The sequence below is a fragment of the Dasypus novemcinctus genome, chromosome 14, assembly GCF_030445035.2.
Source record: "Dasypus novemcinctus isolate mDasNov1 chromosome 14, mDasNov1.1.hap2, whole genome shotgun sequence".
Taxonomy (NCBI): domain Eukaryota; kingdom Metazoa; phylum Chordata; class Mammalia; order Cingulata; family Dasypodidae; genus Dasypus; species Dasypus novemcinctus.
The window spans coordinates 104,853,501-104,990,977 of NC_080686.1; the positions used below are offsets into that span (position 1 = coordinate 104,853,501).

General features: G+C 63.1%; 2 protein-coding genes across 2 annotated transcripts; one reads left to right on the forward strand and one right to left on the reverse strand.

Moving 5' to 3' along the window:
• The first annotated feature begins 25,463 nt into the window (after positions 1-25,463).
• Positions 25,464-39,225, forward strand: PTP4A3 (protein tyrosine phosphatase 4A3). Its single transcript, XM_058276107.2, is given in 10 exon segments — positions 25,464-25,740; positions 30,238-31,173; positions 33,240-33,330; positions 33,890-33,891; positions 34,809-34,826; positions 34,828-34,940; positions 35,518-35,536; positions 35,538-35,593; positions 38,756-38,807; positions 38,809-39,225. Coding segments are annotated over 9 exon segments (522 nt in total). The 5' UTR covers positions 25,464-25,740; positions 30,238-31,068; the 3' UTR covers positions 38,875-39,225.
• A 1,717-nt stretch (positions 39,226-40,942) lies between these two features.
• On the reverse strand, positions 40,943-106,391 carry LOC101418029 (maestro heat-like repeat family member 5). The gene is given in 33 exon segments (XM_058276108.1): positions 40,943-41,980; positions 41,983-42,012; positions 42,510-42,587; positions 42,801-42,903; positions 43,012-43,113; positions 43,115-43,135; positions 43,585-43,740; positions 44,128-44,304; positions 48,268-48,411; positions 49,125-49,239; positions 49,631-49,768; positions 52,472-52,480; positions 54,196-54,374; positions 56,759-56,918; positions 66,328-66,482; positions 67,658-67,807; positions 75,501-75,673; positions 75,987-76,119; positions 77,336-77,440; positions 78,587-78,682; positions 79,946-80,081; positions 82,361-82,440; positions 83,014-83,136; positions 83,784-83,930; positions 84,707-84,826; positions 86,208-86,324; positions 86,661-86,768; positions 97,139-97,191; positions 97,731-97,890; positions 101,764-101,892; positions 102,631-102,776; positions 103,871-104,034; positions 106,311-106,391. Coding segments are annotated over 33 exon segments (3,855 nt in total). The 5' UTR covers position 106,391; the 3' UTR covers positions 40,943-41,912.
• Positions 106,392-137,477: the final 31,086 nt, after the last annotated feature.

Sequence of the window (137,477 nt, forward strand, 5' to 3'; positions counted from 1 at the left end):
ATTTGGGAATAGGAGCAGTGGAAAATCACCCTTCCCAGCTCCTTCACCGCCCACCCCCATCTCCCAATTCCTGCGTCCTCTTTGGAATTGGAACGTGGTGTCCCCTGAAAGCAGAGCCCGAGACGAGGAGTTGGGTGCAGGTGGCTTATTCGGGGGTCCAGGGAGCTGTGAGCAGGGATGGAGGGAGAGCCAACTCATGGGCACCCTCCAGGTCGGAAGGGACCTGCCTGCTCCCTCCCGCTGTCAGCGAGTGCTGTCTGGGCTGTGGGAAAACCTCTGCCCGCCCGGGCCCCAGGGCAGGCGCAGGCGGCGGGCAGTGCCCACGGGAGGAGGGTCCCGGGCTCTGGCAGGACGGCCCCCCCCGCAGCTGCGGCCGGAATCGTTCTCCTTCTGGATGAGCGGTCCTGCACCTGGCGCTTTGCTTCCCCTGCCCTGACACTGAACCACGAGCTCTTCCTCCTTTGGCTCAGGTTCGAGCCCCAGGGCTTGCGGCAATTCTAGAAGGCCGCAATGGAAGGCGTGCCCAGGTCTCAGGCTGCGTCCCTGTGAATGGGACTTTCTCTTGAAACTGGGTCTTTGCAGGTGGAGTCAGGTGGAGACGAAGCCCCCTGGAGCCGGTGGGCCCCACATCCAGGGGCTGGTGGCTTAAGAGGAGCGAGGCAGAGACGGCCACCGAGAGACGCACGGAAGGGTCGGGAGAGGCCATGGACGGCTGCCAACCCCAGGGCCAGAGCGCGGCCCTGACGCCTCCCCGCTTGAAAAGCCCCGGCTGGCAGAACAGCGGCGGGGCCTGTGGGACTCGCTCACGGCAGCCCCCAGGACGCGGCGGCCGAGCGTCCTAAGGCACGTTCACCCAGGGCTTGCTCTGCGCCGCTGCGTGGGAGCGCGTGGGGCTGCTGACGAGCTCCAGCTCGGCTGACCCCTCAGCAACACGAGGAGCGAGGACGGTCCCTGGGGCCCTCGTGCTGCCGGTGCCACCTGCCCACCCTCTCCTCGGGCTCCTGGGCCCACCCCACGGCCGGCTGGCGGCCTGCTTCCTGGAAATCCACTTAGCGCTGACCTCTCTGTGCTGGGCGCTCATCTGCTAAGCCTGCGCCCCAGAGGGCCCCACCACCCGTCTCCACCGCCCGCCCCCACCCCAGCTGGGGTCTCCTCTCTTCCGTGCTGCCTGGGGGTGGGGAGCGGGGGGCAGGTCCATAGGCCGGGGGTTCTGGGGACGGGCCTCTTTCAAGAGGGTGGATCACGCCTCCACCCAGGGAGGATTTGGGCGTCCTGGCTCGGGCAGCCCCCCTGCAGCCCCGGCGTCTCCTCCATAAAAGGGGGGCGCTCACTTCCAAGCCAGACCTTCCCGCCGAGAAGGCCACACTGCCCAGCGGCCTGCGGGCTGAGCCGCGCCAGGCCTGGGTGCAAATCCTGTCGGCAGGATGGGCTTGGCGGGCCTTCCCTTGCGGGGGTGGCGTGGCCTCAGGGGCACGGGGGGTGTGGGTCCCCCGTAAGCGGGCAGCATCCAGCAAGTTTCTGAGGGATGGGGTTCGACCCAGTGCGGGCTCTAGCTGCTCCCCTGCACCCCACCCCTAGAGGGATGCCCGGAACGCGGAGCAGTGACCCCAGCCTCGCCGGCCTGGGCCCCGCAGCACAAGGCGGTGGGGATGGAAACCGCCGAGCTTGTGCGAAGCAGAGGTGGGGAAGAGCGGGCGAAAGCAGCAGCTGGTCCCTGGCGTGGGGACCGGCCAACCGGAGCGGTGGCGCGGCCACGCTCAGCCGGAGGAAGCCGGCGCTCACCACGAGAGGACGCCCACCCCGCGCCAGCCTCCCGGGCGGCTGGGGCCAGGTGCCGCCTCCGCAGGCTGCAGGGTGGGCACTCCTGGGCGGTGGCCGAGCCCGCCCCAGCTCCGCCGCCGCCCTCCCCGCTGTCTTCCCTCCTCCGGCTGAGCCTGCGTTCAAAGTGCCTTCTCACAAGGACGCAGTGGTCCCACCGAGGCCCGGCCCGCTTCAGGCCGACCTCGTCTGGACCGACGGCATTTCAAAAGACGCTGTTTCCAAGGAAGGCCACCTGCCTGGGCCCCAGGAGGGCATGATATCTGGGGGGACTCTACAACCCACAACAGACTTGGGCTGCCTTGGTAGATGCTGAGCTCCCCGACGGCAGAGCCGTTTAAAGAAGTCCCTTTTTCCAGGACCTCAGAGCTGGAATGGACCCCAACTGTTGCCTTTCCGTCGCTCTCTGCTTGGACGGGGACCATCAAGGCTCTACTCTCGACTTGCTGTGTGATCTTGGGATATTGCTTGACCTTTCTGGGCTACGCCTGTAAAATGGGGAGAACAACACTTCTCACCTCACAGAGCTGTTGTGAGGACTGCATAAACTGCTGAGCTGGGATCTGAACTCAGGGCCGCCTTTTGGGCACAGCCACCCACCTGCCGATGGTGCAGTGCTAGGCTAGGCTGGGGACGCAGCTGGGAACAAGGCAGGCAGAAGGGGCAGCAAGTACAAAGGCCCAGGGGTCCAGGGGAGCCACGGTGCTATGCTGTGTGAGGCCCCACAGGGGAGGGAGGGGACAGGTGGGGACTCCGGCCTTCACCAAGCCGGGTGGCCCCTGCAGGACTCTTGCGCAGAGGACGGCGGGCCCTCACTCTTGCCTTCTGGGGTAACTGCGGCTGCAGAGGGCTGATGGATGGGGCGTCCTCCCCAGGGAAGTGGAGGGCGGACCAGAGCAGGCCCGAGGGCTTCCACCCCGGGGGTGGGCGTGGGGGTGCGGGGCTGGGGCGGCGAGACTCCGGGGACACTCCCCCTGCTCCCCGACCCCGGCCTCCGCCTCCCCGTGCCACCCCTGGCCTCTGCTAAGCCCAGCCTCGCGCGCCCCTAGGAAGGCCTGGTCCGGGGGACACTTCCGCCGCCAGTTCGCCAAGGAGCGTCTCCAAGTCCTCCCGGGGGCTGCTGGGGCCCAAACCCCCCGTCCCCGGGCAGGCCGTGGGGCACGACGAGTGGGGCTCGCCTCCCCCCCGGCTCCCCTCCAGCTCCACCCCCGCCGGGGGCAGCCCCGGTCACGGAGGGGGCCTCGGGGGCTCCGATCCGCCGCCACCGCCCGACGGCGCGCGGCGCAGCCCCATTCGGCAGATGGGGAAACTGAGGACTCCAAGCATTACGAAGCCCCCGCCCCTTGACGCGCCCCGCCCTCTTCACTTGGGCACAAACCTGTCCCCTGACTGGCCCCTCCGCCTCCTGACCCGCCCGTCCTGGGCAAGGGGCCAAGGTCAGCCCCGCGCCCGCCCCCGGGCCTGCCACAGGGTGGGGCCGCCGGGGCGCGCGCGCGACCGCGGGCGTAGGAGCGCTCCCATTGGGCCGCGCCCCCCATGTGACCGGACGGAGCCGGCCCCGCGCGCCCGGAATCGGCGCCGCGCCTTGGCGCGCGCGCAGGGCGGGGTGCGCGAAGCGGCGAGCACGCGCGCGCGCGTCCCTCGCCCTCCGCTCTCCGCGCCCGGCGCCGCCGCCCGGACCGCCAGGTCAGTCTCCAACGCGCCCGCTCGGGGCGGGGGCGCGCGGGGCGGGGGCGCGCGGCGCTTCGTGCCGGCGCGTGGGGGGCCGTCGGCGCGCGAGCCCGCCGCCCGCTCCGGGCACGGCTCCGGGGCCGCGCAGACGGGAGGGCCCGCGCCGCCGGCGGCTCCCGCGTGCACCAGCCCGGAGCCTGGCACGTGCGGGGTCGGAGCCCTGGGCGCGGGCTCGCCGCAGCCCGCGCTCTGCCCGCACGCGGGCGCCTGGAGACCCTGGCTGGAGGGGAGACCGCCACTCTCGTTCTGGGGGGCGGCGGGAGACCCCCGGATCCCGAGCTCATCCTCCCCCAGGCCTACCCAGGGTCCTGGCCAGACTCTGGCCTCACGCACGGCTCAGTTTTCCTCAACTGCAGTTTGGGGGGCCATGGGTCTCTAGCGGCCCTGCCCACCAGAGGCCAGGCAGGACGTGGGTGTCACGGGGGCCGTCCAGGTCCTATGGACCCGGGTTCAAGTCCTGGCCCATCCCGGCACCAGTGTTGGGAGACCCCTGACCCCTACTGCGGAACCCGGGCGACCACCTCGTCCCAGGTGACACGGGGATTAAAGAGGAGACTTGGCCAGGCCCCTGGGTGCTACCGGGCCGGCGGCAGGGTGGGGGTGGGTGGCATGCTCAGCTGGTTGCCAGGCAGAGTGGCCGTCGCCCTGGCCTGGGCTGCTGGCCCTGCAGGCCCTGTTGAGGAGAGCCTGCCCGGCCTCTCGGTGATATCTCGGTGGCAGGTGGGCATGCACTCCCCCGCCTCTCTCCTAGCACCCTGGGGCCAGCTCTGCATAAGATGGGGGTACAGACTCCAGGGGTGCCCAGCTCCCACGCTTCCTGGGACAGACCCTCGGGGCCCCATCACTGGAGCGCTGGGCAGCAGGGGGAGGGGGCTGGACCAGATGGGGGTCAGATGCACGTGGGGCACCCATGTCCTCGATCCACTGGAGCCCACTTGGCGGCTCCGTGCAGGCTCCTCCCATTTCCAGGTGAGGCGGCGGAGGCTCAGGGAGGCGTGGGCAGGTCGCCTCCCAGCACCTGGGCTTTCCCGTCTGCAAAGTGGGCGCCGGCCGGGCTGCCCTGCAGGCTGCCGGGAGGAGTGAACTGGAGAGGCACCGGGCAGGGCCCTGACCCCCAGCAGGCAGGGGTTACGAGGTCCCCGGGCAGGCGTTCGGGGGGCAGGTTGCCCCGGCCTTGTGGGGATTCCTGGGCTGCCCCGCCCAAAGCCTCCTCTGGAAAGCTCCCACCCTCTCATGTTTGCCAGGCCCAGGGGTGGCCTCAGAGGTGGGTGACGGCAGGCCCAGCCTCAGGAGCCCACCGGCAGGGTGGGGTCGGGCTGGCTGAGGATGGGCGCCCCTGCCCCAGCCAGTCAGCGATGGGGGAAGATGCAGGGGTGGGGGTGGGGGGCAGAGATGCCCCTGCCCCCAGCCTGTTTCCTCCCTCACTGATGCCTCACTCCACTTGCCCCACTCCAGGACCGCTGCTGGACGAGGGTGGGGGACTCCACTGTCCCCACTGTCCCCTCAGCACTAGCTCAGGACCCGGCTGGGGTGGTGGCCCGTGCAAAGTCAGATGGATAGGACGAGAGCTGGGTGGGGGGGCTTTTCTTCCAGACAAGTGGGTGATTGGGGGTGCACGGGTTCTGGAGTCACCTTAGGGGCGTGCTGGCAAATGCTTAACGAGACCTGATTCCCAGGGGTAGGTGCGCCCCTGTGCAGAAGGGAGAAGAAATTTGCGCGACCAGCTCCCGCCACCCCCGGGGCCGCGGCGGGCAGGGTCTGCGTGTGTGACGTCCCTGGGGACGAGTCCAGATGGGGACGCTGCTGCCCGGGAGGCGCCTTGCTGAGCGGCAGGCCGCCGCACAAGGGCAGGTTGCGTGGAGATGGCATGGGGCCTGGCGTCCAGGTAGCGGTGGCAGAGGGGCAGAGCAGAGCCGCGGGGTCCGGGGCTGGCGTAGAGTGGGGGCTGTTCCCCAACACTTGAGCCTGGCCTTCCCTACCCTTTGAGTAAGCCAAACCACTGGCTGGAACCAGGCCACACGCCCAGGTTTCTCAGCGCCGCCTCCGCCAGGCTGTCCCCTACAGAATGCCCTCCCAGGCTGCCCCAGAGCCCGTCGGAAGCCGCCCCGTGGGGCACTGCTTCCTGCCTGTACCCCGGCTCCCCGCCTCCAGCCCGGCCGCCCACGCTGTCACCGGCTCCCTCTGCTCCTGGCACCCCCTCTCTGCCCGTGTCGGCCCTTCCCGGCGCCTGCAGGCGCAGCAGGAGGCCGGGTTCGAGGGCCCCTGGATGAGGTCGGGGCGCCCGGGCTCCCACTTCCTTCCCATTGCTTGGCCGCTGTCTGATCCCACCTGGCCGGGTGGGTGGGAGGGCATTGCCACATCGGGCCACCAGCCTCCCCTCCCTCCCTCCCACGGGGTCGGCGGGTCCCAGGGCGAGCCGCCCCTCCACCTGCTTCCCAACGTCCCCAGGTGGAGGGGACGGGTGGCGTCGGGCCCGGAGCCCGCGGCGGGAGGGGCTGAGGAGAGGGAGGCGTGGCCCCCGGCCGCAGCGCGCATGCCCGGAGCCCGCCCCCAGCCCGCCCGGGATCGGCGCGTCCTCCCGGGGGCGGGGCCAGAGGCGCTCCCTCCACGGGGAGCCCGAAGGAGAGGGTGGGGTCCCTCGGGGCCTCCGACCTCAGAGGGCGACTGCAGCAGAGCGGGGGGCTGGGGGCAAACGGGGCACAGCTGGTCCCGGGGTGGGGATGGCAGGAGCCAGGAAGGCTTCCCAGAGGGGGTGATGGTGGCTGTGGGTTCTGAGGGCTAAGTAGGAGCTCACCTGGCAGGGGAAGGTGGGCGTGTCTCCCATCCACGGGCCTCTCAGACCCCAAGTCACTTGACCCGCCTCTGAGTGGGGCAGAGGCTGCTGTAGCAAAGGCAGTTCAGAAAAGGAGCAGGCGCTCTTCTCCCAGCTGGGAGCGGCGCCCTAAGGACCCAAAGGAAACCCCCTTTCTCCACCCCTGCTGTCTGGGTGCTGAAGCAGGAGCCTCAGGAGCACAGCGCCCTATGAGCCCCCACCGCCCCCACTGCCCCCACCGCCTGGGTGACCAGGCCCAGAGCCTGCCACCCTCCCTGCCGCCCTCCCTGCTTTGCCCCCCTCTACCCCGCACAGCTTTCCTCACCTGCCCGCCCCCCCCATACCCGCCCTGGCGCCTCCCCAGGTGCTGCCCAGCAGCTGGGATGTCCCGGCCTCCGGGGCTCGAGCTTCCGGAAGGAGCTGGAGAAATGCAGGGTCCTTAGCGTTGCTGCCGCCAAGGGCCAGCCCAGCTGGGGCCGTGGAGCTTGCTCCCCTTGCTACCCCACCCCAGCTGGGCCCTGCCCCAGAGTCCACCCTGCCCACTGGCTTGGGAGCAGGACAGCCTGGTATGGAGACCCTGTCCCCTGTGCCCACGTGAGCAGGGGCCGGGGGAAGGGGGGTCTCTTGGCAGTGCCTGGTGAGAAACAGCTGGCGTCGTCTAGGGCGGTGGTCGCCGCGAGTGGTGCCCACGTAGCCCTGGGCGCACGGGAGCACACGGGCTCTCCCCGCAGTCCCGAGGCCGGTGGTCACACTGTAGTCATCTTCAGCTGGGAAGGCCCTGGTGACTTGCCCAGGGTCCCACCGCCAGCAGGAAGTGCCAGGAGTTGAGCCGGGGCTGGCTGGGTCCGGGGTCCGAGCTCTCCACGGGGCAGGGGCAGTAAATGGACAGGGGGTGCTGACCGTGGGTGGTGGCCTGGATGGGGCTCCAGGCTCACAAAGTGCCCAGGAGCTGGGCTGCCCGGCTGCCACCTGAGCACCGACGGTGCCGGGCCTGGCGCCGGGGAGGGTAAGCTGTGAGCAGCACTGACCCGCGGCGCCACAGTCCACGGCGGGGTGCGAGACCCACTGCGTGCACGGTGGTGGGGACCGCTTGTGGCGGTGCCCGTCCCGGGGGCCTGGCGTAGCTCTTGGTCCCTGGCGAGTCCCCTGAGCCCCCGTGGCTCTCGCCCATGGGCCGGTGAGCTAAGGCCCGTCTTGCGCGTCCACGGCCGAGACCCAGGGCCTGCGAGGCTGGGTTTTCTGGTGGGCGGTGGCTGGCCCTGCAGGAACTGCGCCGGACGCCCCGAGCCGGCCTCCACCCTGCCGGCCCCTTGTGCGGGGAGCTGCTCCGTCTTCCCCTCTGGGCCAGGGTCTCCTGGCTGCCTCTTGGGTGGGAGGCAGGAGGCGATTCTCCAGTCTGCAGGTGGGGAAGGCGCCGAGGCAGGTGTGGGCGACATCCACGGGGCAGCGCTGAGGGCATGTGCCACCGCGCGGGCAGCTTGGCTTCGAGGCTCTCGGGGACCGGCGACCTCGTGTCTGAGGGTGGCCCTCCTCCAGGCTGGCCGACTGCCCGTTCCGTCGTCCACTGCCTTTGCGGCGGGCCGAGGACCGCCATCTAGGGTCCGTCCCAAGCTGGCACCGCCCCTTCCGCTGGCCCAGATTCCTGGGTGCCCCCAACCCGCCCTCTGTACTGGGCCTTCCGGACCACCGCCGTTATTGTGTGCCGACTGTGTGCCTGGCTCCTGCTTGGCTGAGCACTGGACGAGGCCGGGGCCGGCAGAGCAGGGGAGGGGAGCCGTGCCTGGCTCCTGCTTGGCTGAGCACTGGACGAGGCCGGGGCCGGCAGAGCAGGGGAGGGGAGCCGTGCCTGGCTTGGCAGAGCCCAAGCCCCAGGTTTGGAGGGTGCTGGGCCCGGGTGGGTGGTCGGGGGCGGGGGGGACAAGGGTCCTGCGGCAGAGCCTCCCTGGCGCATTGTGCAGGTTGTTGCTGGGTGAGCAGCTGGGGCGGGGTCCGCGTCGGGGAGGCAGGTTCAGGGCTCTGCTCTCCTGTGGGGGCCCTCGGGGGTGGGCAGAAGCACCCTGGGCCTCGGGTCTGTATCTGGAGACTAGCGGTGGTCGTAAATTGGAGACGCACCCCCGACAGTTTATTTGAGATAAACACAGCCCGGGAGGGTGTGACACCCCGGGCAGGGAGCCCCCGTTGCTGATGTGGGTGGAGGAAAGTTGGTCACCCCTGGGCTGTGGTACTCTCTCGCTCAATTCCCTGACCCAGATTCAGGGCACGGGGTGGCAGGAGCTGTGGAATGTTCTCGAGCATTGCCCCTGCGGCTTGGGGCTGGCTCTTCTCCTCTGGGGTCTCAGTTTCCCCTTTTGCAGAACGGGGACTTGGGCCCTCGGTCTCCAGTCTCCAGCCCCCCGGTCCTTCTGGGAGCTACCGGAAACCTCTTCCCACGGCCTTGGCCTCATCCGTCAGAGACCCCAGCTGGGGAAGGCAGGCGGGCGGCCCTGCCCTGGCCCCTTCCCACGGGACCAGCTGCCCCCCTGGCCCCAGGACCCCCCCCGTGACTCAGGCTTCCTGGAAGAGGCGCTGGGGGCGGCTGAGGACTCCCCCCCCACCCCGCCCCAAGCTCCTGGCCAGCCTGCCCAGGCCACCCCACCCCTAAGAAGGGTGCCTCTTCCTCCCAGCACCCCCCAGCCTGGCATCACCCGCTGGTGCCCGGGCTGCCGGCCCCCTCCTCTCTCCCCCTCCTGGCCCAGGGCCCCCGCCAAAGCAAACATTTCCCCTCTTTAATCTCCCTGTCCGGGGCCAGCTGCTGAGGTCCTCCTCCTGGGCTTGGCTTCTCCCTGGCCGGCTGCCCGGGAGGCCCATCTGCTGGGAATTGCCGTGCGGAGCTCAGGGGTGCCCGGGGGTGCCCGGCCGCCCCTCCCCACAGCGTCCTCTGGGTGACCCGAGGCCCGCCCCCACTCCTCCCGAGAGGATGGGCGGCTTGGAACAGACCAGCAGGACCGAAGCCAGGTAGCCGTGGCCACCGGAGCGGGCGGCCAGCTTCCAGGCCCACGGCCGCGCAAGAGCGGGCCCGGCGCGTACGGCCTGCGCCCCCCGAGCCCGCCCCCCCGGGTGCCTCCTCTTCTGCATCCGTTGCGCTGTGCCCTGGGAGTGGGCCCCGCTGCGGTGGCACTGCCCGGCCCTGAGGGGCTGGCGCTGGTGGGGCAACAGTGGCGTCCAGCCACGCCCGCAGGACGTGGTATTGTTTTACTCCCGCGTTTCACGACTACTTTCTCAGGAGCAGAGGCCCTGCGTGCGCCGAGCATGCCTCGCCCTCCCCGCTGGTGCCCGGGGGTGGCCCTCGTTTGCGCACCAGCCCCCGCTTGCCCTGTCTGCACTTCGGGCTCCCCCTTGGTTTCCCAGGGCCACATAGCGGAGTGGCACAGACTGCAACCCCAGGGGGTCACTGCCCGCGGGCTGGCGTCTGCGTGGAGGCACGTGCCTGGGCCCCGGCGGTGGTGGTCATTGCGGTGCCACCCCCGCCCCCCCCCAGCCGTCTTCTCTGTCATCTCCAGGGTCCCCTCTCCTCTGCTCGAGGACATGAGTCCCTTTGGCCCGGGCCCCCTCCAAACCTCTTCTTAGCTAGTGATGTCTTTATTAATGGCAAATGAGTTGACATCTTCAGGTCTGGGGGTGGGACTGAGATGCGTCTTTTGGGGGACAGGATCTAAGTCGTAACAGGCTCTCAGAGACGCGCTGGCCTGGGCCGTGTGTCTGGGCGCCCTCGGGCCAGGTGGGGGGAGGCCCTCAGTCTGCCTCACCCCGGATGGCCGCCGCGCCCTGGGCGGGGGCCGCGGGGGCTGCAGGCGGCGGGCTCGGCCTTCCCTCCTGCTCCGCGTGCCCCCTGTGCCGCCCAGCCCTCCTGAGTGTGCGTCGCCAGGGCCTCGCCATCGTGGGGGGCGGGAAAGGTGTCCCCTTGCCCCGCCGTCGGGGTGGACGTTGGGGTGGCCTCTGGCCTGGGCACCGCAGTTGACAGGGGGTGCTGCAGGGAAGGGGGTTGCACGTCGAGCGGAGGGCGGCTCCTCGGGGGTGCCAGAATCTCAGGGGACACCCGCCCCGGCCCTTCTGGCGGGCCCGGGCGCTCCCGTGTGCTCTCGGTGACTGGCACGGGGGAGCCAGCGGGGAGGGTGAGTGCCCGCGCAGGGCGCGGCAGGGCAGCTGCGGTGCTGGACGGATGGTGGGCGGAGCTGGGCCGCCGGGGGTAGCCCCTCGTCCCCTCGTCTCTGAATGAGGCCGAGAGAGGAGCCTCGAGGGGGGCGGCTAGCCCGGTGCCCCTCCCTCTGGCCTCGCTTTGCACGCCTCTGAGAGGGGCCAGGAGCACTGCCCCCTGGGGACGAGGCGGGCATTGGGTCAGCAAGAGGGAGCTCCCACCCCCAGCCTCGGGCCTCGGTTTCCCCTTCTGTAAATGGGGCGTGGAGCCCTCCCTTCAGGGTGTCGGCAGGCTTAAGAGGGACAGTGGGGCCTGCTGACGGAAGGGCCGTCCCCTCTCCCACCCGCCCCTCTTGGCCGGGCTGGGCCGTTCCCACGGCCGCTGGGCAGCCGCAGGAAGCCATCTGCAGGCCTTGCTCACCCTCCCCCCGCTGCCCTGGCAGGAAGTCACCAGAAGCGTGTCCCGAGGGGCCCCGGGCCGTGAGGACAGCCGGCGGCCCGGGGGTCTGTGTGGCTGGAGTCCCTGGACAGGCTGCGGGGGCAGGGAGTGCCGAGGACGGGGCCCAGCTGAGCAGGGCGCCCTGCGGGCTGGCGGCGGGCGCGTGGGGGAAGGTGGCCGGAGCCTCGGCCAGTGTCTGTCCACCCAGGCCGCTGCCCAGGGTCCTGCCGGGCCCCAGCACTCACAGGCGGGGGACCCGGATGAGGCCCCAGAGCTTTCGGCCCAGGGTGGCCTGGGCCACGTTTGGGGAGGGGCAGGGTCCCAGGGAGCCCAGGAGAGACCCCACCCTCGGGCAGGGGAGCGAGCAAGGGACCCCCAGGCTCCAGCTGGGGAGGTGGGGGAGAGCGCCCAGGTGGGCACGCCACCCCCCAGGAGGGCTGGGGTCTCAGGTGGAGGGGCTGGGGAAGGCGGGCGGGTGGTGGGTGGGGGCGTGGGGAGGCGCAGCGGGCCCTGAAGGGCCAGCCGGCAGGGTCGTGGTTCTGCAGACCCCTCTCCCCATGCCCCTCCCTTGGGGTCACCCCGGGGACCCCCAGTTGGCAGGTCCTGGCTCCTGGCCCCCCGGGACGTGGCGCAGCCGCCCTGGCATCCGGGGCCGCCCTGGTGCCCACGGCGCGGCCTGCGTGTGGCCGGCGGGGCCTGGGGCCCGTTCCCACGGAGGCTGCCAGCTGCGGCTGCCCCGGCCCCAGGGGGACCTCTGACCACCCCCCCGGGGCCTCGTGCGCGGTGCCCTTGGCTGCCTTGTGCCAGGAAGGGGCCTGGTGGGCTTGGAGGGGCAGGTCGCTCTACCCCGGCCACCACGGAGGGGTCCGCGCCCCTTCCTGCCTCCCCTCCCCCGCTTCCCCCCCCCAAAGGCTCCCGCACCGTGGCCTTACGGGCAAACCTTCCCCTGGGCGTTTGGGGGGATGGGGGCTCGGGGCCGCGACGACAGTGACCTCGCCGCCCCACCCCTGTGTGGAAACCAGCGTGAGAACCGGGCCTGCGGCCCCAGGAGGCCTGCCAGTCGGCGCTAGGAGACCCTGGGGGCTGGGGGGGCAGCGGGTGCTCGGGGGCATGGGGGGGTGCATAAGGACGGGCAGTGGGGAGGCACCTCTGGCTTGAGGGCTTGTTGTTCAGGGACGGGCCCCCCAGCAGCCCCTCGGGGGGACAGCGTGGGAAGCGTGGCCCCCATTTTGCAGACGAAGTGGTGGGACTGAGATGAACTGCTTCCCCTGCTCGGGCCAGCCTCCCTGTGCTGCCCGGTAAGGAGGGCCCGCTGAGAACACGGAGCAGTGGAGGGTGGGGAGGGGGCCTCGCTGGGGCAGGCCCGCGAGGGGGCTGGGGGAAGCTCAGGCTCCTGTGTGTTTGCACACGTCAAGGGGACAGCAACTCAGAGACATGACAAGGAAACGCAACGCGGGGTCCCGGGCGGCTCTGCCAGGCTGCAGGGGGCAGGGCTGGGGCCTGTGAAAGAACTGGAAGTGAGACTATGCTTTCTATTAGTGGTAAAGGTCTTGAACTTGAAAACCGCACTTCAGGTGGTGATGTGACTGCCCTTGCTCTTAGGAAATACACACGCAAGTATTGTGTGTTCAAGGGGCTCGATGTGCACAACCTACTCAGCTGTTGAGAAAACACATAGATGATAGGTAGAATGAGATATATATAGAGAGATAGATGACAGATGAGTAGACAAATGAGTAGATAGATGATAGAAAGGTAGAACGATATGTATCGAGGGGTAGATGACAGATGAGTAGATACATGGATGATGCATAGATAGAAAATGTGGCAAAATGTTAAAACTGATGGATCTGGCGTCTGGGTGGGTGCTCAGTTGGAGTTCTCTGAATGGGGTTTGTATTATTTTTGCCACTGAACTATAAACTTGAAATGATTCCAAAATAAGCTTAAAACAAAGAAATAGAGCAAAACCTGACCCGAACAGCCCGAGGAGAAAGCGCGGGAGTCTTCCGATGGAAGCGGAGCTCCCTGGCGCGGGCGGCGGTGGGGAAGGCTGGGCTGCTGGCACCTGTCGGGGTGCTTGTTGGGATGCTGGGGAAATGGGAGAAGGCTTCGGGGGCATGGGGCTGCCCTGAGCTGGCGGGTGGGAGGCTGGCCTTGGGGCCGAGGTCAGCACTGGCCCCTGGTCTTGGTTTCCGGGGTACGGTGTATGTTATTGATGGCGCATGGCACGGCAGGACCCAGCTCGTCCGTGAGGCCGGGACGGAAACGCAACGATGGGGGATTGTCTGTGTGTCAGGGCCCCAGCCCGGGCTCCCCAGCAGCCAGACGCGGGTTCCGGGCCTGTCCCTGACAAGACCACTGCCCGGTTGCTGTCACCGCATCCACTCTTGCACCGGCGGCCGCGCCTTCCTCCCTGTGCGTGGCGCCAGGGCACAGCCGTGGTATCCAGCAGGTGCTCAGTACGTGTGTGTGGGCTGCTGTGTGGCCTCGAGGAGCCGAGCCGGGAGAACGTCCTTGGCCTTGAGGAGCGGTCGGGGCCCGAGGCAGATGTCCCGCTGGGGCGGTGGCCTCCCGAGTGCGGTCAGCAGGGCCACGAGCATGGCCCCATGGGAAGGGCAGGGGGGAGCAGCAGGGGCACGGCGGGCTGCTCGGGACGGTGGGTCTGGAAAGACCCCGGGGGCCCGGCACTTGGGGGGGCACCACAAGACAGTGCCCAGAGCACCCCCGGCAGAGCGTCTTGCGGTGGGGAGGCTCTGACAAGGAATCCAGGGGGCCCCCCAGGAGGAGGCGGCCGTGAGACCGGCCTGGAGGAGCTGGCTGCTGGGATTCACTTGCCCAAATCTCCCAGGGGTGCCCCCGAGGCCGACGGGACATGCCTGAGCATCCAGGAAGAGCCGTTCAGGGGACAGGGGAGCCCGGGGCAGCCCATGGCCGCCCCCTCGCGCCTTCCTCCGGGCTCCTCCCGTCCGTCCCTGAGGTGCGGGTGCCTCCGCGCGGGGCGGGGGGAGCCGGGGGTGTCAGCCGGTGCGGTTGGCAGCAGAGTCCCTGTGGAGTGAGAATTCTTGGCATTTTTACTGCCCCTAGGGCACTCACGGCAGTGCAGACAGTTGGTGCTCAACGGGTGCTGCCTGTTGGTGACGTGGATAACACGCAGACGCTCGTGTAGCCCCTGCCCACTCCTTGCCCAGGTGAGGAGGGCAGAGAGGAGGCACGGGCTGGAAGTGCTGGACCCCTCCGCGGCAGGCCCTCCCGGTGCTCACCCGCCCCCCCGAGGCTGCACTGGCCGGACCTTGGGGTGCCTGGGCCGTCCGCGAGGGTCATGTGACGCTGTCTCCCCCACATAGTGGAGGCCCCTGGACGGCCCCCAGGGTGCTCGGTGGGAAGGGAGGGGCCGCCAGCGGGCCCTCCACAGCTCACTGTGGCCAGATCTCTGCAGGCCCGGTCCTCAGTTTCCCCATTTGTCCAGGGATAATTGTCCCTGCCCTGTCTCCTCTCAGGGCAGTTAAATGCACCCAGGCATTTATTGAGCACCTACTGTGTCAGGTGACTATCGAGAACAGGCAGACGAGGGCAGGGCCTGGCAGGGCTGACGTCCCACGGGGCAGAGACAAGGCCTGGCCAACACGCTGAGGCACGAGGGACGAAGGCCATGCCGGGGCCGGGGAGAAAGTGAAGCGGGGCGAGGGCACGGTGGGTGGGTGTCGGCGGAGGTTAGGGGGGCGCCGGAGGGTGGCGACGTTAATTCTGTGAGCCGAGAGCCGAGGAGGGGCTGTGCCGGGTGATGGGGGGAGAGAGTGCCCCTGGCAGAAGGTGCAGCAGGTGCAAAGGCCCGGGGGCGGCGCCGCGGCTGGCGTGTTCCAGGACGCGCAGGAAGCCAGTGGGGGCTGGCGCGGAGTGAGGTGGGGGCTGCGCGGCAGGGCCGCGTTGGAGGGGCGGGTCCGGGGCCTGCAGAGGGCTGTGGGGCGCCGGTGTAACCGAGGAGGAGAATCTGCCCCAGTGTGACCAGGCTGGGAGCAAGGACGGGGCAGAGGCAGTGCCCAGGACGCTGGCCGGGGGCTGGCTCTGCGCAGGTCCCCCCCCCAAAATGCTGGTCACCCCCACAGCCCTGTTCTGGGGGGCCAGTGCCAGGCTCGGGCCTCACCTGTCCACTGCCCAGCTGTGGGCATTCAGGGCGTTTCCAGGCCCCCTCCTGCTGCTTCTGGAACATGCCCACTGGCTCTGCAGAGGGCCGTGCGGTCCCCCCGTGGGCCCTCCTTGCTCACTGCTGCGGGGGCGCCCTGCCTCGGGCCCTGGCTCGAGCACTGCCCTCTGCCTGGAATGCCCGCTCCCTGGAGGGCCTGCTGAGGCCAAAGGGGCAGGCCTGAGCTTTCGTGTGCTGGGGCGCTGCCACCAGGCGCCCGGGGCAGCCCACCGTTCCCCAGGGTCCCGCCTGACCAGCTGTTTCCAGTCGCGCGGGGCGCGGACTGAGCACCGTGTCGTGTTGACGTCGGCGTTTTGTCCGGCAGGGCGCAGGGGGCAGCTGCGCCACCGTGGAGGGGTGTCTGACTTGGCGGTCTTATCTTGGCACCCACCCTCAGGGCTGCGAAGGCTCAGCCCCTCGAATTCCCTCTTGAACCAGCCGCCTCCTGCTGGGCCCGCCAGCCAGGTGAGCAAATCGTGACTGAGCCGTCCTCGCGCCCCGGCGTGCACGGCGGTGCGTTCTTCAGCTTTTAAGGAAGCGTCGGCAGATCTCGCCTGCTCTGGAAGACCCGCTCCGCTGTCGGCCTCGCCTTCTGCATCCCCCGGGTAGGGTGGGCTGCCCTGGGCTGCCCCTCTCCTTCCACCCGCCGGCCCCGGGGCCCTCATCCCTCCCCCGACAGCACCCTCAGGCCTTCTGTCCGGGAAGAGGCCGACGAGTTGCCCCCCGCTTGGGCCCGCCGCCCGCCAGCCTGGCCCCGCTCGTCTCCCCCTCCTTGCCCCTCCGCCCCCTCATTTGCGCACACGCAGGCTCACGGCAGGGACCCCCAAGGCTCCACCAGGTGGAACTGAGGCCAGGTGTGCCTCCGGCACCTGCCCGGCCCGGGACGTGCAGGTAGCATGGAAACAGACCCGGCAGCAGGCGCACGTCGGCGCGGGCGGGTGGGTGAGCGGGGCGTGTGCCCCACAGGAGCTGAGCGGGGCAGTGGACAGGAAGGACGCGCCGTGGTGGAGCCCTTGAACGTGCCCCGCGGGAGAAGCCGGGCACGGGAGACGCGGGGATTCCGCGTGCGCGAACGCAGGTGGAGTGGCCGCCCCTTGGGCTCAGGGCTTCCTTTTGGGCTGATGGGAATGTTCTGGAAGTCATCACGGCGATGGTCAACCACTCTGAATGTCCTGAAAAAGGATGAATCGTGCACTTCGGGTAGAAATGGTGAATTTTATCTCAATGAAAACAGGAGAAAACAGCCGCCTTGCCGCACAGGGTCTGGCATGAGCAGTCTCTCTGAAAACGGCAAAGTAGGATTGATGCCCGTTTGCCCGTTTGGCCCTGCCTCGGGGCCCCCAGTCTGGTGGGGACGAGGCGGGACCTGGCGGCGACGGGAGGACGCGGGGCTCCCAGCCCTCGCCGAGCTTTGCAGAGGGTGGTGGAGCTGGGCGACAGGTCTACGCGGACGGGACCCCCATCCCTCCCGACCCCCCCCCTCCGCGTGTGAGCGCCTCACCCCGAGGGGCACCCGCTTTCCTTATGGGTCTCCCTCTCGGGGGCGTTGGTCCGCCTGCCCTGCCCATCCCCTGGAGGTGGGCTGCCCGTGGTGACTGGGGGGGGCTCCAGCGTGGGGATCAGGGTGGGGGTTGCAGTCTGGGTCTTCTGTCCGAGCTGGGGAGCAGGGAAGCCCTGCTCGGCGCCTCAGTTTCCAGCCGGGAGGGGCCGCCCAAAGGAGAAGCCCCCCAGGCTCTCTTTCCCGCGACCTTGGCCCGCCCTGGGGAGGACTGGGAGCCCCAGGTGCTGCTGGGTGGACGGCGTGGCCCCAGGGCGTCGCTGCCCACTCTCCAGCCCCAGGCAAAGGGGCTCGGGCACGTGCGGGGTGGGTGGGCTGGGGGTGCACAGGGCCTGCGGCGGGGGCCACCCAACGCGGGTGGCAGAGGGAGCGGGGGTGCGGTGCAGACCCGGGCCTCGGGGCTATGGCCTAAGCTGAGGCCCTCTGCCCCCTCCCCCCAGGGCCTCGGACAGCCCCCAACAGGTACCCTCCCCACATGGCACCTGCTCCGATGGCCCTGTCTCCCCGGGGGCTGGGCAGGAGCTCCGGGCAGGCGATGTGGGGCCCGGGATGTCCCCCCCAGCGCCCGTGGTCTGGGCCCTTCCTGCCCTCCCCGCGTGGATGGCGCCTGGAGAAGCGGCCGTTGCTGGCGTCGGGGCCGGGGGTGAGGGACCAGGCTGCTCTGGTTCCCGAGGGGTGTCGTCACGGCGGCCACTGCCTGCCACCCGCGGCTGGGCCCCCCTCCCCAAGCCACTGTCACCGTTGTCGTGGCCACGAAAAATGCGGGGACCCTCGGGCGGGCCGGGGTGTACTCCGCCCCGTCCTGGCTGCTGTTGGCCACCGTGACCTGCGGCCCACCTGCCGCCCGTTCTAGCCACGTCCTGGTGCCGCGGAGGTCACAGATGAGCCCCGGGCTCAGTGGGGTGGTCGGAGCACCCTGTGCGAGGTCAAGGGCTGACCTTGCTCAGGTGAGGCTCGGGAGGTGCCCTTGTTGGGGGGGGCCTGTGTCAAAAACCAGTCCCCTCGAGCCCCGTGCTGTAGAGGATTCAAGGCTCTGAGAAGTCCTGCGGGAAGGACGCTCCTCCGGCCCTGGCTGACCCAAGTGTCCCAGGGAGCCCACCGGGAGCCCCGTTACCCCGGGTGGTGCCCTCGAAGCGTGAACCTGAACGGGGACCCCCTGGGGGGCAGGGACGGCTCCCAGCCTGCTCGGAGCCACAGCCCAGAGGAAGTAGTCCAGGGTCTCAGGCAAGGGCGCTCTGGAGGGGTGAGTTCCCCGAGAGAACAGCCCGGGCCGGCTCTGTGAAGGAGGGGGCTGCCAGGGCACCCATTTTACAGACAGGCAAACAGAGGCACTCTCAGGCTTAGGCGCCCCTCCCCTCGTTGTTTCGGAGGTGGCATCCGGTTCTTGGGGCCCACTCAAGTGACACGTCGTGATGGCCCCCGGACGCCAACGGTCCGAGCCTGAGCCTCCCGGGCGGAGAGTCCAGGGGGCTTTTTAGAAGGGGGACAGCTCAGAGGGGGTGGGCTGCCAGCCCAGGGACCCCACAGTCTGCAGCCCCCGGGCCCTGGCTCAGGGCGCCCGGGCCGCGTCTTGCTGCCGGCCAGCCCAGAATAGCGGCGCCCTGGCGTGCCCGGCTTGGCAGCGCCCGCGGACAGAGGCTACGTGCGCCCAGCTCGGTGCGCCGGCGGGGCGGGGGCCGGCTATTTTGGACGCGGCCTCTGGAGGCTGGGGCAGAGCTTGTTCCCGTGGCTCCTGGCGGCCCTCTGACGTGCGTCCGCCGGGGCCTTGGCCAGCGGCCCTGGCCACCCCCGGGGCCTCGCGCCCCCTTCCTGCCCGCCTGACCCCTGCGGCCCTGGGCTCAGAGCATGTCGAGGCAGGGAATCCCGGGGCCTCGGGGAGCCCTTAGGCCCACTGGCAGGGCCAGCTTCAGCCACCCCCCGGGTCCGTCTTCAGGCAAGAAGGTGCCCACCTCTCTCTGGGGGGCCGCGGGCAAGCCACTGGCGGCAAGGCCTCGGCCTCTGTTTCCCTGTGTGGGAAGTGGGCTGATGAGGGGCCTTCCAGGGTGGCTGGGTGGGCCATGGGCACAGTGAGAGCATTGCAGGAGGGGCCCTCAGACCGTCCCCCGTTTCCCTGGCCTGGACACTGGGCCCAGAGAGGGATGACCGTGAGGCTGGATGGGCGAGCAGTCTGCCAAGCAGTGGCTGAGCATGGATCTGGGCTGTGGTTGGCCTGCAGAGGTGGGTCCAGCTGGGCCTCAGTCTCCTCTTCTGTGTCACAGAAGCTCTAGCAGCAGAAGAGGCCACCATACCCTGAGTTCAGCTTCCCGGACACCTGCTGGGGCCCACGGCTTCCCAGACACCTGCCGACATGGTCCTTCCTTGGGGGGACAGGCTGGCCCTGCTCCTACCTCCCACTGTGGGGCCTGGCTGCCCTCTCTGAGAGCAGAACGCCCCTGTGAGGGTGCTGGGGTGCGAGCTGGCTGTGCCCAGGTGGGGTCCAGGCGGTGGCCTGGCAGGGGAGGGGCATCCGTGCCGTAGCCTCCCCTCGCGGCCCTGGGGGTCCCCGTCCCTGCACTGCCAGGGCTGCCCACTCATTGAGGGGGGGTGTGGGCTCCTGTGGGGCGTGATTTGGGGGTCCTTTCTGCAGAGCCCTAGTGGGGTCGCCCCCGGGTGCACGTGCCCGCCTCCTCATCCAGGCCAGAGGGCGCTGCCCCACATCGTGTGGAGTCCCAAAGTCTCCGGCGGGGGAGCCCATCAGGCTCGGGGTGGCGGGTCCCTCATGGTCAGGGCTCCTGGGACACCCCGCAGGCCAGCGAGAGCCACCCTGCGCGCGGAGCCTCCCATCCTCCGAGGACCCACCCCGGCTCTCTGAGCTGCTGTGCGGGTCCGCTTGAGCCGGCCCGTGTGCGTGTGCGGACCGGGGAGGGGTCGGGGCGCCCCCCTGCTTCACGAGCTCTCCAGAGGCCGGGATTGGGGGGCTCCTCGGGGCTCCTCGGGGCCTCTGTGTTCTCGGCCGGGGTTGAGCTCCTGCCAGGCCTGGGAGCCTGGGGCAGACGGGTCCGGGTCCCCTTCTCCCGTCCCCCAGCAGCTCCCTGCGGAGGCAGGAGGCTCTGTGCGCGCTGGGAGGGCATGCCCACTTCTGGGCACCCAGCCCTACGTGGGCGGGGGAGACATGGGTGGCGCAACAACGGGAGCCGGTGCCAGCTTGGGGGGGGGCAGGAGGATCGGATCGGGGAGCTGGGTGCTCAGAGCTACAGTGAGGGGCCCGGGGTGGGCTGTCAAAACCCGGTCCCCCACGTCTCGCGCCCTGGCGCTGCGGCAGCCCCGGCCCACGCCCCCTTGCGTCCGGGTACCGGCTCTTACCTGGAAGCTGATAATCACAACTCTGGGGAGGGAGGCCTGGCAAACTGAGGGGTCCACGGGGAGGCCGCCCGTGCGTGTGCAATGCAGATGCCTGGGCTCCGTGCCGCAGGGCCTGAAGGGCAGGCGTGGACAAGGCCTGGGACTCTGCATGCTAAGGAGCAGCATTCTGGGGAACACTGATGAGGCCAGATGCCCCCGTTTGAAGACGGGGCTGGCGGGGGCTCAGAGTGGGGTGACGGGCCCAAGCCCTCGGTGAGAGGGCGCCAGGGCTGTGCAGGACCCCAGGGGCAGTTTCGCTGCTCGTCACCGTGTGGGGTCCCTGCAGCACGGGGGCCGGACACCTCGGCCTTTGCGCTCCGACTCCCAGCCGTGCTGTGGAGGGCTTGGGGGCCGAGGTGTGGGGGGCCGTGGGAGATGCTGAACGGGGGTCCTTGGGCCCCGGGAGGGTCGCCATCTGGGGTGGGACGAGTGGTCGGCCGGCCGCAGGATGCCCGTGGGGAGTCGGGGTGTGGCGGGGGCTGCCCGGGGGGGGGGACTGGGGGCCCTCCTATAGGCCGGCGTTGTCCCCTCTTCCTCCCTGGGGGAGGGTGGGGGGCGGGCTCCGCATGGGTGCTTGGTTGCCTCCCTCCGCCCCCGTGGGGTCCTGTCCCGGCGCCTTGGTGGCCCTGAAGCTGCCCCCTCCCCAGTTGCGGGCTCCACCCCACGGAGGGGAGGCAAGTGGCTGGGGGCTGGGAGGACCCCTCTGAGGTCGGGCAGGTAGGAGCAGCCCCCATGCCCTGGGGGGACTGTGTTAGTGCTCTTGGGGGGTGGAGTGGGGGGCCCCTGGCCTGGTCGGCAGCCTCTTGCTCTTCTCTCTGAGTCCCAAGGAATGGGGACGGTGAGGGCGGACGGTGGCCTGCCCACAGGCGGCTCTGGGCCAACCTGGGCTGCCACCAGGAAGGGAAGGGACCCCGATCTCCCCAACAGGCCGCGAAGGGCCCTCGGGGCTGCTCAGGTCGTGGGCAGGCTGCAGGGGTAGGGGGGGAAGAGGAATGGCAGCCAGGGACCGGTGCCTGGGGCCCCTTCGCCAGCCTGCACCCCGGCAGAGGGGAGACAGGCTGCAGCCCCGAGGAGCCCCCAGGCTGCCACCCCACTTCCCCAGCCCCGCCGGCTTACGCCGGGGGCCTGGGTCCCCCACTGCCCTTTCTGGCTCTGCGCCCGGTCCGCCCCCCTCCCCGCCCCTGCTGTGGCAGGGCCCTGGGGTCTGCCCTGCTGTCCTGTGGCCCAGGGGCGGGGGGCTCTCGGCGCTAGCCCCACCCGTGCTCCCAGCCCCCAAGCCCGCGGGCGGGGGCGGGGGAGCCGTGGAGGCGGGGCGGGTTCTTCCCGGGCGGCCCGGCCGGCGCCCCGCCTCCCCCGACGAGATTTTACTGCGGGAGCCGGGGCGCCCCTGACGCGCGAGGCCGAGGGCAGGCGGGGCACATAAAGCCCGGGGCGCGGGCGGCCGGGCGAGGCAGGGCGCGGGAGGACGGCGGGCGCGGGGTGAGTGTCCGGCGGCCAGCTGGGGCTGCACCTCGGGGCTGGTCGCCTGAACCCCACCCAGGAGCCCCTCTCCGGACGGGGGCCCGCGGGGGTGGGCGTGGCCTCCTGGGAGGGGGCAGGCCGCGGGAGCCCGGGGGCTGCGGGTGGGGGTCCCTGCGCCCCCCCAGCAGCGGGGAGCCTGCCTGCAGAGGGAGCTTCTTCTAGAACCTGGAGGAAGGTGGAGGGAATGGGGGTCCCGGCCTGCGGCAACCCAAGCCCCGGCTCTGCCCGCTCCCTCCGGCCTCCGTGTTCCCACGGCCGGCTGCGGCCTCAGGAGGGGGACAGGGTCACCATGGAGCGCGGGGACTCGGGCCCCGGAGTGGGGTTCTGCCACTTGGGCAGTCTCTGGACCCTCTGAGGCCGGGCCCTCCCGGGTAACGCTGTGTGCCCGGGGCTTACGGGCTGTCGTTGCTGTGGGCGCTGGAAGGAGGAGCTGTGACCACGCGGGGACAGCAGGCCTGAGCGGGGGCTGTGCCGGGGGCCCCTTGGGACTGCAGTGGCCCTTGGAGCAGACTTGGGGCCTGTGGACTCTGAGTTTCTGTCCTGAAGTCGGTCTGCAGTGCCCGGTCCCTGCCGCGGGCCCTGGGGTTTCCTTCTGGGGCTGGAGGGGGGCCGCGACTTCCATCTGCAGTGAGCGGCGCTGTGAGGCAGGAGCGCACCTGGTACCCGCCCCGCTGGGGAGGGAGGCCGGCCAGGTGGGCGGGCAGCACCGGGCATGAGAGGTGGGGCCCGAAGACCCCGCGGGGCGGGAGGTGGGGGCTGGAGGCCTCCCCCTGCCCCTCCTCCTGCCCCTCCCCCTCCTCCTGCTCCTCCTCCCCCTGCCCCTCCCCCTGCCCCTCCTCCTCCTGCTCCTTCCCCTGCCCCTCCCCCTCCTCCTCCTGCCCCTCCCCTCCTCCTCCCCTGCCCCTCCCCCTGCCCCTCCTCCTCCTGCTCCTTCCCCTGCCCCTCCCCCCTCCTCCTCCTGCCCCTCCCCTCCTCCTCCCCTGCCCCTCCCCCTGCCCCTCCTCCTCCTGCTCCCCCTCCTGCCCCTCCCCCTCCTCCTCTTGCCCCTCCTCCCCCTCCCCTCCTCTGCTCCTCCTCCCCTGCCCCTCCCCTGCCCCTCCTCCCCTGCCCCTCCTCATGCTCCTCCTCCTCCTGCCCCTCCTCCTGCCCCTCCTGCCCCTCCCCCTGACCCCCTCCTCCTGCCCCTCCCCCTCCCCTGCCCCTCCTTCTGCTCCTGCCCCTCCTCCTGCCCCTCCTCCTCCCCTTGCCCCTCCTTCTGCTCCTGCCCCTCCTCCTGCCCCTCCTCCTCCCCTGCCCTCCCCCTCCTCCTCCCCCTCCTCCTACCCCTCCTCCCCTCCTCCTGCCCCTCCTCCCCCTGCCCCCCCTCCTCCTGCCCCTCCTCCCCCCCTGCCCCTCCCCCTGCCCCTCCCCCTGCCCCCTCCTCCTCCTGCCCCTCCCCCTGCCCCTCCCCCTGCCCCTCCTCCTCCTGCTCCTCCTCCTCCTCCTGCTCCTGCTCCTCCTCCTCCTCCCCCTTCCCCCCTCCTCCTCCTCCTGCTCCTCCTCCTCCTCCTCCTGCTCCTGCTCCTCCTCCTCCTGCCCTCCTCCTCCTCCTCCTCCCCCTCCCCCCCTCCTCCTCCTCCTGCTCCGCGGCTCTCCTGGCATTCCTGGTCCATCAGGGGCAGTCGAGGGCAGAAAGGCTGAGGCCCAGGTGGGGCAGGCCAGGGTCCCTGGCGTCCGGCTGTGGGTCGTGGAGGCCTGGGAGCAACAGAGCCGTTTGGAGCCCTGCCAGGTTTCCACGTCCCCTGGGCCGTCTGGGTGCTGTTGGAGGCCTTTTGTGCAGGTGGCCCACCCATACCTCACACGGGGGCCTCCTGCCCACCCAGGAGGCGCAGTTACCACCTGCAAGTCGGGCAGGGCCATGGCTTGCCCGGGTAGCCCTGGCAGCTGGCAGCACGTGAGGGTGCCTTGGTGGGCCTGCCGGCCGGGTGGGCACATCAGCACCACCCCCTGGGGCCCCATGAAGGTCCCAGGTGTGGGGTGGCCGCCCCAGGTGGCGCCTGCGCTGGGGGGACAGCGCCTCTCCCTGCTCACCCAGTGCGCTTTCCCCTTCTGCATCAAGCACCCAGGGCCCGCCGTGTCCTGCTGGACCGCTGCCGGGCAGCAGCTCAAATTGCAGGTGGACTCCTCAGCGCCTGTGGAAGAGGTTTCCTCATCTGTAAGAAGGGAAACAAAGCTTCCTCGCTCGATGGTGATGACAGTGGCGGTCATCAAGAGCGTCCTTTGTCGTTCCCTGCCGCGCACTGGGCAGCCCCTGGGGCCTGGATCCCTGCCGGGACCTTTGCCTCCATGCCCGGTGGCCTGCCGAGGCCACTGGCTGTGATGGCTGGCTGTGGCTGGGGTGGGCTGCGACCCGCCCCTCTCAAGCTCTGGGAACCCTGCGGCCCTGGGATCTGGCCCGTGGGATTTGAGGACTTCCTGCGCCCCGAGAACCCAGGTCTCTGTGGGCAGCAGAGTCGCAGGGAAGAGGGGGGACGTTGGGGCTCGGTGCCTGTGCCCTCTAAGTCCAGAAGGTGTGGCTGACACGAGGCAGTCAAGGTCGTGGGGGCCAGAGCCCCCCTTTCCAGGGGGCAGTGAGAGGCTGGAGAGGGTCGGGCCATGTGGCCAGGACAGGCCGGCGCAGGCCTCCGAGCTGGCTCCCCTGCGCGCAGGTGGGCGAGGAGAATGGGGCCCCATCCCCACCGGTCCCCGTGCTGCTGACGCTGTGGCGGTGGCCTTCACGCAGCACTGTGTGGCCGGCCCTGGGTCCTGGCAGGTGCCGGGGGCCCGGGACGGGGGGGGGGAGCTTCAGGCCTTGGCCCGCGGTCCTGTCCTGTCCAGTCCAGCTCCGTGACCTTGGCAGCCCCTGTGGCATGGTGGGTGCCTGCCCGGCCCGCTGAGGACCGAGTTGGGAGAGTGGGCTCAGGCCCGAAGACGGGCATCGGCGAGGGGGCCAGTGTGAGCGAGGGCTGAGCCCACGCCTGCTCCCGCCAGCTCTGCAGGAGGCCCCCGGGTGCCCAGCGGCCAGCCTGGAGTGAGCTGGCACCACCGCGGGAGCCGGCCTCCCTCCCTGGCCGTGTCTTCACCTAGAGGCCAGGCCACGGGCCCCGGGTTGGCCCGGCGGTGAGGCCGTCCCCGCTGGCTAGCTGCAGGCAGATCCCCCACCCTCCCCCCTCCTGGGCACCCCCAGCCCCGTGTGCTCTGACGACTTCCTCCTGCCGGCCCCAACCCAGCAGTGAGCCCCCAGGAAGTGGGAGGGAGCTCGAGAGGCCTGGCAGCTTTCCAAGCGCGGAAGGCGCTGCCAGGGAGTGGGGAGCGCCGGCGGCGGGGGTGCGCGAGCTGGAGTGAGGACCCTCCGGACCCGGGGGGCCGAGCTCCCATGGGGGTTCTGGATGTCTCCTCGGTCTGGACAGCTGCCCAGAACCCTGGGTCATTGGTTCCTTCCCCAAACAAGCGTGGCGCCCTCCCAGTGCCAGGCTCCGGGCAGGGGGCAGGGTGCCACCGATGGCCTCCGAGTCCCTCCTCCAGTCAAGGGACGAGATCCCCCGGCTGGGACGCTGCTCCGAAGGGCACGTGGCGGAGGGGAGAGGGGACAGGATGTGGGGCTGGGGGGGTGCAGGGTGGGCAGCACGTGGCCAGGCCCTGGGCGCTGGGGGGCGGGGCAGGGAGGGCTCCGGGAACGTCTCCCGGGCGATCAGGCGTGGGCTCGGGTCTCCCTTCCCGGCCCCCCACGCCGTGGGCAGACTCGGGCTCGCTCTGTCCCGATTCCAGGAACGGCTCCTAGCCCAATAAAAATAGACTTCTCCGAAAGGCCTGGGGCCGGGCCAGCTGCGGCAGGTGGCCCCAGCCCGGCCAGAGTCTGGGGCGACGGGATGCTGGGACCCAGGATACGGCCAGGGCCGTGTGGCCGCCTCGGCTTCCTGGTTGCAGCTGCAGAGTCAAGGGACCTACCACCAAGACACCCCTGTGTATGGATCAGGAAACTGAGGCTGGGCAGGTAGAAGCTGCTTGCTCCCCACCCTGGGGGCCGGGCTGGGGGGAGCAGGGCCTCCGGGTCAGCTCAACTCAGCTCCAGCTGCTGTGCTTCCGCTCCCTGGCTGTGTGACCTGGTGAGTGCCTTGGCCTCTCTGAGCCACCCAGTGTCATTAACACACGTGGACGTTTAAGTCCCTCCTCGTGGGAGGCAGTGTCCGGCTTTAGAAAGCGGTCAAGGTGCAAGGCTGGCCCCAGGGGGACCCGCCTCCCCGCCGGAAGGCGTTTGCTGCGAGCATCTGCCTTGGCGTCTGGGCTGGAGGGCCACCCGTGGTGCTGGGTGATGGGGACAGGAACCCATGCCGGGAGCGCGCCCCATCTGGGGCTCCCTGAGCTGGCGGGCAGGGCCGCCTGGGGCGGGTGGGGCGGTGCCTGCGGGCGGGGGTCCCACGGGCCCTTCCGGCCTGGACACAGCCGTGCCGCCATCCTCCTCCCTGCCGCCTGGCTCTGGGCAGCGGGAGGAGGCGCGGGTCCCAGGCCTCGCTGGGAGAGCGACGGGCGGCTCTCAGGCCGCGGGGCTGGGACGGGCACTGAGCGCCCCCGGAGGGGCCGTGTTTTCGGCCGGGCCCCCGGCCAGCGCCCGCCCTCCCCCGGCACTGACCGCTGATGGCGGGGGCCAGGCAGGCTGGGAGCTGGGCGCGGAGCCGGGTTCCCAGCCAGGCGAGGCCCCCCGGGGACCCGAGTGTCGGGGCTCCGCCCACCCCGCCCCCTTTCCAAAGGCCCCCCCCCAGGCAGGTAGGGAGGCCGGGGATGGGGGGCTCCGTCCTGTTCCCCAGAGGCGAAGCCTGGACCCTGCTGGGGTGAGGGGGCTGGGCACCCCGGGAGGATTTTGATTCAGCGTCAGGTGGGCTGAATTGAGCCCCGGGGGACGGGCAGGACAGTGGACAGTGGACAGACTTCACTGGTGTGCAGGGACCGGTGAAGACCCCCTAACCATGTGCCCTGGGTGACTCCCGGGGTGCTGCGGGGAGTCAGGGTGCCCACCCCTCGGGAGTGCTGCCGGCAGGTGCTCCATTAGGGCAGGGCCTGAGTGAGACCTCAGGGCCAGGGCAGGCGGCCGGCTCTCGCCTTGAGTGTCCGCCTCGTCACCCCTCCCCTGGCTGTCGGTGTCCTCGTTTTCATTTCCCAAGACCCAAGCGCTCCTTCCCGGCCTTGCCGCGGGGTTTCCCCCTGGCCTGGGTCCACTGCGGAGCCCCTGGCCCTGCAACGCCCCTCCCGCCTACTGTGGGAATCCTTCCTGCGCGAAGGGGCCATAGGGGAGCCCCAGCAGGTTCTAGGGCGGGAGCGCGCACGGGCGAGGGCGCAGCTCGCGGTGTGAGGACTGAGCAGGAAGGAAGAGGCGCGGGGGCAGGCGGGGCTGCTGCCGGCCCTGTATTTCCCCTTCCTCCGGCCCAGCTTCCTCTCACTGGGGCCGGGGCGCCCCTGGCCGGCCCCTTTGTTTGCGCGCCCGCGGGCTATATTTAGGCAGCAGGTGTGGGAGCGCAGGCCGGGGCTGCACAACAAGCTGGGTCGCCCGCCGTCACCCCCCTCGCCGCCCACGTGATGCCCGGGCGCTATAAATAGCCGCAGGCCGCCTCGGGCCCTGCAGCGGCGTGGAGGCCGGCGGGGCCCCTGCGGGAGGAGGCGCCGCGCCCCGCGCCCCGCGCTCCAGGGCCCCGGCCCGCGCCGCCAGCCCCGCGGCCCCGGCACCGCCCAGCGGGCGCGCAGGGAGGCGGCGGCCGGACGCCTGCGGGCGCGGGTGAGCCGAGGGGCGGGACACCCTGCGAGCGCGCGGGGGCGGGGGACGCGGCGGCGGGGCTGTGAGCGGAGGGCGCGCGGGGCGGGGAGCGTCTCCCGGGGCGCCTCCCGGGGACCCCAGCCCCCGCCCAGGCCGGAAGCGGCGCCCCGAGGGCGGCTGGAGGGGCCGCGTCGCTTCCTCCCGGGGAGGGGGTGCGCCCCCTCGGGGCTTACCCGGGGAGGTCGGGCCGGACCCGCGGGCTGGGGGGCCCACGTGCAGCGCCGCCCTCAGGACCCCTGACCCCTGACCTCCGCGGGGCCCCTCTCACAGGGTTGCTCACAGGTGGTGAGGGCTGGTCCTCTCTGAGGCCCCAGGGGGGCTTCAGGCATCCTCAGCCCTGGATTCCAGCTCAGCTGGCCCCTCGTTCCCCACGTGAGCAGGGGCCTCTCTGAGCCTCAGTGTTCTCCTCTGTGAACCGGCACTTCGCGTTCTTCCTGATTCCTAGAAAACCCACGGGAAGCGCTTTGTTCGGCCCTGGCCTGGCCAGGGCCCTGAGAATGACCACCCATCTCCCCTGGCCTCAGTTTCCTTGTCTGACAAACAGGGACACAGACAGGGGCTCCTTTACACGGGCTCAAAAAGCATTTACCTAGGGTGGAGAGTGGGAGGAGACGGGGTCAGGGTCTGTGGGAGGGGGAAGTGGGGTGCAGGAAGGTCAGAGGGAAAGGGGGGAGGGCTCCCACAGGGCTCCTGCGGTGTGTGGGGGCTGGTGGGAACGGGGCTGGTGGGAAGGGGGGCTGGTGGGAAGGGGGGCTGGTGGGAACAGGGAGCTGGTGGGAACGGGAGCTGGTGGGAACAGGGGCTGGTGGGAACGGGGCTGGTGGAACGGGAGCTGGTGGGAAGGGGGCTGGTGGGAACGGGGGATGGGGGCAGCGATTGGGAGCCGAGGCTGAGGGCTCCCGCTGCCCATCCCTGGGGGTGCAGCCTCCGCCCGGCCCGGGAACCTCTTGGAGGTGGGGGATGCTAGACGGGCTACCGTGGGTTCCTGCCGGTGACCTCACTGAGGGGGCGTGGTTAGGAAGGGTGACCCTGGGGTGGTCGTGAGGGGCTGGCCAGGTGGGCAGCACCACTGCGTTGCTCTCACCTGGGAGTGGGGGTCCCAGACTGCAGAAAGTAGGGGTGTGATGAGAAATCCCGCACAGACTAACCCCTGACCCCCACGGACACGTGACGGCCTCAGGCTCAGGAGAGCGGCCCCCTCCCCTGCTGGGAGCCCCTGCTAGTGACCCTCGGCCCTGGCCGCCATCGAGGACACGGGACAGCGGGGGCCCGGCCATCTGCTGCTGCCCAGCAGCCGAATGTGGGGGCGGGCTTGACCCCCGGGGCGTGCCCCCGGAGCTGCCGCGGCTGCGTCTCCTGGCCACACGCGTTTCTATGCCCAGGGGCGCGCAGGCACAGGCGCAGCCCTGCCCCAGGAGAGACCCGGTGTTTGTGCAGCGCCTGGCGCCGGCACTCAGCGCCGGGCGAGGGGCGGCGGTAGCCGGGCAGGGACGGGCTCTTCGCTTTGCCTTTTTCCCTTCCCCGGGGGTCCAGGGCAGAGTCTGGGCGACGCGGGGCCTGCCCTGAGTCGGGAGCGCCGGGCCACCCCGGGGTGCCCAGAGTGGGCAGTGAGGAGACTCCCACCAGCGTGGGCGCCGGCGGGGTGTCCTCCCCGAGGGTTGGGGTCCCTCCTGCACGGAGCTGAGGCTCTGGGAGCCTGCCTGGTGGGCAGCTGGAGAAGGGGGTGCAGGGGCAAAGGTAAGAGGGGGTGGGTGGCCAGGGGGAGGGCCCTGCGGGGGAGGGGGCCCAGCAGGTGCCCCTCTACTAGGGGGGACAGGGAGAGGGGGGAGCTGTGAGCGGCGGGGGCTTGGGCTGAGCCCCGGGCCACAGCCTCAGGGGCCTTGGGGGCACCCTGTGCAGCCCCTTGTTGTGCTGGTGGGAAAGCTGAGGCCCAGAGAGGCTGGGGATGTGCTCACGGGCTCCCAGCTCGTAGGTGGGGGTGGGCTGGGGCTGATCCAGGGCTCACCTGCCCCACTCCTTACCTGGGTGGTGGGGAGGGAGGAAGCGAGAGGGGGAGGTGCAAAGGTGATTGGGGCTGCCCCCTCCCCGCACGTCTCAGTGCGGCCCGCCCTGGGGCACCCGCCTCTGCCCGGAGGTGCCCCTGGCCGGGGGAGATCTGCTCCTGAGGGCAGAGCCGACTCAGTTCTCTTGGGGGCCACAGGTCCTGGGTGGACACGGGCAGCCGACGGGGGGCAGGAGCTGACCCTGGGAGCGGGGGACTCTCCGTGGAAAAGGCCTTGAGAGGCGGCAGGGCGGCTCGTGGCGGTGAGGGGGGCTGCCAGCACCCCGCAGTCCCCCGGTTTCCCCGATTGAGCCCCTTTTCCCGAATGGCCTGGGCTGGGGAAACTCCACAGCGTCTGAGAAGTCCATGGGGGAGGAGGACTGCCCTGGGGGTGGGCTGGGGTGCCTTCTGATTGGAGACTGGGACCCATCTGTGCTGGGGTTCGGGTCGCCTGCGGGTCTGTGAGCACACGCGTGCCCGTGTGTGCGTGCCCGTGTGTGCGTGCCCGTGGTCCCACAGGCCCCGGGTCCTGGGCAGGAACCCCTCCCTCTCCCCCTCCCTGCCCCCTCCCTGCCCATCCCAGAGGCCGTGGGATGACTGTCCCTGTGGGCTGCTCACCACAAGGCCCGGGCTCAGCCTTGCCCCTCCCACATGGGGAAACCGGGGCCTGGGAGGGTGGCCTGCTCGCCGCGGCCACTCAGCAGGTGTCCCCAGGCCCCGCCTCCTGGACTTCACTTCTCTCCCCCCGTCCCCCAGACGTGGCCTGCCGCTGACCGGCCTGGGATTGATGGAGAGAGCCTCGGGGAGCCGCGCTGAGTACTGCCGTGCCCAGCACCGCCGCGCTCTGCCGCTGAGAGGCCCCGCGCCCCCGCCCTCACCATTGCCCTCGTCCGCCCATTGGCCTGCGCTGCCCGGCGGGGCGGGCGGCTCTGCCTGAGCCCACTGCCACCCTCCAGGACTGGCCGTTACCCCGATGGGGGTAACGTGACGGAGGCCCCGTGCGTCGCCGCCCGCCGCCTGCCCCCCGCCGTGGCCTGTGACCCCCAGCCAGGTCGCCGGAGTTCAAGTTCACTTTCCCTTTGGTCCTTGGGGGCTCGGGGCCCGCCGTTGAACCAAGGGGCCGATTGCCCGTCCACTGATGCGGAGGACAGTGCCCCTGGCAGCGGGTGCAGTGCTGGACAAAAGCCGCGGAGGCCAAGTTCACTCTGGTTGCTTAAGTTTCATCTGCTGAGTTTTGTTTTTTTTTTGAGTTGTTTTTATTTTAGCCCCTGTATAATTTTCCGGCTCTGAGAGACAGGAGTTGGGAGCTGCCCGCTTTGCTTCTGGGGGCTGTTTCGTTCCTTTCCTTTTCGAAGGCGTTTCTTTTGTACTTACCCGAGCGCTGGGCAGCGCCCCGCCCCGTCCCGCGTATTTGCACAATATTTGTGCTGGGGCTGGCGGCAGGGGTTTTTAAGCATTTCCTCCCCCTTGGACAAGCACAGGGATCTTGTTTTCGAGTTCTGGGGGCCAGGGGGGCCCCCTCGGCCCCGTCCCCAGCCCGTTGGGCAGCCCTGCCCGGCCCCGCCCCCGTGGCCCCGCGACGGCGCCATGGCCCGGATGAACCGCCCGGCGCCCGTGGAGGTGAGCTACAAGAACATGCGCTTCCTCATCACCCACAACCCCACCAACGCCACCCTGAGCGCCTTCATCCAGGTGAGCGGCCGCGGCGGCTCCCGGGGGGCGGGCGGCGCGCTCCAGGAAGCGGTCAGGGCACCGAGCTGCTCCTGGGAGCAAGGCTCGGTTGCCCTGGTTACAGGGCCCCGGGGCCCCAGGTGGGACCCCTGGGCTGGGGGCGCGTGGGACTCGAAGCCGCTCGAGGGAGAGGAGACGGGGGCGGGAGGTGGGCGAGCCCTTGGCCTGCGCAGGCGGGGGGTGGGGGGGAGACGGGCGGGGCCGGGGCAGGGCGGGATGGTGGGCTCCGGGGCTCTGGGGGAGCGTCGGGGGAGGCCCCTGGGGGAGAAGGGGCTGGGCAGGAGAGGGAGCTGACCCTGTGACGACGCAGTCCCGGCACCCTGGAGAGCGGGCTGCGGCCAGGCATGCTGTCACGGCCCCAGCCGACGCGGCGGGATGTGTCTGCAGAGCCTGCGCCCGGGGGTGGGGTGTGCGGCTGTCTGCCTGGCCTCCTGCAGGAGCCTGGCCTCTGCGGCCCTCCCTGCCCTTTGCCGGCCCAGGGTCGTGTGCAGAGCCTACGGCGGTGCAGCTGCGGGCGCAGGGCTGTCCGCAGAGCCTGGGGCCATGCACAGGGGCCGGAGTGCAGAGGCTGCGGCACGTGCCGGGCTGTTTGCAGGGCCCACAACCGTGTGCCGGGCCGGTTTGCAGAGCCCGCGGCATGTGCGGGCCTGTTTGCCGCCTCAGACCCTCAGTCTTTCCTTCTGGGACCCGAGACAAGCCCCTGTGTGCTTGTCGGATGGCCTCAAAAGCTGTACAGGGAGAGGCAGTGGGCACTGTGCTGCCGACCAGGAAGCTGGACTCTGAGCCAGGTCCCTTAGAGAGGAGGGCTGTGTCCTCATCACTGAGACCCTAGAGCTAGTGGCAGTGCTTGGGAAAATGTTGGTGAGCACAAAATCGTGTGACCAGGGTCAGGGTTTAGTGTGGGGTCAGGGCTCAGCATGTGACCAGGATCAGAGCCCAGCCTGTGACCAGGGGTCAGGGCTCAGCCTGTGACCAGGGTCAGGGCTCAGCACTGTGACCAGGATCAGGGCTCAGCCTGTGACCAGGGTCAGGGCTCAGCACTGTGACCAGGGTCAGGGCTCAGCACTGTGACCAGGATCAGGGCTCAGCCTGTGACCAGGGTCAGGGCTCAGCACTGTGACCAGGATCAGGGCTCAGCCTGTGACCAGGGTCAGGGCTCAGCACTGTGACCAGGATCAGGGCTCAGCCTGTGACCAGGGCCAGGGCTCAGCACTGTGACCAGGGTCAGGGCTCAGCACTGTGACCAGGATCAGGGCTCAGCCTGTGACCAGGGTCAGGGCTTGGTGTGTGACCAGGGTCAGGATCCTTGTATAACCAGGATCAGGGCTCCGCCCATCACGCGGGCATCGGGGCTGTTTTGGGCTGGGTGGGAGCCGCCCCTGCCGAGGGCAGAGGGATTCCTGGGGCACCCCGACAGCCTAAGCACCCTGCCCCCTCCCACTGGGTCCCTGAATTCTCAGAATAGCCCTGTCCTGTCCCCGTCGTGTTCAGTGTCCTCGTCGCATGACGGGCACGGTCCTGTAACCGATGCTTCACCACTCCCAGAATAGCTGCTGGGCGGCAGGGGTTGGAGCAGCCCCTGCACGCGATCCCCCACGGGGCGGAGCCCCTCTGCCCCCCGAGGATAAATACCCCTCCCCTGACCGTAAGTCGCCTTGACCTCTTCCCTGCTGGCCCGGGGCTTCCCCGCTGGTGGCCAGGGCCCTGGCCTCCGGCCACCTGAGCAAGCACCCGCCCTGCCCCCTCTGAGGTCCCCTTCCTGCTCTGCGGTGTCCCCCCTGGAGACTGAGGGCCCCTGTCAGTGCATCCCAGCCCCCAAGCCAGCTGGGACCTTGTGCGTCTGTGCTGGGGGCCGCTGGTGACATCGGGGGGTTCCTGTGCACCAGAGGAGGGGGCGGGGTGGTGGGGAGCCGCGGGTCCAGGGCGCGTCTCCTGGGGCTGGCCGTCCCGGGGCTCGGGGGGGCGCGGCCTGGTCCTGGCCCCCGCGGCCCTGCGCAGCCCTGCCTTCCCGCCTCTTTGCCCTGCAGGACCTGAAGAAGTACGGGGCGACCACGGTGGTGCGCGTGTGCGAGGTGACTTATGACAAGGCTCCGCTGGAGAAGGACGGCATTCACCGTGGTGGTGAGCCCTGTCGCCACGTTGGGGGGGCCTGGGGGAGCCAGGAGGGCGCGAGCTGGTGCCCCTGGCGCGGGAGGGGGGTGACGGCGGGCTGGCCGAGCTGCCGTCCCCGGGCGTGCGCACGCTTGCGCCGCACGTGTGCTCGGGGGCTCGGAGCGGGGCGAGGCGGCTGCAGGGCCCGCGAGGCCGGGGGTCCCGGGGCGCCGTAGTGTGCGCCTGGCCCCTGTGCTGCCCGTCGCTGGGCAGCGGCTGCTGCGGTACACCTGGGGGCCGCGGTGTCCCTGGGGGCTCTCTGGGGAGGCGGAGGGGGACGCCCTCGGGGCTGTCTCCGCGGCCCCCCTGGCCTCGGGCCACGTCCAGGCCGAGGGTGGCCGTTCTGCCGCCCCGTCCCCGTGGATCGTGCCCGGCCGCGACGCCCCAGCCCACGGGCTCTGTCCCGGGCTGCTGTGGATGGCTCCCCGCCACGCTGGGGCGTCCTCGAACTCGAGCTGGGGGCGAGGAGGGGCAGCCAGGGTCCGGCAGGCCTCACTGTCCTTAGCAACCCCTAGGCGGTTTGGAGTGGTGGCAAGGATGGGAGCTTTGGGGTCAGGCCGGCCTGGGCTGAACCGGCCTCTGGCCCTTCCCAGCCGGGCAACCAGAAAGGGTGCTCGAGCCTCAGGTTCCTCCCCCTGTTCAAGTGCAGGTGCTGGCAAGGGCTGGCCGGGGTAAACGGTGGGGGGCACCTCTCAGCGCAGGTCCCACCTTGGAGCTTTCCCCCCTTCTGCTGCAGCAGGAAGGATTTGGGCTAGACTCAAGGCAGCCAGGCCCGGGAGGCTGGGGAGGGGCCCAGAGGACTCCAAGGGCCACCCAGTTGGCATCCGTGGCCCCACGTGTAGTCACCCCCCGGTGCCAACCGGCGCTCGTTCCGGAGCATTCTCCTTGCTCCGCCAAGGCTGAGTACCTCCGCCCCCCCAGGCTGGGCCCCCCACTGGCCCTGGGGCTTCAAGACGCCCCTCGACTCCCCTCTTCCAGGGCGTGGGGGGGGTGGTTTTAAAGGGCAAACCAGGGTAATTAACGCATTGGCGGCCAGCCTGCCCCCCTTCCTTCATTCCTTCAGGGGGCCCCTCGGCACTGGGGACAGCCATTGGGGGCAGTAAGGAGGGACCCCACGGGGCCCGCCGCCCTGCAGCCCTGGCATGGGTGGGGCTCGTGACCCCAGAACCACAGCCCAGGAGGGCGGGGAGCCGGGCTCTGGGCTCTCGGAAGGTGCGGGGCGCTTGGAAGGCTTCCTGGAGGAGGGGACACGTGCAGTGAGCAGGGAAGGATGGGGCGGAGTCTCCCCTGGACATCTCCTCGCCCCCTGGGGTCTGGCCCCCTCGGGCTGGGGCTCCCGGCATCCCCCGCGCCCTCCCCGAGCGCGCCGCCCCTGCTCGGGGCCCATGGGCAGGCCCCCGCTGGGGCCAGGGTCAGGTCCTCAGCCGCCCCGCTTGCCTCCCCAGGACTGGCCTTTTGATGACGGGGGCGCCCCCGCCCGGCAAAGTGGTGGAGGACTGGCTGAGCCTGCTGAAGGCCAAGTTCTGCGACGACCCCGGCAGCTGCGTAGCCGTGCACTGCGTGGCCGGCCTGGGACGGTGAGCGGCGGCCGAAGGCTGGCCCTGGGCCTGCCCAGCTTGCTTCTCGGGGTGGGGAGCCCCAGGCCAGAGGGTCCAGGGTCCCCAGACACCGCCTCCTGCAGCCCTCCGGCAGCCCCCGCAGGGAGGGAGTTCTTCCTGGAGTCTGACCCCGACTCCCTTCTGCGGACGAAACCATGTCCCGTGGGGCCTAGGGAGCCCCTGCCTGGAGGAGGAAGGAAGGGCTGGCTTTGGGGGGAAACGACGCTGGCCGCAGACTCTCCCCTCTGCCAAGGGAGCAGGGGCCGGGCGTTGAGCCCGCGCCTGACAAGTTCGTATCCTGAGCCAGAGCGAGCCAGCGGCTCTCGTGTTTAATCCTCCCGCCAGTGCGTTTTACAGACGCGGACACCGAGGCACAGAGGGGTCGCCCAGGAGGGGCCTGGCGGGGGTTTGCCCTCCACGGTGGAGGCAGGGAAGGGCTGCGGGTGGAGTTGGGGGGCGCCCCAGGGGTCCTGGGGGCTCGAGGCACGCACGCCCTGCATCTCGGGTGGGGTTGGCGGTCCGGTCCCCCCCACCTTAGCCCTGCCGTCTCCCCCAGGGCCCCGGTCCTCGTGGCGGCTGGCTCTGATCGAGAGCGGGATGAAGTACGAAGATGCTGTCCAGTTCATCCGACAGTGAGTGGCCGGGACGGAGAGCCGTCAGTGGGCGGGTTTCGGGGGCCCTGCCCCCCTGCCAGCGAGCACCCCCACCCCCCTCTGGGTCCAGGTGCCCCCTGAGGTGTCCACCTGCAGCTCCATGCAACCTTGTCCTGTGCGGCCAGCACCCCTCCAGGCCACGGGGGCCCTACAGCCACGCCGCCCGGGCCCCTGGGGCCCAAGTGAGGACACGTCCCTCGGTGTGTGGCCTGCTTGTGCCAGGCGGGCGAGCGGGTGCCAGGGTTCCCTCGGGCTCACTGATAGCGCCATGCTGGCCTGGACTTGGGGCTGTGTCCTCTCAACCCCTGTCCTGAGGGCCTAACGGCGCGAGCCTCTCTTGGCCAGGGCAGGCCTCTGTCCTGGGCCTCTTGGGGCTGGGGCCGGGGCCCAAGGGTGAGCCCTCAGGGAGGAGTCTGAGCACACTTGGGTTGTGCCTGCTCATTACTGCAGCATAACCAGCCCCTCCTGACTGATGCAGCCTCTGGCTGAGGGGAGCCACGTGAGCAGTGGCCTCCCCTCACTCCACGGCTCTCCAGTGCCCGGGCTCTGTCGCCTCCCTGGCTTCTACTTGCATAACTGCATCAGTTAGCGTAGTCCCGGTTACGCTGCATTAACAAGTGGGCCCAAACCTAGCCGCTGGACAGCAGGGCGTCGGGGCAAACGACCATGGCAGTAACGATACCGACTGCTGCCGCTGTCCGCTTGCTGGGTCAGCACGGGGGGCGGCAGCCGAGGCTGCCTGTCAGGCTCCTTCCTGCCCACCCTGGCTGCGGCCTCGACAAGTACAGCTCCTAACCCCCGGCAGTCCTGAGGCCCCAGCACCCCAGGGACGGCTGATGTGCCGCTGTCCTTCAGAGCGTCTCCTGTGACAACCCGTTCCCTGCAACTGGACCTGGCCTGACCCCTGGGACCCCACAGGACCCCTATTTCTGCACCACCCCCCACCCTGCTCTTCTGGCTGGGCACGTCTCCCGCTCCTCTGGGCCCTGGAGGTTTCCAGGCCGGCCCTGCCTCCTTGCCTCTCGGCTGCCTCCATGGGGACGCTGCTCCTGGGAAGGGGCCCTGGCCTTCCTGGGGTGTCGGGGAGTCAGTCGGGGACAGCAGGGCAGACCTTGCAGAGGATTCGATGCTGGGCCTGCGTGGGCCCCCTGGCCCAGCCCACGGTGCGCGTGTGTGGGTGTGCGATGCCCACGTGCTCTGTACCAGGGTGTTTTCCTGTGCCGCTCTGCAGACAGGCCGTCTCCTGGGGCGCAAGCTGTCCCTTTCTCCCTGAGGCAGGTTTGTTTACCAGCCAAGCTGGCCGGCCCCTGGGCCCCGCAGTGTGTACACGTGAGTGTGCCCGCGGAGGCTCGGGTCTCCTCGGGGACCCACAGACACACACACACTCTCTGGCGGCTTGTGTGTGACCCTGTGCCTTGGGGCAGATGTGAGAAGGGGCTGTGCAGGGCGAGGGCCGGGGCCTTCAGCCTCAGCGCCCCCCTCATCCAGAGCTCTGGCTTTTGCTTGTGTAGCTGCATCGGTCAGGAGAGGCCAGGGTATGCTGCAGTAACAAGCAGGCCCAAACCCCGTGACTCAGAACAATCCAGGTTGTTTCCCACTGGTATTACGTGGCCGACATTAGTGGGGGGGTTCCACCCAGGGACCCTCCTGAGGAGCAGCCCCCCCTCCAGCCCGGCCCGAGGGAAAGAGCGACGGTGGCTCCTCCAGCTCTGCCTGGCAGAGACAGTTCCTCCCTTTCCTGCTTCATTGTCCAAGCAGGTCACGGGGTGGACATCGGCCCAGGGACAGGAGCAGGGTGGCTAGGAAGCGGGGCTGGGCAGGCTGGCGGTGTAGGCCTGCCTGCAGGGCCTGAACGACTCCCAGCCTGGCCTGAGCCCTCGGGGCTGAGCGGCCGGGCAGAGGGCACGGGGGACGAGCTTGGGCCAGCGCGGAAGGCCTCGGGCCTGGCGTGGGATGAGGCGGGGGCAGCTCTCGGGAGTGGGTGGGCTCTGAGCGCAGGAGAGGCATGCAGGTGAGTGGGCCCTGGAGCTGCAGGGCTGCTCGGCAGCCCCCGGACTCAGCCCGCTGCCCTCGCTGACCCTGATGGCCCCTGGGCTGCCCCGCACGGGACTCTGGGCTTAGTGATTCACCCCTCGTGGGTCCTTGGGCCCCCTTTTGACCTCCTCAATTGGGACCTGAGGCTCAGGGATGGGTCTTGCCAGCGGCACAGCCGGAGGAGTCTAATGGGAATGGCCCAGGCCCATCCTTGTGGTCTCCCTGGAGGCTCAGGGTGTGGGGCAGGCTGGAGAGGCCAGGGTCAGCAGGGGTCTGTGGGGGTGTGGGGTGGGACTGATCCCAGGGGGGACCAGGGCAGCCTTCCTGGAGGAGGCGACACCAGGTACATCCCCAGACAAGCCGAGGGCAGCCCCAGGGTCCAAGGGCGGGGGCAGTTCCAGCAGTGGGAGCCGCCTGGGCAAAGGCCCTGAGGCAGGAGTCCCTAGGCAGGAGCCCTGGGGCGGGAGCCCTGAGGCGGGGGCCCTGAGTGGGGAGCCCTGAGGGGGGAGCCCCTGAGGCGGGGGGCCCTGAGGGGGGAGCCCTGAGGGGGGAGCCCTGAGGGCGGGGGCCCTGAGGGGGGAGCCCTGAGGGGGGAGCCCTGAGGCGGGGGCCCTGAGGGGGGAGCCCTGAGGCGGGGGGCCCTGAGGGGGGAGCCCTGAGGCGGGGGCCCTGAGGCAGCTGAGGTGGGAGCCCTGAGGCGGGGGCCCCTGAGGGGGGAGCCTGAGGGGGGGAGCCCTGAGGGCGGGGGCCCTGAGGGGGGAGCCCTGAGGCGGGGGGCCCTGAGGGGGGAGCCCTGAGGTGGGGGCCCCTGAGGGGGGAGCCCTGAGGCGGGGGCCCCTGAGTGGGGGAGCCCTGAGGGGGGGAGCCCTGAGGCGGGGGGCCCTGAGGCGGGGGCCCTGAGGGGGGGGCCCTGAGGGCGGGGGCCCTGAGGGCAGCTGAGGTGGGAGCCCTGAGGCGGGGGCCCTGAGGGGGGAGCCCTGAGGGGGGAGCCCTGAGGCGGGGGCCCTGAGGGGGGGAGCCCTGAGGCAGCTGAGGCGGGGCCTGCGAGCTCCCCTGGCGGGCAAGGCGCCCCGGTGGCCGGCTGACCAGGCCCGTCCGTCTCGCCAGGAAGCGGCGCGGAGCCATCAACAGCAAGCAGCTCACCTACCTGGAGAAGTACCCGGCCCCGACAGAGACTGCGCTTCAAAGACCCGCACACGCACAGGACCAGGTGCTGCGTCATGTAGCCCGCCGCCCGCCGCCCGCCGCCCCGCGCCCCCGAGTCGACCCCTGTCTGCCGCCTCGGCCTGTCCCGTCGCCTCGGCCTGTCCGTCCCTGTGTCCGCATTTCTGAACCCAGCTTCCCCTTGTTCCCTGTTCCCGTCTGTCTGTCTCTGCCCGTGTCTGTCTGTCTGAGGCTAGGTCAGCACCCAAAGGCCCTTCCCACCCCCACCCCCCGGCCCATCTCCCCTTGGGCTGGGGGCGGGTGCTTTTAGCCCCCGGGCGCCCCTCCTCGGCCGCCCTGGCCCTGGCCTGTTCCGGGGTTCTCGGGCTGTGAATGTTCTGGACACTCGAAGGCAATAAAACAGGACCCCGTGACTTCGTGGCAGGACTGGGGTGCGGGCCGGGCAGGGGGTCAAAGGCCAGTGTTCCAGGGTCCCCGGGGCCCCCGCGCAGCCCAGCACCGCCCCCTGGTGGCCACACCTGGTTCCTGCACCTCCCGTCCCCTGGCCAGCCTGGCAGTACCCCCAAACAGCAGCGTGGGGGGCCAGGCCTTTGGACCCAGCCTGGCTCTGCCTGCTGCCTGCGTTACGGCTGTGCTGGGGCATTAGGGCGCAGGTGGGCCCCGTGGAGCCTTGCCCCTCTCGAGGATGCGTGTGGTTCACCTGCACAGGTGTTTTCATTTTAGCCTCAGGGGGCCCAGAGGAGGGAGCTGGGAGGGGGCGCTTTCCAGCACGGGAGGCGGGGCTGACTTGGGGGGGAGGTGGGCGCGGGCCCTGGGGAGCCTGGGCTGAGTGGGGTCTGGGGTGAGGGAGCACCTGTACTGCCCGAGGGCAGGGGGGGTGTGCCCACTGCCCCTGCATGCGGGCTTCCCGGAGGTGGGGGCCGGCCCCCTTCCTGGGCTGAGGAGAGGGTGTCAGGAGGGTGGGGGCACAGCCGGGAGCAGGGCGGGCCCGAGTCCCGCCTGGCCGGCGCCTGTGGAGAGGCGGGGGCCGGTCTGCCCAGGGCCCTCCCCCTGCACTGTCACCCGCCTTCGGCGGCCACCGGGGGCCTTTGCTGACCCCCTTTCTGCCCAGTCATGGGGCGCAGCTGTGGGTCTCCTGGGGGCGGGCGGGGGACTTCGCTGGGCCCAGTAGAGGGGTCCAGCTGCCTCCCGCCGCTTCTGCCCTGCAGGCCTTTGGCCACTTCCTCTGCTGGACGCCCGCCCTGGCCTGGCCCCTGCCCGCCCCGCCCCCAGAAGGCCACCATTTCTCCTCTGAGGAGGAGACGGCCCCAGAGGGCAACCCCGTGCCGCGTGGCAGGGCAAGGCCTGGCAGAGGCGCGGCCCCCCTGCGCCGTCCCCCCCCTCGCTCGGCCTTGGCTGGCCCTGGGAGGCGGCGGGTGGACGCAGGGCCTGTCTCCGCGGCCCTGGCCTGGGCTGCGCTGCTGCCCTGGTCGCCGGCCACTCGTGGGGTCCGCTGGGGTGGGCCCTGGGGGAGCTCAGCCCTGCTCCAGCGCCCGGCTGGGCACCGCGGCCCCGTCCCCTTGTGGAGGGTTGGAGGGGCTGCCCGCCTGAACATCTGGAAAGGCCTGGCGTCGGGCCGCTGTCCCCCACGGCCTGGCAGTGCTGGGAGGGCAGCCGGGTCCTGGGTGACCCCAGGAGAGCCGCCTTTCGGGGAAGACCGCACAGCCCCTGCCACCCCACACCCACCCGGGCTGCACTGGGGGGCCACTCCTGGCCCCGTGGTCCCAAGGGAGCCCCCCCCCCCCGGACAGGGGCCTCAGCGGGGGGCGGGTGAGGTCAGAGGACACGACGGAGAATCATGAAGGTCAGCTGTGCCCCCAAAGCCCCTCCTCGGGCCCCCTGTCTGAGGCGCATGGACAGGAGGGAGCTGAAGGGGGGCAGGGAGGGCCAGTCTTGGCCCCGAGGCGCACTTGAGCCAAGCACAGGGAGGCAGGGTTGGGGGCGGCTGCTGTATTTGAACCCACTGCCCACGGCCAGCGCCCCCCGCCCCCAGCCCTGTGCCACTGCGTCCTGGCCCAGGGGCTCACAGCTTCGGGGGTGGGGGGTCGAGGCGGCGTGGGAGGGGGCTCCCTCCAGCAGGTGCGGGGTGGGGAGGCAGGGGTGGGGCAAGGGCGAGGAGCGGCAGCGGGTGCATGGGGGGGGCAGGAGGCAGGTTTGGCCCGGAGCGTCACGGGGGGCTGATGGGACGGGGGTCCCCGGAGGACCCAGAACCGAGGCCAAGCGTCTGTCCTGGGGGCGCCCCCCGCACCTGCTCACCCCCTCCTGTGGTGGGGAAGCCTGGGCAGGGCTGGGGGTCAGGCGGGGCACCCTGATTTGGCCTGCAGGGACTTCCTGGGGTGGGGCGGGCCCTGCCAGGAGGGACATCGGGACTCGGAGCCACCCCATGGGGTCTCTGGGCCGGGCCCCCTACTCCATTTACAGATGAGCCAGCTAAGGCCGGAGCTGGGTGCACCCGGCTCACCGGTGTGGGCGAGGCTCCCCTGGGGTGCGGGTCTGCTCCAGGGCCTGGCTGGGGCCCCACCTCAGCCTTGACTGGGGACACACGGGGGTTCCCTGTGCGGAAGGGGCCCCCAAGGGACCCCTTCCATGCTATCAGTCCCATCCCTGCTGAGCTCCGGGGGGCGACCTGGCGAATGGCTCTGCTCGATGGTGAGCTCCCCGAGGCTGAGGCTGTCCTGGGGTGCCCTCCCGGGGCCCAGGACACTGCGGGGTGGCAGCTTGGGCTCTGGCTGCCTGCAGGTGGCCTGATCTCTGGGAGCAGGGGGGCTGCCATTGGCAGGTCCTCACACAGACTTCACAGTTTGCTCTGGGGTGAACCCAGCCTGATCCCATCCCGGGGCTGCCTGTCCCTGTCCCTGAGTCCTGCTCGGTGCCTCCAGGGACTTGGGTTGGCCACAGCGGAGGGGGACCCTGGGGGGGGGGCAGGGAGCCAACAGGTGTGAAGCTTCTTTGTTGAACCTAAATCTTCTAGATCTTTCTTTCAAATGGAAAAATGTTAGGCAACCGAGCTAAGAATTGGGGGTGGGGGCTAGCCAAGGGGGCGAGGGGGCCACGCTGGCCGTCACTGCTGAGGTCTGGCCACCACTTCCTGCAGGAAGGAGAGCTGCCTCGCGGCAAAGTCCCGGATGCCGGCTCCGGGTCTTTTTTGAGATCTTCAAAAGCTCCGGGAAAGGAGGCGCAAGTCAGGGGCCACCTGAGCTGTCCCGTCCACCCCCAGCCCCCAGCCCTGCGGAGGGAGCCCGGGACCCCCGGCTCGCCTTGGGGCAGTCTCCTCCTTCCAGCCCAGGCTGGCGGTGGGGCGGGAGGTGCGCAGGGCGGCCCCAGAGCCGGGCGCTTCCTCTGCGCCTTCATGGTCCTGTACCACCCCCGCCTATGCAGCAGGAGGAGCCCCCCCCAAAAAAACTGGCCTCTTTTCCTGGGGTCTTGAGCCTCTGGGAAGTGGGTGTGGGTCCCCCATTTCACAGATGCCGAGGCTCGGCGAGGAGAGGGTGGGCCTCAACCTCCAGCCACGGGGTGGGGGCCTGGGTCCTTGCCCCGATGCCAAACGTGGGTGGGGGCTGGGGAAGGCCCCACGGGGGCCTTGGGCTCACCCTCTGACGTGGGGTGGGGTGGGGCGGGGGCTGGACCGGGGGGAGGCCGGGGAGTGGGGGCTGCTTACTGCAGTAGAGCAGATTTGTGTCGCCGTCACTCACCGTCCGGGGACTACAGCCCGGGGGGTGGTAGCAGATGGTGTAACCTGCAAGACAGAGGAGACGCGGCGTGGGGGTCTCCCCTTCCCCTGTGGGGGGGCTCACACTCACCCTGCTCCTCCCGCACCCCCAGCCCCACCCCTGGAGTGGAGCCACAGCGCAGCGCCGTGGCAGGGGCAGGGTGGGTGAGGGCCCGGGAAGCTCAGGCGGGCGTGGCCGGGGTGGGGTCCCCGAGGCCGCCCCCCCCCCCGCGTGCCCACCTATGAAGAGCGCCGCCCAGGTCCTGATGTGGCCGTGGCGGCTGTGCAGGCAGCTGAGGGCCTGCGCCAGGTGGATGCTGAACTCCTCCTGGCCTTGGGTCATCTGGCCGAGCAGGGGCGCCCCGTCACTGCCCGGGGACCCCCGCCGCACCCGCCCAGCGCTGGAGCCGCGGTCTCCCCCGCGCCCCGGCCCGGCGGCGCCCGGCCTCACCAGGCAGGTCCAGAGGAAGTGGCGGGCGCTGAGGCCCGGCTCCCAGGCCAGCGTGCAGAAGAGGGTGTGGCGCAGCCGCCACCCGAGCAGCTCGGCGCAGCGGGTACAGGGCGAACTTGGCCTGCTGCGGGCACGCCGGGGGCTGAGCGGAGGCCTGGCGCCCCTGCCCCCCGCGTGGGCATCGGAGGACGTGCCCCGCCCCGCCCCGCCCCAGCTCTCCGGGGTGGGATCTGGGCCACCGGGTGCCACCCTCCCGCCTGCGGGCCTCTGGGCTCACGCTCGGCTCTTCCTCGGTTGCCCCTGGGGGGCCTCCCGGTCCTCCTCACTGCAGCCCCTCGCCCCCTGTGTGGACCGAGCCCGGCGCTGAGGCCTGTCGCCCCCGCGGGCACTGGCACAAGCAGTCCCACCTCCACAAGCCTCTGGAGCCGGCGCGGCCTCGTGTGTGTGTTCACGGTGGGCTGGGGTGGGCCGGCCATGGCCAGGGACAGGCCCGACCTGCCGCCCGCGGTTGCCCTTCTCTGGGCGCGTCTGCGGGCCCTGCCTGCCCGCCCCGGCTGCCCGCGCGACACTGACCTTGACGACGGCCGGGCAGCGGTCCTTCTGGTGCAGCAGCAACGGCACCATACTCTGGAGCACCTGGGCCCGCAGGCCGCTGGGCTCCCGGTCCCCCGTGGCGGCCACCAGGTCCCCGAACAGCGCCATGGCTGCGGCCCGGACCCCATCCCGCTCCTGCGAGGTGGCGCGTTCGGGGCCTCAGTCCATGCCCACTGGGGGACGCCCTCGGGGGCCCTTCCACCCAGGCCCCGGGATCCCGGGGAGCGCCAGCTCTGCCCCGCCCACCCATCGCCTCCTGACCACGCACATCACGAATGCGGCGGGGAGGGGACCTGTGCAGGGGAAAATCGTGCCAAGCGGGATGCCACCTGGGTGGGAAGCCTGTGCGTGGCGCTGCCGACCTGAGCCCCGGCCCCGAGGACTGGGCGCAGGACTGGTTGAGCCAGCAGAGAAGAGGAGCCGGGGGCCCTGGTGACCCCTGCACGGCGGGCCCCGCCTGTCCTCTGGGCACGGAGGAGGGCGCGGGCGGGCACAGGCAGGGGCCCCCGCGTTGGCACTCACGTCGTCGAAGAAGGAGCGGGCGTTGACGGCGATGCCGAGGCCCTGGGCGCCCGCGCCGTGCGCCCCTAGGCGGTGCAGCAGGTCTGACACGGTGCCCATGACGCGCACGACCACTGGCTCGGGGTCCTGGAAGAAGCCGTCCAGGAAGGGCGGCAGCTGTCCGCGGAGCAGGCCTCCCTGCAGGCGGGGGGCGGGGCAGGGGTGGGCCGGGGGCGCCAGGTCCGGCTGGCCCCGGCCCTGCAGGTGCACCCAGAGCATGTCGGGGCTCCCCACGCCCCCGGCAGCCCCTCCCCAGCCCCACCCCGCTTCCTCCCCCAGGCCCTGCCTGGCTTTGGCCTTCTACTGTGCTCCCCCTTCAGGACTGGGGGCGACGCCGGCTTAGCCCACCCTGAGAACTGGGCTCCCCACCCCAGCTCTGCCTGCCAGGGGCAAGACGCAGGGCTGGGGTTCCCCCAGCTTTTCCCACCAGGAGCCCTGGACGGGGCGCCCCTCTCTGAGCAGGGTCCTGGTGGGGCGAAGGGAGAAACTGGTGGGAGGCAGGCGCAGGTGTGTCAGAGCAGGTGGCCCCAGTTCCCTGTCCCCTCAGGCCCTCACCAAATCCTGGGACCCTCCCTCCCTCCCCTGCCTTGGCCCAGTGCCCCGGGGTGGGCCGCCTGGAATTGGGGGCCCTCGGGGACACACTGAAGATGCGGGCTTCCACACGAGGTGATTTCACACGCGCCCATGGTGGCTTCAGGTCCTGCCGGCTCGCCCTTCAAAGTGCAGAAGTGGGGGAAACAGGTGGGGCTCAACCAACTGGGCGTCCGTCTACCACGTAGGAGGTCCAGGGTTCGATGCCCAGGGCCTCCTGGCGAGGGCAAGCTGGCCCACGTGGAGTGCCAGCCCATGTGGGAATGCTGCCACACGTGGGAATGCTGCCCAGCGCGGGAAAGCCACCCTGCGCAGGAGTGCCGGCCTATGTGGAGAGCTGGCGCGGCAAAATGACGCAACGAGAGACAGAGAGGAGAGACAATGAGGAGATGCAGCAGAACAGGGAGCTGAGGTGGCGCAAGAGAATGATCACGTCTCTCCCACTGCAGAAAGTTCCAGGATCGGTTCCCAGAGCTGCCTAATGAGAAGACAACACACACAGAGGAACACACAGCGAACGGACACAGAGAGCAGACAAAGGGGGGAATGGGGGGGGGGCAGGGGGAGAGAAATAAATTTTAAAAATCTTTAAAAAAAAGGTACAAGTGTTTGCAAAATTGGAATTCCTTTTCGTGCTGCTCTTGTGTGCAGTGCGTTCTTGAATTCTCGAGGCGCTTATCAAGGCCTTTTGCGCAAACCTGAGCTCCCTTTACAGTGTTTAAACGAGACTTAAACAACTCTGTCAGCTTCCTAAGCTCAGTCTGCTTTGAAAATATTAAATTCATTTTCAAGGGGCGAGTCGTTCGATAGCTAGGACGCTTGTCGGGGGCCGGGGCAGGAGGAATGGGGTGCCAGGGGGAGGGCCAGAGAATACCCGGAAGACGTCCGACGCGCCATGCCGGACGGCGCCGGGCGACGCGGAGGAGAGGCCAGCAGGGAAGGGGCGCCGGGCCGGGTGGAGGGGGCGCTGTGTTCACGTTTTAACCTTAGGTTGGCAGGGCAGGGAAGGCCTCCCGGGGGAGGTGGCATCCGAGCAGATTCTAGAACGAGGTGCTGGCAGAGCTTTCCAGCGGCAGGACGGCGAGCGCAGAGGCCCCGCGGCGGGAGTGTGGGGTGGAGGCCAGCGCGCTGGGGCAGCCTGACGGGGGAGCTGGGGGCGGGGCCAGAGAGGTCCCGGCGGGGGCGCGGGTCAGGGGGGGCCTTGCCAGGACTTTCTCTGAGTGCGGGGGCCAGTGCAGGCTGCTGAGCAGGGGCATGCGGCTGCGTCCAAGTCTGCGCCCCGGGACCTGCAAACGCGACCCTGCTGAGGAAGGGCGTCTTTGCCAGGGAACCAAGTTAAGAAGAGGTGCCACGGGTGGGGCGGGCCCTGCAGCCACGACCGGCGACAGGCGTCTTGACCCGAAGGGGAAATGCAGGGACAGCCCGGGGGGGCCGGGGGCGGGGGCCGAGCTGGAGCTGTGCCGGGTGGCTGGCCAGAACCAGAGCATGGGGACCGAGGCGGGTGCTCCCCTAGGGCTTTGGGGGCCACGGCTCTGCCGACACAGGGATCTTGGGCGGAGGTGGCTGTTGTTTAGTCCCCAGAGTCTGTGGCCATGGGGGCCTGCTGGGCCATGAGCACAGGAGGCCTCTGCCTGCAGGGCGGGGTGGGTGCAGGGGCGCGGGGGTGCTGGTGGCTTTGACGGGGTGGGGTGGGTGCAGGGACGGGGGCAGGGGTGGGTGCAGGGACGCGGGGGTGCTGGTGGTTTTGATGGGGCGGGGGTGGGTGCAGGGGTGCGGGGGTGCTGGTGGTTTTGATGGGGCGGGGGTGGGTGCAGGGGTGCGGGGGTGCTGGTGGCTTTGACGGGGCAGGTGGGTGCAGTGATGGGGTGCTGGTGGCTTTGACGGGGTGGGGATAGGTGCAGGGACGCAGGGGTACTGGTGGCTTTGACGGGGTGGGGATAGGTGCAGGGACGCAGGGGTACTGGTGGCTTTGACGGGGCGGGGTGGGTGCAGGGGTGCGGGGTGCTGGTGGCTTTGACGGGGCGGGGTGGGTGCAGGGGTGCGGGGTTCTGGTGGCTTTGACGGGGTGGGGATAGGTGCAGGGGTGCGGGGTGCTGGTAGCTTTGACGGGGCGGGGTGGGTGCAGGGGTGCGGGGTGCTGGTGGCTTTGACGGGGCGGGGTGGGTGCAGGGGTGCGGGGTGCTGGTGGCTTTGACGGGGTGGGGATAGGTGCAGGGGTGCGGGGTGCTGGTAGCTTTGACGGGGTGGGGATAGGTGCAGGGACGCAGGGGTGCTGGTGGCTTTGACGGCGCAGGGCAGTCAGTGGGGGGCGTTCTGGGGGTATCGTGGGATGAGGAGCTTGGCTGGACGTGGGGTGGAGTCAGGGACCCCTCAAGTTCTGGGCGAGAGCAGTGGAAGGGGGCCCCCAGCAGCCGAGACGGGAGGCTCCAGGAGAAGCAGGTTTGGGGGGCAGGGACGACTCATTTTTGGACAAGCTGCATGTGGGGTGGCGAGAACCAAGCCGGCCGCTGGACAGCCAGGCTGGGGTGCGGGGGGTGCGGGGTCAGTGTGGAGCAGTTGGCCGAGGAGTGGTACCTAAAGCCGCGCGATTGGAGGAAATCACGGAGGGAGCGCGTGCGGGAGTGAGGAGGGCTCAGCGCCTGGGGAGGAGACGGGGGAGCTGGGAGGGCACCCGGCGCCGCGGGAGGGAGCCACGCGGGGGCGGGGGCTCTGCGGAGGACGGAGCGGTCACCGAGCCCAGTGGGAGGAGAGCCGACCGCTGCCCCGGGCGGAGGGGGCCAGCGACGTGGGCAGGAGTGACCTCGGGGCCCGGGGCGCCAGCTCCTGCCCGGAGGGCCTCCGCCAAAGCGGCCAGCGAGCTAGGCCGGCGCGGTCTCCAGGTGAGCGTTTCCCACCAGGTGAGACATTCGTGATAACGTCCTCATGTAGGCAAAGAGAGCTCGCCGCGGGCACGGGACGGTGCGAGCGGGAAGCGGCCCTTCCGTGGCCTCTCCAGGATGGACAATCTCTCCCCCGAGCCCTGAGCACCCTCAGGTCTAGCCCCCACCCCGCCCCCCACGGTCGCGGAGACGGGCTCTGGGCACCCGGACCGGAGAGCGGAGGCCGCGCACTCCCTGGCGGGGCGGGCAAAGCTCCCACCTCGGCACGTCCCTGTCCGGAGCTCCCGCAGGCCGGGCGCTGGGCTCGGTGCTGGCCATGGCCCTGCGACGCAGACTATCCTCACCCCGTTCTTCAGAGAGGAAAACAGCCCCGGACAGGTGAGACCACGCGCCCCAAGCCCCAGTGGCCAGGGACAGAGCCGGCTGCCCCCCAGGCCTGCCCCGGAGCACTGTTGCTGGGGGGTGTGCCTCCCCCCGCCCCCCGGCCCCTTACCTTCTCCTGGGGGGCGTGTGCCCTCCCCCGCCCCCCGGCCCCTTACCTTCTCCTGGGGGGCGTGTGCCCTCCCCCGCCCCCCGGCCCCTTACCTTCTCTTGGGGGGCGTGTGCCCCCCTCCCGCCCCCGGCCCCTTACCTTCTCCGGGTGGAAGAGGACGTTTCCCAGGCCCTGCAGGCTCAGCACGCGGACCTCGGGGCTGGGGTCCCCGAGGCCTTGGGCCAGCACGGTCAGGGCCGCCTGCCTGGAGAGCACCTCCAGCAGGACAGGGCTGTAGAGGAACTGGGGCGCCCGGGGGGGCAGGGGGGTCAGGCCTCTCGGGGTGGGGGTGGGGCTGGCCCGCCCCTGGGTGGGGGCTCCATGTCTGGGGTGCGGTGAGAGCCGTGGGCTCAGAGGGGAGTCTGGCTAATGAGTATTTGAAACCCAGTTCCAAGCTGGCTCAGACCGCCACCTTACAACTGGGGAAACTGAGGCTCAGAGAGGGAGAGGCCCACGCCCAAAGTTGGGGCCGACGTACGTGATCAGCCTGGCTCCTGGGGGCCCGGGCAGAGCCCCCGGGGAGGGAAGCCCGGAGGCGCCGGCTGGCAGGGTGGGAGGCCGGTTTGGGCCTGCGCCTGCGACGCCCCTTGGGGAAAGGACCGGCCCCGCCCCCTGCCCACCATGGACGGAGCTGCCACCTGCTACAGCCCCTCTCTCTCTTGCTGTCGGGGCCTAAATGTTGCCGGCAGAGGGGGGAGGACCCCAGACTCAGGGGAGAGGCGGGTGAGGGCAGGATGAAACTGGAGCCCAGACCTGCCAGACCCTCCCCCGGTGCCCCTGCCCCTCCGCAGGGGTCCTGGCTGGCTGGAGAGTGGAGAGTGGAGAGGGGGGGCCCCCAAGACCGCAGGCTGGGGGGCTGTGAGGGTGGGAGCCAGCCGGGAGCCCCAAGCAGCCGACACCCCCTCGGAGCTGGAAGTGGGTCTGGGACAGGCTCCGGGGGGGCTCGGGGCCCCTACCTCCATGAGGACGAGGACGGCCACCCTCCTCTCCCGCTCGTCCGGGCTCCGCAGGCGGGGCAGCAGCTGGCCCAGCACGGGCCGCACCTGCTTGCAGCCGGTCTGCACCATGGCCCTGGGCGGGGGGAGGCCCGGGGTGGAGGGCGCCCCGTGCCAGGGTGGGCCGGGGCGGGCGGGCAGCTTCCCTGGCACAGGCCGCTGGGGAGCCCCTGCCCCGCGTCTCCATCCCCTTCATGCCCCTTGGGTGCCCACTTGGTGCCAGGACTGGGCTGGGCAGGGGGAGGAGGGAAGCAGCGGGCACGGCCCTCGCCTGCCGCTTCGTGTGTGTGGCGGCGCTTCCATGCCTGGGTGTCGCGAGGACCCGCGTACGAGGCTCACAGGCTGGCCTTGGGGGGCCCACAGGGCCCTGGTCGTGTCGCCACCCAGGGCACCCCGAGGAGAGGGCTGGCAGCCTCGGTGGGGGGCTTGGAGCAGGCATCCCTCCCCTGCCCAGGCCCCGCCCGTACCTGGCGAGGAGGCCCACGCCCTGTGGGTAGGTGTGGGTGGCGGCAAAGAGCTCCCAGGCACCCTGCAGCTCCAGGTGGGCGAAGTCCTGCCAGTGCCCCGTGGTGGACAGCAGGCTCTTCAGCGCCTCCAGCGCCGTGCTGCGGCCGAGCAGGGGCCTCAGGGCCTGCCCGGGCCCTGCTGGGTCCCTGGAGCCGGCCCCCAGCCTATCCCCAGCTTGCAGGGCACCCCAGTCCTGTCTTGTCCCAGTGCCCAGTGCCCAGAGCACCAGCGCCGAGGATGGAGGGCCGGCCACTGTGCTGGGCGCAGGGCGGCAGCTGAGCAGCTGGACCTTGCTCAGGGTCATTGCTCAGGCCTGGAGGGACGGGACGCTCAAGTAGGGACCAAGGACATGGAGTGGCCGAGAGGGAGGAGCAGAGCCAGAAGGGCATGGCATCCCCGAGGCCCACAGAGAGGTCCAGTGGCAATCCCTGAGACTCCACTGCCCACAGAGGACACGGAGAAAGCAGGCTCCCCCGCCGGCACCTGCGCAGCGGAGGTGGCCACGGCGAATGCCGCACCCTGCAGCCGCGCCGGGCACCGCTGGTGAGGGTCTTACCGGCACCACCTCGGCCACCCTCCACTCTCACCCTCGTGGACAGAGGGGGAGCAGTCCAGGGAGGTGGCACATCCTGCCCAGGTCCCACGGCCAGGCAAGGGGCAGCAGCGGTGGGGCAAGCCAGGTGCCAGCTCTCGACCTACACAGAGTCGGCAGGGACACAGGCGCAGGGTTACCCAGGTGGCGCCCGTGCTTCCTGCCACGAGCCTGAGAAGGTGAGCCCAAGAGAAGCCCGGAGGCCCCCGCCTGCCCGCCTCGCGGTTCGGGTGGTTCTGCGCCTGACGGCAGGCTCAAGTTCACGGCAGCGATCCCCTGGGGGTGTGACACGCCCCGGAGCTGCGGCTGTCAGCTCCCACCAGCCACGATTTCTGAACAGACTTGTAAAACCAAATGTCAGAGACAAAGCATCACTCCATGGGAGACCCTGCTGATGCCCATCCAAATGCCAGCTGGCTTGTCAGCTTGCCCCAAGCCGTGCCATTGAAGATGAGGCCGCATTTTCCTGGTCACTGGTCTCAGACATGCAGTGATGATGGTTTTCATGAAAAGGAGGCTTCAGGTGCAGCCATATTTTGTCTACTAGGTGAAGACTTGTAGAAGCTTCCAGTCTCAGGCATCTTAGGAACTGTGATTGCAATTCATGATCGGCCTTGTACCCCCGGCTGTGCCAGGACTATCGGAAGACTCCGGTGATCTGCCTCACTCCTGGGACCCCACCCTGTGGATCCTGGGGTTGTGGTCCCTTAGACCACCCCCACCCGGGATCCCCGGCGATGTCTGGAGACACACGGTGCTCAAGTCCACGCAGCCCTTCGAGATCAACCACAGCTGGAGCTCCTGGAGCCCACACCTAGCCAGGGCAGGGTGTCTTCCATGTGTCCCAAGGTCATGTCCTTCATTCAGCCTCCTCGGGCATGCCAACCCCATTGTACAGATGAAAAAGCAGAGACCGCGAGGGGGAGAGACAAGCTCAGAGTCCCACAGATGCTCACAGGTGAGGTCAGGATGAGACCTCAGCTCTCAGGTCAGACCCCAAACAGCACATCGATATTTTTCATTTGTGCCTCCCTAACTGTCCAAAACCAGGTTCATGAACAGTGATTAAATAAAAGAGCCTTAAAAGTTAAAGGAGCAAGAACTACTCAGGAGGTGAGAAATGAAGAGGACCCGCAGGCACCCAGTGAGGGAGTGCTGAGCAATAACTTTAGATGAGCTTCCTGGGAGTCAGGGCAAAAAGGGGCTGGATTACACTTACAGGTGGTCCAAGGGGGTATCTTTGAAACAAATAGAAAAGAAGTTGCCCATGAGAACTAAAGAGATTGAACTCAAAAGGGGTGCAATGAGAGGAATGAGGAGGCCATGGGCCAGAGGACACCGCTGCGACCTGAGCTCTCCAAAGAAAGGGGCAGCACTAGGCAGAGGGCAGACGGTGGGGAGCGGCCCGCAGGCAAGGGCGGCAGTGCCCGGTGCAGTCCTGCCTGAGGCCCCCCTCCCTGGTCTGAGTAGTGGGCCCAGCTGGGCAGGGCCACTGACCATGGTGGCTGGCACTAGCACAGCTGTGCTCAGAGCCCCATGCTGTTCCCACCCCTCTGGGGCTCCCACAGTGTCCGTGGGCTTCCCCGCGGCCCCTCTGTCCCCCTGGATGGCGCCTCATTGGGGCTGACATGCAGCGAGTTCCCTGGGGTGATGCCACCGCTCTCCGCCCTGCCTGCTCTGCCACGTGGCTGCCCCTTCCGGGTACCGCCCCCCCCCACCACAGGGGGGCGTGGGAGCCCCGCCTGGCCAATCAGAGCCACGCAGCCTCTGCAGCCACAGTGATTGGCTCAGGGGTGAGCTTGTGCTCAGAGCTGGGCCAATCAGAGCTGCACACGCCCCTGTGGCCACAGTGATTGGCTCGGGATGGGCACGTGCCCCGAGCTGGGCCAATCAGAGCCAATGGGCCCTGGCAGGTGCGAGATTGTGCTGCCCGCGCTCCTCGCCCACCTGCAGGCACCTGCTGAGGGGAGCCCACCGGCGGCGGGACGTCCTCGGCCCACGGGGACGGATTCTTTCCTTCTCTTCACATTCTCATCCCGTGTCCCCCGGGGTGAGGGAGCCTGGCGGGGCTCTCGCCAGCCGGAGCTGGGAGTGGTGTGCAGGCAGGGAGCGGATGAGCACGCGGGAGGCTGGGGGACCTGCGGGGGACACGCGGCCGGCCCCTGACCCCTCCCGCTGGGCATGGAGACCCAGGACGGCCTCCCCAGACCTGCAGGCCCTTGGCCGGGGGAGGCTGCTGTCCTCCCTCGTCCCCCTGCTCGGCCAACGCCAGGCTCCTGCGCCTTCAGTGCGCCAGGTGAGACAGACAAGTGTCCCTGCGCTCCTCAGGGAGCCCCGAGTGAGTCGATGAACGTCCCTGCTCCCTGGCGCTGCTCTCCATGGCAGACAGGCCAAGAGACGGACGCCGTGCCGAGATGGTGCTGTGGAGACGGTGAAGCCTCGAGGGTGTGGGAGGACCGTGGGCCGGGGTTGCTATTTCAGAGAGGGTGGTGGGGGAGGCCTCAGTCGGGTGACGTGTGAGCAGAGACCTCAGGAGGTGAGGCTGTCCGGGAGAAGAGTGTCCCAAGAAGAGGGAACAGTCATGCAAAGGCCCTGAGGCAGGGACCTGCTGGGTTCCAGGAGTGGCAACGAGGCCACTGAGGCTGGAGCACGGTGGGGCTGGGCGGGTGTGTGTGTGTGGAAAGAAATGAGGTCCCTGAGGTCACGGGGAGCCAGGTGGAGAAGGGCCTTGCGGGTTTTTACTCTAAGTGGGGGCAGGGAATGGTGTGGTGCGACCTGACAGGGTTACACAGGGTCCCTGGGATCGCGCGTGGCGCGCAGCGGGAGCGGCAGGGCGGGGGCAGGTGGAGCGGGGCAGGCGCTGGGCCGCCTGAGGTGGGGGAGACGCAGATGGATCCTGGCTTCATTGCTGCTTTCTCTTCCCCCGCCCACGTTCCGGGAAGAGAGCTTTTTATTAGCTTATTAGAGGAAGATTCATGCATTTTGCATGGTTGATCTGAATAAAAAAGGAATTTTATGCACATTCGAATTCAGAGGCAACATGAGAAGAAGCGACATTCTTTTTGGTGATGCGCCTTGGGGAGAAGCTAACACCGACATTGCGTGAAGCACATCATAATACAAACAATGAGGGGCGTCGGGCCGGCGGTTTTTAAAGACTTGCTTATTGGATTTCTCAAAATACGGCCTGGCGCTGCGGGGGGGCTGAAGGCGGCCCGGCTGGCTGCGGGCTCGAGGGGGCTGCAGGCGGGGGCCCTCCCCCTTCCATGATTTCATGGGAAAGCTAGGTGGACCCCGAGGGGTCTAGAGACCTTCGCGGGCACCCAGAAGGCACCTGGCCCCAGGGGGTTGCAATGGGCAGGTGGGCCTCTCTCAGCTCTACCTGGACGTTCTGGGTGACTCAGGGGAAGCCTCTGACCCTCTCTGAGCCTCAGTTTCCCCATCTGTGAATAGGGAAGTCAACTTCAGCTAACAGAATTGTTGCAGGTGAGGCATAGGGCACTGTGCTGATGGGCAGTAACGCTCGTCCCCATGGTCCCTTTAGGCCAGCAGTCACCGAGCCTCTTCTGCTGACCAGTACCTGCATTACAGGTAAACAGACTGTGCACCTGGCCTGCGGACGCTCTAGGTCAGGGGCTCTTAACCTTTGTTATTCCACAAACCTTTTTGCCAGTCAGGTGCAAACCATGGCCCCCTTCCTAAGTCTGCGCTGCACTGGGTGTTGTTTAGTAAGTGTATCACACCCGCGCCAGCCTGTCCCCGCAAGAACCCTGCTCTTCTGAATTCCAGCTCGCGGCCCGCTGGCTAAGAGCCCCTGCTCTAGGTGGACAGGCGCCTTGGTTGGTGGCCGGCGTTTGGGATCACGTCTTTGCCTCGGCCACCCAGCAGGCCGCATGTGCCCAGCCCGGGACCCCCCTCTGCCCCGCTTACCGCTGGGGGCTGGGGGTGGCGGCCTCGCGGCCCTGCGGGGCGGGCTGCGGCTCCCGGGGCAGGTCCAGCTCTAAGACGTAGTGCACCTGGGCGAGGAGGGCCAGGAGCAGCTGTGGGAAGGCTTCCCGCACGGCCACCTTGAACTCGCGGGCGAACTGCAGCTCGTGCAGCGTGTTCATGGCCTGCCGGGGGCGGGGCGGCAGTGAGGCTCCCAAGCTGGTCGGGGGCCAGGGATGCCAATCCGCTGCCCCACGGAACCCACGTCCGCCCGTCCCCTCCTCCCTGCACAGGCTCTCGGGACCAGGTCTCCGGGCAGCCTCCCTGCCGGGCCCTTCTGCACCCCAGCCCCGGCCTCGCCGCTCACCCTCGGGACCTGCCACGCTGGTCTCACTGCTCGCGAGGCCTGGGTGTCCTCCCGCCTCCTCCCTGCTGTCCACCTGGAATGCCTCACCTTCCTCCACCCTCTGCTCCCCTCCTCCAACTTTCCAGCCCCAGGGACCTCCCTGACCCCTCCCCCGTCCCGCTCCAGACTCGTGTCCGCTCTCCTAGCCCGTCACGCTTATTGTCTCGGGGTGCATCCGTGTGGCCCCAGCCCCTCTGCCCTGTGGCCCTGAGGCAGGCTGTGCCGGGTGCATGCCCCAGTGTGTCCTTGGCACAGGGCCTGGCACACGGCAGGTGCCTGAGAAATGGGTTGGAGGGGCGTGTAGTGGAGACGGCTCCAGGCGCCAGGCGCCCCTGCCTAACAGGGCACTTGGTCCAGGAATGTTCTCGGCTGGGGAGGTGCGTGAGCCAGCCTTGACCGAGCACAGGGGCAGGCGCTCAGCCGGGCGCCCTGTGACCTGCCTGGGGGCAGGGAGGGCCGGCCTGCGGCTGCACGGCTTGGGGCACGCTGGGGCCCTCCGCTCGCGGCTCTCTGACGCGGGGGGCTTCTGCTTGGGGAGGGTACCAGCCCAGGCAGGGGCGGGGAGAGCAGGTGCGCAGCCGGCATGGGAGGGGTGGGCTTCCCTCTGCACCAGGGTTAGTTTTCACCACACCCCTGCAGGCAGCCACTGGTCTGGGGACATCCAGGCCGGGGGAGGGGGACAGCTGTGAGCGCAGGTTGCTTGCAGGGTGGGGGACCAAGTCTGGAAAGAAGCAGGGCGGGGGGCACAGCTACTGCCTTGGCCAGGGTCCAGCCAGAGAGGAGAGGTGTGGCCATGGAGGAAGTGAGCTCCCCATTCTTGGGGGTGTGCAAGCAGGGCCTGGGCTTACCAGAAAACTGGAGGGGGCTTGGCACAGCAGGGTGGGGACTGCAGGAGGCGGCTCTGAGGGTCCTCCAAGGCCTTGTCTGGGACTCCCCAGGACCCAGGGGCGGGGGTGGGGGCTGAGCAGCCTCCTCAGTCCCTTCCCTGAGCCCGGGAGGCGTCCTGCGCCCACGTCTCAGCTTCTGCCTGCACAGCCCCTGCATCGTGCTGGGGCTGGGTGCACACCGCTCCAGCGTGCTCTCCCTGCCGGGCATCGTGCTGGGGCTGGGCGCACACTGCTCCACCGCGCTCTCCCTGCGGGCATCGTGCTGGAGCTGGGCGCACACTGCTCCACTGCGCTCTCCCTACCGGGCATCATGCTGGGGCTGGGCGCACAGTGCCCCACCGCGCTCTCCCTGCCGGGCATTGTGCTGGGGCTGGGCGCACACGGCTCCACCGCGCTCTCCCTGCCGGGCATCGTGCTAGGGCCGGGCGCACAGTGCCCCACCGTGCTCTCCCTGCCGGGCATCGTGCTGGGGCCGGGCGCACAGTGCTCCACCGCGCTCTCCCTGCCGGGCATCGTGCTGGGGCCGGGCGCACAGTGCCCCACCGTGCTCTCCCTGCCGGGCATTGTGCTGGGGCTGGGCGCACACGGCTCCACCGCGCTCTCCCTGCCGGGCATCGTGCTAGGGCCGGGCGCACAGTGCCCCACCGTGCTCTCCCTGCCGGGCATCGTGCTGGGGCCGGGCGCACAGTGCTCCCCCGTGCTCTCCCTGCCGGGCATCGTGCTGGGGCCGGGCGCACAGTGCTCCACCGCGCTCTCCCTGCAGGGCATCGTGCTGGGGCCGGGCGCACAGTGCCCCACCGCGCTCTCCCTGCCGGGCATCGTGCTGGGGCCGGGCGCACAGTGCCCCACCGTGCTCTCCCTGCCGGGCATCGTGCTGGGGCCGGGCGCACAGTGCTCCACCGCGCTCTCCCTGCCGGGCATCGTGCTGGGGCCGGGCGCACAGTGCCCCACCGCGCTCTCCCTGCCGGGCATTGTGCTGGGGCTGGGCGCACAGTGCTCCACCGCGCTCTCCCTGCCGGGCCCCCAGACTGACGCTCTTGTCCCACTTCACAGAGAAAACGGGCCTCAGAGGCCCCTGAGCCCTCGGCCAGTGGGTGGGGCCTGGGCCCCGAGCCCCCACTCCTCCAGGCTTCTGCAGCCTGCGAATGGGGGTCCCCCTCTGGGCCTGGCACCCAGGGTGTCCTTAGATGCCAGCGTCTGACGGAGGCAGGCCTGGCGGCTGGGGTCGGTATCGGAGGGGCGGGGCCGGGGGGCCGGGGGCGGGGCAGAGACTCACGGCCAGCGAGCGCAGGTAGGTCTTCTCCTTGGGGTGGGGGCTCCCGTCGCCGGCCTCGGTGGGCAGGGGCCGCTCCTGCAGCCAGGCCAGCAGCATGGCGAGCACCAGGCGGCTCACGGGCTGCTCGGCTCCCAGGGCCCTCCACAGCCGGAAGGCGTGGCTGCAGGCAGAGGGGCCCGTGAGTGGAGAGAGGGGATCCCAGCAGCCGTCCGAGTGGACCACTGGGTAGGAACCTGCGGGGAGTGGGCGTGCGTGGTGGGGGCATGCAGAGGAGCCTGGGCCAGCTGCCCCGGGTCCGCGCTCAGGGCCTCGCACCTGTGCCAGCCTGTGCCGGGGGTGGGGGGCACCTCGTGGGCAAAGGGCCCCGGGACAGGTTTATTCAAGGAACAGCAAGAAAAGCGAGCATTGCTGGGGTGGAGCGGGTAAGGGGGCGAGTAGGAGACGAGATCATGGGGCCACAGCATGACCTTTTTAGTTATTGTAATGATTTGGCTTTGACTTTGAATGAGATGGGGCTACTGGAGGTTTTGAGCTGAGGAGCAACTGGATCTGAATTATAATTTCAAAGGACCACTGTGGCTTCAGTAGCTCAGGTGGAGAACGGTAGAAGTGGGCAGGATCATTTAAATGAGATGGTGACATCGTGGACAGGGGTGGTGGCGGTGGGGGGAGGCGAGATGGGGCAGGCGGGCTGACTGGGTTTCTTAGAGGGTGGACTGGGAATTGAGAAGAGTTGAGGCTCTGTCCTGAGAAGCTGGAAGGCCAGAACTGCCATGCAATGACATGCAGGAAAGGTGACAAGAGGGGCCGGTGTCTGGGCAGGCCAGGAGTTTGGCCTGATGTTATGTCTGAAGGGCCTGTCAGACATCCAAATGCACCTAGCAGGTAGGCGGCGGGGGAGCCCCAGGCTGAGAACTTTGGAAGCATCGGTATTTAGGTGATATTTAAAGCCATAGGAAGAGATGTGGCTGCCCGGAAGAGAACACAGCTGAAGATCAGGTGTGAGGGTTGAGCACTGGGTCCCTGTGCTGAGAGATCAACCTGATGAGGCAAGTCCCAGCAGAGGAGGCTGAGCAGGAGCCGCTGCGGAGGCAGGAGGAGCGAGGGGCAGCGTGTGGGCCAGGGAGCCGAGTGAAGCAGTGTTCTCAGAATGAAGGGGTGATTGGCCAAGTCAGATCCTGCTGATAGCTTAAGTAAGGCGGGCACTGACCATTAGACTTAACATGAGGTTGCTGGTGACTGGTAAAAGAGCACTTCTGTTGGAAAAAGTGTGATCCCAGTGGTTTTAAGAGGTGCGATTGATAGAAGCTTTTGTGAATCTCAGAAAAAATGCTCTTGGAACGAATCCATTGCTATGGGTGTGGGCACCTTTGCTTGCCTTAGATTCTGTTAAGGGACATTTTGATCACTTGAGGTTAGATTATTTTAGAGCGCTTTACTGGACTGTATCAGTGAGGCATGAGCCAGGTTGGGTCTTGGACCTCTTGTTGGAGTCTTACATAAACAGAGAACTGAAAGCAGAAACAAATGGAAAAGGAGAGCTGCCATTTTTACTCTCCCATGTGAGGGAGGACTTCAGGATTGCCTACAGCTGCAGAAAGGTAGAGAAACCTTGAGAAGCTGAGAGAAAAGCCAGAGGCTGGAGTCAGTGGAGAAAGTGAAGCAACAAGGCTCCCAAGGGGCTAGGCCCATGGAACAACTCAAAGCTGAAAGAGAAGGTGAGCCAGGAGGAGAAGGCGTAGAGAGACCGGCAGACCCGCCATTTTGCCTTGCCACGTGGCAGGTTGGGTAAGACAGCATCTCTGGTGATGCCTTGATTTGGACATTTTCACAGCTCTGAAACTCTAAAATTTTACCCCAAATAAATTCCCTTTAAAAAAGCCAATCCATTTCTGGCGTTTTGCCTTAGCAGCCTTGTAGCAAACTAACACGGAAGCAATGGGAGAACTTACAACTTTCAATAATGATGGGTTAGTTTACCCTGATTGGCTCCTACATTGAAAATAGGTAAAAAAGGCTGGAGAAAATAAAAACAAGGGTGTTAAAAGAATCAAAGAAATGACAAAACTACAAGAAATTACAAGGCCCAATGGGAAGGGCAAGTGAGTACACAGAGAGGTAAGGATTGTGGAACTGCAGGTGCCCGAAGGGCATTTGACAGCTGGGAGGGATGAAGGGGCAGAGAACAAAGCTTGTTGACTGTACCAGGTGGTTAGTCGGATAGGAGATCCTTCTTCCCTCTCAGGGTAGTGCTGCACAGGATTTAGAAAAACCCATGCAGATTTCAGCGGGTGTGAATTGCTTGGGGCACCCAGGGACTCTCAAGCTTTGAACTTGCTGTAAAGTGGTCTTGGTTTGGTAAAGCCTCTAAGTGCCTGGCAGAGGCAAACACATATGCCCTCTGGAAGAACACATCTTCATTGCAGGCCCCAAAAATGTTCTTAAAATTTCTTTTCCAAATGCAATGTCCAGCACGTAGTCAAAGATAACCAGACACATGAGGAAGCTCGACTTTGTGAGATACAGTAAGAATAACAGATAAAGAGACAGACCTGCAGACAATTCAGATATTAGAATTATCAGACGTGAAAAATAAAACAATTGTTTGACTATGAGAGAAGGAATAAAAGACAAGCTTAAAGATGTCTTCCAGGAATAGGAAACTAAGTGATAGAGCTAAATGTTATTTACAAAAGACATTTCTAAAATAAAAGAATGTGAAAATATTAAAATTAAGATAATTGAAAGGGATATATAGTGCAATAGTAACAAAAGAAAACTGGTGTTACTATACTTACATTTGAATAGAATTACTAGACAATATGGACTCTAAAATCTTATTAATATTAGGCAAGTAAAAAAAATCTCCAAAGACTATATGTAACATGCTACCCTTTGTATAAAAATTTAAAAACTGCAATAAAATAATATTTAGATGCAATAAAACTATATGCAAAGAAATCAAAGGGGGAATTCAATTTGGCTCAATGGATAGAGCATCTCCCTACCATATGGGAGGTTCAGGGTTCAAACCCAGGGCCTCCTGACCCATGTGATGAGCTGGCCCATGTGCAGTGCTGATGTGTGCAAGGAGTGCTGTGCCACGCAGGGGTGTCCCTGCATAGGGGTGCCCCCCACACAAGGAGTACACACTGGAAGGAGAGCCACCCAGTGCGAAAAAAGCACAGCCTACCCAGGACTGATGCCGCACACACAGAGAACTGATGCAGCAAGATGATGCAACAAAAAGAGACACAAATTCCTGGTGCTGCTGATAAGAATATAAGTGGACACAGAAGAACACATAGTGAATGGACACAGCAGGCAACTGGGGGGGGAGGGGGAAGGGGAAATAAATAAATAAAAAATCTTAAAAAAAGAACAAACAAACAAAACAAACAGAAAAGAGAAATCAAAGGAATGATGAATCTTGAATGGGATGAACCAGCAGGATGGAAACTAGTGGTGATGGGCAGATCCTTCTCTATATCGAGATTATTACCAAGATCCTAGCATTTATATGGATCAAGTTTGATGGTGTGAAGCTGTACGGACCCCAGAAAAGCATGTTCTTAAAGTCACTCCATTCCCGTAGGTGTGGACCCGTTGCAAGCAGGCTCTTTGGGTGAGCAGGACCTTAAGTTAAGACATGACCCCCCTCACTCAGGGTGGGTCTAAATCCTCTTGCTGGTGGCCTTTATAAGGTACTGAAATACAGACAGAGAGAGAAAGCCATAGAAGAAAGAAGTTGAAAGCAATGAAACCCAGAAGAGAAGGGAGAACCTAGCAGATGCTGCCATGTGCCTTGCCATGTGACAGAGGAGCCCAGGATTGTCAGCAGCAGGTCTCTGGGAAGAAGTAATCATCTTGATGATACCTTGATATGGACATTTTCACAGCCTCAGAATTGTAAGCTTGTAAGTTAAATTTCCATTGTAAAAGCCAACCCATTTCTTTTGGCAGCCTTGCAAACTAGAACAGATTTGTTCATTGGTGTGTACTAGACTACAAAAATGAATCTCCTGTAACTAAAGCAGGCCATGTTTGTGTTACAAACCAAGGATTACAGCGAATCCAACTTTATGCAGGTCCAATCAAATAAAAATAATATTCAAAGGGAGTAAAAGAAAAAAGAAAGCTCAGTAAACTGATTCTAAAAGCTATATAGAAATGCAAAGGACCGAGAATAGCCAAGACAATTTTGAGGAAGAACAACATGGGAGGCCTTTCTGTATCAGATAATATGAATTATCTTGAAATTATAGGCATTAGAACTTCAGGTATTGGCGTAGGGACAAACAGAACAATGTAAGAGCACGGAAAGCCCATAAACACCCCCAGTAAACAGTCCTTGACGTGTGATGAAAGCAGCACTGGAAAACTGCAAGAAGGGGGTGGACTTTCCAATAAATGCTGCTGGGACACGTAAATGAAACTGGAGCCCTAACTAACATTGCACCTGAAATCACTTCCAGGTGGTTCAGAGACCTAACTGTGAAATACAGGTAATAGAACTTTTATAAGATAATAGAGGAGAGTGATTAAGTTCAGAACCTTGTTCATCACAAGATACATTAAGGGCATGAAGAGTGGGAGATCTTTTGATATAATACTCCAAAAAGGACTTGTATCCAGATTACATAGAGCATTCCTAAAAATCAATAAGCAAAGGAAAAACAATCCAACAGAAAAACGATTAGGCCACTTTAATAGTCCTAAAGGTACCTACATGACCAAAAAGTAAGTGAGAAGACGGTCAATCTCATCATGTAATCAGGAAAGTGCCCTTAATACCGCGACAGGATTAATATCACTCCCTAGATTGGCTAACCTTCAGAAGTTGATGATACTCAGTGTTGGTGAAAGTGCGGAGCAACTGGGAGTCAAAACAAGTGGTGGGAGTATGAGTCAGTACAAACATTTTGGAAAACACTTGGGATCATTTAATAAAGTTGACTCAGACGTTTCCCTCCTAGATGTATATGCTATAGAAGTGGAGTGCCTGTGCACACGAAGCACACGCGTAAGCAAGTTCATGGTGGCCCTGGCCACCATGGTCCAGAACAGGCCCCTGAAGGTCACCTGCAGCAAAAATTCACAAGATGGAATACAGTATCACAGCAAGACTGATTGTCCTACAGTGATAGGGAGCACGAATGGATCTTAAACACATAACGTTGAGGGGAAAACCAGGCAACCAGAGAGCATACTGGAAGAGTATGCTTTGCACAAGTCTGTTTATACCTTTAAGACATACCATTGTTTCAAATGTACTTCTAAGGAAGAAAAATGATTCAGAATAGGGATCTAGTAGGAACTTATATAAAGAACTGAGACCCCAAAGGGCTGCATATGCAGGGTGAGGATGATCAGGAAAAAAATTGGAAAAAAAAACCCACCAAAAACCTCCCACACCCTGCCCTGTAGAAAGAAAGAGTGAGGAAACCTTGCTGCTCCAATCAGGGCACTAAGTAGGTAGTGTGTGTGTGTGTGTGCCTTTCATGAGAATTTGGACCACAAAACCTGTTTTAAGGTTGTGGTCAGTGTTCACACTACCAGTATGGTCCCAAAAAACCTCAAGCAGAGGCTTTTACATTTCTAAGAGGTCTCAAGCTGACATTATCCTGAGGTGATGGGCAGAAGTCTGCGTAAATCCAGTTTTAAGACAATATAAAATGCGCTGCAATTTCACAGATGTTAAAATTGGGAAAATATGAAGCTGAAGACAGTGGTAGCTGCTTAGGTCCCCATCTCTCAATGCTTCATTGAAACACGACACAGAGCAATAAGGGAAAAATAAAACACACAAAAGCCACCACTTCAGCATAAAGGCAGAGGGGGCCCAAACTTCAAAATGATTATAAAAAGAGAAAAAATGGCAATCCTGGCATGCAATCTCTTACTCTCCCACCTGTGGCAGGTAAAGGGAAAACTGCAAAAACTACAGGAAAAGAAAAGAAAGGAACTAGCAATAGGGCGTAACATTGATATAAATCACTTTCAGGAAGAAAAAGTCTACTCTAAGTCTGAAAATACAAAATACAAATAAAAATAAAAATAAAAAGCAGCTCAATTAGGTCAGGGCAGGGACCCAGGGAAGGGACTTAAAATTATGGCCAATGTGAAAGGCAGTCTAAAGAAAGGACTAACCTTTTGATATTGGGTGGTGAGGGGGAAAAGGAAAAAAATAGGGTCCTGTAAGAGAAAAGGAACCAAAAACTCAGAGGGCACAACTCTTCCTCCTACCCACAAAACAAACAAAAATTATCTATTAAATTATCTGGAGTTTGCTATACTGACAGAAGAGGGTGCCATTGAACTTGAAATCCCATAAAATACTTCAATAGCACAAAAATGAATAGGAATTTTAACAGATCTATACAGCATACAGAATTATGAGAAAAAAAACCCAGAAAACAAAAATTAACACACTCTAAATGAGGAAACTTTCCCCCTGAAAAACCATGAAGTGGAAATAAACTGTAAGACTGCACTTCAAGTGCATTTAAATACACCCAGGCAATTAAAGATAGGAAAAACTATCCTGAACTAGAAATTCAAGAAAGGACAAAAAATTTAATAAGAAATGAAAAGAGGGTTAATTGAACTCAGGAAAGAAATGGAAGCAAAGATAAAATTATCACAGAAATGAAGAAGAAGGTACAAAGTGCCCAAGGATGATAAAATTCAAATGAAAATTTCATACTGGCCATTGATGAAAGTCAAGCTGACAACCAAGAGAATGAATGTGAAATTAAGAGAGAAGTAAAAGGATCAGAGAGAAAGTAGTGGAAATGGAAGATAGACAAAGAAGGAATAACATTTGTATTATTGGGGTTCCTGAAAAAGAACAACAACAATGGAACAGAACTAATTAATATTTAAGACTATATCCAGGAAAACTTCCCAGAAATAACAAAAACAAGACTTGAATCTACATGCTGAAAGGGCCTCACCAGATATCTGGCAAGATTAATCCAAAATGACCAATTTTGTGACATATCCTAGTAAAACTATTTAGATTTCAAAGATAAAGTACTCAAAGTCTCCAGGCAAAAAGGTGAAAATCTTATAAAGGCAAAAAAATTGAGGGAAACGGACTTTGGCCCAGTGGTTAGGGCGTCCGTCTACCACATGGGAGGTCCGCGGTTCAAACCCCGGGCCTCCTTGACCCGTGTGGAGCTGGCCCATGCGCAGTGCTGATGCACGCAAGGAGTGCAGTGCCACGCAAGGGTGTCCCCCGCGTAGGGGAGCTCCCCACCCCATAAGGAGAGCCGCCCAGCGCGAAAGAAAGTGCAGCCTGCCCAGGAATGGCGCCGCCCACACTTCCCGTGCCGCTGACGACAACAGAAGCGGACAAAGAAACAAGACGCAGCAAAAAGACACAGAAAACAGACAACTGGGGGAGGGAAGGGGAATTAAATAAATAAAAATAAATCTTTAAAAAAAAAATTGAAATTGGCATTAGGCTTTTCAAAAGCAAAGCAAGGGAAAAATGGAGAAGCATTTTAAAAATGAAACAATGAACCAAAGGTTTTATATACAGCCAAGCTTTGCCTCAAGAAAAACAGTTTTCAACATAAAATAATTTAGGGAAGTCTGAGTCCATGAGTCCTTTTTGAGGAATCTATTGGAGGATGACCTTCATCAAACTAAGAGATAATCAGAAAGCCTCAGCAAAAGGACTTATGGTGAGCAAGTATGCATTACTTACTATATACATATATATGTAGTATGTATGTATCTTCACATATACTCATTATATATATTTTATATATAAAACAAATGTGGGATTGAAGGTTGATATCTAGAGCTCAAATACATATTTTGACAAAGAAATAATACAACTAAAAAATGGGAGGAGAAGAGATACAGAAGGGAAAATAAAAATAAGCTCACTGATTATTATATAGGTATCAGGTGGAAGTTAATGGACCAATAATAAAGCTGGGGACTAAGGGCCTTTTAATAAAAGTAAAGAGTAAATGTAAAGGTAACAACTAGAACAAAAATATAAACCTTCCTAAATTAAAAAAATATGTTTAATGCTAAACATCAAAGAACACACATCTCAAAGAAAAAGAAATATATTCACTGTGAGACTAAGCATGAGTCATATCAGTAAATATGAATGGGATTAACTCATCTATTAAACAACATTTTCAATTTGGATCACATGTTATGAACAAAGTAGATGGAACCTGAAACAAGAGGGATTCTTAAAGGTTGCAATAAAGGGATGGACAAATGTATCCTGGGAAATGGAAAAAATAAGAAAGCAGGGATAGTGATTCCATTAACAGAAAAAGTAGAACTCAAGCTATAAAGCATTACATGTGACAAATCAGGGTACTTTTAATGCTAAAAGTCACAACTGAAAAAGAATATATACTACCTATGGATATTTATGCACCAAATAACATGGCAACCACTTTTAGAAAGCAGAAAGTACAGGGGCTGGAAGGATGCATGGAACACAATGATAGGAGTCTTTAACACACCGTTCTCAGTACAAGACGGATCCACAAGTGCACAACAATTGCGTAAGGCTGCAGTAGACCTAAACAACATGACCAGTAAGGTAAATCTTATTGATCTATGACAACCTCTATACTCTGATAATAGAAGACACATCTTCTTCTCAAGTACTGAGGGGATGCTCACAAAATTTGATTTAAAAATAGCAGTAAGTCCATAAGGTAGAAATATTACAGACAATAATCTAATCAATGCAGTAAAGCTAGAAATTAGTAACAGAAACAAAAAGACCCTTCCTCACGGAAATTAGAAAGCCTTCTGTAAACACCTCGGGTGATGGGGGCTTGTGGGAATTCCCTTCTGGTGGCTTCTGTTTTCTCAGAGAAATGGGAAGCAGGATCGTGAAATCAAGGGCCTGTGGGAGAAGCGTGCCCCCCAGAGCTACAGCATTGAGGTGGGGGGGGAGGTCCAGGGCAGATGGCGGTGCGTCACTGCACCCACGACGGGCAGGTGGCATGGACTGAGGACCTGGGTTTTAGAGAGGCGGGCTCTGGGTAGTGGGAGGGCCGCAGCCCACCCCCCGCCCGGGGTCTGAGGGCTGTGGGAGAAAACCCAGCCACACCTCCAGGTCCTTGGAGGAGCAGGGAAGAGAAGGGAGTTTGGAGCTGAGGCTGAGGACAGAGAGGGTTTTGCTGACGAGTGGCCAGTCTGCGAGGGCACAGCGGGCGGGTGTAAGGAGCTGGGCAGGGCAAATGGGTCAGAAGAGGGAGAGGCTTCCCGTGGGCTGCGGGGAGCAGGGAGAGAGCACGCTGAGACAAGGGCACTAAGGCTTAGGTGTGGGCTGGGGTCCTGTTGGGAGCCCCCGGGTCCCTGAGCTCCCTCTCTGGCAGGCGAGGGGGCGGGTGAGGCTGGGTCTTGGGCGTTTCAGGGGACACAGCAGTGGTGAGTAAGGGGCACGCTGGCTACGTTGGCTACGTGTGCTGGTTCCCGCCCGCCTCCCGGCCCGGGGTCCCTGGGGGCAGCGGGAAGGCAGGCACAGGGCGGGCGGCGAGGGAAGCTGCAGCCGGGCCGCGGGGCCGGGGGCCGGGCACCTGTCCAGGGGCAGGGAGAAGTCCAGGAAGGTGGCCACCAGCTCAGGGGCGTGGTTCTGTGCCAGCAGGGTGATGGCGCGCAGGGCGCTCTCCTTGGCTTGGGGGATGCGGATGGAGCAGAGCTGGAGGTGGATGGCCCGGCCCACGTTGGCAACCTGCGTGGGGAGGAAGATTGTGGGGGACGGCTGGGTGAGGAGGGGCACTGCCCAGCCCTGGGACCTGCCCGGGGAGCCTGACGTCCCCTTCGGGTAGTCGCGCCCTGGGGAGTCGGAGGGGAGGCCCAGCCCTGCCTGACCTGGGGCCCGGGAGGAGGGAGGCACATTCCTGCGTGGGGTAGCCTGAGGGGGCAGGCACATCCCTGCGTGGGGTAGTCTGAGGGAGGAAGCCCAGCCTCCCCTGGGGGGTGGTTCTGAGCGGGGAGGTCCAGCCTTGCCTGGAGGAACCTGAGGGTGGAGGCACATCCCTGCATGGGGTAGTCTGAGGGGGGAGGCACATCCCTGTGTGGGGTAGTCTGAGGGGGGACACACATCCTTGCGTGGGGTAGTCTGAGGGCAGAGGCACATCCCTGCATGGGATTGTTGAGGTGGGAGGCACAGTCATGCTGAGGGGTAGTCTGAGGAGGGAGGCCAGCCTGGCCTGGGGGAGTCTGAAAGAGCTTCGGCCCTCTTTGGGAGTCAGGGAGGGCAGGTGCGGCTCTACCCTGGGCAGCTGCTGGGGCACGTGGTCTGAAGGGCCGGGGCTGAGGGGTGGGGTCCCGCCTGGCCCACTTCCTGGCCTGGTGTTGCAGGCGTCCATGCTGTGCAGACTCGCCTGCCCTGCCCGGCCGTGGAGGGCCCGCGCACACCCACCTCCTCGCCCTCCCGAGCACGCCCGGCACGTGCCCTGGTCAGCGGGGCCCTCCACTGCTGGGTCTCACACGCCTTTAGCGCCCAGCTGGGGCCACCGCCCCGTCCGCCCCGTCCTGGGGGTGGCGGCCGCCCCCCTTCGGGAACACCGCGCCCCACCTCCCCGGCCGCTGCCATCGCCCACTACCTGCCCGTCTCCAGGCACAGCGTGAACTCCCAGTGGCCTGGGACAGCGCCTGCCTGGCGCCCCAGCTCCGGGGCTCAGCGCGCAGCGGGGGCTTCGCTACACGCAGCCTGACGCGCTCGGTGCGCGACTGGACGCCGTGAGGGCCAGGGCTGTGCCTTCCCCTCCCCAGCCCCATTCTCCTACCAAGGCATTCAGTAGCTGCTCAATCAATGCACGCTTGCCTTAGGGCCTTGCAAACACCCCCCAACATCCCCGTCCCTCTGGGGGCCCGGCCCTCCGCGCTCGCCCGGCGGCTCACGGTCTCCAGCTCTGCTCCGTGGTTCTCCACGACGGCGAGCAGCACCTCGGCGGCCGCGCGCACGTGGACGGCGCTGGGGGAGCCCAGGCCATCGATGGCCGTCCAGGTGAGGTCGGTCAGCTCCAGCAGGGCGAGATGCTTCATCACCTCCTGTGCGGCGGGAGGGCCACGGCCGTCACCTCGGGGTGCCTGTGCCAGGAGGCCCAGCTCCCCCCACCCTGCTTTGACCCCCTCCTCTTTGTCCCAGGCTCCCCGAGGCTCCTGAACCCCGCCTCTGGGTCTCCAGCTCGAGCCCAGCATTTTTGCAGGTTACACGCCTCTGCCGTCCCTCCCCGCCAACAACGACCTGGAGGCAGGAAGGGAGGGCGACGCCCTTCGGGGGGGGGGGGCAGGGTGGCGGTTTGCTTCCTGCCGCAGTCCCCGGCCTCTCCCACGTCCCGGGTGGCTCGCCCAGCCGCCCCTCCTCTCCTCTGCCCGTCCTCGTCTCCTAGAGCGTCCTCATCTGCAGCTCAGCCCGTGGGTGCCCCAGTGCTCCTCTTTACGGCGTCATCAGAGCAACTGGACTGCAGAACTGTAGGGGGCTTCAAGGTCCCCTAGGTCACGGGATGGGATGGGGGTGGCGGGGCCAGGCTGACCCCCGAACCCAGGGCTCCTGTCCCCGTGGCACGGCTCCAGGAGAGCGACTTTGTCCCCTGCCCACGTTTTCCCAGGAGCGGTGCTAGAGGTCCGGGGTGGGGGGGTCACCTCCGCTGCCAGACCATGAGCTGCTCAGGGGTCACCACGGGCGCTTGGGAATGGCAGGGTAGGAGAGCTGGTCTCTGCTCTGTAGGCTTGGCTCATCTCCTGGGGGTCCTGGGCCAGGCCGGCGCTGCTCAGGTCGCGCCTTCAGGAAAGACCTAGCGCCGTGCTGCCCAGTGGGCAGCTGCCCAGTGGGCAGAGCTGCGTAAATTTAGCTCAATGGAGTATAATCTGAAATGCGGCTACTCCGTCAGGCTAGCTGTGTTGCAAGTGCTGTAGCCGCATGTGACTGACGAATGGCTACCTTGGCCGGTGCAGATGGAGAAGGTTTCCAAATGGCAGAAAAGTCTACTGGATAAGGTAGACTTAGAGCATCTTATAATCAAAGCGAGTCAGGCTGCAGTGATGGAGGGGCAGTTGAGAAACCTGATAGGAAGGAATTTTAAGATGGTGGGAATGTCTTTGAACATTAGGATATTGGTTGGAAAGTCTGAAAGTCTGTTAGAATGTTTGTGAGGATATCAGACACACAAATGGATTTATCCCAGGATAAAGAAAACCAGTCAAGGTAATACTTCACATTAATAGAATGAAGGGGAAAAAAGCGCATGCTAATCTCAATTGACACAGAAAAAGCATATGACAAAATCCAATATTCTTTCATGATGAAAACACTCAGAAAACTAAAAGTAGAAAGGAACTTTCTCAACATGATAAAGGGCATTCATGATTATGAAAAACCCACTGCTTGTACCGAATGACAAAAGACTGCAAGCTTTACCCCAGAGATCAGGGGCAAGACGAGAACGTCCACTTCACCCCTGCTAATCAGCACTGTACTGGAAGTTCTAGACAAATCAGTTAGACAAGAAAAAGAAATAAAAGGCATCCACACTGGCCAAGAAGAAGTAAAACTATCTCTATTCACAGATGACATGATCCTATATATAGAATATCACAGAATCCACAAGAAAGTTATTAGAGCTAATAAATTTAGTAAAGTTGCAGGGTACAAGATCAATGCACAAGTTATTTTATTTCTATACAACAGCAATGAAGAATGTGAAAAGTAAACTCAGAAAACAAGCCATTTCCAAAACTGTTCAAAAGAATAAACTAATTAGGAATAAATTTAATCAGGAGACAAAAACTTGTGCACTGAAAACTATAAAACTTAAAGAATTAAAGAAGACCTAATTAAATGGAACAACATCCCATCAAACTTATAGCTCCTTTTTTTTAAGGAGGTACTGGAGATTGAACCTGGGACCTTGTATATGTGAAGCAAGCGCGCAAACACTCAGCTACACCTGCTCCGTTATAGCAGCTTTTTGGGGTTTTTTTTTTGCAAAGATGGAAAATCCAATCCTCAAATGCATCTGGAACTGCAAGAGGCCTGGAATGTGCAAAACAATTTTGAAAAAAAGAACAAGGTTAGAGAACTCATGTCTCCTCATTTCAAGACTTACTCAAAATGACAAGAATCCCAAGGGTGGGGTAACAGTATAAGGACAGACAGACAGACCAAGGGAATAGAATGCAGAGTCCAGAAAGAAACTCACACACCCATAGCCAGCTGATCTTTGACAAAGGTGCCAAGCCCATTCAATGGGAAAATGGTCTCTTCAACAAATGGTTCTGGGAAAATCAGAAATCCACATGCAAACGAAGATGGGCCCCTACAATACAAGATATGCCAAAATCAACACAAAATGGATCAATAACCTCAATATAAAGGCTAAAGCCATAGAACTCTTAGAAGAAAATATAGGAATAAATCTTTGTGACCTTGGGTTTGGCAATGGATTATTAGATATGACACCAAAAGCACTAACTCAAGCAACAAAAGAAAAAATAGATAAATTGGACTGCATCAAAATAAAAACCTTTTGTGCATCAAAGAAAGTGAAAGACCAGACTACAGAATGGGAGAAAATATTTGGAAATCATATATCTGATAGGGTTTTTTTTTGCATAGCAGCACTAGCCACACTATGGTTAGTTTCCTAGCTGCTTAAACAAACACCGTCCAGTGGGTTGACTTACAATGGGAGCCTATTGGCTCAGGGTTTCAGAGGCTAGGCGGCTTGCCTCCCCGAGCTCAGGATCTCCTGGCTGGTCAGCAGTCTTTGGCTTTCCATCACACGGCAGTGCAGAGAGTGGCATCCTCTCTTTCTCTGCCAGGTTCAGCTGACGTCTGCTTCTGGCTGCTCCCTTGGCTTCTCCTTCTGTGTCCAGTTTCCTTTGCTTGCGAGGACCTTGGCTGCACTGGATACAGGCCACCCTCATTTGGTTTGGCCCACCTTAGCTAATCACATCTTCAGAGGTCCTGTTTATAGATGGGCTCACACCTCAGGACCAGGAGTTGAGACCTGAACCCGTCTTTTGTGGGGACAGGAATCAATCCCAACAAACCCAAATGCCCATCAGTGGATGAGTGGAAAAACAAATTGTGGTGCACACCTCGTAAGGGGTGAAGTAATGTTAAAATGTGCATCAACCTCAAATACATTATGCTAAGTGAAAGAAGCCAGTTCCGAAAGGTCACGCATTGTATGTTTCCATTTATATGAAATATGCAAAATAGATAAAGACATAGAGACAGAGTAGATCAGTGTTTACCAGAGACTGAAGGAGGGGGTAACGGGGAGAAACTGCTTAACGGCAGCTTAATGGTTTTACTTTGGGGTGAGGGAAATGCTTTGGGAACTAGATAGACGTGATGGTTGCACCACATTGTGAGTTTAATGCTACTGAATTGTTCAATTTAAGATGGCTTAATTTTATGTTATGTGAATTTTATATCAGTAAATTATTTTAAAATATAAAAATTTATAAAGCATCTAATTAAAGATTAATCCCCAGATAACCAATAGATTATTTTAGCCATCCCTAAAATTCATTGGACAATAAGCACACACATTGGTTACCAACATATGTTAATTACCAAAAAGGAGAATAACACCAAAGCAGAAATCTTACTGTTCAAATCAGTCATTCATTTGAATAATTAGTCAATTCAACTATTAAAAATGGTCTAGTGGGAAGTGGATGTGGTTCAAGAGATTGAGCTCCTGCCTACCACATGGGAGTTCCTGGGTTTGGTTCCCAGTACCTCCTGGAGAAGAAGAGCAAGATAGCAAGGTGGGGCAGTGAGCTGATACAACAAGATGATGCAACAAGGAGACACAAAGAGGAAACACAATGACAGACACAACAAAGCCGGGAATGGATGTGGCTCAAGTGATTGAATGCATCTTGCCACATGGGTGCCTCCTAAAGAGAAGACAGGCAGACACAAAGAGCACACAGTGAATGGATGCAGAAAGCAGAGAGCGAGCACAAACGGGGTGGGCGGGGATAAATAAATGAATTTAAAAAAAGATAAATTTAAAATAAAGTTCTAGTAGGTATCATGAAGTCTAAATGAGAAGTCTTGAATTCAAGATAAACATTAAAAAATAAGCATTAAATAGAATATTTACTTGAATGTTAGAACTCAAAGTTTGGTAAAATGTGTGAGGCTATCAGGTTATTAATGCTTGTTAGTCTGAGAAGATAATTTTAGTGGATTACTTGTAGTTTGTAACAACTTTTAAAAGGAATATTAGGCTATTAGAAATCTAGTTAGAACATTTATTGGAAGATTAAATGGTAAAATTGTTTGCTAAAATGTTAAAATTTTGGTTAAAGTTCTAGCATGTTAAACTATTTATGAAGAAATTCAACTGTTGGAACAGTGATTAGACTCTTAGAATCCAAAAATACTATGATATCAGGACTGGTAAAAATTTTGAGGTGCCTTTCTTTAATCAAGGGCATGAATCCATGTGAGATGGAGGTTGCAGTGATAATAGTGATGGTGGTGGAGGTAGTGATGGTGGTGGTGGTGGAGATGGTGGTGGTGATGGTGGTGGAGATGGAGGTGGTGGTGATGGTGGTGGTGGTGGAGGTGGTGATGGTGGTGGTGATGATGGCTATGATGGTGATAGTGATGGTTGTGGTGGTGATGGTGATGGTGGTGGAGGTAGTGGTGATGGTGGTGGAGGTAGTGGTGATGGTGGAGGTGGTGATGGTGGAGGTGGTGGTGATGGTGATGGAGGTCATGATGGTGGTGATGGTGGTGGAGGTGGTGGAGGTAGTGATGATGGTGGTGGAGATGGTGGTGGTGGTGGTGATGGTGGTGATGGTGGTGATGGTAGATGTGGTGATGATCGTGGTGATCATGGTGATGATGGTGCTGGTGGTGGAGATGGCGGAGGTGGTGGTGATGGTGGTTGTGATGGTGGTGATGGTAGAGGTGGTGATGATCGTGGTGATGATGGTGGTGGTGGTGGAGGTGGCGGAGGTGGCGGAGGTGGTGATGGTGGTGATGCTGGTGGTGGAGATGAAGGGGTAGTATATCTAAGGCCACATGGGGAGTCAGGGATAAACTTGGGATGAGGGCCCAGGGTTGAAGCGTCTCTTCTCCAGTCTGATCATTCCCAGATCTGCTGTCCTATGATTAGCAGACTCTCCCCACCCTCTCCCTTCTAGGGTTCCCTTCACCACTGCCTCTTGTCCAGGGAGAGCCAGATCTGGACACTCACTTCCTGTGTGCACGACCCATGGAGAGTGGAGCAGAGTGACCGTCCCCATGTGCTGGACATGATGCTCCTAGTTAGCCTGCCTGAGGGTCCTGAAGTGTTCTGGGGGTCCCTCTGCCACTGGCCCCCCCTGAGCCAGCAGCCAGTGAGGCCCTCCCCCATCTCCCCTGCTCTCAGCTCATGTTCTTTGCATGAACCGCAGCCGAGCCAGGCTGTCCCCGTTCTGGGCATGGGCAGCTGATGCTTTGGTCTTCAGAGCTTTCGACTTATCCACACTAAGCTGCTTATCTGTCTCAGCACCGAGAGCCTCAGTACAGCTGCCGAGAGCACGGGTCCTGGAGTCAGCCACGGCGGGGCTCAAATCCCACCGGGGAGCCTTCCAGCCGTGTGCCGCCACTTCTCCGCATTCCGTTCCATTTGGATTCAGCTTAACGGGTGTTGGTTGGAAGTCTGCGGTCCCAACAGGCCCTGTGCTGGGCCCTGGGAACGAGGAGGGGTGCGGCCCCACCCTGGCTCAGGCCCAACAGGGGTCGACTGACAGCTACAGGGAGGGGTCTGCACGCGTCAACGCGAGCATCGGCAAGCCAAAGCCACCGTGCCCGAGCCGCGTGGCGCACGGCCCGCCCTGCTGGCTCCTGCCCGCGCAGTGTCGTGCTCACACTTCACATCAGGCACAGCCAAGGCACAGAGCTCGCCGGAGGGGCGGAATGGGACAGAGACGCGGGACCTCACGAGGGGACGACAGGGGAGCCAGCGGCAGAAGCTGCTGAGCGCCGAGAGTCGGGCTGACTTAGAACAGATGGCCACAGAGGGGGAGAGCCCCGGGGAGGGCAGCGAGCCAGGCCTGCGGCGGGCGCCGGGCTTTCCAGGAATGAGGGGCCGAGGGGAGAGGAGGACAGCGGGCACAGTGCTGCAGGAGAGCCAGCTGCAGGCGCCAGGGCTGGGGAGGGGCGCCGTGGTGTCAGCACCCAGCTTTCAGGGAAACCCTCCGGGGACCATCTCCCAAGCACCGTCGCAACAACGGGGATTTTATGAAATCAGAGATAAACTTATTTTCATCATCTTAGATGCATCTTTCAAGAGAAAATTCTCATCGCGCCTCCCCTTCCCTGCAGTATGCGCCACGAAATACTGATGCCGAATTTAAGTGGGTCCCTTTCAGGGGCCTTTTTGGGGATGCTAGCTGTCCTTGGCAAGAGGCTTCTGTGCTGTAACCCAGTGTGACGATGGCAACAAGGAAGGCAGAGAAACTCAGAGAAAAGGGAGGTCTGTTCGGCTTGCACTGTGGTGAAGAAAATCCGAGAAGACCCCTCTGAGGGTCAGAAAAGGCAGTAGGGAAGGGTGATCTTGGAAGAAGGGAAAAGTATGTGCAAAGGCACAGAGGCGTGAAGTGAGGAATGTGAGTAGGGGGTATGGGCTGTAAATGGGAAGGTTTGAAAAGTCCTGGGAAGATCTGTACATTTGAGGATGGGGTCTTGTCTGCGAAACATCTGCGTGTGGTCGGCCTCTGTCGGGGGGTCCCTTGTGCCAGCCACCCCCCAAGCATGTTGTCCTTACCCCGGTAACCCGCAGGCACCAGCCATGAGGGCGGCTTGTTTGGAGGCCGGGTCTTTGCGGATGGAATGGGTTGAGACGAGGCCCGCCAGGTTCGGGGGTGCCCTGACCCCCACTCTGGATGCTCGTATGAAGAGAGGAAGTGTGGAGACAGGACACGGGGGGCCGAGCCGGACTGGGGTGGTGCTGCTGCAGCCGAGGGACCCGGGGCCGGCGGAGGCTGGGAAGGGTGCTCCCTGGGGCTTCCAGCGGGAGCACGACCTTGATTTTGGACTCGCTGCTCTAGCACTGTCGTTTCCAGCTCCCAGTTTGGGGTGCTGTGCTCCAGCGGCCTGAGCAGAGCAGGGCAGCGTTCGCGGCGTGCTGCACCCCCGCCCGCGCCCCGCTCGCCAAGTCTGCCTGGCTGCATGTCACCCCCGGGAGGGCGAGCAGGGGTCTCCCCCGTCCCCGCACACACGCGGCGCCCCTCGCCGCCCCACGAGCACACCTGGCTGACGCCCGCAGCTCTTCTCCGGCGCACACCAAGGCACCGAGCAGGGGTGCACCTGACAGCAGCGGGTCCCCCCGGGGAGCTGTGAGCCTGCCTGCAGGGGGAGGGGGCTCCAGGCACCCACGGCCCCTGAACCTGGGACATGCTGGCATGCGGGCCTTGAAGTTGGGCCCCACCCGCTCGGCCACCCTGATGTCCCGAGCGCACCCGGTCTCCAGGGCACCTCTTCGTAGGTGCTCACGGCAGGCTGGCACCTCACCAGCTCCACCCGTCACGGAAGGCGGAGGCTCAGAGAGGAGGCGGGGATGGCCCAGGACGGCACAGCCGGGAGGGCCAGAGCTGGGCCCAGGTGGGGTCAGCTGGCAACAGCATCTGTCCCGGCGCCTCGGACAGCTGGGAGCCGTGCCAGCCGGGGTGAGTGCAGACCCGGCCACAGACCCACGGTGGGCCTGCCCGCGACGCCGGGGGCTCTGACCTTGACGGGCTGGCAGCCGCTGAGCTGGAAGAGGCGGTCCTCGGGCGCTGCGGGCGCCGGCGGCTCTGCGGGCGGGGCCTTCTGGTCGCCACTGCTCCGGAGCGGGGCGCCATCCCCACCGGGCTGGGAGGGCTGCTCGGGGGCGCCCGCTTCCACCTGCGAAGTTTCCCTGGCTGGCAGGGCGAGAGTGGGACCGGGGAGGGGTCAGGGTGGGGCAGAGGTGGGCTTGGGGGCCCGTCTGGGACAGGGAGGGGCCGCTGGTGATCGGGCTGGGCCTGGCAGCAGTTTGGGGCAGGGGTCAGGGTGGGCTGGAGAATCGGGGCGAGTTCCTTAGAGGGTCAGGGCTATGGAAAGCTTGTGGTGAGGTCAAGGTTGGGATTGGGGCTAGATTTGGGGGAGCGTGAATTCTGGGGTGCTGGCGTGGGCTCCAGGCCAAGGCTGCGGTTGGGGTAGGAGCGGGCCCGCTGCGTGGCCGTGGGGGCTCACCTTTCCGGCGCAGCAGGAGCTGGTAGAGGTGGGCCATCCCTTCTGTGCTGGCGCGCTGGGTGGCCCTGTCGGGGTCCTGGCACAGAATCCCCAGCATGCCCACCAACTGCCCGGTCCGCTTAAATTCCTGCAGCTGTGAGAGCGCAGAGGCACCCACTGTCGGCGGAGCACTTCCCTCCCGCCCCTGAGGCCCCAGACTGCCACCTGCTCACTCAGGGACAGCCATGGTCAGAATGGGTCCCCTTATGTCATGTGTCATGGTGGGACTAGGGCAAGATGCAAAATTTAAGGGGGTGCCAAAAAATTCTGCCATCAAGAGAAGAGATATTTTAAGGCCATCTTTTAAAAAGTAGAAATGAGTGCCATGAAGAGCCATGAAGAGCAAAGTACCAGCATTTTAAATCAAGACAGCATCCAGCCCTGCACTTGCCTGAATGTGGCTCCCTTGCCTCATCTTAATCCTGGACCCAGTGCCAATAAAACTTTATTTAAAAAAAAAACCAAACAGGTGGCCAACCCATGGGCCCAGTGTGCCAGTTTGATTTTTTAAAGCATCACGTTAAGGGAGTATTTCTCTTGATTATGGAATCTTTGGCTCCCCCGTGCACTCTGCACTCAAGGCAGGTGCCCCACTCAGCTACCCTGGTTCCAACTGTGTGGAGTGGAAAATGCCCCTGAGTAAATGGCAGCCCCCTTGCATCCCTCTGGAGGGCTTCTCTCATGGGGACGGTGGGGGAGGCAGTGCGGTGAGCTGTCTTTGGCAGGACCATCACTCCCCGCTTCCCTCCAGCCCCCCCGCCTCTCCCTAAGGCGTTACGGCAGATCCGGGCAGAAGCCCTCACTTCTGGACTTGCACAGATGTTCTACACTCAACCCCTGGGCCTTAGCAACAGATCTCAGGTAAGATGCAAAGCACAGAACGAGGGCTTCCGCCACCGAGGGTGGCGGGGTGCTGGCTCCAGCAGGGTGCTGCTAGCCCTGGTCTGGGGGCAGGGCCGCCCAGGGTGGGAAGCCCTTTGGAGGCCGCCACCCTGCTTAACCCCCACGGTGTCCCTCTAAGGAGGAGGCATTTCCTTCTATTTTATAGGGGAGACACTGAGGAAAAGGGTGGAGAGGTACCTGCCCAAGGCGTCAAGGTGAGTTGACAGGAGCCCAGATCCAGGCTCGGGGCCTTGGGCAGGGTCCTTTCACTGCTGAGCCTGAGTCCTCACGTGAGAAAGGCCGGCTAAGGGCGGGGGGGGGGGGGGGCGCTCAGGGGGCCTCCCCCATGCCCTGCACCCCAGGAAGCCTGACAAGCCAAGGGAGCGCCTTGGCCGTGCTCCCGGGCCGGAGGCGAGCTGGGTACTCACGTCGACGCAGAGGTCGTGGCTCAGGAATTTGAGGAGGGCCAGGCAGCTGTGCACAGCCCGCTGCCGCTCGTGCGCCTTCTCCGAGGCCAGCCAGGGGTACAGGTGCTGGGGACGGCAGGGCCAGGCTCAGGCCCCGCCCCGCCCCGACGCGGCTGGCCCCGCCCTCAGCTGGGCCCCGCCCACCCGCAGCCACTCTCTCCTGGGGCAAGGTCCTGCCCACTCGACCTCCAGGCCACGCCCCCAGCGGGATCCCGCCCACCCGGAGCGACGCTCTCTTTAGGCAAGGCCTCGCCCACTCGATCCAGGCCACCCACCACCCGGGCAAAGGCCCCGCCCACGACCCCAGGCCCCGCCCAAACACGGGCAAGGCCCGGTCCCCGGCGGGACTCCGCCCAACCGCAGAGACGCGCTCCTCGGGCAAGGCCCCGCCCACTCAACCCGGGCCTCCGCCCCGCCCGGCCCCGCCCCGCCCACGCGCCCCAGGCCCCGCCCCCTGCCTCGCGGCACCCGCCTGTCCAGGCTTCTCGTCTCTGTCCCTGCCCAGCTGCACGCAGGGCACGGCCTCCCGCCGTCCCTCGGCCCAGCAAGCCCCGCCGCAGGGGTGGGTGGAGCTGCCCACAGCCCCGTGCACGGAGCCCCGCGCTGCTCGGGGCCCTGAGGCTGGGTGCCCGGGACCCTGGCTGGAGCCGCGCTTCCGCGGCGCGCCGGGAAGTCTCAGGCCAGCAGGAGACCTGCCCTGCCCCCGTCGCTGCACTGCGGGGCTTCAGGCCCAATACAAGCCTCTATCGAGGCGACATAGTTAGGGGAAGCGATTCTCAAGGCCGAGAGGATAGATGGTATTTTCAGATGCCCAGGACACAGCTGTGGTTGTCTTTGGAGACCCAGACCCTCTCCCCGCGCTCACCCACTGGGCCCATCCCCGGCCTGCCATGGCCCCCCGAGTCCCCCACCCTCCCCAGTTCTCATGCTCCTGGCCAAGTCCCGCTGGCCTGACCTCTGAGCCCCTCTGGGCCCTCCATCGACCCCGGGGCTGTCATTGCTTGTTGACTCGCCGGCAGGTAACAGTGAGGGTGGGTGGGCTTGGTAAGACCCCCCACAGCCGGAGACCCGTGGTGGGACTTTCAGGGTCTGTGTAGCCCCGCCTGCACCTACGGCTCCCCCCTCCCCACTCCAGTCGCCCCAAGCCACGGTCATCCCTTAGGAGGGCCAGCCGGCTGCCCACTGCCCGGCCCCAGTTCGGGGGGCGCTCACCGACAGCAGGAAGTGCAGCTCTTGGGCGGTGGGGTTCTGTGCCATGAAGCTCTGCAGCAGGTGGTCCAGGGCCCCTGCCGTGCCGTCGTACAGGGTCTGCGCAGAAAGGCCGGCCGTCGGGCCCCTGGCCTTTTGGCGGGCATGCTCGGGGAGGAACAGGTCCCCTCCTGCCTGTGGGCCGCCGGGGGCCAGCGCCTGGCCGTCACTCGCTGGGTGCCCCAGGAGCTCGCTTCACCTGTCTGAGCCGCTTTCCCTCCCGTGACCTGGCCGTGACGCTGGCCCACCTGACGGGTGGAACGAGCAGGAGGCCCGAACCCAGCGCCAGGCACGGACCGGGCTCCCCAGGTGTCGTCACCTGGCAGCAGGACACCCTGGACTTGGGGGGTGGGGGTGGGATGGGGGGCAGATGTCTCTCTTGTGGGGGGCCAGAACCCTAAGTTCTTGGGGAAGAAAGGGCAGCTCCCGGGGGGGGGTTTTGAACCCTGCCTCTCCCACCAGACACCTTCCTTCTCTGCGCTTCTCATCGCCCTCAGGGAGGGTGGCTGCTCGGCAGGCTCCGTAGCGGGCACACAGGCCTGCGCACAGTAGGTGCCCAGCTACGGCAGTGTCCCTGGCCTTTGCAGCAGGACCGGAGGGCCCCGGGCTGACTGTGACCGCATGGAACTGGGCACGCGCCCCCTGGTGGTGGCCACGGGCAATGGCAGGCGTCTCCTTGCTAAGAGACTCAGGAGTGGGTGGGGGGCCTGCCAGGGTCCCACAGAGAGGAGCCCAGAGGCTGGGGTCTGCCCGCCCACCAGAAGCACGAGCCCCTTCGTCCAACTGGGGCAGCCAGGGTGGACTGGGCTGAGGCCTGGGCTGGGGGAGGACCCATTTAAATAGCCACCTGGACAGCTCTGAGCCCACCTGGCCGAGCAGGTGCCTGTCCAGGCGCTGCGGGGACTTGTGGCCGAGCTGGGCTGAGCTCTCGGGCCCTGTCCTGCCTCCCTTGGACCTCCACAGGTTGGAGGACTCGTTCCTTCCTCTAGACTTCTCTAGCGTTGCTAGGGAGGTTGGGGAGCTCGGAGCAAAAGGGGAACCTGACGTTGCCAGGTAGCAAGTCAAGGCCCTGCTGCCCGGGGCCAGCCCGCAGAGGCTCGCCAGCTCAGGGGGGCCCCAGGTGCCCTTCTGTGCCAGGCACTGTACACCCGAGTGTCATCCTGGAGCTCGCATTCTATAGTGGGCAGAGGGCAACGTGCCCAGGGTCATCCCGCCCTGTCCGTGATGTGGTCAGGGACCCTGCCCGCCAGCCTGCCCCCTCCCAAGACCCCTTGCCCACGAGTCCCCCGGCGGCTGACCGGGCACAGGTCCGGGCACCTGCACCTGTATGTTGGGCGGCTCCAGGAAGAGGCAGGTGTGCTTCTCCAGGACCTCCATGAGCGGCAGGGCAAACACGTTGCGGAAGCAGGAGGAGAGGACCCGCGATTGCCTCTCCAGCTCCAGGGGGGGCCTCAGCTTACTGTGGGGAAGACAGAGGGGTGCCGAGGGAGGGGCCGGCGGCGCTGAGCCGGGGTCTCCACTCTCTGTCTCGCCGCCCCGGCCTCACCTCCGCTCTGCTGTCACTTGGACACCTGCCTTCCCTGCCCTTCACCTGCACAGGGCCTCGTGTTGGCCCGTGCAGGGGGCTCCCGGGTGGCTCGCCCCGACGTGGCTGGGAAGGGGGCTTGGGAGCGCCGCACCCCCGCGCTGACGGGGCCCAGGGCCTCGCTGTGGCCTTGCTCAGGCCCCCACTTCCTTAGCGATGGTAAGAGCCATTGCTTATCAGCGCCTCCTCCGTGCAGGCTGCTCAGCATTTTCGCCGCGCCGTCTCTGCGTTGCTCTGACTCGGCTTCTCCTGCCTCAATATGCCGCTGGCTCTGCGCCCGCCTCGTCATGCCTCGTTTCCCTCCTAGAGCGTTGGTCCCTAACTTCTCCCACGCCCTCTCCAGTGCCCCCCACCAGGCTGTCGCCCATCCCGCCCGTGTGCCTGGGGCCTCCTGGCTGCTCTTTTCAGGCCTCGTCCTGGGCGGCCGTCAGTGGCGTTGGGTCGGCTGACTACCCTTGACCTGCCCTTGCCCCCCCCCCCTGCCCTGGGCGCACGCCCCCGGGCTCCCCGCCCCTCCCTGCCCACTCCTGCTCAGCTTCCTCTCCCCTGCCCTGACGGCACCCCCTTTCTGGCCCCGGATGCCAGCTACCTCCATCTTCGTCTCCAGCCTGAGCCTCTCCCTCCCTCCACACCGCGGCCGCCCACTGCGTCTCCACACCACGTTCCGGGGCTTCTCAGCCCGCAAGGCCGCTCTGCCAGCAGCCGACCCCTCCCAGGACCCCAGCCTCCAGCGGGCGCCAAGGCTCCGCGGCGCCCCGGGCCCTGCCTGCCTCTCTCTCTCGCCGGCTGCGACCCACCCACCAGCAAATCCTGACGGCGCGCCCTTCACAGCCAGGCTCCAGCACCCAAACGTGCACCGCGGAGCCTCTCTCCAGGATGCCCCTGAGGGCTGCGTGCTCAGAGCCCCCAAAGGCCATGCGGCACCTGAGCCCACGTCCAGGCAGCACCCTGCCCTGGGGCTGCTGGGCCCTCGTCTGTGCCTCCCCTTGCTTGCTCGGCTCCAGCCACCTTGCGGGTCCCCCAGGCACGCACGGCCCCAGGGCCTTGGTGTTCACGGTTCCCACAGCCCGGCTCCCTGGCTCACCCCACCAGGTCTCTGCCCCCAGCACCTCTGCAGGGAAGCCGCTGGCCCCGTGCTGTGAGGCAGGCCTGGGCGTGCCGGGACGTGGGCGCTCAGCCGGTCAGTCGGGCCCTCCACCCATCAATCCTTGCCCACTTGCTGCCGGGCCTCGTTTCCTCCCAGCCCCGTGGGCATTTCGCGTTCCTCTCCCTTTTGCTGCCCCCTGCCTGGGGTTCCTCTCTTGCCCTCGTTGGCCCTGAGAGCCTCGGTGGGGTCTGTTCGCTGCTCCACTGCCCTCCCTGGGGCCAGCTCTCAGGCTCAGGATGTCCCCGGCGGGGGGCCTGGCCCCACGTGCTCCCGGACTGTTCGTGAAGCGGGTAAATCGGGCAGCTGGGGGGCGGGGCGACGCCCCGGGTGGGCGCGGGGTTGCAGCCGGGTCTCCCTGCCTGCGTCCCCGCCGTCCCCACTGCCTTTCGGGGCGCAGGCCCCCAGCCCGCCGTGTCCACGCCCCTCAGCGTGGAGCCCGTGGTGGGCACGGCTGCTCCCTGTGCCCCCCAGCGGGAGGCAGGTGGCTACCCCACCTCCTCAGCTAGAGGGGAGCATTCGCCCTGGGGGCTTGTCAGGGGATTCCTGGGAAGCTTGAGGCGGGGTCCGTGTGTCGGCGGACCACCCACCCCTTCCTTCTCCCTGGCCCAGAGTTGCAGGGACCCTCCTGAGCTGCCCCTGCAGCCCCCCATCCCCCCAGGTGGACGGGCGACGCGGCCTTTGCCTCCGGCCCTGGTGTCTCCAGCCCTCTGGACTCTGGCCTCCCTCCCTTCCCCTGGCTGTCGGTCCAGGTCCAGACTCAGTTTCCCTTCGTGCTCCCTCCCGAGTGCTGTGGCCTGCTGTGTAGACCCTGCGCGTGGCGTGTCCTGCCGTGAACGGCTGCTCTGGCCTTAAGTATCGTGGGGTCAGCTTCCCCCGGGGCCCCAAACACACGCCGAGGGCCCTAGCCCTGCCTGTGCAACCGTGACTTCTGACCGTCCCCCTCTCCCCCTCCCTGTCCTGCCGGCCCCAGGCCTGAGCCGAGGGACACGGGGGCTGCGGAACCTACCAGAGGCTGGAGATGATCTGGAAGGCCTGCTGGCGGGCCGGCGTGCGCAGCGAGTCGGGGGGCTCCTTCTCCAGCAGCACCTGCAACCCCGCCAAGGCTGAGCCCGCCGCCCGCGCCGGCCCCGCCCCTGGAGCCAGGTCTCGTCCCTGCCTCGGGGCCGGCCCCGGTCACCCGGCCACTCCCCGGCCTGGCGGGCCCCCGGCACCCGCTGGCACCCATCCGCCACTCGGGATCAGAGGCTGGCTCGATCCTGGTTGCCCATGTGCTGCCGCGGGACCCTGTACTGGTCTGCGGGCTGTGCTGGGCCTCGTTTTGTCCGTGCAGTGGCACTGTGGCACGGGAGGCCAGGCAGTGCAGTGGCACTGTGGCACGGGAGGCCAGGCACGCAGGGCCGTGACCGCCGCTTGGTGGGGGCGCCGTGAGCAGGACCGCCGCGCGGCTCGTGTGTGCGCCCCCGCGGCCCTGGCGAGCTGGGCGAGGCCGAGGCCAGTGTGTGCAGAGCGGGTGGAGCCGGCCTCCCCGGGCCTCACGGCCACACCTGGGAGGTGGCATACCTGGGGTCCCCGCCGGAGCAGAGCAAGGCCGGGGCGCCCCGGCAGCCCCCCGGCCACCCCTCCCTGCCCCTGGCAGCCCCTCCCCAGGCCCCCGCTCACCATCAGGCAGTCCAGGAGCTCCGAGGTCTGGGAGAACGCGTAGCTGTGCGCGCCCTGGTCGCGGGTGACGGCTCCCACCAGCAGGAGCGCCGCGGAGAGGAAGCTCTGCTTCAGGGTGTCGTCCTGGTGCCGAGGTCAGGCCGGGGGACAAGGGAAACTGAGTCAGGGAGCAGGCATGAGAAGAGGGGCGTGCTGGGGAGAGCGGGCACGAGGGCAGGGGGCAGCGAGGTGGCCACCGTGGGGGCCCGCACGGCTGGGGCTTCGTCTTTTTTTTCCATATAGCGAAATATTTTTATTGTCTTTTTTTTTTTGAAGATACATAGATCCCACAAAATGTTACATTAAAAAATATAAGAGGTTCCCATATACCCCACTCCCCCAGTGGGGCTTCGCTTTGACCCATGTTGTTTTGTGTAAAAACCTGAAGGAAATGACGATGTTTACTCAGGCAAGGACCTGTGTCACAGCCTCAGCAGCTGCCTGGGGACACCTGGCCTGGCCCTCTCTGACCCCTGGTGTGGAGTAAGGGCCACTCCTGGGCATGCTGGGGAGCCGCCCTGGCCCCCCAAATACCCACTCCCCCTCCCCCAAGGGGGACACCGAGGGTTTGCTTTGGGGGAGGCGTGGGGTGGGGCTGTCGTAAGGCAGCGGGTGATTCGGAAGCCGGGCTCGGGGTGGAAGGCAGGGGAGGTGGGCTCCAGCCTGGCGGGCTCCGGCAGCGGTGGGGGTCCCTGGGCGCCCGGGGGCCCGGCCTCAGCCTGGGTGCCTACCCAGGAGCTGTAGCGGAAGTAGAAGATCATCCGCGACAAGATGTTGTCCACCCAGGGCAGGACGCGCTCCTTGGCCCGGGCCGCCACCTGCCCGTACGCCAGGAGGACGGTGCTGCTGGCCCACCTCCAGCGCAGGTCCTCGGAGCCCTGGGGCAGGGCGGGCGGGTCAGCACCCTCCCCTCCCCGGGGGCCACTGGACCTCCCAGGGAAAGGACGTAGGTGGGCCTGTGGTACTTGCCAGGGGGAGTCTGCGGGGGTCCCGGCTCTGCCGGAACAGGCTGGAGTCTGCACCCCTCTCTGCCCCTCCCGCGTAGCCCCTTCCCCAGGAACCCAGTGCCCCCCCCATGCTTCCCCAAGGCCGGGGGGTTGCTCCTCAACCTAGGGAGGTGGCAATGGGGCACGTGGAGCCTCCAGAGGCCCTGGGGTGGGGGTGGGGGCTGCCCCGCCTCTCCCCAAGCCCCCCAAAGACCTTTCATGGCGCATTGCTCATCAGTGACCGCACTCGGGGCGTGGGTGCCAGACCCCGGGGAAGTGGCCACCCCTGCTGGGTCCTCAGTGGCCAGCCCTGACCTCAGAACCGGCGGGGTCCCCTCGTCTGTCCCCACCAAGCCCTGCTCCCGGCAGTGGAGGTTGCGCTGGGGTGCTGGGGAAGGGGTGGGCACGCCACCCCCGGCGCCGGCCGAGCGAGGTGGACCTGCCGAGCGAGGTGGACCTGTGGCCCTCGTCTCGGGTTTCAGGAAGTCCACGCCAAGCAGCCGCCGTGGGAGAGCAGCCGCGCCCCGTGTGGGGAGCGCCCACCGCTTCTCTCCCTCCCACAGGCTGGGGCGCGGGACAACGGGGAGGAGGGAGCTGTCCACACAGCAGGGGGCCCAGGTGGGGACCCCCAGCCCGCCCCCTCAGGAGCCCCCGGCACCCCTGCGTACCTTCGGGGAGAAGCTGTGGAGGCTCCACCTGAGGGGCCTGCTCCGGCCAAACTGGTCCAGGACGGCCCAGACGTCGTCCAGGTGGTGGGCCGCGGCCAGCCCCACCGTGACGGCGATGCCCTAACAGCAGGGAAAGGGGGCCTGGGGTGGGGTCCCAGGAACAGACCCGGCCGCGAGGACACCGAGGCCAGAGAGACGGGGGCGCCCCTGGGGGCATGGGGCGTCTTCCCGTCAGCCCGTGCTCTTTAGGTCACCCGCCTCTGAGCCCACACCCATGGGGGGTATTTGTTATGGATCCTAGGGGGGGAGGCGGGAGGGAGATGTGAACCCCTGGGGCCTGTTGTCCCTCATGGCCAGCTCAGAGTGGACCTGCCCCAGGGTAGGGGCGAGGGGGCAGGAAATAGTGTGGGAAGAGGAGGATCTAGGCGGTGGGCGGGTTCAGGGCTTACTCTGTGGGTCAGCTCAGTCAATGGCCTGGGTTAAGGCTCATTATGTGACCAGGATCAGGGCTCAGGGTGTGACTAGGATTGGGGTCCAGTGTGTGACCAGGATCAGGGCTCAGGGTGTGACCAGGATCAGGGCTCAGGATGTGACCATCCAGGGTCAGGGCTCAGGATGTGATTAAGGTTAGGGCTCATTGTGACCAGGACCAGGGCTCAGACTGTGACCACAGTCAGGGCTCGGTGTGTGACCAGGATAAGGGCTCAGACTTTGACCAGGGTCACAGTCCAGTGTATGACCAACCAGTTTCAGAGCTCAGTGTGTGACCAGGATCAGGGCTCAGGGTGTGAGTAGGATCTGGACTCAGGGTGTGGCCAGGGCCAGGGCTCAAGGTGAGATCAGGATCAGGGCTCAGCTTGTGATCAGCATCAGGGTTCAGTGTGTGACCAGGATAAGGGCTCAGACTTTGACCAGGGTCACAGTTCAGTGTGTGATCAACCAGTTTCAGAGCTCAGTGTGACCAGGATCAGGGCTCAGGGTGTGACCAGGGTTAAGGCTCAGTGTGACCAGGATCAGGGCCTAGTGAGTGACCAGGATCAGGGCTCAGTGTGTAACCAGGATGTGGGCTCAGGGTGTGACCAGGATCAGGGTCTAGTGTGTGACCAGGATCAGGGCTCAGCGTGTGACCAGGATCAGGGCTCAGGGTGTGGCCAGGGCCAGGGCTTAAGGTGAGAACAGGATCAGGGCTTAGCGTATGGTCAGCATAAGGTTGTTTGTGACCAGGATAAGGGCTCAGACTTTGACCAGGGTCACAGTTCAGTGTGTGACCAACCAGTTTCAGAGCTCAGTGTGTGACCAGAATCAGGACTCAGGGTGTGACAAGGGTTAGCGCTCAGTGTGACCAGGATCAGGGTTTGACTGGGGAGAGAAATCTCAGCTTGAATAGGATCAGGAATCAGTACGACTAGGGCTCAGGGCTCAGGGCTGTGTCAGAGTTGGGCAGCTGTGGGCCAGGTCCCCTTGGGGGCGGGGTGGGACTGGGCGGGGGCTGGGTGCTCACCTCCCTCTGCTTGGGCCACTGGTGGGATGTCTCCAGGAGGGCTTTCAGGTGTGTCCTAACCATGGTGCTGTTCTCTGCAGCTTGAAGGATCATCCCATAGTAGGTGAACAGGAAGGCCTGGGGAGGGTCGAGCACCCTGCCCTGAGCCTGAGTCCCTGCGCCCGCGCCTCTGAGCAACCTCACCGCCCGCCGTTGCCCCCCCCCCCCGGCTCCTGCAGCTGCCGAGCGCCCTTCTAAGCCGGCCCTCCTGGCCCTGGGCCTCATCTCCTCCCCTGCCGCGGTGGAGCAGGCACGGCTGCTTGTCCTGCTGCCCAGCCCCCACCCCTCTGTTTCGTTCTTCCTAGGGCCCTGGGCCTGGCTGCGGGTGTGCAGCCCCCTCTGAGCAGGGCCCCCCCGGGCCGGCGTGGTGGGCAGGCAGGGGCTCTGGGGGCAGGAGGCGAGGCCGAGACCCACCTTCTCGGGGGGCTGCTCGTCCTGCATCCGGTCGGGCTTGGTGAGCGCCCACAGCAGCTCCTTGCGCCACACGTCCGTGCTCAGGAACGGGACCGACTTGAGAGCGATCTGTTAGCAGACGGTGCGGGGTGGGGGCCAGGAGCCTCTGCCAGCCCTGGTCCCCCCGCTCCGATTCGTCAGCTCATCCCCGACGCCATCATCCTCTTTCCCCTGTCCCTCTTCTGAGTCTCTGGGACCCAGCCCTCCTGCTTGAGAGCCTGCAGGGACGGGGAGCTCACTCCTTAAGATTCCCTTCCTGGAGTGTGTGTTCAAAGTGAGGATGGGAAACAGCGAGCCTGGAGGCAGTGGAGTCGGGTCCTGCCCACGGGCCAGCCCTGACCTGGGGTATTGGACACAGTAGTGCTCAGTGAGAGCCCCCCCCACGGGGTGGAGCGTCTTTCCTTCACCACTGTGTCCCCAGCACCTGCAGAAGTGCTTGGTGCATTCTCGGTGCTCCACTAATCTTTTCTGAATGAATGAATGAATGAATGAGAAAATGAATGAATGGCATGGCTTTTCAAAATGTAAGTTCCTAAAAGTTCTGATTCTAGTATTGGATGATTTTGTGATGACACATATAAGATTTCTCTATTTCCAATTTTCCTAGCTTTCATGATTCAACAATCCAAGATTTTTGATCCTGATACTCTTTCTGGGTGCACGTACCACACTCTTGAATATGAACCCAAGTTAAAAAGTCTTAAAAGACGTGAAGATAAACCTTTAAAAAAGTTTGGGAAAAGCACCATAAATTAACTTGAAAGACAACAAAGCTTTGTTGTGGTTTTCTTTTTTGCTGTCACTTGTTACCAAGGGTTAATATCAACGATAAACAAAGAACTCTTTCTAAATCAAAATGAGGAAGACAGATGATCCATTTTTTAGTTAAAAAAAAAAAACGATCCATTTTTAAACGGTTAAAGGACATGGACATAATACAGATACATAAATAACATAAAGGAGCTAAGGATACAAAACCCTGCCTTGCTAATATTTAAAGAATGGAAATTAGGATAATGTGTTCTTGTGACAAAGACTGGGCAAGGGTCAAGCACTGACTGTAAGAAATGTGGGGCAGCAGCCTCCCGGCCTTTGGTGGAGGGTGAGGGATGGAGCTGCAGCTTTTTATGAACGCTTTTGGCAATGTCAGTTAACATTTAAACGGTGCGTACATTTCTCCAAGCAGGTCCGTTTTCAGGGGTTTATCCTGAAGACGTGTTAAAATGTGCACGTCTGAGCACAGGGTGTCGGGGCAGCCACGTTAGACAGGGGACGAGCTTAGAGCGCCCCCTGCAGGCGGGGCCCCCTGCTTCCTCTCGGCCTTTGCCCCCGCTTTCAGCAGCACCCGAGGGTCTTGTTTGACCCGACTCTGCCCCTGGGAGGCCCACTCGGGGGACACTGGGGTTTCACACTCTATTGGTAGTTGCACTTGTGTTTAGGGTTGTGTCGTCCTGGAGAACTGATTACTTTACCATTATATAATGCCTCTCTTTGTTCCTGATGATCTTCCTAGTTCTGGAAGTTTCCTGAGTCTGAAATTAATATAGGCATTTCAGCTTTCCTTTCGGTGGTAACGTATCTTTCTCCATACCTTCACTTTTAACCTGTTTGAATCTTTATATTTGCAGTGGGTTTCTTGTAGACAACATGTAGCAGGATTTCGCATTTTGGTCCACTTTGACAATCTCTGTCTTTTAATGATGTGATTAGACCACTCCCATTTAAAGTAATTCTTTATGTAGAGTAATATCTGCCACCTCTGTAATTGTGTTCTCTTCATTTATTCATTGTATTTGTTCTTTGTTTCTTCACACTCCCCCCCATTTTTCTGCCTTTTCTGGTTTTAATTGAACATTTTATATGGTTCGATTTTATCTCCTCTTAGTGTATAATTTATACTACTTTAAAACACTTTTTAGCAGTTACCCTAGAATTTGCAATATACATTTTAAATAATTGGATTCCATTTTCAGATAAAACTATCTGCTTTATGTGGAGTGCAGGCGCCTTATACAGAGTATTCCAAATGCTTCCCTCTCATCCCTTACGATGTTGCTTCCATTCATTTCACCTGTCCACGTGCCTTAACCACTCAGTACATTGTCACTGTAATTGCTTTAGACAAAAATTTTCTTTTCGATTGGTTGTGAATACAAAAAATAAAAGATTTTACTTTCAATTATTCCTTCTATGATATGCTTTATGTATGAAGACCCAAGTTTCTGACCTATATAGTTTTTCTTCTGCCTAGAGAAGTTCTTTTAACATTTCTGGCAGGGCAGTTCTGTTGGTAATAAATTCCCTCAGTTTTTGTTTGAGAAAGTATTTTCCTTCACTTTCGAAGCATAATTACTCTGGATATAGAATTCTAGGCTGGTGGGTTTTTTGTTTTGTTTTTTGCACCAGAAAGATGTTTTAATTTTAGAGATATCACTTTTGCAATAAAAAATAATCAGTATATTTAGCAAATAAATTGTTTTGTTTTACAATACGGCTTATTTTTTTTGGGGGGGGGGACTTTTGTCCATAGAACATTTTTAATTTTAAAAGGTATTTTAATAATTCTAAAGATAATTTTTGGAGGCATGGGAAAGAAGGAAGGAGGAGCTGAATTATTCTTTCAGGGTCTCCGACTAGTGCCTTGTGTCCAATCCAGCCAGATAAGTACAAGTTCATAAGAAAAATTATGTTTTATGAAATCAAGATGGCGAAAAACATTTCAGCCTGGGATCAGACCACACAAGAAAACAGCTTATGTTTATATCAGATTTTGAAAGACTTTATGTTTGTCTGACTTTAAACAATTAGTACTTACGGGCCCCATTTCTATGTAACACAGTGATACTTACTGTGCAGCAAAGCCTGAGTTTTCACTACTAACTGCTAACCTCTGTGGTTCTGTGTCTCCCGTCTCATCTGTTACTCATAGCACGGCCTCTTCCAAGTGCATGTAACAGATTCATAAGGCTAATTGCCTTGATGGGACTTTCAGTGATTTCACTCCCTATGTGAGAAGCTGAGGATTGAAAATGGGGGATTTCACACTTTTTTGTAATAAAGTGTGAAGAACAGTAGAGCTGAAAGCAGTAGCTGCTCTCCTGTATCTCGCTGTGTGGGTCTCAGGGTTCCTTAAGAATTGGCTTTTTTGACTCTTGCTGGCCTGTGCTAAAATGAGAGGAGTGGTGGAGGCTGAGTCCTGCTTTGAGTCTTCTGTGAACCTCAGAACACGACGTTTTAAGCTGCCCCATTCCTGGGCATGTAAGCCTATTGTATGAGGGGACTTCGTCAGATTCAGTTGGGGACCTTTTCATGAGCTCACTCTTGATTAGGTCACCTCAGTTAAGGGCCTTGGGCTAGTTTTGGGATCCAGGGTGGGTCTTAATCCTTTTACTGGAGTTTTACATAAAATGAGGACTGGGAGCAGAGACACACAGAGAAAGGAGCTGTGAGCTTTTGCCCTGACCTGGGAGAGAGGCCTCCAGGATGGCCTACAGCCACAGGAAGACAGAAACCAGAGAGGCTGAGAGAGAGGCCGCAGGCTGGGATCGGCAGAGCAGCCAAAGCTGAAGAGGCCCCGGGAGAGAGCGCCATGTGCCCGATCCCCCACAGCTGAGGTCAGGGAGGAAGGAGGCCCAGAGAAGGCAGACACCAGCGCCATTTTGCCTCGCCATGTGGCAGGAGTCCAGGATCGCCAGCGGCCGACCTTTGGTGAGACAGCATCTCTGACGATACCTTGATTTGGACATTTTCACAGCCTTGGAACAGTAAGATTTTACCCAAATAAATTCCCATTATAAAATCCAACCCGTTTCTGGTATTTTGCATTGGCAGCCCTTAGCAAACAAAAACACGCTGTTGTACATACACAGGATTCACAAAGAATCTTGTGTAGGGCAAGACCAAAAGAAAGTGAAAATGAAAGAAGACAGAACAAGAGAGTTTGGTTTATTTTCTTAGATACCTTCTGACCTCTTCTAACCTTCCCATAGATTTTTAAATGTTTAACTTGTCTATGATCCAATAGCAGCATGTGAAGAAAGGATGGGAACCACATTCTAAAGTGGGAACTGAGGAGGAGAGTTGAGAAGTGACATGGAAAGAGATCACAGCGGGCAGCAGGAGTCTCCTTATGAACAGCAGCTCAAAACGAACGTCACTGAACACAGAATTTATATGGGCAATGTTTCATAAAAAGAGACTTTGTGTGGGCACATAGTTTCTATTGGGGTTTCATCCCACTTTTTGGGATGTCACTACTTTTGGGTTTGCTTACCTAAGTAACAGAAAGCCCAGCTATGCAATCTGGTTTCTGATAGAAAGCTCAATGAACACTTGAAGTTCTATTTCTATATTATACATAAACAAATACAAACTTTTAAATGTCAGTTGGACATTTACTCTCTTAATTCTTATAAAGTAAAATTCTTAATTCAGTTGAGTACATTGTCAACATAAGTTATAAAATTATGAGATTACATTGCCTCGATTATCCCTTATTTCTGTTAACCTGAAGATTGTGGAAAACTGTGGATATGGTCAAAGGTTGGGATTGTTTTCTCTTTGTATTGTAATAAATTTATGCTATTACATGAAAAAAAAAAAAAAACCCAGCTTATAAAAACCAAAATACTGTCTTTAAAATCTTTCAATAATTTAAAGATTCACTCCACTCTTACTGCTGGCATTGTTCTGATGAGAAGTCCACTATAATTCTTTTCTCCTCTTTAGGGGAAGTGGTTTTTTATTTTTCCCCTCTTGCGTCCTTCAGGATTTTCTCTCTCTGTGACTTTCTGCAGTTTGATATATAGTGCCTATGTGTGTTGTTTTGTTATTTATCCTATTCGGTGTTCCCTGTTCTTCATGGATCTTTGGTTTGGGGGTTTCCACTAATTTTGGAGAGTTCTCAGTCAATGTTATTTCAAATATTTCTTTTTGCCATTCTCTTCTCCTGCTTTTCCTATTATGTGCTCTTATTATACTTTTTGCAATTGTTCCAAAATTCTTAGATGTTCTGTTCTTTCACTTTTTTTGCATTTCAGTTTGGGAGGTTTCTATTGAGCTGTCTTCAGGTGCATGGATCCTTTCCCCAGCTGTGTCCACTCTACTGATGAGCCCATCCCACACCTTCTTCATTTGTGTTACAGTGTTCTTGATTTCTACCATTTCCATTTGATTTTTCCTCACACTTTCCACCTCTCTGATTACCTTGCCCACCTGTTTTTGCACATGATCTATTTTTCCCCCCATTGGAGCCCTTAACGTATTAATCATAGTTACTTTAAATTTCCTGCCTGATAATTCCAACATTGGTGTCATATCTGAGTCTGGTTCTGATGATTGTTTAGGCTCTTCAATGTCTAGTTTTTCTTGCTTTTTGGCATTTCTTGTAACTTTTTGCTGAAAGTCAGATGTGTGTCAAATATTAGGATATTAGGAGATGAGTAAATAGGCCTTTAATTGAAGATTGGTAGTAATTTGTCTAGGGCTTGGGCTGTGTTTAATATTTTTTGTATCTATAGGTACCAGAGGCTTCAAATTCTTCCGGGATCTTGGATTCCGCCTCCCCTTTTCGCTTTGGGGTTTTGTGTGCCTTTCTCTGAGGACAGCTCCTTTGGTTGCCTCCTGGTCTTAGAGTGGAGTCCTGTCTGCCATGGGGGGATCACGGAAGAGGGGGCGTGCTCAGTCTTCTCTCGAAGACTTGCTCCCCTGCTGACGATGTAGGCTAGAGCAGGCTGGAGTGGGGAGCGCTCCCTTCTCATGGCTGGGACTGGTTTCAGAATTTTGCCCTGGAACTGTTTTTTCCCTTTGAGAGAGAAAGTCTTTGTTTTGGAGAAAGCTCTAGCATGGGTCACAGTTAATCCTCTTCTCTGCCCCCTGCCAGGGCATTTCTTCATGAGAGCCTTTGGGATTCCTGGAGTGAGTTTCTCACTCTCTGCTCCTTCACACTCAGGGTCCAGCAGTTGGTCAAAGTTAATATCAAACACTCCTCCAGTTTATGGTTCTGGCAGCTTCTGCTCCAGGTGAGTATATCTTTGTTGCTATATCTCTCGGGGTGTGTCTCTCCCCCATTCATTGGGTCCAAGAAAAGGAAAAGTTCTTGATTTTCAATTTGTCCAGCTTTTGCTTGTTCTAAAGATGGGCACGATGACTTCCAAGATCCTTACATGTCAGAGCTGAAACCCGTTTATCTGTTCATTCCTTGTTATTGCCAAATAGTATCCTATTGTTTGGATATTCCACAGTTTGTTTATGTGTTATCCCCTGATGGGCATTTGGGCTGTGTATGAGCTTCCTACAGCTGTCATAACAAATTGCTACTAACAGAGTGGATTAAAACAAGAAAAAGTTATCTTACATTTCTGGAGGTCAAAAGTTCCAAATGTGTCTCATTGGGTTAAAATCAGGTGTGAGCAGGGCTGCATTTCTTCTGGAGGCTCTAGGGAGAGTCCACTTCCTTGTGTTTTTCAGCTTCTAGAGGCTGTCCTCTTCCTTAGCTTGTGGCTCCATTCTCCCTCCTTCAAAGCAAGGCGTAGAGGGTGGAGTTGTTTCACATCTAATCATCCTGACTCTTCCAATTCCTTCCTCCACTTTTAAGGCCCCTAGTCTTGACATTAGACACCCCCAAATACTCCAGGATGACATCCCTACCTTAAAGCCTGCTGAAAGGCAGCCTTAATTACACCTGGAAACTGTACTCTCCTGCTCTGTGAAAGCTGACATGTCACAGGTGGTTCCAGGGATCAGGACGGAGGCATCTTTGGGGACCATTATTCTGCCTGCCACAGATTGTTTCCAGTTTGAGGCTAGTATAAACAAGGCTGCTGGGAGCATTCTTGGTTAAGTATTTTTGTGCGTGTTTTCACGTCTCTTGAGTATATACCTACACGTGGAATTGCTGAGTCATGCTTGACTTCATAAGAAAATTCCAATTTTCCAATTTTCCATTTACCAGTCCCACCAGTGCCATAAGAGAGATCCAGTTGCTCCACACACGTGCCGACATCTGGTGATGTTATTCTTTTTCACTCTAGCTCTTTCAGTGGATGGATAGTGTTCGCTCATTGCAGTTCTCATATTTCCCTGAGCAGTAAAGATGTCGATCATTTTAATATTTGCTTATTGGCCACCACATGCATTCCTTTGTAAAGTGCCTTGTTTAATCATTCACTCACTCCTTAAATTAGGATGTTTGTCTTTTGATTACTGAGTTGTAAGAGTTTATTTATTTTGGATACACTCCCTTTGTCAGACATATGTTTTGTGGATATTTTTTCCATGTCTTTGACTGTTCATTTTCTTAATGTTATCATTTGATGAGCAAAAGTTTTTAATTTTAATGAAATCCAATTTATTTATTTATTTTAAAAAATGAAATCCAATTTAACTATTTTTTCCTTTTTAAGATCCATGTGTTCTGGATCCTTAGACATATTAACCTACTGAAGATTGGTAAGATTTTCTCATGTGTTTTCTTCCAGAAGCTTCTTAGTTTTAGCTTTTATTTTTACGTCTCAGTTTCATCTCAATTAATTTTTGTGAATGATTTGAGGTGGGCATTAAAGTTCATTCTTTTGTCCCTATAGATATGCAGTTTTTACAGAATAATTTGTTCAAAAGACCTTTCTTTCCCCATTGGATTACTTTGGCACCTTTGTTAAAAGAAATCAATTGATCACATACGTGTGGCTGTATATTAGACTCTACTCTCTTCCGTTGATCTATTTGATTAACCCCATCTCAATACATTATTGTCTTGCTTACTATAGTTTAAAAATAAGTATTGAAATCAGGTAGTGTAATTCTTCCAACTTTGGTCTTTTTAAAGATTGTTTTGGTTATTCTAGGTCCTTTGAAATTTCCATGTAAAATTTTAATTTATAAATTATATTTAATTCTACAATAAATTTTGGAATTTTGGAATTGGGATGGCATTGAATCTAAGATTTTGGCAGAACTGACATCTTAATACTATTGTGTCTTCATATCCATGACATGACTTATTTATCCCTTTAGTCTGATTTTTCTTCCATTTGTAATTTAATGTTTTGTAGAGATCTTGCACATATTTTGCTAAATTTTTCTTTGAGTCTTTTATATTTCTAATGCTGCTATAAATGTCATTTAAAATATTTCATTTCTCTTTTGTTGCCAGTATGTAGACTTTCAATTATTTTTATGTATTGATCTTTTATCCTGAAATCCTGGTAAATTCACTATTAGTTCTAGTGGATTTTTAAAAAGATTCTTTAGGATTTTCTACATTTACAGTCATGTTGTGTGCAAAGAAAGATAGTTTTACTCTTACCTTTGCAATCTGCTTATCTTTTCTTTCTCTTGCAGTATTGCTCTAGCTAGGAAGTCCAGTGCAGTGCTGACTGGAAGCAGTTTGGGTGGATATATTTGTTTTCTGTCTTAGCAGGAAACTTCCATTCTTTCATCATTATACTTGTTAGTTGTAGGGTTTTCATAGACGTCCTGTATCAGGTGTGGCAGTTTCCTTCTATTCTGAGTTTATTGAGCTTTTATCATGAATAGGTGTTGACTTTGTCAAATGCTTTTTCTGCATTGAAGCAATCACAATTTTTCTGCTTTATTCTGTTATGTGTTGAATTACATTTACTGCATTTCAACTGTTAGACTGACCTTGTATCCCTGGGATAAACCTTCTTGGTTATGGTGTGTCATCTTTTTTGTATGTTGCTGGATTCAATGTGCTAATGCTTTGTTAAAGATCTTTGAGTCCATGCTCATGAACGGTATTCTTCTGTAGTTTCTTTTTTGTGTAATGTCTTTGTCTTGTTTTGGTATTAGGGTTATGCTGGCCTCATAAAATGATTTGGAAAGTGTTCCTTTCTTTCTCCACTTTCTTTTGTGTAGAATTGGTATTTTTTCCTAAGCTATTTAATAGAATTCACCAGTGAAGTATCTGAGTCTGAAGTTTTCTTTATGAAAAGGTCTTAATTACAATTGTAATTTCTTTAATTGCTCTATAGGATTACTCAGATTTTCTGACCTTTTTTTTTTTTTTGTCAGTTTGGTAATTTGTGCTTTTCAGGGAATTTGTCTATAAAATTTAAATTGTCTAACTTATTTGAATCATATTTCATGATTATCCTTTAATGTCAGAAGGATATGTAGTGATGCCCTTTATTTCTGATATTGGTATTTTCTATTTTTCTTTCATCAGTATTGTTAAGGGTTCATCAATTTTATTGATCTTTTCAATGAACCCATTTTTGATTTTATTCATTCTCTATTACTTGTCCTTTTTTATTTATTTGAGTTCTGCTTTAGTTTTTGTTATTTCCTTCCTTCTACTCACTTTGGGTTTAATTTGCTCTTTTGATAGCTTCTTAAAATGGAGTGTAGATTATAGGCTTTGAAAATAAAAATTTCCTTCTGAGCACTGCTTTTATTTGTATCCACACATTTTTATGTGGTGTGCTTTCATTATCATTTCAGTTCAAAATATTTCCTAGTTTCCCTGTGATTTCTTCTTTGACCCATATGTAGATGTGTGTTGTTTAATTTCCAAATATTTGGGAATTTTCCATATATATATTTTTAAAAATTCTATTTTTCCAGATATATTTTTGAATATTGGTTTCTAATTTATGTTTTGGTCAGAGCATGCACTCTATGTGATTTCGGTCTTTTAAAATTCATCAAAACTTGAGATATGGTCTAGCATATGGTTCATCTCGGTGAATGTTTTGTTTGCATTCGACAGCAGTGTCAATTAGACCGCTTTGGTTGATGGTGCTATTCCAGTCTTCTATAGTGTTGCTGATTATCTGTCTTTTTCTTCTATTAATTTCCTGTACCGCTGCTGCTATTTCTAAGAGCTGTCCTTTAATGACTGCTATTACTACTGAACGATCACAGCAATAACTAACATTTACTGAGGACTTCCTGGGCTCATTAAATGTATTTCTTCCTATAATCTTCACACCCACCGCTTGCGCCAGGTGCTTTGATCTGCTTTTGCCAGGTGAAGGGACCAGGGGCCTGGACCGCGCCCAGGTCTTCAGAGTCCCGCGCCCGCCCACCAGCCCGCCAGCCCCCCTCGGGCGTGTGGTCAGCCCTGCCTACTGCGTCCCCCGCCCGCTCCCACCCGCTTCCTTCTCTCCCTAGCCTCCGCAGCCTCTGTCCCCGCAGTCCTGGCCCCAGCCGCCAGGACTGGATGGAAAGGGTGGGATTTGCGCCGGACGCCAGCTCTGCACCAGGCACACGGGGACCCTAGCTCCATCCGGCTCCACTGGGGCCAGCCTTGGACCTTGGACCCCGCGCCTCCTCTCCGGTCTGGTGGCTCGAGTGTGACATGGGGAGTCCCTCCCTGCCCCCTCCCCCCTCTCCATAGGGCTGCCACAGGCCCCTTTGTGTTGGTCACTCCCCTCCCCCAGGGCCCCCCAAGGCCCTGGTAGCTGCCCCCTCCCTACCTGGGCCAGCTGCTCCTCCCAGCATGCCTTCTCGCCCTGGGTGAAGAGCTCCTCTGCGGGCAGAGGGGGTCGCAGCAGGCCTCAGCCCAGGGCCATCTGCCATCGGCCTGCCACCACCCCACCACTGCTCCGTGGGTACACGAGCTGGGCCTGGACCCCGCCTGGGGCCGCCCCTGCTGTGACCTCAGCTGACCACGCTCCTCTCTGGGCCCCGGTGGCAGACGAAGGGCTGGCGATCTGCCTTCAGGACGGGCTGGGGTACCCCCAGGGCGGGGCGAGGCTTGGGGGGAGCTCTGCGGGCCTGGAAGGCTTTTCTGGAGCTCTGGAAGCCCCACTTCAGACAGACGGGCTGCCTCTCGGGTGACCCTGGGGGTCTCAGGTTCGCCCAGGCACAGAGGGGTCCCCACCCAGCCTGCCACCCCAGGGCGGGGTGCAAGCCAAGGCTGGCGGGGCGCCGCCCCGTCCAGGGCCTCCCCGTCCGTGCTCCCAGGCCCGGCCCTGGGGACCTCCCCAGGACGGGGGCGGGGCTGTATCCCTAAATGTGGGGCAGGGCCCCCTCCCGGCCTCTCTCCGCGCCCCCCCAGGCCCGCACCGCGGGAGGACAGGGCGGCCATCACGTAGAGGACGCTGCGGTGCGGGAAGGCGCCTGCCAGGGCCTCGATCTCCAGGCGCTGGGCCACCGCCCGCCACGAGTGCCTGCAGATGGCCAGGAGCACACCGCTGGCCGCGTCCTGGTACACGTCCTCCAGCTCCTGAGCAGAGACACGGGCAGGGGCGGCGCGCTTCAGCTCCCCCGGGCCTGGGCACGCCTGGGCGGGGCTGCCTGGGCCTTGGGGACACCCGGCTCCTGCGGCTCTCAGCCGTTTCCCAGCGGAGCCCCCGAGGGACCCCGCGCCGCTGCACCGGGGCAGGTGTGGCCGGCTCGTCAACGCCCCAGGGTGCCGGTCCCGGGGCCCCTTCCTGCTCGCCCTCCGGGGGGACACATCCCATAAAATCGGTATGTCGTTTTCCATTCACTGAAAAGTAGGCGTGAGGGCTTCTGGCCAAGATGGATTGAATTTGATTTAGCTCTTCCAGAACAAACAAACAAGCAAACTCAACTCCAGGGAAACTGCATTTAGGAGCTGTTTTCAAGGACAATCACAGCCACATTCTGGAGACTGCGAAGCAGCTGGACGCGGGGTAGCCTGAGGGCTGAGCGCAACGGCGGGGGGCGGGGGAGATGAAACCAGCCCCCACGCTGCTCTAGCCTCCCCCGCCTTGAAGGACTTGGAGGGAGGGGTTGTAAAATAAGGGAAAAGTGGTCTGAGAAGTGGTTAGGTCCCTAGATCCCCCCACCCATCTCTGCACACCTGGAGGGCCTGCCCTCCCCCACCCCCGCAGGAGTCTGCAGGTTCAGCCTCTGGACAGGTAGACAGAGGGTGGGGTGGGGGGCAGCAGGCCAGCCGAGGGGGTGCCTAAAAGCACAGGAGTGGCCGGTCCCTGCACCAGGCAGGGGAGCCGGGCAGGGTCTTCCCCGGGAAGTCGGCAGAGCCCGGGAGTGAGAGAGGCTGACGCCGGGGCCCCAGTAGGGCATCGCCCTCCACTAAGCCAAGGTGTCGCCCGCCCAGAACTCGGAGCCTCCTATCAACTCCCAGCCTTGGGCAGACAGCCGGCTGGAGAAAGCCTCGGGCACGGGAGAGGCTAAAACCAGCCCCAGGGAAGCAGACGTGGCTCAACGGATAGGGCGTCCATCTACCACAGGGGAGGTCCGGGGTTCAAACTCAGGGCCTCCTGACCCGTGTGGAGCTGGCCCATGCGAACTGCTGATGCGCGCAAGGAGTGCCGTGTCACGCAGGGGTGCCCCTTGCGTAGGGGAGCCCCACGTGCAAGGAGTGCACTCCGCAAGGAAAGCCACCCCACGCAAAAAAAGGGGCAGCCCACCCAGGAGTGGCGCTGCACACACGGAGAGCTGACGCAGCAAGATGATGCAACGAAAACAGACACAGATTCCTGGTGCCGCCGAGAATGCAAGCGGACACGGAAGAACACAGTGAATGGACACAGAGAGCAGACAATGGGGAGGATGGGGAGAAATAAATAAAAAATAAATCTTAAAAAAAAACCCAGCCCCAGCCCCCAAAAGCCCAGAAAAGGCAGCTGGGAGGCAAGAGGCCAGTGCTGAGGGAGCTGTGGAAGGAAGTTCTATCTTTAATACCTTCAGAGAGAAAATGCTAATAGGATGACGGCACGTGGGAGCATTTTGAGAACAACATAAAGATCTCTTAAAAAGACGATGGCACAAATGGAAAACACAATTGAAGGTTTGGAAGATAAAGTGGCGAATCACTCCGAGAGCAGCACACGAAGGAGAGAGAGGGCTCTCAGGGCCTCCGAGCAGCTCCACGTGGGCGTGGTAGCAATTTCTGAAGTTAAAAGCGGAGAAAGGGGAGTACGTGGTCAATGAATGACCGTCAGCCACTTTTCCAGAGCCAGAGGGCGCGGTGGCCGGATGGGAAGGACGCCCTGCATGCAAAGCTTGGACGCTGGCAGCAGGTCCAGGCAATGAACTTGCAGGACAAGGAGAAGACGCTTCCCGGCAGGAAGGGCAGGTCGCGGCGGAAGGGCTCAGCAGGGCTGGGCTGTCTCAACGGCCCCTCGGGGTCAAGAGGACGGTGGGATGGTGATCTCCCCCCGCAGGCAGACGAAAGAGATTAAAGGTACTTCCAGAAATGCCAGGCCTCAACAATTTCCTTCCACTGCACCCTTTCTCAAGAAGCTGCTGGGAGATGTGTGTCCAGCTTGAAAGAATAAATCAGGAAAGAGGAAGGTTTAGGGTGGAGGAAATGGGGCCTCGGGCGGGAGGGTGCAGGGCGTGTCCAGGACGACACTGAGCACCAAACTGGCCTCGGGACGCTTGTCCAGCTGGGCTGGCTTGGCTCGGGGAGAAAGCGCCCCCTCTCCCCCCTGGGTCCTGCGCCGGCCCGCCCTGGGCCAGCTGGAGGGGCGGCGGTGCTTTTCGCAGCAGGTCGGTGCGGCAGCCCACCCACCTTCCTGGCAGGCACCACTCTGCGCCCTGCCAGGTCCCGCCCTCAGAGCCCCAGAAGGGGCTCTCGTCACCCTCGGGGCTGCTGGCGCCAGCCACGACCCAGAGACTTCTGGCTCTGCTCAATCTGAGGCCATGTCTCTGAGGTCCCCAGTGGCCCCCTCCCCAGCTCTTTAACTACACATCAATGCCATGCACTTAAAAAGAAAGAATGGGAGTGGACATCACCATCCCAGGGTCCACGGGATGGAGGAATAGAGTATGGATTAGGGTGGACTTACTGGTGTTCTACTATGGAACTATCATGATTAGCAAGGGAAGAAACTGTAGCATTGATGTGGAGAAAGTGGCCACAGTAACTGCTGAGGGCAGGGAGAGGGAAGAAGAGGTGTGATGTGGGGGCATTTTCGGGACTTGGAGGTGTCTGGGGTGGTGCTGCAGGGACAGTTGCTGGACATTGTGTGTCCTGCCATGGCCCCCTGGGTAGACTGGGGGAGAGTGTAAACTACAATGTAAACCATTATCCATGTGGTGCAGCAGTGCTCCAAAATGTATTCACCAAATGCAATGACTGTGCACGACGATGAAAGAGGTTGTTGATGTGGGAGGAGTGGGGTGAGGGGGTGGGGGGTATATGGGGCCCTCTTATATTTTTTGAATGTAACATTTTTTTTAAAAATAGAGGAAAAAAATAAGGAGAAAGAATGGGTGCTCTCCTTCCCAGCGGCAAGGAAGAAGGAGTTTTAAGAACAAGGTGGATATGGTCCTCGTGCCTCGGTTTCTCTGCTGTCACACCTGGGATGAGTTCCTGAACTTCCTTGGGGAGCACAGGAGCCTGTCACACCTACTGTTTACTATCTGGGCAAGTCCCTAAACTCCCTGAACCTCAGTTTCCCCCTGTGAAATGGGGATCACAAGCACCTGCTTGGGGAGTTACGTTATTTTGTTCACATTTGTGCTGCGTCAGACCAGCCTGCGGTGACCCGTCACTGCTCACCGGATGACTAATGGTGGCGTTTGCTGAGTGGCCCCTGGGGGCGGCCCTGTGCTACTTGGTCTAAATGAGGGCCAGGGGCCTCCCAGCCCTGGAGCCACCAGCTGACTGGGCTGCACACCTGGAATGCAGACGGTTCAGGTCCAAACCTCTCCGTCCCTGTCAGGCAGGAACCTGGCAGGCAGGGGTGAGGGCTGAGCTACAGCCTGTGGAATGGGCCAGATACGCAGAAGGACTTCCAGAGGCTGGGGCATGGGAAGACGTGATGAGAATGGCGGGGAAGGTGGTGGAGATGGGGGAGCTCGGAGCACACCCCCGGGCAGAGTCCTTCTGCGGAGCTGCTGGTTGTAGCCTGAGGCTTGGACCTCATACTAACTAGCTCTGTGGCCTTAGGCAAGCAGTGACCTCTGACCTTCACCCTCCTCAACCATTAAACGGACGTGCAGGAGATTGTCCCTCTACAGCGGGCTGGTGATACGACAAGGAGACATGGGGACAGAAGTCACTAGGTAGGGCACAGGGCTGGGTGTCCAGCCTTGTTGGGCTCTGGGGCAGCCGCCTGCACTGCCAGGGGCCCGGGGGGCACCTGCGGGGGGGGAGGCCCACCGTGGTCTTGGTCATGTCCTCCAGGGCCAGCTGCATGAGGTTTTCCTCCCAGGTCTCGTCCAAGGATTCACTGGCTCCAATGGCGGCCTCCAGGACCTGGAACAGCCGGCACTTGTGCCGGGGGGAGAGCTGGGGGCGGCAGAGGGCACGGAGCTCAGGGGCGGAGGAGCTGAGCCATCCACTTGACCAGAGTAAACACCTCCTACGTGCAGGCCCTGAACCAGGCGCGGTGAAGACACAGAGGAGGAAGTGTGCCCCTATTCTTGGAGTTCCACTCCACCCTCAGTCGTTACATTTATTCAGTCATTAAAAACAGACAGATTATCTTCCATCTGTCCCTCCATCCATTCACCCACCCACCTATCCATTCACCGACCCATCCATTATCTACTTACCCACTCATCCATCCATCCATCCATCCATCCATCCATCCACCCATCCATTATCTACTTACTCACTCATCCATCCATCCATCCATCCATCCATCCATCCACTCATCCACCCACCCATCCATCTACCCACCCATCAATTCATCCCTCCACTGATCCATTCATCCATCCACCCACCCATCCATCCATCCATCTCTGCCACTTAATGGCTCTGTGACTGGGCAAATCGCTTCCTTCTCTAGGCTCCGTTTTCCTCACCTGTGTAGATCATAATGTCTACTTCATGAGACTTTTCTGAGGATGATCAGCACAAGTGGGTACACTTTCCTCCACTCCTCTCATTTGACATATGAGGGGGTCAAGACTTGCCCCCAATCATGCAGTTGCTCTATGAAGGAGCCAGGGTGGGAGCCTGCCCTGGGGTCCGACCCTCCCTTCTGGTGTCCAAGCCTACACCCCTGGTCCCGGCAGCCCCCACCTCTGGGTTGTCCATGAAGTAGTCATGGATGGTTTCCAGCACCAGGTTGGGGGACTGGTGAGCCATGTGCTCGATCTTCTTGACGATCTGCTTCAGGCAGGGGGCATCTGACCCATTCAGGTCGCGGAGCATCTTGAAGCAGATGGCTAAAGTCGGCAAGAAGGGTGCGAGGGTGGGTGGGCTGCGGGGGCCTTACTGTGATAGCAGGACCGGGCAGGAAGGGAGGGTTGGGAACGGGAGGGAGTTATCTGAAAATGAGGACTGGAGAACTGGACACACTGGGAAATCTTGGCCCTCTTGGCTGTTCAAACATTCTTTCTGAGGTTTAAGGTAGGATAAGAAGAGGGAGTGCATGTGAGTCTACATCCCCTTACCCATATCCATCCATCCATTGACCTCACCACCTTTCCATTCATCCATTTACCCCTTCACTCTCTGTCCATCTGCCCACACATTCACCCTTATGTCCATTTGCTCATCAGTCCATCAGACTGTCCACCCACCCATCATTCATAAAAGTATCCATCCATCCATCCTTCTGCTCACCCATCCCCTCATTCCGCCATCCTCCATCCATCCATCCATCCATCCCCCATCCATCCATTCCTCTTTCTCTCCCTACATTCATTCCATCATCTTTCTGCCCTCTACCCAGTCACCTCATACTCTGATATTCGCTCCTTGCGGGCCAAAGGCTGTTTGTGGGGGCTCACAAAGAAGTCAGGACCCAGCTCTGCTCTGAGGGAGCCCTAGAGTGGGGATCCCCAGGCTTAGGGGGTCAGTTCTGTGGGGTGGAGGTATGAAAGGCCCTGGGCACACAGATGGGCGAGGGGCAATAAGACCGAAGAGGGAGAGAGTGTCAGGCTGGCCCTCAGGCAATCGAGGGGGCACTTAACTCAGCCTGGGAGGAGGAGGGCAAGTCCTGGAGGGGAGAAACTTCCCAGGGAGGGGCCAGGCCAACACTGAGGGTCTGAGGTGGGAGAGGGTGTGGGGAGAGGAGTGTGGGATGGGAGACGGGGCGTTCTGGGGACTTCGCATGGTTCCTCGGGAGGCACTGAGAGGCAAGGAGGAGGTGCAGGGCTCCTGCTGGAGGCCATGTCCTCACCCGCTGGCATCCCAGGGGCCAGGGAGGGGGCCGCCCTCTCGCCCACCGCCCCCGGGCCACGGCACGGAGGGGTCTGCTGGGATCTGCTCCCGCCCGGGCGCCGGCCCTGGCCGCCCGCGTCCCCGCTGCGCTCACCTGCGTTGTAGGCTTCCTCCATGAACACCTGGTGCTGCCGGGGCACCAGGGCCGCCTGGCTGCTGCGGGCCTTGCCGAGGAGGATGGCGGTGGGGAGCGCCGGCCTGTCGCTGTGCGCTGGGTGCCGAGCACCCTTCGCGGGTTCAGGGATGCGGGAGGAGGTTCTGAAACGGGAGCAGGGGGCTCAGGGTGTGTGTCTGGGCACACTCGTGTGCGTTTCTGGGTGTGTGCACCTGGGCACACCTGCATGCATTTAGGGGTGTGTGTGCCTGGGCACGCTTACATGTGTTTGTGGGTATACACGTCTGGGCACACCTGTGTGCATTTGTGGGTGTGCTTGGACACAATTGTGTGCATTTGTGGGTGTGCAGGCCTGGGCACGCTTGTGTGTGTTTGTGGGTGTGTGTGCCTGTACACATCTGTGTGCGTTCTTGGATATGTATGCCTTGGCACACTTGCATGTGTTTTTGGGTGTGCCTGGATACACATGTGTGTTCATGGCTATGTGTACTTGCATGTGTTTGTCAGTGTGCATGTCTGGGCACACTGGTGTGCCTTTGTGGATGTGCATGCCTGGGCACACTTGCATGCATTTGTGCTGGGACACACTTGTGTGCATTCATGGGTATATGTGCATGGGCACTTGTGTGCATTTATGGGTCTGTGTGGCCGGGCACACTTGCATGCATTTGTGGGTGTGTGAGTCTGGGCACATTTGCATGTGTTTGTGGGTATGCGTGTCTGGGAACGCTTGTGTGTGTTTCTGGGTGTGTGAGCCTGGGCACACTTGCTTGCATTCATGGGTGTGGGAGTCTGGGCACACTTGCATGTGTTTCTGGGTGTGTGAGCCTGGGCACACTTGCTTGCATTCATGGGCGTGTGAGTCTGGGAATGCTTGTATGTGTTTCTGGGTCTGTGAGCCTGGGCACGCTTGCGTGCATTTGTAGGTATGTGTGTCTGGGCACACTCGCATGTGTTTGTGGGAGTGTGAGTCTGGGCACACTTGTGCACATTCCTTCCTGCCTTTGTTCACCCCGTGAAAGCCTGAAGAAGCTCCTGGGGGCTCAGCAGTGAGCCATGGGGGGAGGGGAGAGGAGCCAGCAGCCCTGGAAGCCACCCCTGTGGCTGGGGGGACAGGGAGACGAGAAGACGGCGCAGGCAAGGAGCTGGACCAGCGGTGGCCTGGGGCCCGGAGGGCCTCGCCCAGCACAAGGCATTTGGATGAAGACACCCGGAGGGGCCCAGCGCATGTGCTGAGGGAACGAAGGAGGAATGAGTGACACCTCCTGGGCACGACTCCTGCGGCTTGCCCGTCTGCACACGGCTTCCCTGTGTGTTGTCCCACCTCTGCCCCCCACCGGGCTGGGTGCCAGCCAGACCACCTCGCCCCAACCCTGAGACAGCTGAGGCCTCAGAGGTCCCCCAGCTACGGAGGGGCGGTGCCCGCTTGAGCCCGGGCCCTGCTCTGGGGCCTGCGTCTGACGGGTGGCGCGCACCCAGGGCCCCGCCCGCCTGCCCACGATGGCTCACAGCACCGTTTCCGCACCCCCCGGGAGGGCTCCTCCTGCTACAGCTTCTGGAAAGCCAGCCCCTTCCCGGCTGGCCCGAGAGCCTGGCCTTCCAGACCCTGCCCGGCCGGTGCCAGCTGGGCAGGTGCCCCCGGCTGTGTGGGGCCCTGCCTGGGCAGCGCCCGTGGGCACCTGGGGGGGGCCTCGGGCCCGTCCCTCCGCGGGCCACAGGATCAGCCCGTTCCCTCCCTCGGCCACAAACGTGCGGTGCGGCCCCCATGGCGTCAAGAGTTGAATGTATTTTTAAAAATAGAAATCCAAAACGAACACAGTATTAGGCAGACAGCTGCGTTTTCCCGGCTCGGGAGCGGCACGAGATGTGGCAGAGCAAAGACAGGTCTGGGGGCAGTGGGAGCAGTGCGTGGGCACGAGCGCGCCCCTGGATCGAACCTGACCACCCACTCGGGGACCCTTCTAGGGCAGACTCTCCCAGGGCTGGGCAGACAGGGCAGGGCGGGCGGGCCAGCCTCCCACCTGCCTGGGGGTGCGGGGACCCTGGGGCGCCCGGAGGAGCCTCCCTTACTCGCGTTCCCCAAATTGCTGTGAGCACCCTGGCTGGCGTCCAGCTCCCGTGCTGCTGGTCGTCCGGCCGTCCCTCTGGGCATCCACTCCACTGTGCACGTGGCAGGCCGGGGCAGGTGTGCCGGTGACGCGTGGTCATTCGCCCCCGGGTCCTCACGGGCCACCCATGGCGGTGCAGCCCGCCCTCGAATCCAAGCGGCCTGGCCTTGCCCGACCCGGCCAGGCTGCGGCGTGGATCGCGGAGGCCCCTCGGGGCTGGGCTGGGGGCGGGACCCCTCCTTCCCTGGCCTGAGCAAGGGAACCCAGGCATCCTCTGCGTGGGCCCCCGCGTCCCCAGGGCTGCCACCGACCTGGGGTGCTGGGACGTGGCTGTCGACACCCAGTCGCCCGAGGTGCAGCTGCACGGCCTGTCGGGGTGCTGCCCGTCCATGGTGGGGTGCTGTGTGGGGGACCCCCAGGCCCCAGCCACCAGCTGCCCTCGCTCGGAGCAGGCAGCCCTGTCTCTGGGCGCCCCTCCCCCCGCCAGCCCTGACTTCACCCCGAGGTCACAATGACTGCAGGGGCCATGGTGCCCTCCCCAGGGTCGCGTGTGTGTCCTGGCTCGGCCTTGGCCATGCCCCTGGCCTCAGTGGGCTCCCGTGGGGCCTGTGGACCCAGCTCGGGGAGTGGAGAGGGAGGTCCCGGGCTGGGGTGGGCCTGGTCTGAGCACCTGGGAGATGCGGGCTCTGCTCCCGGGGCCGTCACTGAGACCACCAGCTCCTCTCCAGCTACGGGAGTGGGAGCAAGGGCAGCCCAGGGGCTTGGCGTGGGGCCGGATGGCACGCCCTGACCGTGCGACTCAACCTCCCTGCACCTCGATCTCCCCATCTGTAAAGTGGGAGCACAGCCTTGGTGCCTCGGGGGCTGCAGGGAGCTCCGGGCACAGCGCCGGGCAGAGCTGGGACTCCCAGCACGGCTGGCGCCACCGCACCTGCCGTTTGGAGGGGGCGCGAGAGAAGAGGCTGCCGCGCCGTGGGGCTGGGGCCCCTGGACGGGCTGCTGCGCCAGCCCCAGCCCTGCGAGCCTCTCCCAGGGCCGGCCCTAGGCCTCCCAGCAGCCCTGCCGTGTGGGCGGCCCCCGCGTCCTGGAAACAGCCCCGGGCCTGGGCCCCGGCTCCGGCTGCAAGCTTCTGTCTGCAGTGCCTGGGGCAGCTCAGAGACGACGGGCATCCCTGCCCCCTCCGGAGGCCTGTGTGGCCCTGGGGGTCAGAGCCCCCGTGTGCACAGGGGCTGACCGCCCACCGCCCGTGGCTGTGCCCAGGCTTGGGGTGCTTCTGTGCACGAGGCGCTGGGCGCAGGGCGGCGCGCGATGCCTCCAGCTAGTGGGCTTAGGTGGGGTGAAGCCTTGTGGCGTGCCCCTGGGGTAGGTGTGGCTTCCCATTGCCTGCAAAGGAGGAAACTGAGGCTCGGAGGGCTGAGGCAAGACTGGCGAGGCTGGGAGGGTGACCACGGCCTCCCGGGGCCCCTGTTCCGAGCAGGTCCCCCGCGTTTGAAGGCTCGCCGCCCCGCAGGCAGGCCGGTTGCACGGAGGAATGAAGCACATGCTCAGGTTATTCTGGAAAGGGCCGGCGGAAGCCCACTGGTGAGGGACGGTCACTGCGTGGTGCGTTTTAGGGGTGCCTGGCAGCCACCAGCGACTGCCTTTCTCAGAACTGTCTCCCCGCCTCGGGGGAACCTCTGGCAGTCGCCGTCAGGTGGCTTTGGCCAGCGGGTGGCCGGGCCAGCCCAGCAGGCTCGTGGGAGCGGAAAGATTCCCAGGCGTGTGGGGAGCCGGTTGTTAGATTGCGCCGTGACACTTTCCAGCGAGCTGCTCCTGCACACACAGCCCCGGCTTCCTCATCACTGGCCTTTGGTCGCACCTGTGCTGAGCACCTGTACCGTGAGCACCGCGCCACGGCGAGCGGCTCCGCGTCTCCCACTCGGTGCTCAGTGACGCTGGCGGCTTGAACTTGGCCGCGGTGGGCGTGGTTACCCCATGGAAATGGCAAAGACTGAGGTCGGGCGTTTGATGCGGAGAACGGGTTGATAAAGGTTCATCCGCAGCCCCGCTGCCTTTCCCTGGCCTCACCTGCCTGGACAAGGTTCCTGCCCCCAAATTTGGTCTTGGGGTTGGGAACAGGGGTCCCGTGGGGCTGCCACGTCCTTTGCTCAGCACTCTAGGTGGGTGGTGGGGGGAGTAGGGGCTGCAGGTCCTGCCCCAGGCCTGAGAGACTCATACCTAAAGAAAAGAGAACCTTCCAGAAGCCATGCCAGGCAGAGGGCAATGAGCTGCCCTGCGGCCGTGAGTTTCCGCCTCGCAGGGTTCCGGGACAGGCTGGGGGCGATGAGCGTCACACTGGGGGAGTGGGTGGCCCTTGCCTGGGGAGACCAGGAGGGAAACCTACTGGGCCTTGGAGAGCCTCGTCCCTCTCCACTCCTCACCATGTTGGAAAAGGGCGAGCTGCCAGGGTGGCACAGCCCTGGGCGGGTCACGTCGCCTGCCCGCCTCCCCCCCAAGAGCCCCTTGGTGCCCAGGAGCCCCCTCAGAGGCCGGGAGCACCAGCCTCTGTGGGGTGCAGGCTCTCAGACTTGGACAGAGAGCAGCCTGCCCAGAGAGGGCCAGGGACCAACCCGACGTCACACAGCATGTGGCGGAGTGGCAGCCACGTCCAGCAGCACCAGCCCCTGCCACCCCTAACCCGAGGTCCAGGATGAGCACCAGACCCCAGGGCCATCTCGCACCCCCGCTGACAGGACTCCCGGGGGAGCCGCGGCAGCCCCTCCCCGCCCAGCTCTGTTTCGCCCCTCTGCACCCCCGCCCCAGCGTGGAGACCCTTCCTCAGCCCGGAGGCCGAGCCGCCCCGCGCCGCCGGCAGATGGCGCTGCGGGTCCAGGGAGGAAGCGCGCGGCGGAGGGCGGCTGCGCGGGGGCCCCGGACGGGCGGAGGACGGCGCAGCCCCGCAGCGGGGTCCCGCAGCCCCGCGCTGCCCCCAGCCCCCAGCCCCCAGCCCGCGAACGGGGACCCGGCGGCCCAGGGGGCGCCCTCGCCTGGCCCCGCCCCCTCCCGGTGGGGCCCTAGGGGGAGACGCTGGTACTTCCTCGAGAGGAGGGGCCTGGCCCAGGCGCCCCCCACCCCCGGGCTCCTGCTCCAGCTCCAGCCAGGTGCGCCCCCGAAGCTCTCTGCGCAGTGCTTTCCCCCGGAATGGCCCCTCGCGCCCCGGCTTTCGGAAAGGAATGCCATTGCCCCCTCGCGTCACCCTTGGAGACCCCAGCGCGACACCTCCTCTGAGAAGCCCTTGGGGATTTCTCAGGGAAAAGCCTCCCCAGCTTTTATTCCTGCTGCCCTTCCCGGGAACTTGCTCAACACCCGCTGGGTGCTGTGCCCGCCCTGGGAAGCGGGTGGGTGGGCGCCGGGCGCCTGGCAGCTGCCACCAGCTCCCCTGGCTGCTCGTCTGTTCTCCCTTTTCTGAGCAGCATCCACAGCGGACGCTGGAGAAGCCCCCCACCCAGGGCTCCGTCCTCCGGGGAGGACCCTCCCCCAGGGCCCCAGTGACCCCGGGTGACCAGCCAGTAGCCTCAAGGGGCCTCGATGCTGAGAAGTGACAAGCCCAGCCCCCGAGCCCGCCCTGGGCCGGCTCCCTCCCCCGTCCAGCCTCCAGCCCTCCCGGCGGGGTGCCCCTGGGCTCCCCCTCCCCACTGGCCTCAGTGTCCTCATCTGGACATCAGGGTTGGGAGCGGCCCCTCCCATTGGGCTGTCGTGAGTGACCCCAGGTGACAGGCCCTGTCTCCCCGGCCTCCTCCCACCTGTCCTGCCAGCCCACCCAGGCTGCACCCCTGCTCCGCCCCGACAGCCCAGGTGGCCTTGAGGGCTCAGCCGTGGACTTCAGGTCTTGCTCACGGAACAGCCGGGGCCAGGGGCAGGGGTCTCGCTCCCGGCTCTCTGCCGGCAGGTTTCTGAGGCCCCTGGAGCCTGCTTGCAGGCTGTCCCCTAACCCCTCGGGAGCCAGGGGACAGCCCAGACCCCTCGGCCCTCAGGTGGGATGGCACTGGGGCCGTCCTGCAGGTCCCCAGGGCTCCCCGCTCCCCTCTGGAAGGGGCCCCCGTGGCCACAGCAGCTCCAGCTCCATGACACACCTCCTGCTGCATCCTGCACGGCAGGTGCATGGTCTGCTTCGGGGGAGCTCAGGTGCGCTCTCTGAGCCCAGAGCCTGGCCTGACCCGTGTCACGGGGGCCACAGTGTTTGCTGAGGACGGAGGCTGCTCACAGCCTGGGTCCTGGGGATGCCCGTGGGCTGCCCGTGGTTGGGACAGGAGGGTCCAGCAGAGATGGAGCGTGGCCTCGTCTGCCCCATGGCCGTGTCCAGGGGACGGGACACAGTCCTACTGGGTAAAGGGGGAGGAAGGGGCGTGGGGGTGGGGGACCTGGGCGCCCTGCTGGGGGCAGGGCACTGGGGTGCAGGCGCCGGGTGAGACGTCCAGGGTGCTGGGGCCTGCAGGGTGGCCCTCAGGCTCCTGTGCCCACTGAGCCCCCGTGCGCCCCCTGGCCGGCTTCCAGGTGGGGCCCCTTTAAGTGCCAGGTTCTTTCCCCCCTAGAAGCCCCTCCCCCGGGCCCCTGGCAGCGGTAAACAGAAGCTGCCCCCAGCCGCTGCCATGGCCGTGCCGTCTTCCCGGGAGCTCAGCCCGGCCAGCCTGCCCCCGGCCCCTGCAGCCACCGCAGGTGAGGTGCACGGTGGGTGCAGGATGGAGGAGAAGGGGTGGGGCGAGCGGCACTCAAAACGGGGGCCGGGAAGCAGCTTTCCACCCTCTCTCCCCACAGCCGAGGCATCTGGCCGGAGTGGGGTCTCCACCAGTGTCACCCTTAAAGACAGGGCCGGGGGGGCGTCCCCCTCCCACGGAGCCTCCCGGGCAGCCCCGGAAGCCGGGGCCTGAGGGGGGGCCAGGGGCCTCTAGCCCCAGGATGCTTCCACCTGATACCCCAGGTCTGACGGGGGAGGGGGAGCAGCCATCCACCCCCTCCCTTCCCCCCACGATGGGTGAGTCCTTCCCCTCCCTGGACCCTGGGACCACTAGGCCCCTCTCCGAGGATCTGGCCCCGCCCCTCAGCCCCCACCCCCGGTCTTGTCCTTGCCCCCTGGTGCTCTAGACGGCAGCCCCTCCCGGCCGCGCTCTCAGGCCTCTAGAGGCCGACCCCGGCACTGCCCGGGCAGGAGCCCACTGTGCCTCCGTGACCTCCCACCCCGTCCTGGCGCCCTCGCTCGGCTGTACTGGCCCCGTGAACCCCAATTCTACGCCACCTCCACGCCGGCACCCGTGCGACTGGGTGGTGCCAGGGACGATCCTCGGAGCTGGTGCGCCCTGCGCATCCCTGGCCACGAGCCTCCCGGAGGCCTGGCGTTGCTAGGGGCCCTGCGTCCAGCCGCCCTCGTGCCTTCCTAGCAACAGGCGCGCGCCCGCTCTCTCTCCCCGCCCCTGCTCTCCGCGCTCCGGCTCAGCGCTGGCCTTGTCGCCGTTCACGAGGCGCCTGAAGCCAGCGGAAGAGCACATCCACGGGCGCCCGGCGCCACGGCTTCCCCGCACCTCGGGCGCCCCCCCACCACGACGCCCCGCACCACGGCGCCCCGCCGCCTGGCCCCGCGCCCGCCTGCCCCTCGGGCTGCCCCTGCCCGGGCCGGGGCTGCAGGGTGCTCCTGCTCCTCCCGCTCCAGCGCCGCCCCCGTCCCGGCCCGCGCCCTCCCTCGTGCATCGCCGCCCGCAGCGCAGGAGCTGCCGCTGTCGTCTCCCTCTTGACCCCGTTTCCCGGCCGGCGGCCGCCTCCTCCTCCGCCCCCCTTTACAGCGGACGCTGAAAGAGGTGTTTATACTGGGTACCTTTTCCTCCCCTTTGCTCTTGAGCCCACTCCAATCAGGCGCTGGTTCCCAGCGCTTGGCTGAAACAGCCCCGCCAAGGTCGCCGTGTCCTGTGTCCTCCACGCCGCTAACCCGAGGTCAGCGCGCCAGGCCTCCCCGGGCGTGACCAGCCGCAGCCCGGCCCAGCGCTCCTGTCCCTCTCGCGCCCCGCTGCTGCCCCCAGCCCCCTTGCTGGCTTCCCCCTGGCGCCCTGACCTGAGGACGGGGCCCCAGGCTCGGGCCACGGCCTCTCCTCCGACCCCCTCCCCTGGGGGCTTCCCCCACTTCGGAGGCGCCTGCCACCCTCTCCCAGGGACTCTCAGCCCCCGTCTCTCTTCTGAACCAGACTCAGGGCCACGTGCCCCCCGGGCACCCGGGGGGGGGGCGCAAAGGCCTCGCAACCGCACCCCGAATGAAGCCCTCCACCCCCTCCCGCAAGCTGCGCCCACTCGGCATCCTGGGCTTGGTAAAAGGCACCTCCTTCCTTCTCACTGCTCAGCCCACACCCCCAGCGCCGCCCACCCCCCACCCTGCCGGTTCTGTCCCCGAGACGCATCCAGAGTCCGAGCCTGAGCGCTCCCCCAGCCACCTCGCCTCCCCCTGATCCCCGCCCTGGCCCTCTGCTGCCGTCCACTTGCCGCCAGACTCACCCGGGGAGCTGTGAGTCAGGCCATGTGGCCCCTCCCGCCCGGGACTGAGTGGGGGGCTTCCCAGGGGCCCCCCTTCTCCCCCAGGCTTCATCCCTCTCCTGCAAGCCTTCTCTCACCCCTAGCCCAGAGCAACCCCACAGCCCCTCCCGCGACTGCCCACCCACTTGCGAGGCCCGGGCCAGGGGCTCGCCACCCGGCAGCCCTGTGTCTCCATTTCCAGCCGCTCGCCCTGGAGGCCTGCAGGGAGGCGGCGGCCAGGCCGCCCTGGAGGGAGGCACCGGCCCTCCCCGGGCCAGGAGAGCCCTCTCCTGCTGACAGTGCCGGCTTCACTGGGGAGGGCGGCGGGGCAGGCTGGGCTGCTCCCTTTAGAGAAGGGAAAACGGAGGTTCGGGGAAGGTGGGGGTTCAGGGGTAGGAGTTTGGACGCCTGACCCAGGGCTGCGCGTCCTCTGCCCTGGAGCGCGCCAGGACCCGAGGCCGTTTTGTCACCTGCTGTGGCCCGGCCCGAGACCCGGGCTTGCCTGGCACCCAGCAGGAGCTCAGCGAGCATTTGTGTGCAGGGCGGGCAGGGTCAAGAGGCTCTCGGGCCAGCAGGGCTGGACGGCGCAGGGGCCCGTCCGTCTTCACTCGGCTCTGCCGTGCCGCCTCCGGGCTGACAGCTCCCCCCGTGGGGTGCTGGGCTCACCCCCGCCTCTGCCAGGGCTCGGCCCCTGTCCTCAGTCCCCCTTGCATTTATACCCCCTCTCTGGACTCCGGCCTTGTGGAAGGCCTGTGACCGCTTCCATTGTTCCAGTGCCCCCAGAGCCGAGCTCGCTGAATGAATGAATGAATGAATGAATGAATGAATGATTCGCTTCTGAATCGAGGGACCCAGATGGACACAGTGGTCCAGGCAGGGCACGGTTTGCCTTCTGGGGGTCATGGATGAGTTGCCTGAACGAGGGGCCAGGCGCCGTGTGCGTACCCACAGCCTTCTGGAGGGGGTTTCGCCAGAGTCCCCGGGGCGTCCGCGTGTGACCCGCAGAAGGCCCCGGCGCAGAGATGGGGACGCTTCCCTCTCTCCTGGGACCGTCCCCGGCTGGGCGGTGCTTGCCAGCCCCTGCCTGCTGTGCACCCAGCCCCTGAGCTGGGCGCTAGAGGCCTGCCAGGTCAGCCCGGACCTGGCGCCCGGGTAAGGCTGTGTGGCCTACACTGTCCCACGCGTCAGGACGCCTCTGCCTCCCTGCAGGACGGCGGCTGCCCCTCACCTCCACGCCCCGGGCTCCCTCTGCCTGCCTGTGGGCTTCCAGACCTTTCTCCAGCCCCTGCACTCCCAGAGCCCGCCTGCCCGGGCCTGGTTAGTGGCTCCACCTGCAGCACCTCCCTCGCCGCCCCCGTGGACGCATCCCCCCCGGCTCACTGTCCACCCGCCGCCCGCAGGTCCCGCCGCCCCTCAGGGGCCCCCCTTCCTGGACATCTACGGAGGGGACGCCCAGCTCTGGGAGGCGCACTTCCGCGGCATCGGGCGCGCCTACCGCGCGCTGGGCAAGGAGGACGACTTCGCCATCCGCGTGCTCACCGAGGACTTCACGCTGCCCTTCCCGTTCGCCTGGCCGGCCGGGCCCGACCCGGCCCTTGGGCCGCTCTTCTACGACCCGCACGACCGCACCGGCTTCGACTTCCTGCTGCGGGGCCCGGGCGCGCCGCCCCCCGCGCTCCTGCGGCCCCTGCACGCCACGGCGCAGGCGGCCGTGCGCAAGCGGCGTCTGGAGCAGCTGGCGCTGAGCTATGCCAGCGTGGGTGCCGGGCAGCGCCCCGGCCTGCTCCTGCTGGCGCCCGGGGCTGCCGCTGCCGCCTTCCCGGGGCCCGCGGGGCCCGAGGCCACCGTGCCCGGCGGTGGGACCCCCAGGCTGGGCTAGCCGGGGCACCCCTGGCTCCCAGACAGTTCAATAAAGACTTCCCCTCTCCACGTGCTCCCGAGGTTCTTGGCTGGATGCACGGGGACAGGCCTCTGGACTCCACAGCTGGACTCCGGGGAGGGGAGAGGAGCTGGGCTCTGGCTCCAGGCCAGGCCGGTCGGGACGGCCTTGTACGGGCCTGGCCCCATGCGTCCAAAGGCGCCCCAAAGGTGGCGGACGGAAGGCGGAAAGAGAAACGCACAGGGGCGGGCTGTCAGGGAGGCGAGCGGGACGGGGGGGCCGCCAGCCCCCGGGCCCTTGGCCACCTCTCCCATCCTGGCCAGGGCCCTGGGAGGTGGGCAGCGTCCCCACCCCTACAGGTCAGCACCCCAAGGCCCCAGGGAGTCGCCGGGACTGGACTCCCCATGGGACTGGCTCCAAGGTCAGGGGTCTCCCAATCTTCCATGGCAGGGGGCGCATGGAGGCAGAGGCTGGAGTTAAGGCAGCGGGAAGGGGGAGGGGCAGAGCGGACGGGGTGGGCGCGAGCAGGTGCCTGGTGAGTGGGGGGGCCCAGGGCACGCCCCGCCCCACGCTGCCGCTCGTCGGCGCCCTCCGTGCTGGCCGAGCCGGGCTGGGCTCTGGGCTGGGGAAGCCGCGGCGCTGGGGGCGATGCGCTCCGCGTGCTGGGCGAGCCCCCCCCATGTGCTGGGTGCAGGCCCGGGCCGCGGGGGGCCACGCTCCCTCAGTGCAGGTGGAATCAACTCCCCTCTTTCTTCTCATCCCAAGTTATTTATGTAGTTATCGCGTCCCAGTGGTGGGGGCAAACCCGCTTGGCTTGGCCGGAGGACTGGGAGGCGTGATCTCGGGGGGAGGAGGAGGGCTGCGGGTCTGGGAGAGAGGCTCCAGCTTCTCCCAGCCGAGACCCCCGTGCTGGGGGCTCGCCCCTGCTGCCGGCTGGCCGCTCCGGTCTCAGCGCCGAGCTGCGCTGCGCTGGGCTCGTGCTTTTCAATCGAGCCGGACAAGGGCTGTCCTTAGGGCGCGGCCGCGTCACCGGTTACGTCGCCTTTTAGTTGCTTGGGGTTCCCCGGAAGCAGATCCCAAACCAGGATTCGAGAGCAGGCGATTCCCCTGGGAGGTGGTCCCTGGAAACGGGAGGGAAGGCTGCCAGGAAGGGGTGGCCCCCCGGGGAACCCCTGGGAGCAGATGGAGCAGGCCTTGGGGGTCCCAGCCCAGGGCCGAGGACAAGAGCTGCTCGGTCCCCTCCGTCCTCACTGGGGGGCTGCGAGGGGTGGAGCGTGTGTCCCCTTGCTGTGAGAAAACATATCAAGAGTAATCCTTTAGAAACCCTGAAGAACAATTTGATGGTAATTTTGTGACCGTAGGGTGTAGTAAAATTAATCTGGGGGTTTATATAGCACATGCTTTCTTTGCTTCATCCTCCTAGAAATTTCTTTTTATCGTCGTCTACCAAAGTCCACGTCCGCGGCAGATGGACGACAAAGCCCCTGGCTTCCCCCAGCCTCCGTGTGAGACGTGTTGGTCTAGGGATGTGGCGCCCAAGAAGCAATCAAGTGGGAAACAAGCGTGATGGGGACGGAATGGGATCTCCAGGGAACAGAGAGGCGTGGGGAGACCCTGCTCACGCGGGGAGGGGGCATTCGAGCTGAGCCCGAAGGGAGACGAGCCAGGGTGTGACCATTGGGGGGGGGGCTTCCGGGTGGGCAGAGGCTGCGCCCAAACCAGGGGCCGTGAGGCCAGCGCAGAGCGAGCAAGGGGGGTGGACAGCACCGCAAAGCCCTTCCACGCTTACGGCGTCGTGTCCCCTCCCTGCGATTCTGTGAGGTTCTTGGACAAATGTGGACACTGAAGCCTGAGAAGAGAAGGGATTTCCCAAGGGCGTCAGCCAACAGGCTTAAATCACAAAAGGGTCTGGACGGTTTATGTTACTGGAGGATCTGGAAGTTGTGTGAGCTGCAGGGACGATTTGATCCAGGGGCTCGATGTTGTCACGGATGCCCTGCCTTCTCTGGTGCCACTGTCTCCCCAGTGTCCCCACGCTGACACCCTCCGCCTCTCCCTGCCTCTGAGTAGGGGAGAGGCCCCTGGCTCCTGGAGCCCCTCAGACGAACGCGTCAGTCCAGTTGGTCACGTGCCCATTCCTGAACCGTCTGTGTGGCCCCGGGAGCTCCGTGCACTGATGGGCCACAGCCTGTGGCGAGGGGCGGGGTGACCTCGCTGGGTTCTAACTTGGAGGCCCGAACCCCAGGGGGACTGCGGTGGGGGATGACTGGGTGACACTGTGCCCACCGCAGAGGGCTGGCTTCCGGTGAACTCACCCCCTTCCCGCTCCCGGGGCCCCAGGGAGAAGCACGGGCCGAACAGCCCAGAGTGAGGCCTCTGCCTTGTGTGGAAAGCAGGGTTGGTGACCGGCGGTGCGAACAGAGCTCCTGCTCAGGGCGGGGTCCAGCCCTGGGGCGGGACATCCAGGAGGGACCACGCCCTCTGCCTCAAGCAGCTCACGGCCGGGGCGGGGCAGGAGGATGTCACCGCAACGTCCTGCTCTTTGCCCCTGGGACTGAGAGCCTGGGCAGTCCCTCCTGGGACCTGGTTTCTCCCATTCCCCCATCACACTGGAGAGCCATGCAGCCCTCATGTTGCTCTCTTCGCTCTGGCTGCCGGGATGCTCAGAGCACCTTTGTGCTCAGCTGTGCTAGTGCTCCCTAGGCATGGGCTTCTGGGGTAACCTGCCCTTGCTCTGGGGTTGTGGGGTCTCCTCTGGCCGTTGGGCCCCCGAGTCTCAGGAGGCCTGGGCTCCAAGGAGGACAGTATGCTTCGGATTATTTTTGGAAATTGGAGGGAGGCACTTTCTTTTAAAAGTCACAGATCTTGGATCTGGCTGTCAACCCTTCACCCCCCCTTGTGTCCCGCTGACTTGCCAGAAGATTGTGACACCTTTTCAGAACAAAGCCTGGTGGTCTGAGCTCGAGGCCCGAGGCTGCGGTGCCGGGAGCTGGCAGCCGTGCTGGGCCCTGGGACCCGCCGGGCGGGCGGCAGCTCCGGCGCAGGCTTCGGGCCGGGCAGGCCTCGGCTGGGGGACAGGACCACTGTGCCTCCTCGTGGGCTGCGGGCAGGAGCTGGACAGGGAGGCGGTGCCGGGGCCCAGGGGCTCCTGGACAGGTGTGCTCTGTCCCCCCTGCTCCACCCCAGGCCCTGCGACAGGCTCTGCACACAGTAGGCGTCACCTAGTGAGTCTGCACGTGTGAACGTGCCCTGGGAGGCAGCCCGGCTGAGCAGGGGCTGGGCCGCCGGGGGCCCCATCCGACCTGGGCACAGGCAGGGCCGGCCCGAGCCGGGTCCACGCCGCCGGCCCTCTGCGGGGGGCAGTGCCACGCCCCTCGCCCTTCCCGGGAGACAGGGTCGCTCGCGGTCGCTGCCCCGCTGGGCCAGGGGCCGCCCCCTCTCTGCCCCTCTGCTCCCGGGAAGGGGCCCTGAGGAGCAGCCGAGGATGTTTAATTAATGGCAATTACCATCTTCAAAGGAAGGGAGAGCTGCAAGTTGCTCCTAATTACTGCGCTGTGACGTCTCCAGCTCCCCCATTGATTGTGGCGGTTTCCCGATGGAGGATTAATTGGGCTGCTGCGAGGACTCGCTGCCCGTCCCTTCCCTTTAGATAAGGCCGCGTTCCGTCTCCACCGAGGCTGGAGTGACGATGAGGCCAGCGGGCGGGGTGGAGACCTTGGGGCAAGGCCGAGGCCTTGGGGCGGCTTCGGGCAGGGGCGTGGGAGGGTGCGAGGGCAGCTCGCCAACCTGTTCTCACCTTCTGGGCACTTGTCAGGGTGGGCTGTCCTAGCCCCTGGGGTTGGGTGGGGCCCGGGGCCTGGTGCTGCTCGGTGAATCGTGGACACAATGACATGTGTCATTTATAGCCAGTGGGAGACCCTCTGAGTCCTGGGCACAGCTGGGGAGAGGGCATGCCCCGTGAATGAGAAGTAACGCACCATCCCCTAGCTGTGGAGCCTTCAGGGGTTGTTTCCTCTCGCAGCATAACCCAGCCTCTCCTGACTGATATAGGCTCCTGCAGCCAGGGCTGGCTGTGTAATGTGCGGGCCCAGTGCATGTTGAAACTGTGGGCCTTTGCTCAAAAATTAGCAAGAATTGCGTGATGGTGGCAGCAAGTGCTCCTGGGCAGGCACTCCTGCGCGGCGCCCTGCGTGGCTGTGCAGGCTGCCCACCCGTGCAGCAGCCCTGCTGCAGAACTTGGCTTCCTCCTTCTGCAGGTGTCACCTGTGGGTCCTTCTCTGTGCCTCCGTGTCCTCTGCGCTAGGGAGGTGGCGAGGAGCGAGCAGACGGGGGCGGGGAGTGGGCATGCAGTGGGGACGTCGTGGCTCAGGGTCTGCGTTGCTGACGGGTGAGCGAGACCCCTGGCTCCCTGCCCTCCTGCCCTCTGCCCGCAGGAGGACGCGCCCGCTTCCGTCCGTGGCCCTGGGGACCCTCCTGGGGGTGGGCCACAGGCACGGGGGACACCTGGTGTCCGGCAGGGATGGGGTGGTGGGGAGAGCCCCCCAGGGGTGAGAGCTGAGCGGAGACCCTCAGCAGGGGGCGGGGCCAGACAGAGGAGTGGGGAAGGCGCCTGGGGGCGGCTGCGCTGGCTGGTGAGGTGGTGCCCCGCCCGTGCTGCCCGGAGAGCGTGTGCTCGCGCCCGGGGGGCTTGGAGCAGGGCGGGGACAGTCCCCCAATGCTCCGCGAGCGTGAAACGGCCCTTCTCTTGTGCAGGATCTTCTCCAGGTCCGCGGTTCCCTGGGCCCTGGAGGCTCCGCGGGGGCTGGGCAATCAGGAGGAATCGCCCGAGGGCTCCGGGGCAGCCTGGCGCGCTGGTCGCGAGGCTCGAGCTGGTGCCTGTGGGTTGGGGGTAGACCGTGGGGGCGGGTGCAGCAGGGAGGCCGGTGAGGGGCCTCGCGGCGACCCCTGCGACCCGCTGCTCGCTCAGGGGCGGGGCTGGCGGGCCGGTGGAGAAGTGGTGGGAGTCCGCCTTGCTTGAGAAGGCGGAGCCAGGGGGACTTCCGGAAGGTGAGGGGGGAGGGGAAGAGAGGGGTCAGGGTCGCAGCAGGCCGAAGGTCTGTGGCAAGGGGACGGACGTGCTGGGGCCAAGCGCGGGGTGGAGGGGCGGGGGGTGGGGGGCTTTAGGTGCCCGAACGCCCCGAGGGGCGCTGGGCAGCCTCTGGGCTTGGCTCACCTGGGCCCCTCCCCTGTGAAACGGAGGCTGACCCTGACCTTGACCCGCAGGCCCTTCTCAGGGGGCAGGACTGTGCCCGGGAGGGGCTGCCCTGGCTCGTATCTGGCCGAGTGGCTGGGCCCCTGCCAGGGCGATGCCCGCCCCAGGCCCTTTAATTCCGGAGCGCCGACGAGCCCGGAGCTCAATTCAGAGGAGCTAGTGCCCCCCCTCCCCAGCAGCCCCCACAGTCCCTCCTCCTGCTCAGCCGCGGGACGTTGGAGCACCTGGGAGGGGGCAGCTGGAGCCAGATGTTCCCGAGGAGGGCGAGGCCTCGGGGCGCATCCTGACATGCGGGTGTCCAGGACGGGGGGCTATGCAATGGGGGAGATGAAGCGAGTGGCCCCAGGTGGGGGCAGGGGCATGCGGGAGTGTGCCCCAGCCCAGCCCAGGTGGGGAGACTGAGGCATGCGTGGACGGCACGGGGAAGAGCAGCAGCCCCTGCCTGAGCAGGTTTCCAGAGCCGGTGCTACTAAGACCCTACCGCACCGTGAACATGCTCCCGGGCCTCTCTGAACCTCAGTGTCTTCATCTGCGAAAACGGGGGACGGTGGCTCCCCACCCAAGCCCTGTTTCGAGGGCCCGTGCTCAGCCCTGGGCATTCCAGGCTCCCCCACCCACTGACGGCGCCCGGAGCCCCTGCCGCAGGGATGGGCCCAGAAGGTGGGAAGGGTCCCCAGGCACGGACCCCCGCCCTGCGGTCCCTGAAGGCACATGAGTGGGCAGTGGCTGCCCCGCTCCCAGCAGGCCTTGCTGCCCTCTGCTGACCGTGGCTAACTGCGGTGGAGCCCCGAGGTCCAGAGCCGTCGTTGCTGGGAGGAGCGTGGCGGCCAGCCGCGAGGCAGGACCAGACGGGGCGCCCTCCCAGCGGCCAGGGCGCAGGAGCCGGGGCCCCGGCCCTGCCGGATCCGGGAGACGAGCGCATGTGCGCCGCGCTCTCACGGTGTGCGGGATTGTGAGCGGAGCTTCCTTGAGACCATGAGCCTCTTTTCCACCCCCTTTTCCCTTTTTTGGCAACAACAGCTGGGAACAAGTTGACGCTTTCTAAAAACTGGCACTTATCGCGAGGGAAGGGGGCTGGGGAGGGAGCCCCCCCCCCGTCTACCCCCAGCACCTTACCCCCCCCCCCCCAGAAGTGGGCCAGCTCACCAGGAGCGCGTCTGCCCTCGCTGGGAGGGTGGGGAGCTTGGCCTCCGGTTTCTCGGGAGGTCGGTGGTGGGAGGCGAGGGGCAGCCGGGGGGCTTGGGTTTTATACTGTGGGTGTTCTTTGGGGCTCCCCCCAGGAGCCAGGGGACAGGTGCGGGGCGGCAGCCAGGGCTTGCCGCGTGTGGTGGCCTTTTCACCGGTTTCCCGTGTTCTCCTGTTGTTGGGGTATGCCTCTAGTCAGTTTATTAACTGGGTATTTGGTCGTTATTTTCTCACCCACGTCCTTTGTTAGTACTGACCGAGGCCACGCACACAATCAAGAACGGGCTCAAGAGCCACGGATGTGCAGAGCTCCGCGTGTGCCTGTGCGTGTGAGCATGCCAGCGTGTGTGCAGGCCTGAGCGTGCATGCACATGAGCAGGTGTGTGTACGTGGAGGTGTCACTGTGTGCCTGTGTGCATGTGTGTGCACACACATGAGCATGCGTGCAGCTGCTTGCACGCCCCTGCGTGTCCCTGAGCACGCATGCATCTGCACGTGTGCACACGTGGGTCTGTGTCTGTCTGCGTGTGGGGGTACCTGTGCCCTGCTCTGTCGGGTCCATAAATCCTGCAAAAGCCGGCAAATCCTGGGGATCACGCCCCTTCACCCTCGCTCCAGTGCAGCAACTCTCCGAGCTCTGGAATTTCCTGCCCATTATAATGGTGAGGAAACTGAATAACTGAGCTCTTAGGGGACATGTCCCAGGTCCCTGGCCGAGGCTGAGGCCAGCCGAGGTGGGTCCGCCAGGCGCCCGAAGACGCAAAGGTGCCGCCCAGGTCGCGGTGGGGCAAGGAAGCAGGACCCCTCCGCGCCTGCCCGTGGCCCTCCTCGGCCCCTCCGCTCCTGGGGGTCTCGGCCCAGCTGAGTGTCAGCACGCCCTGGCCTCTCCTCGTTTCCCGCCACCCCTCCACCTCCGCCTGCCGCTGCCGACGCCGTGGCCCATCCTCCCCTGCCCAAGCGTCGGGCACAGCCCCGGGCATCCTGGGCCCGGCCACAGCATGCGTCTCCGTGAACTGCCTTCCCCGGCCGTGTCGTCTCCGGGGCCCTGCCGTCCAAGCACCCAGGCATAGGGGTGTCTTCCGGCTCCTGGCTTCCTCTCCGTGCTCCCCACCGCCAGAGCAACCCCCTCGCCCTCCCTCCTCTCCACCTCTCTATGGCTCAGCACCTCCTGATCGTGTCCCCTCATGCGGGATGCCTCCTCCAGGAAGCCTTCCCGGATCCTCCTCCTACCCCAGGCGCCCCTCGCTCGCACCGCCAGGCTGTGGCCGCCCCGTGTGGCCGCCACTTTGCACGGCTCTGCTCCCGGCAGCACTGGTCTCCTGTGCTTGGATGAACTGGACTGGAAGCAGAAGGCCCTGCGGTCACGAGCTATGGACCGGGCCTCAGGCCCACGCCGCGCCTGCCCTGCCTCGCTGCTGGCCCTTCCCTCGGGGTGGCGAGTCGGTTTCGAGCCGGTGCTGGTCGGCTGCTCCAGGCCTTTCCCGGGGACGTGCTGAGAAGCGGGTTCCCCGCTGAGGGGAGCCTGCGCCCTGACTGGTGGGTGATGTTTGTGGGGCATGGCAGGGCATGCCCTTGGCCTGAGGAGCCTGGGCAGACTCAGAACTTGCCCGACGAGCTGCCCAGGGCCCCGGCGCTGTGGGGTGGGCACGGGCAGCAGGAGGAGAGGGCATGCAGAGATGGGCCAGGAGGCCCGACGAGCTGCCCAGGGCCCCGGCGCTGTGGGGTGGGCGCGGGCAGCAGGAGGAGAGGGCATGCAGAGATGGGCCAGGAGGCCCGGGCTGGGCCAGGGCTGTGTTTCGGCTCTCAGGGCGCACGAGGCCCTGCGGGCAGCAGGAAGGCAGGGGTGCATGGGGACCCACGCCCCCGGGGCTCCTGGCCACGCCGCCCGCCCCCGCCAGTTCTCAGGCTGGGGGCCGGCAGACAGCACAGGTGAGCACAGGCCACCGCACCCAGGTGCTCCTGCGGCCAGCCCCCGGGGCATCCACCCGGCCCGAGGGCCAGCTGGGGGGCCGCAGAGCACCCCGCGGGGACAGGGCAGTCTCACGGCTTGGTTTGCAGATGCTTGCCCATGCCCCCTGGCAGCCCCAGGTGGAGGCGACCCCTGCCCCAGTGCACAGAGCTGAGCCCTCGGGCAGTGAACCGGTGACCCAGAAAGTGACGGGGGGCAGGGCCACCCGGCTCCTTCCTTCTCGCCCGGCGTGGCGGACGACCTGGGGGTCAGGGCCTAAGAGCCTGGCCGGACCCCGGGCATCTCCACTTAGGAGTTGTGCAAATCCAGGCGAGCGTCTCCCCCGTCCTGAGCCTCGGTTTCCTCCCCTGTAAAGTGGGGGTGCTGCGAGGATGAAGAAGGGGAGGAGCGTGACATCACCGAGTAGGACCCCGGAGACCATGGGACCTGGCGGGAACGTCACTTTTGCCACCTTGCCGGGAATTTCCGGGTCTCCAGAGCCCCGGGCCGGCTGGCCACCCCCACAGCGATCGGGAGTTTGAGCGAACGACCAGATGGTGTTTTGAGCATTTTAATAAGAGCTATTTGCAGTGTTGCTGCCATAAAAAAAAATCCTGCTTAATGAGCAAATGCACGTTGGTAGCGAGTTAGAGGCGCTTGGATGTTTTAAATATTACGTACGTCGTGCTCATGTTAACAAACCTGATTTTTAATTACACCTTCCCTGCTGCCTGGCTGGGCTGGGGGTGGGGAAGGGAGGAAAAATCAGGCAAAACAAGCGAGGTTCGCCGTCAGCGGCGACAGCCAGCTCCTCTGGGATCCCCCTTCTGCAGACACTGCACCGGCCACACGCAGACACCAGCGCTTGGCAGGAATGTGGAGATGGCTCCACCCCCTCACCCTCATTTTACAGTCACAGGCTGAGCCTCTGTCGTGGTCACATACTGAGCCCTGGTCCAGTCACACCCTGAACCCCGACCCTGGTCATAGATTGAGACCTGCTCTTCATTTTGTAGTCATGAGCTGAGCTCTGATCTGGTCATATGCTGAGCCCTATTCCTGGTCACATTCTGAGCCCTGCTCCTTATTTTGTAGTCACAAGCTGAGCCCTGATCACATTCCTGGTCACACACTGAGCTCTGACCATGGTCATAGACAGAGCCCTGACTTTATTTTTTAAAAAAATTTTTTATTCTATTTATTTTTTTAATGTTACATTTTAAAAAATGAGGTCCTCATATATCCCCCACTCCCCTCACCCAACTCCTCCGCCTGTAACAACAACCTCCTCCATCATCATGAGACATTCATTGCATTTGGTGAATACATCTCTGAGCACCGCTGTACCTCATGGTCAATGGTCCACATCATAGCCCACACTCTCCCACAGTCTACCCAGTGGGCCATGGGAGGACATACAATGTCTGGTAACTGTCCCTGCAGCACCACTCAGGACAACTCCAAGTCCCGAAAATGCCCCCACATCACATCTCTTCCTACCCCCAGCAGCTACCATGGCCACTTTCTCCACACCAATGCCACATTTTCTTTGATACTAATCACAATAGTTCATGAATAGAATATCAGTAAGTCCATTCTAATCCATACTCTATTCCTCCATCCTGTGGACCTTAGAATGGTTGTGTCCACTCCATATCTATATCAAGAGGGGGCTTAGATTCCACATGGATGCTGGATGCAATTCTCCTGCTTTCAGTTGTAGGCACTCTTGGCCCCCTGGTGTGGTGGTTGACCTTCTTCACTCCATATTAGCTGAGTGGGGTAAGTCCCATAAACCTGAGTGTAGGAATTGCAAGTCTATTGAGGCTCAGGGCCTGGCTATCACATGGACAGTCCAGAGATTCAGATCCCCTGGGTATACACTAAACCCCAGCACCAACTACAGTTCTGATGAAAGTAACAGGAGAGGCTTGTGGACAAGGATCACATCTGAGTCCAGCTCCATCACACAGAAACACACACTCCAAAGTAGGGCCAACTGAGATGGCACTGAACTCCATCTGCCATGCATAGAACCTGTGGGTCTCTGTAGCCCTCAGGAGAACCAATACCCGGGGTTGTATCTACTTTATCTGTCTCTGGCACTCTGCTTAGGTGTGCATAACGGTGACCCCTCTGATAACCTCCTGGCTCTTTTTGGAGACTTATAGCCATATAAACTCATTTGTCCTTTCCATTTCCCCCTTGATTCAGGTCAAAAAGCATTGGAGCCCTCACTTGAGTCACAGACTGAGCCTTGGTCCTGGTTACAAACTTAGCTCTGATCCCAGTCATGGACTGAGCCTTGATCCTGGTCACACACTGAGCCCTTGGGCATGCACTGATAACCTCAGCTCCCTTTGCTGGTGCCTCCAACGGGACACAAACACGGTGGGCGGAACACATGACCTTGTGGGCCCTGGAGTAGTGATGTGGGCCTGAAGGAAAGAGGTGCTGGGACAGGCTCCTCCGGGAGCTCTTGCTGGTGGCTGAGAGGTGACCCGGTTCCCTGCCCATCCCCAAATTCAGTTGACATTCTTCCTGTGAGGCTCAGAGGCCCCTGGAGAACCTCAGTGTCTCAGCAGAGCCTTGGGGGTTGGCGGGGGGTCTGTGAAGGTCATCAAGCCGCCAGCCCACCTGCTCAGCTGCTTCCCAGCCCCCGACAGCCCCCAGGCAGGGGACACTTCCTGCCTGGATTTGCAAATGATGCCCTGGGGCTCAGGGATGGGTGACATGCTGAGGCTACACAGCTGGCATGTGGCCACGTGGGCACCCAGGCCTGGTCTGTCTGGTTCTGGAGTCTGCAGATGGGTTAGCAGAAGGAAACCCAGGCCTCGGGGTCTGTGGGAAGCAGCAGGAGGTGTTGGGGGGCAGGGACCCCAGCTGGACAGTGACCTGTGCTCCTTGGGGGCCTAGGGAAGCAGTCACGGAGGAGACAAGGACCTGCCTCCAGCAGCCCAGCCCTGGTGCCCCGGCTCTCGCTCGCCTCTGCCTCTGTGCGTGTGGTCTGCGTTCTCTTCTAGTCGACACATGGCTGGGTAGCTCCATCAAACTGGAAGTCCATCCTTTGCACGTTTGTCTTCCCTTATGTGCATGATGATGAATAAAATTACATCACTCCGTAAGAAACAAAACTCCCAGGGAGGGCCCTGATTGGTCACGTTGGGTCATGTGCTCACACCTCAGACTGCTCAGCTGTTGCCGGGTGATGGGTCGCTGTGATTGGTGGACCCCAGCAGCATGCGGCCGACGCTGTCCCACCCCAGCTGCTGTGCAGCCCTCACTGGGCCCTGGGGTCCTGCGGGGAGGCATTCGTGAAGGGGCACGTGACATTGTCGGCGGGAGGGTGGCGGTCTCCCGGATTGTAGCAATCTGTCACTTTCATTCTGTGGCAATATTGGAAATATCAAATTAATGAAAGCATAATGCTAATTATATATTTAAAGTGTCATATTTATGAGTTTTGCCTAAAGATAAACTGCAGTAATAAGCGTTATTACCTCTTTAATAAGTCCCCTCTTCACAGTTAAATGCTGACGAGCGAGCGGGGAGTCCAGAGTTCTCGGCGGGATTCTCTGTGTTCTCCTTTACTGGGGCACCGGCGTGGGAGTGACATAGCGAGTTACTTGGGCAAACGTGTCTCTCCCCAGACAGGAGGCGGAGCTCCCTGTTCCCAGGCCCCTGTCCCGCTCCTGCCCTCCCCCAGGGGCCCAGGGCGGTCAGCGGCCCGGGCAGCGCTGTCACCCACAGCAGACAAAGCTGCCGTGGCCTCCTTTGCTCAAGAACCTGCAGTGGCTCCCAAGGCGCAGAGGAGGAAGCCAGCATTGCTAACTGGGTCCCTGATGTTCTCCCGTCCCCAGAACGTCCCTGTGTCTCCCCTCATCCCACTGGAGCAGTCTGCCCTTGGTGACAAGTCAGCGTGTGTCAAACAAAAGAGGGGTGAACGAGTGGCGTGGCTAGCCCTTCTCCTAGCACACGCATTGCCGGGCTCCGGGGCTCCGAAATCCAGGGGCGCCGAGGCTTGTGGAGGGTGCCTTGGGGAGCCCCAGCCCACGTGTCTGCACCCCTCGGCTCTCGCGGACCGGCTGGGGTGGTTCAGAGGCGCCCTGCTGCCGCCTTCCTCCCGGGCTCGCCCCGTGTCCTCTCCGCAGGGAGACTTCCCTTCTCTCCAGCCCTGCTAGGTCCTCGGCCTCCGCTTAGAGCCTCTCGGGGACCCCAGCACCCCAGATGCCCTGCGGGTCCGTCGCGGCGCTTGTCGGCTTTCCCTAGTTGTTCACCTTGGTATCCGCCCTGCCACCCTGTACGGCTCCGGGCCGAGCCCCGGGCCTGCCTGTCCCTTCGCCGGGTCTCCACGGTGGCCCCCACCCGTGCCGGCGCCTCTTCCTGACGAGCCCGCAGTACCTACTTCTTCACGGAGGAATGAACCACGATGACTCACGCAGCACGGGGACGCCACCGGGCCAGCGGAGTGGCCCTTGCTGCGGCCAACGCCCGACGTCTTCCCCACGACGCGGTGTCGGCGTGGCTGGCCCTGACGCCGAGGAGGCCACCGGGGCAGGGGCGGTGGGCAGGGGTGGGGTCCTCTCCGTAGGTGGGGTCCCCAGGAGGTGGCTGCCCAAGAGGCTGAGCCTCAGGACGGAGCTGCCGGGAAGGAAGGGGCCAGGGGGCGCAGGCCAGGGGGCAGGGTCGGGTGCCTGCCCAGGTCAGCCGGGAGACGGGACTGTGCCGGCAGCCTGGCTTCTCACCAGCCCTGGCTCCCGCCTCACAAGACTGTGGCTCTGTCGGCGGCGTGGCTCTGTCGGCACGGAGAGCGGACACTGGAGGGGACCCCGGGTGAGCGGCCCGGGGCCGGGGGTGCGTTACCCGGTGGAGGCCGACATGCCAACCCGGGCCCTGCCGCCTGCGGCTGGGTGACCTTGGGGAAGTTATAGCACCTCTCTGTGCCACCCGCCCTGGGCTGGCAGAGGGGCGGTCACTGGAGCCCCCTCCCTCTCCCACACAGATGTTGTAGGGACAAGAAACGAGGCACACTTGTCAACAGTGCCCGGCCCGGAGAGTTCCGGGTGTGCCTCGTCCGTCCCTCTGCTTCCTCGTCTCCCCGAGGCCGTCCTTGCTCTTCCCTCTCCAGGCTCTGCTGCCTGATGGCACCGGCTCCGGGCCGCCCTCGGCTCCGAGCTGGGCTCCGCTCGTCCCTGCCCCGCAGGTGGCTTCCTGTGCGGCTCTGCTGCCCGGTGCTGCGGCTCCAAGGGGCCCGGCCGGGTGCGCCTTCTCAGGGAAGACGGGGTTTACTCGAAAGAGCAGCTGCCGTGCGAATGCGGGCACTGGGTGGTGGGCAGTTGGCAGGCGCTGTCTCCAGAGCACCCGTGCAGTCCCGCCACATCAGGGACAACACTGACGGTGTGTGTGCGGTGATAAAATTTGAGCTTCCAGGTGGAAATGAGAGTCGTGGAAAATGTGCATGTGCCACCGAGAGCGCCAAGCCTCCTGCTGCGTGCGGGCTCCTGGAACGCGGGCACCGGCCACGCCGACGCGTGCAGTGTCGGGAGGTCTGCGTAACCCAGGGGACCAGTGTTTCCAAATGACCAAGGCGTGAAATGACAAAATCACACGCGAGTAAAAGGGCCAGTCAACGTGCAAGACAGACCGTGGGTCTTCGGGTGTCACGCGCAGAGCGCAGCATGTGGCTTCAGCTCCTGCCCCGCGCCCGAGTTCCAAGCAGCCGCCCTGTGGAGGGGTCGGTGACGGCAGAGAAAAACGTCCCCAGTTACGTCAAAGGACTGCCAAAATGCACCGCCCCGGTCCAGCCCTGTTGCTGGGGGAGGCTGGATTTTCTTCCTGGATTTCAGCAAAAAACAGCTTCTTGCAACTGAATGCAGAAGCAGAGCGCGCACAGCTGCCTTCCATTAGGCCCGGCCTTCGCCAGATTTGTGAAAATGTAAAACAATGCTGCTCTTCTCACCAAAGTTTTTGAAAATATAATTAATTTTTCAATAAAAAGACGTTATTTACGTCAACAAACGATAGGCTCGTTATTGTTATTTTAACGTGATTTCATATGTAAATACTTTGAACATTTCTCCATTTTAATTTCAGATACTGTCCTTGGGGTTCCTGGCGATGAGCAGGAGCAGAAAGGAGGTTCTACCTCCTGGAGCGGATGTGGCCCCCGAGGGGCGTGGCAAGGGGGGGCTGTGCTCCGGGGGCCCCGCGCGCTCGTGCGTGCGTGCTCCGGGACCTGCTGTGCGCTGCTCCAGGCCTCCGGGGGCCAAGGCCTAGCCCCGGCTTGGGGCTGTGATAGAGGAGGGGGGCAGACACTGGAGCGAACCCCGGGGACAGCCCCGAAGGTGTGGGGCCACCCGCGCTGGGGCCAGTGGTCAGCCAGGCCTCTGAGCTGGTGGCCTGGGAGCCAAGATGGGAACCGGACAGGATTGGGAACCGAGAGCACAGCCAGGGCAAAGGTCCTGAGGTGGGAGAGAGTTTGGCGTGTGCAGGGGAGGGTGAGGCGCCCCGTGAGGCCAGAGCCGAGAAGGACGGGCTGCTCTCTAGGCGCTCCCCTTCCTGCCGCTCCCCTGTCCCCCGGGATCAGCGCACGTGGGGAGGCCGATTGTCACGGGGCCAGGCCAGCTGGGCCGACATGGGGAGACCCGGCTGGAGGTGGCCTGGAGGCCGCCTGCCCTGGGTGAGAGCTCTGGGCTGTCCTTCCCGCCCTGCCTGGACTCCTGAGTGGCCTTGGAAGCCTCCCTCCCCGCTGGCCATGCCCCGCCCCACGGAGGGGCCGAGGACCCCGTCCTCCCCCCAGCCCGGTCTCCTCGGGTCCTAAGGCCTGAGTCCGGCCGCGCACCCAGGGGCCTGCCGCCCTGCGGCCAGGGCCAGGGGCCAGCTCGCCCCTTGGCGCGGGAGCTGCGAGAACGTTCGCTCTCAGCAGCGGGAACGCGCTGCACAAAAATAGCAGCCCGGGCGCCGGGTCCGCCCCTGCGGGGAACATATGCTGCGGGAGAGGGGGCGGCGGGCGGCGGAGGGGCGGGGGGCGGCGCTGGTGTCTTCTGATGGGCCCAGAGCTGCGGGCCTGGCGGCCCTGGGGGGTCCGCGTCACGGGCTGGACGTGGACAGGGCAGGCGGGCGCTGCTGGGAAGGAGGCCCCTACTGCGTGCCACGCGCAGCCCGCCGTCCTCAGAGTCGCTGCGGGGACGGTGCTGCGAGGCCACCCAGCGCGGTACGCAGGCGAGTGGCGGGGGACGCCAGGGCGCTGCCGATGGCGCGGGCGGGTGCGTCAGGGTCCTGGGTGCCGTGAATGACAGTGGCAGAGCGGGAGCCCCTCCAGGTCTGGGGGCGCCCCCCAAGGCGGGGCTGCTTCCGGGGCCCGCCTGCCGGCCGCCGTGCTCCTTGGCGTGTGGCGCCCCAACTTCTTCCCCTGTCTTCGGGGGTCGGTGTCCACCCCTCCCCTTCTAAGGACACGGGCCGTGTGGGGTCACAGACACCCAGGCACATCTGCCAAGAGCTGGTCTCCGAATAAGGCCACTTCGCAGGTTCCAGACTGACAGCATTTGGGAGGACGCCGCTCAACCCAGCGCAGTGCGATGACCCCATTCATTCATTCACTCACTCATTCATTCCTCAGGTCCTGTGTGAGGTGCTGAATTCTCACTTCGGATTGACCTGGCTCCCTGTGTCCCCGGGGCATGCTAGGTGTGTGTGCGGGGGATGCTCTGGGCCTCAGTTTCCCCAGCTATGCGAGGGGGGCCTTTGACGCCAGTGCGTATCCTGCCAAGGGCCCTGTGGGCGGCTGCGTGCTCAGGCCTGTCCAGCTCCTCACTGACCCGCAGGCCCCCCGCTCAGCCTGGCCCGCGACCCCCTCCTCCCGCCTGCTCTGGCCTTTCTCTTCTTTGCCCCATTTGGCTTTCCTCTTTGCCCCCCTAGAGCACCCGTTCCCACCCCTCCGGGTCCCATGCCCGGGGGCTGCCTGGAGGAGGGGCCAAGGAGGTGGCTCTCCTTCTGTCTTTCTAGGCAGGGCTGGAGGCATGGACCCGGAGCCGGGAGGCTTGATCTGCAGCATGGCTCGCATGCCTCAGTTTCCCCATTTGTGAAATGGGGACCGAATAGTCCTGGCCTCCATGGGCAGCTGGGGTGTGTGGGCTCCCCTGGTGGTCACCTCCCTCTCCTGGCTGTCCACCTTGCCCTGGGCCCAGGCCTGGGCTCCAGGGGCCCGCGGGGTCAGGGTTAGGGTGACCCTTGTCAGGCCCTGCGTTCGGGCTCTCTGACAAGCCAGTGGACATCAGCCGAGCAGCGGGGTCCACAGCAGCGGGAGGCCGAGGGGCGCAGCTGACGGCGGGGACGTCCAGCCCGGCCACGCCCCATGCCGGCTGGCCCTGACCTTCAGCGGCTCCTCCCACCATCCCAGGAGGGGATGGGCAGGGCCCCCGCACGGCCCTCCCAGCCCTGCCGGCATGTGTGTGACACTCGTGGGGGGACGTGGGGTGAGGCCCGGGTCCCCGCCCCACCCGGGTGAGGCTTGGGGTGCGGTGCTCAGGGAGGCTGGAGGAGCGAGATTTGGGGTGAGAAACCCACACGGGCCGAATGGAGACGGGGCGGCTCTGGCTCTGGCGCGCCCCAGCCCTCTCTGGGCATCATCCCCCTGCCTCCCGAGGCCCCCTGGGGTGGGCAGGAAGTCCCTCCTCTCGTCTACCTGGCTTCTGCCTGCTGCAGCTCGGGCGGGCCTCCTCTTCAGAGGAGAGGAGCAGCTGTAGGAGGGGCGCCTGAGGAGGGGGCGCTGCTGAGCGGAGGGGCCGCGAGGAGCTCCCGATGGAGAAAGAAAACGCCCCCTGGCTGTCTCTTCCGCGCGTGTGCGTCCTGCGCACACACGCCCCAGCACACCTGTCCTCGCGCCGGCACAGCTGAGCTGGCGTCCGCGCCGCCCGTCCCTGGCGCCCGCTCGCAGGAGCGCGTTCATCGGGGTCCGCGGGCCCGGGAGGGGGCGGAAGGCCCCGGCCCCTTGGGGATCCGCTGCCAGCCGGTGTGGTCCCTCCCGTGCCCCCCAGCGCAGGGCTCAGCCCGAGGCGCCCAGCACGGCCCCTGGCGCAGGCTCATCCCCGCGGCGGCGGCCCGTACCCGGCTGCAGGCTCGGCCCTGCGTGCGCCCGACTCCCCGGCAAGGGGGGCAGCCGCCCCTGCTTGCTTGGTTCTTCCCTCCGCCTGGTTCCGGCCTCGCCTTTCTGGCACCCTGTCCTCCCCATCGCCGTGGAATAAAATCGAAACCACGTGCAGGCAAACCCCACGTCCGTCGCCCACGCCTGTCCCCCCAGCGCGACCCACGCACAACCCGGGGAGCGCGGAAACCACGCCACGCAGACTGGCCTCCGCCTCACACGCAGCGGCACGCGGCGTGGGCAGGCAGCGCGCCCGGGACCCCTCGCCCACTGCCGGCCCCACCCCCGGGGGCTGGCTCCCTCCACCTGGGTGGGGTCCGGGGAGGCAGAGGGCATGCCTCCGCCCTCTAGGAGACCACCGGGTGACTCCACCCGAGCCGGCGTCCTCTGCCCGTGTCGCCGTGGTCGTGGCAGATCAATGCCTCCTGGAGCGCAGGGGCTGCTGGGAGGCGGCGACAGGGGAGCCCCCGGTGGCTGCTCCTCTGTCCCGCCAGGTGACAGCTTGGTCCCCAGGGCCCGGCCCGTCTGCCGGAGGTTGGGGCTGAGTGGGCAGAGCTCACAGCCGGGCCAACCCTCTCGGGAGCAGCAGGTCCCACGGAAGACATTTGCCACCCGCCGTCTCGTTTGTCATCGGGTGGCGGCACGTGGAGGGCAGCTGAGCGTGGGGCCCGTCCGGGAGCGGCTGTCCCCAGCGCCCTTTGGAAGCCAACGCGTTTGGAAGGGCCTGGAATCTGTCGCTGGGCACTAGCGTTATTCGCCGCTGGAGGCCAAGTTGCCGGAAATGTAAATTTATAATTAAAAGAGAAATTAATCCTCGCCACCAACTATCTGCTATCTCCAGCTGGATGAGCAAAAGTTTCAGGCTGCTAATTAATGTTATCACCCGTTAGCTTTATTTACATAAGCAGATATAATTCACAGAGCTTTGCAGGAGCTGATGGGGCAACGGGAAAAAAAGTGTTTTTAGGTTAAAAAAAATTAATTACCTTGATCCTCCCTCTTGTATTCTAATCACAGACTTGCAAGGGCCCCTTTGACACCCCGAAACCCGGGGATGGCGCTTTGTGTAGATGAACTCGGGGCTTGTTCCAAATGGAGGGGGAAGAGCTGCAAATTGCCTTGGAGCGACTTGGAGGGAAAGCGAGCGCCAGCCCACATCTGAAAGGCACGATGCGTTTGATGATTATTCACCATTTCCAGCACTGGGTGCTTTTGTTACCCAGTAAAATAGACTCTAAATACCACATTAGAATTTTGAAAAGTCTCTGGCAGATTAATAAACCACTTACTACTCTGGCTTTCAGTGAGTGTTGGGGGGGTTTGAGTCTGGTGTGGGGGTGCCCCAGCCACTTCCCAGGGGGTCCTCTCTGCGGGGAGGAGTGGCTGAGAGGAATGGAGGCACTTTTTTTTTTTTTGGTTACAGTTCATTGATTTTTATTATACTCACAACGTTGTACAGCCATCACCGGTATCTAATTCTAGAACATTGCAGTCTTTGGAATGGAGGCATACTTGCAGGGCACCATGACTCGTGCCAGGGGCCCGGGGTCTTCACCCTGCAGGGGCGTGGGAGTCCCCCGTCGCCTGCCTCTTTCCTCCCTTGGAGATGGAGCCTCAGCTACGCAAAGGAGCTGCCAGGGGCCGTGAACGCCTCTTGACCAGAGCTGTGTCCGCAGGGCGGCCGTGGCGGGGTTGGTCTGTTATTCGGCCAACAGATGTTGGTGGGGAGCCCTCCGTCTGTGGAGTGAAGTAGACGCTCTCGCTGTCCCAGGCAGCTTCCCCCCCGGGGGGGACGGTGACTCAGTGACGCTCAGGGCACCTGGGAATGCAGAGGAGGGCAGGGTGCGTGTCCAGGCTCGAGGCTCACGGAGGGCTGCCTGGAGGAGGAGGAGACGGTGCCGAAGCTGGGCTCTGGCAGGCCCATCTCTGGCCTCGCTCTCACCTCCGCACCTGCCCTTCCTTCTGCCTGGCCGTGCACCTGACCCCGTGGAGACCCGAGCCCGCTGCTGAAACAGACGCCGGCCGACGGCTTGGCTTGGCGGGGGCTTGGGGCTCACGGGCAGGGGCCCAGGGGCTCGCTCCCCCCAGGCGGTGTCTTCTGGCCGCCCACAGTCTTTGGGTCCCCCGGCTCTCGGTCTTCCGCTCTCACCTCCGGGTTCCGTGGGCGTCCAGCTGCTGGCGCTCCTGCGGGCCTCTGTCGTGCCCACTTCCCTTTGCGTCCAAGGACCCTACATCTCGGGCACGCCTTGGCCACACAGGACCAGGGCTGGCTCCTCCATGGGCCCTTTTGATCCCCAGCGCGCGCCTGAACCCCACCTTCTGCAGGAAACCTTCCAGGGTGCCCACAGCGCTTGCGGCATCCTCTCGCTCCGTCTAGGTGGCTGTTCTTTCTGAGGTCGTCTCCTCCGTCCGGGTTTTAAGCTCCTCGGGGGCCGTGCCTCACGCCCGCTGTGTCTGCACAGTCTAGTCAATGTGGCCTGACCCTCTGGTGCAGGACGCCCCCACCTACGTCGTGGCGTGGCAGGGCCGGACTTGGCTTCTTAGCCCAGCTCCGCCCGAGGCTGAGCGCCTGACTTGGAAATCCACTTTCCCTCCGGGGTCCCAGCTTTCACCCCGCGGGAGGGAGGCAGCCCCTCTGCCCTGGGTGCCAGGGCTGGGAGAGGTGCTGCCTCACGTGGCACACTGTGTGGCCTCGGGTCTGCATGGCCACTGTGACCTCAGGCTCTTCATCTCCTGCTTGTCCGAGGAGAGGCTCTCTATAACTCCCCTCCCGCCACCAGCCTTGTGAATCTCGGATCAAACAGCTCCTTGCCATGAGCAATGCCTGAGGATTCTAAAGGATTCTGGGAGAGGAAGGCCTTGCCAGCTGTGACAACTCCCTCTGAGAAGAATGGGGATTTCTTTCAGGGGAGGAAACTCTGTAACTTTGAAGGACCTTCTTCCCCCACTCATGCAGAAAACAGCTGTGCGGAGTCCAAAAGAATGTCTCCCCCCGACAACAGCAACAGAAAAGATTGGGATGCATTTCCTCCCCTTCTTGAATGAAGGAAATAAATGACGCTGAGTGGAGAGTAATTACCCAAATTGACGCGGAAATCAGCCCTGAAAGGACGGGAAATGAAGAGCTGCGTTCTTCGCAATGGCCGAGGGTGGAGACAGCCCAGTGTCCATGCAGGGGCGAACGGATAAACCAGTACGGGCCGTCCTTGCAGGTGAAGGTTACTCAGCCATCACCCCCTGAACCGACGGGGGAGAGTGTAAACTGCAGTGTAAACTCTAATCCACGCGGTGCAGCATGGAGGTGAGCGGCGTCCCTGCCGCCCCAGCGCCTCCCCGCGGCCCCTCCGTGCGCGGCTCCCGTCCGCCAGGCTGCGCTGCCCCAGCTCCCTGGCCTTCTCAGGGTGGGCTCGGCTCCGGCTCCGGGGCGGGGTCCCCCCACGCCCCCAGCGGGGTCCCCGAGGAGGGCCGCCCCTCCCCGGTAAGGCGCCCAGGGCCCGCGGAGAACACAGTCGCCTCCTCCAGCATCGCCGAAGCCTAAACACAAAACCATAAGGCGACGGGTCCACGGCGCTCGCGAGCAGACCACGGCAGACGACAACCCGCCGCAAGGCCACCGCGGAGAAGCCCGCCACCGCCACGCGTGCCCGTGCCTCCTCCCCGCGACCCGGCGGCGCCGCCCGCGCCCTCCGCGGCCCCGCAAGGCTTTCGGGGCCCCCGCGCTCCGTCCTTTTGGGGAGCTGCAGTCCTGGAGGCAGACCTGCCCGGGCCACGTGGCGGCCTCTCAGCGCCCAGGCCACGGCTGCCGCGGCCGTCCTGGACCCGGGCACTGGGGGACAGCGACGCCTCCAGGTCAGGGAGACCCCCAGGGCCAGCGGGCGCCCCCCTGGGCCGAGGAAGAGGGGACAGAGCGCTGGCAGGACGGTGGGCCTGCCCCCAGGCGCTGCTGCGAGGGTCCAGGGAACGTTCTCGAGCCTCTTCAGAGCTGAGCAGCCCCTCCCCAGGCCGCTTGACACCATTTTCCTCCCCTCACGCAGCAGCCTGCGCCCCTCGCCAGCCCCGGGCACCCACTCTCTGCTTCGTTTCTGCAGAGCTCCCTGTTCTGGCTCTCACGTGAACAGAGCCCCGTAACCCGTGGTCTTGGGGGCCTGGCCTCTGTCACTGCCGTGGTGTCTTCAGGCTCACTGGGGTGCAGTGTGGGTCTTCTTTAAAAAATTAATATAATTTTTTAATTGTATATTTTTGAAGATACATAGATTACAAAAAAATATTACATTAAGAAATAAAAAACCTCATGTTCTTTTTCCATTTTTCTTTTTTCTTTTTTTTAATTAAAAAAATGTTCTCTTTGTTTTTATTTTAAATGTTACATTAAAAAAATACAAGAGGTTCCCACATACCCCACCCCTCACGCCCCCACTCCCCCCACATCAACAACCTCTTTCATCGTCGTGGCACATTCACTGCCTTTGGTGAGTACTCTTTGGAGCACTGCTGCCCCGCATGGATTAGAGTTTACACTGTAGTTTACACTCTCCCCCTCCGTTCAGGGGGTGATGGCTGAGTAACCTTTGCCTGCAAGGACAGCCCGTACTGGTTTATCCGTTCGCCCCTGGATGGACACTGGGCTGTCTCCACCCTCGGCCATTGCGAAGAGCGCAGCCATGCACGTCCGTGGGCACGTTTCCGTGGACACCTGGGCGTGCATCGCTCTGGGGTTTGTCCGTAGGAGGGTCGAGGGCTACCTCCATGTTTAGTTGTTCGAGGTGCTGCCAGACGGTTTTGTGCAGCGGCTGCCCCATTCGAAGTTCTCAGCGGCGCCGTGTGGGTTCCAGGCCCACGTGTCCTCTCCGGTACGTGTTGGGGTCTGACTTTGGATTCCTGTCGCCCGGTGGGTGTGAAGTGGAACCCCACTGAGGGTTCCACATTGTCAAGCCAAGCTTTCCCAAACACTTTGGAGCCCAAACCCCTTAACCCACATCCCTGGGTCCACCTGAGGGGACAGGAGTGGAAGAGAACGCAGCTGCCCCTCGGGACTCGCTGGCCTTGTGGCGCATGCCGAGGACACGCTGTGACCACGTGGCGGCTCTGGAACTCAAGCTCGGGGCCCACCCTTCTTCCCAGTGGCCTGTTCTGGCCCTGCGTAGCTGCAGCGGTGGCATCTTACCAGGTGTCCCAGTGGATCGCTGGAGAGGTAGCTGCCCTTTCAAGGGCCTCAGGCTTCCTTTCCTTTTCCTGAAGTTCATAAGAAGCAGGACCTGGAGGACCTACTGTCAGACCCATTTGCCGGAGGGGGAGGCTGAGGACAAACGAGCCAGAGGGGCGCCAGAAATTCTCATCTCCCAGCCCCGAATCTGCCCCGTCAGTCGACTTAGAACAAACCCAGGCTAGAACTGGTTCCAATCTCAGCGCCACGCCTTCCTGGGTGGACACCCTGTCAAGATGGGCTAGATTTGCTGCCAAAACAAAGCGCCCAATCTCAGTTACGTACCAATCCAAATGCCCGTCCCCTGCTCATGTGAAGTTGGCTGTGGGCTGGTGGGGG